This window comes from Ostrea edulis, chromosome 10 (assembly GCF_947568905.1).
Source record: "Ostrea edulis chromosome 10, xbOstEdul1.1, whole genome shotgun sequence".
NCBI lineage: Eukaryota > Metazoa > Mollusca > Bivalvia > Ostreida > Ostreidae > Ostrea > Ostrea edulis.
Window position 1 is genome coordinate 7,274,237 of NC_079173.1, and position 144,179 is coordinate 7,418,415.

Here is a 144,179-nt window from a genome sequence, read left to right on the forward strand (position 1 = left end):
ACACAGATAAACATTAACTGATATAATGTCTTTATAGAGTGAATATTTATTTATCAAAGTACAAGCAAATATAGTCTACTATCTTGTTACTGAGGTGGATGTGTTAGTTTAAAAATCACTTATCTGGAAATATCAAACATGACGGGAATTTGATTTTATAGTGTTGTGTTTTATCTGGATTGTGTTCAGCTGAGTTGTAAGACAAGGATAAATGTGAGGAAATTTATAAATGTCAAAAATTCATACATCTCTAAAATAATTCCTAGCTTCCATAATTACAACACTGTCCTGATATTGTATTTTCTTACTGACCGGAAATGTGACTATAAAAATGTTCCTGTCGTTGGTCATTTAATTGCCTTTAAAAATCTTGTATTAATGGAGTTGTGGATTTAACGCTTATAGGTATCGGGTGTTTTTGGAACTCAATGCTTATAAACATCCGCACAAATAATAGTATAATAAAGAAAAAATAGAACGCCGAAAATAACTCAACCGGTTTCATTTTAAATCTTTAAGAGTAATGTATATATAAACATGTACAGTATATTGTCATAAGTGAGTCATCATTTAATTTTTTTCACCATATATTTCATTGAAAAATGCCTTTTTATAAACACTAATTGTGAGGTCAATGTCAATCCGATTTGCATACTTTTTTCACTCAATTTTGCAAAATTGTTAATATATTTTCTTTTCTTAGTAAGTTGTGAGACATTGAAATCACCAGGGCAAAATTTTCAACCTCAAAATAATACTATTTCTTACCGTGTTGTAAAATTTCAATTTCGTCTTTTATGGGTGATGTTACCACAACACTGACAGATAAACTTATTTTGAAATTATGTTTAGAACCTACAAACAATTCTGCATTTGATGGTGTAATATTATAGAACCTACAAACAATTCTGCATTTGATGGTGTAATATTATAGAACCTACAAACAATTCTGCATTTGATGGTGTAATATTATAGAACCTACAAACAATTCTGCATTTGATGGTGTAATATTATAGAACCTACAAACAATTCTGCATTTGATGGTGTAATATTATAGAACCTACAAACAATTCTGCATTTGATGGTGTAATATTATATGCATGAAAATCAGCTACAAATAACGTTTCAATGAACATTTTCGAAAAAGGTATATTTCAATGAAATATATCGTGAAAAATTAAATGATGACTCTCTTATGTCCAGGTTCCGTATGTGTGTGTGTGTGTGTGTGTGTGTACATATATATATATGTGTGTGTGTACGTATGTGTGTGTGTGTGTACATATATGTGTGTATGTGTGTGTGTGTGTGTACATATATATATATATATGTGTGTGTGTGTGTACGTATGTGTGTGTGTGTGTGTACGTATGTGTGTGTGTGTGTGTACATATATATATATATATATATGTGTGTGTGTGTGTGTACGTATGTGTGTGTGTGTGTACGTATATATATGTGTGTGTGTGTACATATATATGTGTGTGTACGTATGTGTGTGTGTGTACGTATGTGTGTGTGTGTGTGTACATGTATGTGTGTGTGTGTGTGTACATATGTGTGTGTGTGTGTGTACGTGTGTGTGTGTGTACATATGTGTGTGTATGTATATATGTGTGTGTGTGTGTGTACGTATATGTGTGTGTGTGTGTGTGTACATATATATGTGTGTATGTACGTATGTGTGTGTGTGTACATATGTGTGTGTATGTATGTATGTGTGTATGTAAGTGTGTGTGTGTGTGTATGTGTGAGTGTGTATGTGTGTGTATGTAAGTGTGTGTGTGTGTGTATGTGTGAGTGTGTATGTGTGTTTACGTATGTGTGTGCATGTATGTGGGTATATGTGTGTATGTATATGTGTATGTATGTATGTGTGTGGGTGTATGTGTGTGTATGCAGATCTAAGGATAGGAAAGGATATCAGTAGCGAAGTGATTTCAGTATACACCTGTGTGTGATGATGATAAAACAAAGGGAGCCGAGTAAGCGATTGATAATTCTATTGACACGAAGAAATATCGCTAACTAACACGAAGGGGTCGCCATAGAGTAAACAAGTCTCGCCTTGGTACATGTAAGTACAAGTACTTATATCACTTATGTTTATGTCCAGCTTAATTCATGAATTAATCCTACTGTATAACATTGAACTTTTTAATTGTATATTATTGCAAGTATTTATCAACGTCACGCATACTGCGGCGTACGATATGAGATGGTCTGTTGTGAACTATAAGTGTGCATGATGGATCTACATGGGGTTAAATAAGAACAGGGAAACTGTAACTGAAGTGAAAGAAAACGTTCTTAAATAAAGTACGTATCTAGAAAAAAAATTCTTGAAAGCAAAATGACATTCCAGTCCCATTATTCGGTGTCGTTGGAGCCGCCATCAATAATTTTCACGATTTGAAGCACACGTACCCTGAAGATTATGAAGTTCAGTCATCCGGAAGCTGTCCCACTGTCTATAGTACAGTGTATGTATACACACGTAATATCCGGGGGCAGCATGGCTTCAATAAATGTTCATCTGGTTACAGATCGATGTCTGGTTAGAACGTTTAAATCTAATAAGTTATGTGACTTGTTCAATAATTTGTTGCTGTCTATGAGGTAGCATATTTGAAAGGCAATTCTTAAACTAACACTTCAATTATTTATCATTGACACGAATAATTGATTATCTAAAAGCACTCTAGTAAATATAATACTTAAGACGACTATCTTAACAGTTAAATATTTCCTCAATTCAAATACTACAGTCAGATAAGAGGGTTAGAGAGAGAGAGAGAGAGAGAGAGAGAGAGAGAGAGAGAGAGAGAGAGAGATCAGTGGCAGATTTAAGGGGGGCACAGCCGCTGCTCCCCCCCCCTAAAATTTTCAAATTTAAGGTAAATCGTGATCTCTTGTTTAGAAAAATGTAAACGATAAAAGAAGCAATAATTTCTTCCACTCTCAGAGCAATAAATGACAAAATCTTTTGATTTATTGAATTACTTTTATTGGGAGAACTTACATTCCCCCCCCCCCCCCCCAAAAAACCCCTTACAATTTGCGTCGTTTTATTGATTCCCTCTATAAAAAATTACAGATATAGTAATAATTACAACATAGGAGACATATTTGAAGCCCTATAAAATCTGTAAAATTCAGAAGCTTCCTGGGGGCTTCGCCCCACTGGGCCCCCCAGGTTATTGGGGGGGGGGGGGGGCTCAAGGCGGCCCCCAGACCCCTTGCCTCATAAAGTATTCCCCTTAACCACAATCCTGGATCCGCCCCTGGAGAGAGAGAGAGAGAGAGAGAGAGAGAGAGAGAGAGAGAGAGAGAGAGCGAGAGAAAGAGAGAGAGAGAGAGAGAGAGAGTGAGAGCGAGAGAGCGATAGACTGTATGCGTTATAGGAGTGTGCAGTTTTTTGTACCCCTACTCCATTTTATCAAAAATATATAAAAAAAAATATCCATTTTGTAATTTATGTTTGCAAACAGAATTTTAGAACTTTTTGTAAATTGATATCAATCGAATACCCGTGTTGCTAATATCATTCACACGAAAATACATGTAGAAAACAAAATATGCAAAAGGAAAGAAAAATCAAACTTTTTCTATCAATTCATGTCTACGAAATTGATACCAAAAATGTTTTAATTCAAATAATTCTTCGTTTTTAGTAACGTTGGGTTCTTGGTGAAGGAAATAATCTATTCGGAATGAAAAACAAAGCACGAAATAGGAAACCAACTCGACCGCGAGACGAGGTAAACAACAAGGAGGTTTTCAACCAAGAGGAAAGGAAGCCGCATGGCAGTCCCAGTCTAGAACTCATTATATTCCGCACAGTATTCGCAGCTTTTGTCGTTGGTTTTGCAGTGTATGGGTTGTATATGTTTAATATTGCAAAGACCAGCGACGGATCAAATACGGATGATGTGTTGAATAAACGCAGCGAAGAAGAAATTTTTGTCGAACTAGATTCCGATACCGAAGATTCTGAGGACAAGGCACCAATAAATGTGTCTCAGCACAAAGAGGAAACGACAGATACGAACAAAAATATAAAGGAAGATAAAAATAACTCCGAAACGAAGAAGATTGAAACAAAAATTCAGTCGTCTTTAAACACGGACCCAGAAACTCTGACGTCATCGGCAGAAAAGCAAAACACTCCGAAGTCTCGGACACCCAAGAGTAAACAACCGCAGAGTCTGCCAAAGGATGTCAAAAATTTTAAATCTGAGGCTGAAAAATTTAAACCCAAGTACTTAAAGAAAATGTCACCGAAGAAGATATTCGTGGACGGTCGTCGACTTCCGCCAGTGGAACTGTTAGCCCAAAAACCAAACAATAGCAGCGTACGGTAAGTCTAAAATGGGGCAGTATGTACTACCGGCCGTTGGTCTATAGTTTCCAAATACATATAGATTGAAAAGCCAGATTAAAAACAGATTGAAAACTCTCGTCCCAAGAGCATTTTCGATGGAAAACTGATAGAGGTAATTGACTGAAAGACTTTCTGAATATACATATTGCCTTAAAGGAAGTGAACAAAACAGTCTTTCTATTGATAATAATACTTCTCCTCGACAAAACCGTACACTGGGTTTACATGTATTCCTTAGACACGCGCGTATTCCTTACACACGCGCGTATTCCTTACACACGCGTGTATTCCCTAGACACGCTCGTATTCCTTACACACGCGTATATTCCCTAGACACGCGCGTATTACTCCGTCAGTGATATAAAAATGTTACTCTGCTGATAATTTCTTGGTTAAAAATTATGACTCCGCTGTCTTTGGAAATGAACAAATTCCTCATTGATAACTGAAAGCACATTTGTTTATATTATGCACCCTCTCCCTGCCCTCTATATCGGATCTTAGATGGAAGCAATCTAAATGTTAAATGAATGGTTATTTGGTGAGTTGAAGAATAAAAGGATTTTGTGGTTCTTAACTTTGTGATTTTCAGAACCAGTTACAATATGTAGAACAATCATTTTGCAAACTTGATCAGGTTTTCATGTTCACTTCCTAAGTGGTTGCACGCTGTATTTCTGTGTTGGTTTACGTCACATTCAAGAAGTTTTCATTCAAACCGAGACGACACCAGCTGTAGGTGAAGTACAACAAATTCTGGCCCATGCTTAGAGCTCAGGTTCGTAGCAGTGAGAGCTCTTTAACCTGCCAACGCCTTCGGTGACGCGTGACCTCCGTTTTTAAGGTCATACCCGAGATACTCCATCGTCGCAAGCCATGGCTGAAACGTACGCTCCTCTTCAACATAGGTCGTACGTTTCAGTCCAGGCGTGCGACGATGAATGCTGCATGCTTAGCGAAAGACAATTCCTTCTTGTCGTCAGACAATTCCCTCCTCTCGTCAGACAATCCCTTTCTCTCGTCAGACAATTCCCTTCTCTCGTCAAACAATTCCTTACTCTCGTCAGACAATTATTTACTCTCGTCAAACCATTACTTTCTCTCGTCAGACAATTCCTTACTCTCGTCAGACAATTCTTTACTCTCGTCAAACCATTACTTTCTCTCGTCAGACAATTCCCTTCTCTCGTCAAACAATTCCTTACTCTCGTCAGACAATTCTTTACTCTCGTCAAACCATTACTTTCTCTCGTCAGACAATTCTTTACTCTCGTCAAACCATTACTTTCTCTCGTCAGACAATTCCCTTCTCTCGTCAGACAATTCCTTTCTCTCGTCAGACAATTCCTTACTCTCGTCAGACAATTCCTTACTCTCGTCAGACAATTCTTTACTCTCGTCAAACCATTACTTTCTCTCGTCAGACAATTCCTTTCTCTCGTCAGACAATTCCTTACTCTCGTCAGACAATTCCTTCCTCTGGTAAGACAATTCCCTCCTCTCGTCAGACCATTCCTTTCTCTTGTCAGACAATTCCCTCCTCTCGTCAGACCTAAACGTATAGCCTTTCCACGTAATCAAATGCGGGATCTCTCGATTACGTAGTAAGGTAATATGAATAATAAAACTTAACCCATATTTTGTATTATCGAAGTTAGAAGAAAGTACATGTAAGTGGTTGAATTTTAAAAGGATGCTTGTAATCTTTATAGGTTTTCTAAATAGAATTTCCGCTTTGAGAGTATTGTAGTTAGATTTCAATTGCATAATATAAACAAGAGATGTTTGTAAAACACATATGCCCCCCATGGTGCAAAATTGAAAAGGGTTATACACACACATCATTTAATTGAGAGTGGTATCATCAATTCAAAATATTGAGCAGAAAATATCTTCCTATGTCAAGAGTGGATTGACTATGTGACCTAAAAATCAATAGGGGTAATCACCTCCTGAAGATGTACCAGTGTACCAAGTTTGATGTCTATCAAGCAAAGGGTTCTCAAGATATTGAACGGACAGTATATTACTATGCCCAGTTTAACACTTGACCTTTGACCATGTGATCTGAAAATCAATAAGGGTCGTCTTCTCCTGAAGATGTGCCAGTGTAACAAGTTTGATATCTGTCAAGCAAAGGGTTCTCAAGATATTGAGCGGACAGTATATTCCTATGTCCAGTTCGACCTTTGACCTTTGACTATGTGACCTCAAAATCAATAGATGTCATCTTCTCCTGATTATGTACCAGTGTACCAAATTTGATGTCTATCAAGCAAAGGGTTCTCAAGATATTGAACGGACAGTATATTACTATGCCCAGTTTAACCTTTGACCTTTGACTATGTGACCTCAAATTCAATAGGGGTCATCTTCTCCTGCAGATGTACCAGTGTACCAAGTTTGATGTCTGTCAAGCAAAGGGTTCTCAAGATATGGAGCGGACAGTATATTCCTATGTCCAGTTTGACCCTTGACCATGTGACCTCAAAATCAACAGGGGTCATCTTCTTCTAAAGATATACTAGTGTACCAAGTTTGATATCTGTCAAGCAAAGGATTCTCGAGACATTGAATGGTCAATATATTCCTATGTCCAGTTTGACCCTTGACCTTTGACCATGTTACCTCAAAATCAATAGGGGTCATTTACTCCTTATGAGGTACCAATGTACTAAGTCTGATGTCAGTCAAGCAAAGGGTTCTCAAGATATTGAGGGACAGTATATTCCTATGTCCAGAGTAGATTGACCCTTGACCTTTAACCTTTTGACCTGAAAAACAATAGGGGTCCTCTTCTTTTCATAACCAACACACATATGAAATATCATTACGATGAAGTTAATGGTTTTCAAGATATTGAGCGGACAACATGTGGTCTACCGACCGACCGACCGACAGGTGCAAACCAATATGCCCCTCTTCTTTGAAGGGGTGCATAAATATATCTTCAAATACGTAATTTGCATATACAGAGGGAGGAAATAGCCGTGTTCGACTGATCAATCATTTGAGTAATATGTTAATTTGAAACGCACAGTTTTTAATTTAATTAGGACATAATTTCTAATTGACGACAGGGTTTATCTATATGATGAGTTTCTCTCTGAACAAGAGTGTGATGGACTGATGAAGGCTCACGACAGTCACGTGAACGAATCCTCCAAAATCAGCCCTCTGGTATGCTTCGATACCATAGAAACACTCCGGAAACATCTCAAGGCTGCTCGGAAGAAGGTCAAGGTCACACCAGCTGATTTTGTACCGGGTAGGTGAACAAGCATGCGTTATACGTAAAACAAAGAAATTTAACAAAGAATTGTCTTATAGAATTACAATAGCTGACTCGCCACCTACTTACTGATATTACATGCCATGCATGATTGTATTTACACATACGCACGCACGCAAATCACAGTTTCTTCTCTTTCATTTTACTCATAAATATTATGCTATGTAAACATTGTTAAGCAAATGTTTTCTGGCACATACACATACTAAAATCTTGTGTCTTGATTTAACGTACAAGACTGAACATAACACATGCTCAATATAATTATGTTTTCCATGCAGGCACATTTTGTGTGAATGAAACATTTTCTCGACAACTTTCGTATTGGTTGAAAAGCAACTGGAGCTACAGTACGGCGTTTTATCCCGGGGAGAGTAGATTCTCCAAGATATTTGAATACAGGGTGAAAGAAGCCACGCAACTCTTACCAGAAAATGGCGGGAAATTCCAGATTACATCTTACCCGAAAGGAATTGGTAAATGTTTACTCTTATAGCCATATGCTCGTATTAACATGTATTTTCTTGGAATACTGTAGACCTGCTTAATTCGTGTCGGATTAAATTTCGTTATTTTCGTGTCTGAGAGAAAATAACGAAATTAAAACTAACTTTTAATTTCAGAAAATCTCTTATTTTAAAGTTAGAAATCTGGGTCTCTGTTATTCGCCACTTATAGATATTACTGTAAAAATAAAATCACAACGAAATAAGAGGTAAACACGCTGAATGCGAAATTGCATTAGAATGGTAATGTGTTCTCTGCGACCGTTAATGCTGACTGACGGTTGTACAGTGTAAACATCTGTTTTACAGGCTCCGCTAACACAACCGTTAAATCAGCATTAATGTAGCTCATTACATTAAATATTTATTTGATGGCTTGTTAAACTCTCAAGTATTTTATATGATTTTTTTTGTGATTTATCCCGGAATGATAAAAAGGATACTTTGTTTGCAAATAATATACTCTAGAGTCCAAATTTCGCTGTGATTTGATGCATAATATGAATATCTAAGAAAACATGCCTAAACGACTCAGATAGACATTCTATTCTTTTAAATAAAAAAATATTTATGAAAATTGAAAACGTTATTTGCTAGTATTTTTTAAACCTACGGATAAAATCTTCGAAAAACATGTCATTTAGAAAAAAGATATATCAGAAAAACATATTTTAAAAAGAAATTGAAATGAACTAGTCAAAATTCAGAAATATTAGGAATTTTCTACTTTGAAACAAGCCCGATCGGAATTATAAAAAAGTAGCCATAGAGAACATTGTAATCAGAATACTGCGTGTACATTCCCTTGATGTGAAATGCTTTACAAATTAAACGACTTTGTAATGGAAACTAATATCTTGATCAACAGTGCATACAATTGGCAACAATATCATTATTTTAGTAATTTCTATCAATTCTGATCGGTACTTTTTTCTCCAGTTTTAATATAGTGATTATATCTCAAATTTGGTCATTTCGTATCAATTTCTTTTTATAACATATTTCTCTTTTCTAACTGACTTGTGTTTTGAGGATTTTATCCGTAGATTTAAGAATATCAACAAATCACGTTTTAAATTATCATAAATTTCTTTTTATAATACATGTATATTTCTTCGATATATCTCTTTTCTAACTGATATGTTTTTAAAGATTTTATCCATCGATATAAAAAATATTGACAAATAACGTTTTCAGTTTTCATAAATATTTTTCTCTAACAAATTAGAACATTTACTAGTATATCTGAATCTTTTAAGGATGTTTTATTAGATATTCATTCCATGCACCAAATCACAGCGAAATTTGGACTCAGTAATATCTTATTTGCAAACAAAACATCTTGTTTATCATTCCGGAAAAAATCACAAACAATTCATATAAAATAATTGAAAGCTTCTATCACTCTTTTGATGGTGAAATCATACTTGATAAGAGGTGTTTAACGAGATCTTAAATAAACTTTTAATGTAATAAGCTACCTTAACAATCACAAATCACAAATGAGAAGATATTTATTCCCTAAATGTATGCCAAAACAGCCTTTTGCAAACTGCAGCGCGGTGGAAAAGTCGTCTGTAGCCATCTTTATACGCGGAGTGGAAAAGAGTAAGCTTGTAGTTCCTGTAACGAATCGGTGCATATCCCTTCACGAATCACATCCGAGGTTTGTGTGAAGGGTAGCGGAATCATCCGAGGATTGCCGATCGATGTGTATCACAGTCGCACTATACTGTGTTCGTTTGGTTGTAGGTTACAAAACCCACACGGACTGTGTAGAAGACAATGCTGACGAGAGAGACAGGATGGCTACTGTACTGGTGTACTTACAGAACGTGGAAGACGGAGGGGAAACAAAATTCCCAGGTAGGCGTGCCCAACATGTAAATTGCTCACTGAATATTCATGATCTTACATGTATAATAATGTTTGTGCGTTTACTTTGATGTGCAAAATTTGACAAGTGATTATTAAGACTAACTAATTAGATGTATCCGCGGGTGTATAACGAATGGAGGTTGTACCTTAAATGACGAGGTATTGTAGATTATTTAAGGTAATTCCTCATATCACATCTTAATATACTGATATTTTGTCCACAGAATTAGGCATTTGGGTGAAACCCCGAAAGGGACGGGCTTTGGTCTGGAACAACATGAACGAAGACGGGAAATGTGAGGCCATGTCTATTCATAACGCAGCCAAGGTCAACAAAGGTCACAAGTACATCCTTCAGAGATGGTAAATCATAAATAAGATATATAGTCACATGTTCTTCAAGTGTTATGGTATTATATGTATAATACATTTATCTGACATTGATAGAATAGCTATATCTAATTTGACTTTCCTTTATTTGTCATCAATTATCATACAGGTACTACTACAAGAATTTTTATTCCCTTGGTAAACGGCCACCGGAGCCGGATATTCCCGCGCGTGCGCCTGGGACACCTAGAGTAAATTGTGACGAGTACGAAAAGGGCAGTTGTCGATGGTATGACGAATGGAATTATGAGCATATTGTAGAATACAGGAATCAACGAATAAATCTAAAATAATTATTATTTCACTGTGTTATAGTAGAATACAGAAATCAACGAATAAATATAAAATAATTATTATTTCACTGTGTTATTGTAGAATATAGAAATCAACGAATAAATTTAGAATAATTATCATTTCACTGTGTTATTGAAGTCTTTAACCAAACAGATAATTTGCAGTGGGATAGTAACTAATTGCAGAATTGGTAAAATTATAGGCCCTACTCTCTCTCTCTCTCTCTCTCTCTCTCTCTCTCTCTCTCTCTCTCTCTGTGTGTGTGTGTGTGTGTGTGTGTGTGTCTGTCTGTCTTTGTCTCTCGGTAAAATATAAAAAAGACACACGAAGACATTTAGTAAAGCTTTAGCGCTTTCATTTCAAATCTTCAGAATCTTACTGATCATTGCAAAAAGTAATTCTCTCTCTCTCTCTATTTCTCTCTCTCTCCCGTAAGAATTTCAAATTGAAGGTAAATCGTGGTATCTTGTTTAGAAAAATGTACTAAACGATAAAAGAAGCAATAATTTCTACCACTCCCGGAGAAATCAATGACAAAATCTTTTGATCTCTTGAATTACTTTATTGGGAGAACGTAATTTTTTAAAAAAAACTTTAAAATTTGCGTCATTTTACAAATTTCACCTTATCAAAAATGATAGAAAATATTTCAAGCCCTATAAATCTGTAAAATCCAGGAGCTCCCGGAGGCTTCGCCCCCTGGGCCCCCTCTAGAGCTTTGCCCTGGACCCACTGGGGGCCTCAAGGCGGCCCCCAGATTCCCTGCCTTATAAAGTGGCGCCTCCGTAACAGCAATTCCTGGATCCGCCCGAGTATACATGCTTATCCAATTCATCTAAGCGCAAATTCTTCTCATTCATTTGGGATAGAAAGAAATATCTGGCATTGTGTGAACAGTCACGCCAGTTATTGTAGACATGCCAAGAGGGGTTTGCTAAAATGCAGAACGGAAAACCGAACGGAACGGAAATCTAAATAGTTATAAATCCTATATTTTCTTAGATGTAATACGATGTACATGTAGCATAGATAGTGTCTTTATTTATACATAGAATAACATCAATGCACATTATACATTTATTGCATGATAGTGAGGGTGATATAATAGGGTTATTGAGCTTATATTTTTGGTGAATATTGGCACGAGTTGGCTGTCAAAATGCACGAACTTGCGAGTGCATTTTGACATCCAACTCGTGCCAATATTCACCAATATAAGTTCAATAACCCTTTTATTATATAGCTAAAGTATTTAGTTGTTAAATTATATCCCTTTTCACTCAAACTAGACGAGAATTCATCAATATTGGCATCTAACAATCTAAGGTGAAAGTGTGCAATATCAGCATGCATTTCTTAACTTTTCAATATTAAACCCGTCATTGATGCATGAAGCAAACTGATGAATTCTCGTCTATTTTGGAGTATTTTGAGTTAAAAGGGATATTTAGCAACTAAATACTTTAGGTATATAATAAAAGGGTTATTGAACTTACATTGGTGAATATTGGCACTCGTTGGCTGTCAAAATGCACTCGCAAGTTCGTGCATTTTGACAGCCAACTCGTGCCAATATTCACCAATATAAGTTCAATAACCCTATTATATCACTCTCACTATCATGCAATAAATTGTTTATTATACCGAAAGAAAGCAAGACTACAAAGGTGCATTTGAAATTGGAGTTCGCTCATCTATAAATTGCATATAGCTGAGATCGCCCTAACGGTAACACCGCGTCGTTAACGTATTACGGTAGAAGGAACAAACAGCGAAATACAGTGGAATGATAACCAGTTTTTGTATTTCCATTCTCCTTGAATGCTGATTTACTTGCTTGTTTTTGTATCAACCAAAACCAGGCGATTTAACTGTGTATCAGAGACCCGCATTTTGTGCCTTTTGAACCATGAAAGTATAATGACTCGTACTTATTGTGACGTCAATACGTCTACCTTGCCGTAAAATATATGGAAAATGCACGAGGCTGCCCAAGAGGTAAATATGATGGGGAGATACGATGTTTGAGAGGGAGATATGAAGTTTTGTCATCCCTGGCACGTGACTCTCTAGACCAATCAGATTACGCGTTGCAGAGAATTCTCATAATGAGGTATAATATAAACTTATATTAATGGGGTATCATAAATACTTAAATATTCAAATTCAATTATTGAAATTTATTTTTGCAGTCAACAGTTGAATCGGTTATCTAATAAATTAATGCGGGCATTAACGTCAATAATTCAATTAAAGAGACAACAACTTACAATTATTAGTCTAAACTGTGTTAGAGGGATCTCTATCTTATGCATCTTCGCTAGCCAAGGATTTACGTTCCGCCCCGTTTCTCTTGTAGAAAAGCAATCCTTGGCTTGCAAAGATGAGATGATACATATGCAAAATGATTTTCGATACCGTAGTAGTAACTAGTACACTGAATTGACATATCTGCTAACCTAGTGATGATGCAATAATAATGATTTGAAAATATGTGCATTTTGTGTAAACAACGAACAGTGTGCTAGTATCACGATATTTCAGAAAATTCGTAATATATCAGAATATATTAAAATCTAAATGTAAAACATAAAAAGCAAATTAACGATTCAAATAATTAGATAAATTCAAATGATTCCGGCACCATTGTTTATGATGAAATGTATTGAGAAAAAACCTAACTTGGACATTATTCTTTTCCCTTTTCGAAAATCTTTTAAAAATATATTTACTTACACGATTCTCGGACGTAATGACACATGCATTATAATAATAGTAAAATGACCGTACAGTATGTTTAAAACAACAATGATTCATGACCTTCTAAAGTCGACGATTTGAACGTATTCTGTTTAGTTTCCAATTCGTTTAAACTAACAGAGACATAGTGACCGCTGACAGAGACATAGTGACCGCTGACAGAGACATAGTGACCGCTGCAACTCAAGTCTTAAATAAACTAACAGAGACATAGTGACCGCTGACAGAGACATAGTGACCGCTGACAGAGACATAGTGACCGCTAACAGAGACATAGTGACCGCTGACAGAGACATAGTGACCGCTGCAACTCCAGTCTTAAATAAACTAACAGAGACATAGTGACCGTTGCAACTCCAGTCTTAAATAAACTAGAGTTGTTGGCAGTTTATTTCTAATCTAATTAATCTAATTGATAATGAAACAACTTTAAGTTTTACTTCAATTCAAACATCAATTCTTCGTTACTTTTTTTTTTTAGCTACTTCATACACTATGAAAGAGATCTGTGAATTCCTTTTAAAGTATGAGAGTCATATACTTCACATTGGTTTACAAAGATTATGTTTCAATTTCTTTCTCGTTGTTTCTCTTTGGATTTATTACTAATTCACAGGATACCGGTACAAGTACGAACTTTCACTTTACGCAAATCGATCGCAAACGAGGCAGTCTATCTATCCACACCGTTTGCTCGTTTGCTTTGACTCGTTTGCTTTGAAATTTGATTTGATACAAATGTACATGTATGTATACCACAGCAGCGGACTTAGAGCCCCTCTTTTTTGCGCCACAAATTTATAAGGCATCAGAAACGATGTGAGTAAAACCTCAGATTTGTCATCCAAAATGGCTGAGTATTTTGACTAATACAACTGTACATGTCCCCTCCTTTTTTGGAAATCCTGAATCCGCCACTGTACCAGGTACATAACTCAACTACAATCAAATTCAAGTTCAATGATTTTGAGAATGTCTAGTTCAATTAAACGTAAGTTCAATTAAAAAGGGCTATTAATCTTTTTGAGCGTTATTTTAGGTGTGTGTGTGTGTGTGTGTGTGTGTGTGTGTGTGGTACATGTGTATGTGGTATGTGTGTGTGTCTGAAAACCTCATTTAAATTGATAGCCGCGTAAGATCGTTTGTTGACTGTCACATCCAGACAAATTTAATAGATTTGAAAAGTTAATTCATAATTCACGTCTTTTTTATTTAACCCCCCCCCCCCCCGTTTACATACTGTCACAAGCCGATGGGAGGGGGTGGGTGTGGCGGGTCAAAAATTGACAAAGGGAGTGGTATCTACATGAACAGGTGAGTGATTACTTCTCATAATGCATAAATTTTAGTGTACCGTTTTGAAAAATATATATGCAGTAGTATAACTTTTTGAAAAATACATTTGCATTAGTATAAGTTTTTGAAAAATAAATATGCATTAGTATAACTTTTTAAAGTATATGAAAAAGTGGAACCTCAAGGATGATATCACATTCTCTGTAATTCGCAAGAAATATAATTCCTGTTTTGTTCATAAGTAGTCTGTCGAGTTTACAATACGCCGTCCGTGTAATAAAATATGACCGTATTCATGCATATTTTTCGATTTTCGTTCCGTTTTTCGTTCCGCGTTTTAACAATATCCCCTAGAGCTGAGCGATGAGTCACGAACAGCATACGCTGTTCTAGTTTTTTAAACAGTATACGCATTGCAGAGGTTCACGTAAGTAGGACGCGATTTTGTTTTTCTCTGAAGGCCTTGAACATGAATTGAGAAATGATAATTGAAATGTCTTATTTTTCAAATTTCAAAAATGTTCTCGATATGTTTTAGCTCACCCGAACAGAAGGCTCAAGTGAGCTTTTCTGATCAAAAATTGTCCGTTGTCTCACTGTCATGATCGTGTGCAGGATTGGACAAAACAAGATGGCAGACGGCAGTTCCAAACAAAGGTAGGCTCCTAAAACTCTTCATTTTACCGACTTATTAGACGACGAATTTATGAATTTAAATAAGTTGATTGGTTGTTGGAATTCTTACTCATGTACACGTACAACTGTAAATTCATTGATCAAAGTTTACGATGTTGCCTCGATAGAACCCGAAGCGGGCGAAGATGTTTCTTTTCATGCATATTAAGAATGATAATTTCGGTAAAATAGACTCTGCTCATATCTTTTGATGAAAATTTGAACCAGTGTATGCGATTTGTTCCTTAAATCGCCTTGGTTAAATAAATATCTTGACTTGAACATTTGCTTATGTGCAGGATTGGACTATGGTCGTTTCTACGATAAACATGCCGGATTGGACCTCGATTTTGGTTCAGGATTGGACCCTTTCTTAAATACATGCATTTTTTTTCTTACAGATCCAGTCAGGAGCGGACTTCCTTAAGCTTAAAAGTTGCAAGAGAATGAAGTGTGTTCTATTTTAGAGGAGCTGACATTTACATGAAAGCTTTCTGATATAGTGCAGATTCAAATTTGTTTAAATCATGACCCTCAGAGGTAGGTTGGGGTCACAACAGGGGATCAAAGTTTTACATAGAATTATATAGGGAAAATCTTTAAAAATCTTCTTCTCAAGAACCAATGAGTCAGAAGAGCTTATATTTACCTGAAAGCTTCCTGACATAGCGAAGATTCAAATTTGTTAAAATCATGGCCCCCGGGGGTGGGTTGGGGCCACAATAGGGTATCAAAATTTTACATAGACATATATAGGGAAAATCTTTAAAAATCTTCTTCTTAAGAACCACTGAGCGAGAAGAGCTAAGATTTACCTGAAAGTTTTCTGACATAGTGCAAATTTAAGTTTTTTAAAATCACGCCCCCAGAGGCAGGTTGGGGCCACAATAGGGGATCGAAGTTTTACATAGAAATATATAGGGAAAATCTTTAAAAATCTTCTTCTCAAGAACCACTGAGCCAGAAGAGCTAAGATTTACCTGAAAGTTTTCTGACATAGTGCAAATTTAAGTTTTTTAAAATCATGGCCCCCAGAGGCAGGTTGGGGCCACAATAGGGGATCGAAGTTTTACATAGAAATATATAGGGACAATCTTTAAAAATCTTCTTCTCAAGAACCACTGAGCCAAAAAAGCTGAGATTTATATGAAAGCTTCCTGATATAGTGCAGATTCAAATTTGTTAAAATCATGGCCCCCGGGGGTGGATTGGGACCACAATAGGGTATCAAAATTTTACATAGAAATATATAGGGAAATTCTTTAAAAATCATCTTCTCAAGAACCACTGAGTTAGAAGAGCTTATATTTACCTGAAAGCTTCCTGACATAGCGAAGATTCAAATTTGTTAAAATCATGGCCCCCGGGGGTGGGTTGGGGCCACAATAGGGTATCAAAATTTTACATAGAAATATATAGGGAAATTCTTTAAAAATCATCTTCTCAAGAACCACTGAGTTAGAAGAGCTTATATTTACCTGAAAGCTTCCTGACATAGCGAAGATTCAAATTTGTTAAAATCATGGCCCCCGGGGGTGGGTTGGGGCCACAATAGGGTATCAAAATTTTACATAGAAATATATAGGGAAAATCTTTAAAAATCTTCTTCTCAAGAACCACTGAGCCAAAAAAGCTGAGATTTATATGAAAGCTTTCTGATATAGTGCAGATTCAAATTTGTTAAAATCATGGCCCCCGGGGGTGGATTGGGACCACAATAGGGGATCAAAATTTTACATAGAAATATATAGGGACAATCTTTAAAAATCTTCTTCTTAAGAACCACTGAGCCAGAAGAGCTAAGATTTACCTGAAAGTTTTCTGACATAGTGCAAATTTAAGTTTTTTAAAATCAAGGCCCCCAGAGGCAGGTTGGTGCCACAATAGGGGATCGAAGTTTTACATAGAAATATATAGGGAAAATCTTTAAAAATCTTCTTCTCAAGAACCACTGAGCCAAAAAAGCTGAGATTTATATGAAATCTTTCTGACATAGTGCAGATTTAAATTTGTTAAAATCATGGCCCCCGGAGGTGGGTTGGGGCCACAATAGGGTATCAAAATTTTACATAGAAATATATAGGGAAATTCTTTAAAAATCATCTTCTCAAGAACCACTGAGTTAGAAGAGCTTATATTTACCTGAAAGCTTCCTGACATAGCGAAGATTCAAATTTGTTAAAATCATGGCCCCCGGGGGTGGATTGGGACCACAATAGGGGATCAAAATTTTACATAGAAATATATAGGGACAATCTTTAAAAATCTTCTTCTTAAGAACCACTGAGCCAGAAGAGCTAAGATTTACCTGAAAGTTTTCTGACATAGTGCAAATTTAAGTTTTTTAAAATCAAGGCCCCCAGAGGCAGGTTGGGGTCACAATAGGGGATCGAAGTTTTACATAGAAATATATAGGGAAAATCTTTAAAAATCTTCTTCTCAAGAACCACTGAGCCAAAAAAGCTGAGATTTATATGAAATCTTTCTGACATAGTGCAGATTTAAATTTGTTAAAATCATGGCCCCCGGAGGTGGGTTGGGGCCACAATAGGGTATCAAAATTTTACATAGAAATATTTAGGGAAATTCTTTAAAAATCATCTTCTCAAGAACCACTGAGTTAGAAGAGCTTATATTTACCTGAAAGCTTCCTGACATAGCGAAGATTCAAATTTGTTAAAATCATGGCCCCCAGGGGTGGGTTGGGGCCACAATAGGGTATCAAAATTTTACATAGAAATATATAGGGAAATTCTTTAAAAATCATCTTCTCAAGAACCACTGAGTTAGAAGAGCTTATATTTACCTGAAAGCTTCCTGACATAGCGAAGATTCAAATTTGTTAAAATCATGGCCCCCGGGGGTGGGTTGGGGCCACAATAGGGTATCAAAATTTTACATAGAAATATATAGGGAAAATCTTTAAAAATCTTCTTCTCAAGAACCACTGAGCCAAAAAAGCTGAGATTTATATGAAAGCTTTCTGATATAGTGCAGATTCAAATTTGTTAAAATCATGGCCCCCGGGGGTGGATTGGGACCACAATAGGGTATCAAAATTTTACATAGAAATATATAGGGACAATCTTTAAAAATCTTCTTCTTAAGAACCACTGAGCCAGAAGAGCTAAAATTTACCTGAAAGTTTTCTGACATAGTGCAGATTTAAGTTTTTTAAAATCATGGCCCCCAGAGGCAGGTTGGTGCCACAATAGGGGATCGAAGTTTTACATAGAAATATATAGGGAAAATCTTTAAAAATCTTCTTCTCAAGAACCACTGAGCCAAAAAAGCTGAGATTTATATGAAAGCTTCCTGATATAGTGCAGATTCAAATTTGTTAAAATCATGGCCCCCGGGGGTGGATTGGGACCACAATAGGGTATCAAAATTTTACATAGAAATATATAGGGACAATCTTTAAAAATCTTCTTCTTAAGAACCACTGAGCCAGAAGAGCTAAAATTTACCTGAAAGTTTTCTGACATAGTGCAGATTTAAGTTTTTTAAAATCATGGCCCCCAGAGGCAGGTTGGGGCCACAATAGGGGATCGAAGTTTTACATAGAAATATATAGGGAACATCTTTAAAAATCTTCTTCTCAAGAACCACTGAGCCAAAAAAGCTGAGATTTATGTGAAAGCTCCCTGATATAGTGCAGATTCAAATTTGTTAAAATCATGGCCCCCGGGGGTGGGTTGGGGCCACAATAGGGTATCAAAATTTTACATAGAAATATATAGGGAAAATCTTTAAAAATCTTCTTCTTAAGAACCACTGAGCCAGAAGAGCTAAAATTTACCTGAAAGTTTTCTGACATAGTGCAGATTTAAGTTTTTTAAAATCATGGCCCCAGAGGCAGGTTGGTGCCACAATAGGGGATCGAAGTTTTACATAGAAATATATAGGGAAAATCTTTAAAAATCATCTTCTCAAGAACCACTGAGTTAGAAGAGCTAAGATTTACATGACAGCTTCCTGACATAGTGCAGATTCAAGTTTGTTAAAATTATGGCCCTCGGGGGTGGGTTGGGGCCACTATAGGGGATCAAAGTTTTACATAGAAATATATAGGGAAAATCTTTAAAAATCTTCTTCTCAAGAACTATGGGGCCAAAGAAGTTGACATTTACATGAAAGCTTTCTGACATAGTGCAGATTCAAGTTTGTAAAAATAATGGCCTCCAGTGGTAGGTTGGGGCCACAATAGGGACTAAGGTTTTACATGCAAATATATAATATGGAAAGTCTTCAGATATGGGCCAAGGTGACTCAGGTGAGCGATGTGGCCCATGGGCCTCTTGTTACCGTTACATTGTACGCTGAACTATTTTCTGGTTTTTGTTTTATTTTCCGTTAATATTTCCTCCGAAATGTAGCATGCTATTGATATCAAAGTGAAATTTCGTACTTTATTTTATGAAAAAGAATGTTTCAAATGCAGAAGTCATTTTCATTGTCATAATAAAACAATTGCTCTAATCCTAAGATGAAAGTAAATGACGATTTGATCGGTACATCTCTCGAGAATTTATGCAATCGGCAACGGCGTAATAATCGATCGTACAACCCACCATCAAGAAAGACATGCGATCGTACAACGATAAGAACAATTTATTGTCAAAACAACAGAATGCTTGTTAATGCATGTTGTTACACAATCGTCCACGTGAGAACTGGAGTTGTGGCTGGTGATTGTTATAATTTTGTTCAAGGTCGACATGCAGCTGTGACGTACAGCTATATATTAAACGAAATCCGCCTTAACAACAGGTATTTCTGTGTCAATATACTAATTTGATTGGCCATTTTGTCAGTTTTTCCCAATCTGCAATCCTCAGATTATTTCGCTACGAGCTACGCGATAATGTGCGAGTGTTTTAAGCATACAATCACGGCTATGACAGTGTGAACGGAGATAATACTTGCTATTCACGCCGCGGCCATTTTGAAACGAAATCGACGCTCTCAGCGCATACCGGTGTCTAGGGACGCTTAATCATCATGGAAGCCGATCGGATAATGAATGTGAAAGTAGATCTAAAAGAATGGAGTAAAAATCTTAGACTTTTGCCACCAATTTCACAAGACATGATCGATAGTTGGGCAGATAACATTGCTAGAATTCCTAGGGCAAAGCAGAGAAAGGGTTATTAAAATTTTATTGAGGGATACATACACGACGTAGAAGGTATGTGAAACATAGCAATTAGTATCTCTGTTAGCTAATTGAGAATACTGGTATGATTCATGTTAATATAACTGTTTGTTAGAAATCATTTTGAATTATAAACAAATGCATTTTTAATGATAAGTTCGCGTCATAAATACCAATAATCATGATTCATGACAATTGTATGCTTTTGATATGAACATTTGGGTCAAAAATATCGATAGTATGAATTCGCCATCTGATTTTTTCACCGCTTTCATGTTATGATGTTTGTGGGAATTATACCCCAAGTAAAAAATATCGAATTTGAAATATAGTCCAGAATGTTGGAAAGATGATGTTGATAAGATCCAAAGCATATCCTTCAATGAAGAAAAATGATGCACCCTATGCTCAAATGGTTTGATGATGATGAAGTTGTGTTTATGATTTTCAGTGTATGGTTTGTTTGAATTTACTTAGTATAGTAAAGTTTATATATATACATGAAGTTTATAAATGGATACAGAAAAATTAAACAATTAAATGGTATTAAAATCTGATAAAATTTTCAACTAATTCAAGTTGAATTAAGTTTCTTTTGTTTGATGAAATGAATTGTGTTAAACATTATTTTGTTATCAAAGATAAGTTTTGAAAGTTAAGTGCATGGTGGTTGTAAACATTGAAATATATTTCAGTAGACAACAATATATTGCTGAAAATGTAAATCAACAATTTTCAAACATGTAATTCACAACTGAATTTTCTTTTTGAATGTCACAAAGAGAATGCTGAATTATTTATTTGATTTTATCAAAACATTGAAAGGCAATATCCCTGTGACATACATGCATGTACATGTATATATTGATAGTGAATTTAATACTAATCTTCAATACCTTCAATTAAATCACTCATGTAATGTGTGATCAAAGATAGTGTTCAATAGTTAGAATACCATATTTTGACATATGATTACATCAAGATAAAGATATCAAGTGTCATGCAGTAGTGGCCGGCTACACGTTTACAAATATTTCAGGTGAAGATATCATTAGACACTTCCTCGTGCTCAATTGTTGGTTCAGAATGTGAAAGCAGGGAGTGGTCACTGCAGTCACTCAATAGGTCTCCTTTACCAAGTTTCTCACTAACAAAACATTGGTCTAACAGGTATATATAACTCTTCAATGTCAATGAAATGTATGTAGCAGTTTTTAAATAACTAAAATGTCAGTTATGCCAAGGTACTTGATATTTTGTATCATACTATCCATGGAACTTTTATGTACCGGTATAATGCTTTTACAGCTGTTCATCCTGTGCAGAGCAAACTTGACATATCCCAAGTAGGGTGGAAGGATTGGCACCTAAATGTGTAGACACTCTTAAAATCAGCAAAGTGAAGCCACAGCGAGGCCCATCCAAAAGGAAAAAGCGCATTACAGAAGGAATATTGCCTAATGTTTACTGCCCAGTTGAGAATTTTATCCCATCCCATAACTTGAATGCGATTAAAAGTGATGTTCAGGTAATTTGTTTTAAAAATAAAATCGAGTTCTAAATTTAAATTAGTGTTGAAGTAAAGTTTACACCTTCTCTATATCCCTTCTAAAATACCAGTTTTTACAAGTACAGGAAGTAATCTTAATAGTATAATTTGGAAATTATAAATTCTATTACATGTAAAATAATACCAACAGTAATTGATAATTTTACCCTCCTAGATCCTCAACATCCTGCTTTCAACGCCACCACCAAAGGTAGATTCATCATTTGGCCCTGTTCCTTTTGGGTGTCCCTTGTCGTACCAACAGAAATTGAATACAACCCTCACGGACATAGTAAATCATCCAGACGTAGTGTTTCCTAAATTTACGTTACCAATATTACAACCTTCATATCAAACAGTTTTACCAGAAAATCAATTCAACAAATTTATGGGTTTGCAAATTGATGAGTCCACCAGTTATGAAGTTGAGGAGCAAACACGACTTCAAAGTCACAAGAAAGTATGGCATGATGTTAGAACAAAACCGGCAGATTAACATCTTTTGTCTTCAAGGATGTATGTTCCCATAAGTCAGACTTTCATGCATTAGCCTTGAGACTTTTAAAGTCAAAGAACATAAAAACATAATGACTGCCCAAATGAAATTTGGGATTGTGAATGAGCCTGCAGCAACAAGGGCATACAGTGAAATAACTGGAAACAGTGTTTATCTCTGTGGCTTTGTGAAAAATCCGAGTGCTCCACAACTTGGTACTTCACTTGATAGGAAAGTGTTTAAGCCAAATGCAGTCCCTCCGTATGGACTTCTAGAAATAAAATGTCCAAGTAAGGATTCATTTACTGAATGCGTTCCTGGTACAGAACAAGACCAATCAGTCCTATAAATTGAAGAACAGTCATTGCTATTACTTTCAAATCATGGGCCAAAATGGCACCTACTGGATTAAAGTGGTGTGACTTTTTTGTCAAGTGCAGACAAGATTTCCACATGGAAAGAATTACATTTGGCCAGGAGCAATGGATTTCCATGCAGTCTACTCTGGGCAAATTTTACTTTGAAGAAGTACTCCCACAAATATGCAATAGAATGTAAACACTGTTACTAGTTTGCAATTAGGTTTATGTCATCTTCAATGTCAATACATGTGACAATTAAATGTAAACATTTATTCATGTACAATCATTGAAAAGCATATATACCTCTACAAGTTTACCAAGACAATTATATTGCTATTTCTGATAACACTGTACAAGTTTGGGGACATATTGTATAGTGCTTCATATTTTAAAATGCACATGTATGTTTATCGTAGTCGTACCTTGTGAAGCTATTCTTAAAAATCTGAGTAATGAACATTGAAAGCTGACCTGACAAAATTGGTATTAATATCCTTGCAAACAATTATGAATTATCATTCATTAATAATGTTTTGAAATTATTAAGAATGTTAATTGAAGAAGCCTGGACAAAATTAAAACAAAAAATGGTTTTAAAAAAAATATTCCATAGTTGTTTTCATTTTGAAGGTGAATAACAGATATTTACTCCAGAGTAACAATACATGCTGATGAAATTAACAATGATGATAGTCATATAATGCAGACGGTTTTGTAATGCACTGTCATTGCATTGGTAACTTCCAATTCATGTTATGTTCAAAACTGAAGCACAATTGGTGGATAACATTTTTTCTACATATACAACAAATTGGTGTTTGAATAGAAACTCTCAAAATAAAAAGTTGGTCATTATACAGTACAAGCTACTTGTAAATGCACTACACAGTGTGTATTAAAAGTCAATAGTATGAGTACATGAATTAAAAGTACCAAATAAAAATAACAACATGTATTAGGCTTAAGAAAAAAAGTGTTTGTTTACGATTACCCGACCGTCCCTACATGTTTTTCTGCCTACCCTGTTTATATTGGTAAAATTCATTGAGCAAACATAACATCTGTTTTTGCCAATTCATGGTCATACTTTTAAAAAGAATATTGTAAATTCGCCATAGGAGAAATTAAAAGAAACATGCGACATTCTTGAAGATCCCAGTGACAAAAACGCGTCCGAAATCCATCAAGGTAAACAGATCGAGGGCAATGGGAATCGTTTTTACATCGCATTCCACTAAGGTATCATCTGTAAAGCAGGTAAATCAAGCCCTTAGAGATATTTTCAGGATCCCCAAAGTATCCTGATTTAATTATTCACAAATTAGTGGTTAGACATAATGTGAATTTATTATTGAACAATAAGTATTACGTCGTTATATCTAAATTATTATTAGCTATTAATTATATCTGGCGATCTGGTTTACCAGATTTTTTTTGTAAGTACTATACAGATTATTATTATCATATCTGACGATCTGGTATCCCGGATCCTTTTTTTGCCAACTGGGTATGGTTTTAGCAATTTACACTGCGCCATCTATTTCCGGTTACTATCTAGCAGTTTACGGTATGAAAACAAAAATTGTTTCAATTTTAGCATTACAGTGCACTATTTATAGGATTAAATGATACCACGCTCGATGTGTCTAGAGTAGATGGCAGAGTTATGTGTTTTCTTGGATCCTGCTAATAAAGTTTTAAATCTATCTCGCAAACTACTTAACAAGATCATACAACATTTATTAGATTTAGACTATTACCATTTACGTTAAAAAAACATGTTCGTTTCTTTGAGCTTTGAAAACCCATGAAAATACACAGATCTGCTACTCTAAAGATAATTCTATGGTCATTATAACGATCTAGTTCGTCAATACAACCTCGCATTGGGTCAAATGCTGTCTGACGTGTTTCATACCGATTGTTAAGCCGTTCTTGGCACACTGATTTTGACTGCAGATAACTCCGTTTACCTGATCAGGATATAGGGCTCACGGCGGGTGTGACCGGTCAACAGGGGATGCTTACTCCTCCTAGGCACCTGATCCCACCTCTGGTGTGTTCAGGGGTCCCTGTTTTGTATTGCTTATAGGAGTTATGAGATTGATCACTGTTCTTTATCTTCACCTTGCATTAATACACAACCTTTTATTAGGAAAAGATGTTTATTATAAAAACTATGGAAACTTTTTTTTAAAAACCCAGTGCCATGTTCCTATGACTATTCACTGGCACTGAATCAGTTGTTCCTGTCAAAAGTATCTACATTATTTTCTCTCGCCTTTCTATTCTTCTTTCCCTCTTTTCGTTTCTTATGATGAATGTTGTAAATTTTTACATTACTGATTATGGATAAAACACTCAAAAATTATCATGAATATCTAGAACAAATTTAACTGTAAATTGTCAGGATCTAAGTGACTATAAGAAACGCAGAGATGTTCTGAATTATTTTCGCAAAATAAACTTTCAATATTTATTTCCTGCAAGACAGCCATTTTACAAAAGATGAAGAGAGAATTATACTTTCACAGTGGGGATATAAAGGAATATTCAATTCATACCAATCAAACTCCCGGGGTGTAGCAATCCTATTCAAAAATAATTTTGAATTTCAAATAAAAAACACAGTGATAAACAATGAAGGAAACTTCATAAATGCAGAAATCATAATTGATGAGAAACAATTAATTTACATTAATAAATGTCTATGGCCCAAATGCGGATCAACCCCAATTCTACTGTAACCTATTTAAAAAACTAGAACCATTATCGAATGATCAGAACATCATTATAGCAGTAGACTTCAACTTAGTGATGGATAAAAAAATTAGATACAATGAACTACAATTCTTAAACAACCCCAAAGTCCGTATGGAACTTATCCATCTTATGGAGAATCAAAATTTATGCGACATTTTTCGTGTCTTAAATCCTGACGAATTGAAATACACTTGGAGAAAAAGAAATCCCATTAAGCAAGCCAGACTTGACTTTTTCCTCATATCGGAATCTTTAACTCCTTTTATACATGCAGTTGACCATGGAAACAGTTACAGATCTGATCACACTCCAGTAGTCTTGACCTTAAAATTAACAGACTTTAAACACGGAAAGGGATTGTGGAAATTTGACAACTCCCCTTTAAAAGATATAGAATATGTAAATTCAGTAAAATCCAAAATTAAGGAAACAAAAATGCAATATGCGGCCCTTTTTTACCAATTGGAAAATGTAAATGAGGTGAATAATGCTGAAATAGAATTTCAGATCCCCGACCACTTATTTTTAAACACACTATTAATGAATATTAGAGGAAAAACAATCTCTTATAGTACATATAAGAAGAAAATAAAACCAAAAAGAAACACAAACTAATTTAGAAAATGAAATAAAACTTTTGGAAGAAAATTTTAATGAAGAATCCTTGAAAGTTTTAGAGGAAAACCAAAACATCTGGAAGAAATTGGAGCTCAAACACTAAAAGGTTGAGCTTTGAGACCCTAAAAAAGAACGTAATTAGTTGATTATATGTTGAAAAATTTAATTTACTGAAAAATTGTAAGTACAACGAATTTAACAAATGTTTGAAAATGCCTTACAAAAAATTGAACATTCATCATAAGCTATGAAAAGTCCTGTTTCTCTCTATGTGTTACATCTCTTTAAAATACTTTGAAACTTTTATCTCTAACCTGTCTTCTTTTCTTCTATAAAAAACCCACTCAAAACTTTGATATATATATGAATATAAATATATTTTAATATTATGAATCATTTATATAACTTAAAATAATCTATTATGGGTGTATATGTATACATGTATATGTATTTATATCTGCATGTACATGTGTGTGTATATGTATGTATATGTTATTGTTTGCTTTTATATAAATATTTTAAAGAAAATTTTAATAGTATGAGTACATGAATTAAAGGTACAAAAAAAAACACCCAACAACAACATGTATTAGGCTTAAGAAAAAAAAATGTTTGTTTACGATTACCCGACCGTCCATGCATGTTTTTCTGCCGACCCTGTTAATATTTGTAAAATTCATTGAACAAACATAACATCTGTTTTTGCCAATTTATGGTCATAATTTAAAAAAGAATATTGTAAATTCTTCATACAGAAATTAAAAGAAACATGTTACACCTTAATGAAACAGTCTTTAGTAGATTACATGATTTCTTGAAAATAACAATATATTCCAAAATTTAAGAAAAAGTCCGACTTTAGTGCCAACCCTATATTCAGCATGTAATAGTAAACAAACACATGTTTTTCCGTAGGCTAAAAAACAAAGCACCAGTACATGGCAACTTAAAATAAGGGTCCCCTGAAATTTGTGAGAATGACAAACAGTCCATATTTGGTTTATTGATGGTGCTAAGTTCAAAGGGATTACTCCATCAAAGATATGGCACTCCTTTACCCTACGGATAACTCTTTCTACATGAATCCTAAGGCGCGCAATTTGACGTGTTGTAGCGACTTCCTTCTTGAAAAACTTGCCTTTGGGTCCTAAACAGGGGGACTAACTAGGCTAGAATGTTTTACTTCAAGCAGGTCAGATATCAAGAAACTTAAATTCATCATTTGCTTCAAGTAGATCAACTATTCCAGATCTAGCTGCGGAAATCCCTCCAGTATATAAGGAACTAATAAACGATACAGCTCCATTGGGTGTAATACCAACAAGACCATTAAAAGTGGTATGGCTTTTGTAGTTTGAGTATGTATTAGAGTTGAGGACGTTTGATCTAGGAGTCTGAACTTTTATATCTATACAGTCTAATATCACTCTTGTGGAGGGATATGTTTTCTAAATCATTCTGGCATATTTTCATTGACAACACTTTTCGATGGCCATATTGGCAAACTTCCAAACATAGCATGGGCCATGTGATAAGAATTCTGCTTACTGATGTCTGTGACCTAACTGCCAGATCTTCTCTGGATTGCCTTGTCTTACACGACAAAGGAAGAGGAAGAATTCATCAATCAAAGAGATAAGATGGATTTCTGAACTAAAGACAGTCTTTGTTACTTTCTCTAAATCTGCTCCCTGTCTCTGAATTTGAGTTCATCTGATCATTGTTGAAGCTGTCGGCATAAGCGCATCGTAAACAGCTTTCCAAGTTTCATAATTCTTAAATCCTGTGTAGAAATTTATCATGTTAGCATCCTTACTAAACCTTTCTAAGCCAAACCGTGCTTCCTTCAAGGACACATATCGTGTTTTCAAAGTATACAAAATTATATGCATTTTGTCTTCCTTATGCTTATAGAAATTAATTGTAATAGTTCGTTCGCTGAAGTATTGCGATAATTAGCCACAATACGGACTTAAATCTAAGCCCCGATTTCAAAAAGCCTAGTTAATTAGATAGGTAGTCACGTGGTACAGTGACGTCATATGCGACCTTCGTCGATCAACTTGTTGTAAAAGTAGTGTTAGATATTTTGAAAAACTCGGGTTTTAGGGGCCTAATAAATTTACCATGGATAACATTTATTTCGATGTTAACAAATTTCCCGAGTCTTATATCTTTTAGCCACCAGTGCATACAAATAGCGGCCCAAATGTAGCGAGGAAAGCGAGTATGAAATCTGCGAGTAAATAATGTTTACATGGGATCACTGTCTAAACACAGGCACCTAAATGTATTTATATATAGAGGGGGTAGGATTTTTCGATCTTTGGCTTTATTTAGCGACTTATTGACAGAAATTCAGGTGCCTGTGGTCTAAACAGAATATGGTAATATGTCATTTCTGTAAACAACTGTAATTAGCGTTGTTGCTTTTTGAAAATAAACAGTGCAATTATTATTAAATTTATTTTGGAGAAGTTAGATAGATCTAAATTATGATACGATTATGTATCATTGACAACTAGGCCTACTGTCACGGGTGCATTTCGAAAAAAAAAAAAAATAATGAAAATTATCAAACTTATGGTGAAAATCCCAATACCTTTAAATTATTTTATTCAAGCAATTTTATTAATCATTTTTTTTTTTTTTGTTATCTACACGTTGTTACTTAGGAAGTGGGAGCGCGGCGTGCTAGTACGTTGTTGTAAACACGTACGTGTTCCTTTAAAAAAAATGAAAGCATTATAATTCAATTCAAAGTTGGAAAATATCATATTTTATTATTTATAATTGAAAGTTCAATTATCTTTCATCTTCAAATTTCTTTTTTAAAACTACCAGTTGGTAGACACTGCTAGCGAAGTTCTGCCTATATGGTGTTACAAGGTGAAGGTCAGTTGGTGCGAGTGTGTATTGAATTTGAGAGCAGAACGGAAAGCATAAGCCGTAGGCCTATATGTAACAGTGGGTAGCTTCGATAGAACCATTTTCTCGCAGTTTATCTACGTCTTTGTCCAAGTGCTTGTTTAAAAAAGTACAGGGACAAATTCTACTGGGTTTTTTATGGCAAAGTCGTTGTGCCGACAAAAAATATTCACGTCTTGTCCCTCATACCTTCCTTCGAAAATTGAAAAAAACAATCCAAAGCCTCTCTACTGACAGCAAGTACACCCTTAAACGGCACAAAACACCCTAATGCAGTGTTATTTACAAGCCGTTAATGTGATAATTGTTTGTTTGTCAATTAAATCTAATCTGTTTATGAAATGGCTAACAACTGTTTTGAAATCTTCTCGCTCGAGGTCGCATATGACGTCACAGATAATGGCGCGTAAAATATCGAAGAAAATATGCATATCGCAAGATTTGAATTTCATCGCTTTCAAACTCGAAAACTACGCAAACTGTTTCATTTAAAACACATGTAAAGTAGTTTTAGGCATGAAATGAATTAATTTTGCTGAAAAAATTAAAAAGTTTAAAAACATGCGATGTGTCCTTTCAGGGCAGCATTCTCTTCCTCAAGGCGTTTTACTTCTGCTTGAGCAGATTCAAGTTTTGAAGAGTCTGACTGTTGTGGCACAACATAGGGATGATCATATGTTGCTGTGGTTGGAACATGCACACATAAACTTTAAACAACTTCTGATGATGGTGACTGAAATTCATCAGTATTAGCTTTGTCTGATTTGGTTCTGAAATATCAAAGAAGGCATTGCAGTCAAAAAATCATGTATTATACATCAATACAGATAATGATATATAACAGAAATTCCAGATCATCTCTCTCTCTCTCTCTCTCTCTCTCTCTCTCTCTCTCTCTCTCTCTCTCTCTCTCATTGTTTTCATCTCTGATGTTAGAGAGTATAAAATAATTTCATTAAAATTTATGAATATAAGGCAGATGGGATAGAAACATAAGTTTTAACATACACTGTATTTAACTGCTATGTAATAAGTTATACAATTATAAGACTCTGGTCTACAAATAAAACAAGAGGCTCCTGGGCCACGTCATTCACCCGAGTCACCTTGGCCCATATTCAAAGACCATCTATATATTCCTATGTAAAACTATGATCCTTATTGTGGCTCCAACCCAGCATTGATTTTTAGAAACTTGAATCTGCACTATGCTAGGAAGCTTACATGTAAATGTAAACTTTTCTGGCCCAGTGGTTCTTGAGAATAAGATTTTCCCCTATATAATGTATGTAAAAGTTTGATCCCTTATTGTATAGGTAATGCTGACTGTTGAAACCCCTGTAACATCAACTTGTTTGTCAGTAGCCTGTCTCGATTTAAAAACTGATCATACGCAGAACAAGCTCTTGCTCTTGCGTATCGAATCAGTTGAGAAACATGAGAAACACGCATAGCTCTTATCCTGGACGAATTTGACTCCACTTTTTCGGCACACTGTTTTTCCTTATAATAGCGCTAAAACCTCATTGTTATTTCGGATTTCAAACATTTCGGTTGAGTATCACTGAAGAGACATTATTTGTCGAAATGCGCATCTGGTGCATCAAAATTGGTACCGTCTAAGTTTTGCATTATGACCCCTGGGTCGAGGCCTCTGCTGGTGGACTGTTAGTCCCCGAGGGTCTCTACAGCCCAGTAGCTAAATACTTCGTTACTAGTTTGAAAGTACATTTAATTGCTGTTTCAAAATTTAGATATGCATTTCAAAATTAAGGATTATCTCCCTCACGCATAGCTCTTATCCTGGACGAATTTGACTCAACTTTTTTGGCACACTGTTTTTCCCTATAATAGCTCTAAAACTCCATTGTTATTTCGGATTTCAAACATTTCGGTTGAGCATCACTGAAGAGACACTATTTGTCGAAATGCGCATCTGGTGTATCAAAATTGGTACCGTATAAGTTTTGCATGAACATCATATACAGGTGATCATGGAATATTTCTACCTAAATATGAGAAAGTTGACAATGGAGAAGCTGAAATTATGATATGGAGGACTGTATGGTGCCTATTTCGAGTTCACAGGGATATATCAAATCGACATATGAATGAAAAGGATCATTGTTAATAAAACGTCGGTGATATATCTATCGAGTTCTGTACAGTATGGTTAAGGCAATTTTGGATATGTTGAAATATGTAATTTCTCTAAAGGTATCTGTTTTTGGTGTCACATTGTTTTAATCTGTCACGTGAATCGTTAGTTTTGCATTTTGAAATTCTTGTAATCAATCGTCCCCGCAGATAACAAAATTAAAGAAAAAAAGAAGAAGAAAACCCCGTGTTTCTGGTAAATCTGGGTAATAAACAGGAACAGTTCTCCCATGCATTCGTTTTTATTATTTGTTGTGCAGTAGGAGCTAATTCTAATTAGACTGTTCCTCCACGAACATCAAGTGAACCAATCTTTCATTGTGACGTCATGTGATGTGCAGTTCAGATAGAGGTTTCTCTGTATAGCACATTTCGTGTATAACCCCCCCCCCCCGAGAAACGTTGATTACGTATGTCTTTTATTCGAACAGTTGATATTACATTTCTGTATTTTAACTGGAATTGGATCACACAAGTTAAATAGTAAAGCGAAAAGTTAGGGCATGAAGTAGGAGAATGAATGAATCATACGGAATCTATTTCATATAAATGTAGACAAACCGTGGAATTACGTTTTCTTAACCTTTAACACCTCTTACCTAAACTAAAGTACTGGGGGTAATATTACCATAGCTACATAAATTGACAAATATGAAAATCAAGTTTTCTTTTCAATTCTCTGCGCACAATGTGTTATGTATTCATGTTTTAAAGATATTATAACCATAGAATTCACATTTAAAAGGAAGGGCTATCATTTTCTCTTTTGTGTTATGTACAAAATGTTTCATATGACATTACCGTCTGTGAGATGATGCACTTAATTGGTCTCAAATTGCACCGGTTATAGAGGTAAAATAATGTGGTTCCCCTGGCTACTAGTATGCAAACAGAAAATCATGTTTGGAAATTATAATGCAAAGTTAACCCAATTTTTGATGCTCTATGAATTTGATACTTTTGTGTTGCATACAAACTATAACTGAATCGCTATTGATAATTTGCAAGTCATCTTTTTTTAGCTCACCTGAACCGAAGGTTCAAGTGAGCTTTTCTGATCACATTTTGTCCGTCGTCCGTCCGTCCGTCCGTCTGTCCGTCTGTAAACTTTTCACATTTTTGACTTCTTCTCCAGAACCACTGGGCCAATTTCAACCAAATTTGCACAAAGCATCCTTCGGTAAAGGGAATTCTAAATTGTTAAAATAAAGGGCCAGGCCACCTTCCAAGGGGAGATAATCAGGAAAAGGTAAAAATAGAGTATGGTCATTAAAAAATTTTCTTCTCAAGAACCACTGGGCTAGAAAAGCTGAGATTTATATGACAGCTTCCTGATATAGTGCAGATTCTAAAATGTTAAAATCTTGGCCCCGGGGGTTGTATGGGGCCACAATGGGGGATCAAAATTTTACATACAAATATATAGGGAACATCTTTAAAAATCTTCCTCTGAAGAACCACTGAGCCAGAAAAGCTGAGATTTATATAAAAACTGTCTGATATAATGCAGATTCAAGTTTGTTAAAATCATGGCCCCCGGGGGTAGGATGGGGCCACAAGGGGGATCAAAGTTTTACATACAAATATATAGGAAAAATCTTTAAAAATTTTCTTCTCAAGAACCATTGAACCAGAAAAGCTGAGATTTATATGAAAGCTTTCTGACATAATGCAGATTCAAGTTTGTTAAAACATGGCCCCCAGGGGTAGGATGGGGCCAAAATAGGGGTTCAAAGTTTTACATACAAATATATAGAGAAAATCTTTAAAAATCTTCTTCTCAAGAACCACTGAGCCAGAAAAGCTGATATTTACACGAAAGCCTCCTAACATAGTGCAGAGTTAAGTTTGTTCAAATCATGGCCCCCTGTGGTAGGATGGGGCCACAATAGGGGATCAAAAATTTAAATACAAATATATAGGGAAAATCGTTAAAAATCTTCTTCTCAAGAACCACTGAGGCAGAAAAGCTGAGATTTACATGAAAGTTTTCTGACATAGTGCAGATTCAAGTTTCTTCAAATCATGGCCCCGGGAGTCGGATGGGGCCACAAGGGGGAGGATGAAAGTTTTACATACAAATATATAGGGAACATCTCTAAAAAATCTTCCTCTCAAGAACCACTGAGTCAGAAAAGCTGAGATTTATTTAAAAGCTTTCTGATATAATGAAGATTCAAGTTTGTTAAAATCATAGCCCCCGGGGGTCGGATGGGGCCACAATAGGGGTTCAAAGTTTTACATACAAATATATAGAGAAAATCTTTAAAAATCTTCTTCTCAAGAACCACTGAGCCAGAAAAGCTGATATTTACATGAAAGTCTCCTAACATAGTGCAGAGTTCAGTTTGTTCAAATCATGGCCCCCTGTGGTAGGATGGGGCCACAATAGGGGATCAAAGTTTTAAATACAAATATATAGGGAACATCTTTAAAAATCTTCTCAAGAACCACTGAGCCAGAAAAGCTGAGATTTACATGAAAGCTTTCTGACATAGTGCAGATTCAAGTTTGTTCAAATCATGGCCCCTGGGGGTAGGATGGGGCCACAAGGGGAGATCAAAGTTTTACATACAAATATATAGGAAAAATCTTTAAAAATCTTCTCAAGAACCATTGGGCCAAAGAAGTTGACTTTTACATGAAAGCTTTATGACATAGTGTAGATTCAAGTTTGCAAAAACCATGACCTCCAGGGGTAGGTTGGGGTCATAATAGGGACTCCGTTTTTACATGCAAATATATATGGAAAGTCTTCTGATATGGACCAAGGTGACTCAAGGTGAGCGATGTGGCCCATGGGCCTCTTGTTCTGAATCTGACTCCACGAAGTTGAGCTGTCAGTAGGCCTATATGTTGTTTGTCTGCGTCTTGTTGAGTTGAAGATTACATCACGGTTCATTGTGTGATAAATATCCCTATACAATGCTGCAAGCCATCAGTTATAAATTGTGCCTAACTGGAAACTGCTTACGGGTGCCATAACAGGTAAGAACGCATGAGTTATACGTGTATATGGTAATACCTCATATATATACGGAAGCAGCCGATAGGTGCCAGGGTATAGAATTAATATTCATTTAAGGAAGTTAGCTCCTGAGCTTTTGAGTACAACTGCACAGGATGCTACAACTAAGCATTTACTGGTTCAATACTGACCCCATTGGTGCAAATATATTACACATCTATTTCTGAACCCTATCGAGTTGAATTTTTTTTGTGTCAATTCAAATTTTGAAAGGGTTTGACAGGGACTATATTTTGTGGCGGAAGGATTCATTAATCAAAAGTTCTAATTCTGCATGATATTACAGTTTCTGTTTCATCCAATGTATCGTCTATTTTTATACCCCTATACGTGTATTTCAGTTTTATAATTTATGATACAGGTAGTTGAGACTTGAAACTAGTTGAAATGTTGTAATTCAATAACTTGGTGGATATATTTTTCCAAACAGAACACCGATTCTTAAAAACGTTTTAATCAATTTATTCGAGATTTTGTATAAAAATTCAGTATTTTCGCCAATAATTAAAAAATTTGATCTGCAACCCCCACTTTTTAAAGCTGCATTTCAAATTGGAAGACCAGACCTTGAAAATTTTGTAATATTTTAGAAATTGACATTACTCCTAATATGTCCTTTTAAACTCTCAATTTTGATATCATGAAGTTTTTCGTATATCAAGTGCAAAAAGGTCATTATTTATTTCCTTTACTAGTATTGATTTCTTTTTTCATCTGTAGTGCTAGAGGACATGATTATGTATCTATTTTATGTAATGATTGATTTGTGTTGCTTATGTTGTGTTGACACTAACAGAAAAATCAAGTTTAATTGAATAAATTTTAAGTGCAAAAAGGTCATCTTTAGAACACTATAGCTCAATAACAAGCGTTGGGACCCCAGTTCTTCTTTTTAATTTCCTAATTCTCCTTCGGTGTAGAAATGAAAAATACACTTTCCAAAAAATTGACATTACTCCAAATATCAGGTGCGAACCTCTTTAAGCTTAGTTTCTCAAAGTGTAGGGACAGTCGGAGGAGAAATTGTTTTCTACAATTGTTGACAAGCAGAAAAGGATCCTGAAAATATCTCTTTTGCCCAAACTTCCTACTCCTAAATTGGAGGGAGGGGGCTCCGTTCATCCTTCATTTCACCAGATAATAAGTGGCGGCCGCCAGTTAAATTAAGTGGCGACCGGCACATAAATTAGGTGGCGTCCATCAGTTAATTAATTTATATGGCGGCCGCCAGATAAATTAACTGGCTGTCGCCACTTATTATATGGCGACCGCCAGATAATAAGTTGCGGCCGCCAGTTAAAATGAATATAAATTCTATACCCTGGTACCTATCGGCTTCCATATATATATATATATATATATATATATATATATATATATATATATATAGTATATATCCATTATTTGCAAAAACGTTAACGTGTTTAATACCGATTATTAGGCCCTTCTTTGCACACTGATTTAGACTACGCAATACTCCGTTTACCTGATCGAGATATAGGGCTCACGGCGGATGTGACCCGTCGACAGGGATGTTTACTCCTCCTAGTCACCTGATCCCACCTCTGGTATATCCAGGCGTCCGTGTTTGCCAAACTCCCTATTTTGTATTCTAAGGAGTTATGAGATTGATGATTATTCATTATCATCACCTTTCATTATGCAATATTTACATATTTCAAGATCTAAATAATCTGTTTTAAAAAACGTTTTTATTTCAAGATAGAATATTAAGTTTCTGTTGAAAAAGATGTCTATATGTGGTCCAGCATAGTACCTTGTTTGATCCTCTGCATGACTGCGCAGGTTTCAAATATTTTTCAGACTTTAAATTATTAAATACTGATATTCTAAAATGTTTACATATCTTAATTCACTTCCCCAACACCCCTAGAAAATAGCATGCGGTCGAATAAATCGTGTATGACTTGAACTAATATAGAAGCTTTTAAACCCAGAGGAATTTGATATGAAAAGCGTGGGATATGTGCAAACTTTCAAATTATTTGCTTGATGTAGTCAAAAAAGGAAGTTTTAGTAGAGAGGAATCTGCAACAAATTTAAAACCCTGCTGGACTCGAACTTGCGATCTACAGTTCAGCAGTCAACGTTCTAACCTACTGAGCTACTCAATATTTGAAATGAATGGACAAATATTGTTTATATTTATTTTTTCATCCATGTTTTAATAGGAAGTCAGTCATTATGTAGAAGTAGAGGACTTCCTTAATTTACAACCCCAACACCCCCTAGAAAATAGCATGCGGTCGAATAAATCAATGTACGACTTGAGCTAATTCATATAGAAGCTGACATCTTATCTACATGTAGGTTTGAAGTCCTGCATCAGTGGAATGATAAACTTATACGTAAGATAACCGGGGCTAGATTTATTGATTGGATACTCTTTAACATCCCGCTCGATAATTTTTCATTTACGTGGAGACATCACCATTGTCGGTGAAGGGCTGCAACATTTAGGCCTATGGTCGGCACTTACGGCCTTTAAACTGGGAGGGAGCATTATCGTACCACACCTGCTGTGACACGGGATCTCGGTTTTTGCGGTCTCATCTGAATTACCGCCCCATTTATTCGCCTCTCACGACAAGCAAGGGGGTACCGAGGAGGACCTATTCTAAATCTTAAGAATTAGCTTTTACATGATATATATTTTGAGAAAAAATTCAACTTAAATCATCCATTGAATTTTGTACATAGTTTTGGTGTCATTTTGTAAACAGGCGTCTTCATTGAGTTGCAACAGTGCTGATACATTTAATTATACAAACGGAATTCAGGGCGTCTAATATTAGTGTTTTTTTTATGGAGCTTGTCATTTCATTGTTTGTGAAATTTAGCATTCATTGAAATTTTACCCAAAACATTTAGCTAATACTCGTTGACCTTGCAATACACTACTTTGAAATACACGTTTTCACAGTCACTGAGTAAATCCGATTCGGTATTATATCTGGTCGACAGGGGATGCGCTTACTCCTCCAAGGCACCTGATCCCACCTCTCGTATATCCAGGGGTTCGTGTCTGCCAAATTCTCTATTTTGTATTCCTTGTAGGTGTTATGAGATTGATCACTGTTCGTTATCTTCACCTTTTCATGTAGATCAAACTATCATTAGCATCGACTTCAATGCAAGACTACTGCCATGGATATTAATTCAGGTGATGACAGAAAACAAAATCTAGAGAACAAAATGGACCACACCCAACATAGTGGACGTAAGTAAAGTATATGAAATATGTCATAAATGTTAATACGTTGTAACAGAAATTGCCTAGAGTATATTTTCGACCCCCAATTGCTTTAACTCTGAAGTCATTGGATACTAACATAATCCTTCATTGGTACCAGTGTAGGATAGGGAAATTCCACGGAGGGGACAATATTCTAAGTCTAGGACGAGGCTTTGCCGAGCCCTAGATAATGAATCTTGTTCCAGAGGTGGACTTTCCCTATCCAATACGAGTAAGTAGTGAAGGGTTATTTTTCTCACATTTTACCCACAGTTTAGTGCATAAATTCAAGAGCGTCGAGAAAATTCAAAATTATCAAAATCCTCAATCCTTGAACTTCAATGCAAAACTAAGTTGACAGCCGGAAAAAGGATACCAGAAAATGGTTTACACTTTAAGTGTAAACTAAAAAACCCAATGTTGTCCACCAAAAAATTACCGGTATATCAAATTGAAATTTAAAAAAAACAACAGTACAAAGTAGTTTTTACTTCACCGTGTAACGTAAATCATAGAAAATATATGACGTCACAATCAAATAACGTCACAGCAGTACGAGGCAAAAAAATCTCACATGGATGTTTCACATGGGTAAAATCGATCTCACACTGATGATAAAATGAGAATAATGAATATCTCACTGAATATGCTGAATAATTTTGAATTAGATGCAGGTAATATTAAAGAATGATCATAATAATGATAGTGACAATAGTAGTGGTGATAATAATAATGATAATATTTGTTTTTAAAGAACAAGGAACATCGGCTAAATACTACGATATTTGCGTTATGGGGTCATAGGTCAAATACATGTAATCTGTTCTGATGATAAACGACGAAAGCAGCTGTATACAATTAATGCTTCTGTTTAAAAAATGTCTCTGTGTTGATTTCTTAAATAAATGCATATCATATCTATGTCTGACATTTTTCATTCCAACCGTTCTGTACACACTGATTTTAGCAACGGATTACGCCGTTTACATGATCATGATATAAGACTCACGGTCGACAGTGAGTGATTACTCCTCCTAGGCAACTGATCCCACCGCTGGTCCGTGTTTGCTCTACTCGTAATTATTTATTCTTTATGGAAGTTATGAAATTGATCATTGTTCATTATCCTATACTTTTCACATACATCACGATACGTCTGGAATGTTTTAACTATAGGCGACTCTTAATGATTTGAAGTTCAAGGAACCTTGATAAAACTTCGAGTGATCGATTGTTCGAGAGATTGAAAATCGAGTAATATCCGGAAATTAAAGGTCCGACCATTATGGTTTAGTTTTCATAAAACGAGTTTTAAGGTTATGCATTTTTTAAAATTATTATTTTCTTATGTTAAGATAGACATACATGTACATATTTACAAGACAAACTATTATATAACAAAGTGGCACAGTCAATATCTACACAGAGCACAATATTAAGAATTTCCAGGCGCTTTACATGAAGCACACATTTTAATACACAAGGATGTTTAATTGGCATGCCTCTAAGTTATATTCTCAAAATTACTGTCTCATTGTCCATTTTATTCATGGTCAAATAATATAGAAATAAAAACAAAAACAAAACAGCTGACCCCCACCCCCCAAAAAACACCCCCTCCAAAAGAAAAAAAGAAAGAATCAAAGCGTAGATGAAGGGTTAGATTGACTATCGGCGATGTGTCCCCCTAAATAACCACCTAATTTACACGGACAAACTAGCCCCTGGCATTCATCGTAATCCAGGTAAGGTCCAAGCGGAAATAATTATGTGTATCACAGGTGCGTATATACGCAACCACCACTTCGAGAGATCAAGAACATAAAGAGATCGAAGTTCGGGCCATCGAGATTCACCTTTGCTTGTATTGCAACATCACAGTAATATCCTTGCAGTTGTCCATATACTCTCACTCTAAAGGCATATTAGATACAGTATATACATTCACAGGTATAGTACTCAATAACAAAACATATCTATTATAGATGGTGTTAGCCAGCATAATGATGCAGATTTCTTAACATCTACTATCAGCAAAGAAAGCCACGAAACTCAAGGTAAGAAAAGTTAAGCTAAAATGACGTGAATGGAAAAGTGGAGATAACGAACAGTGATCAATTCCAGAACTCCAAAAAGAATGAAAATTGAGAATGGGGCACTGGATCAACCATGGAGGCCTTGCAAATACAACATGTAGTGAGCTCTATTGCAGTCTCATGTGTTTCATACCAATTGTTAGACCTCATGGAGGATGTTACCGGTGGATGCTTACTCCCCCTAGAACCTGACCTCACGTCTGGTGTGTCCAGGTGTCGTATTTGCTCTTCTCGTAATTTTGTATTCCTTATGAAATTGTCCACGGTCCGTTGTGTTCAATATTCATTATCAGGTAGTGTTACAGGGGATTCAACAGTCTCGTTTTCTCGCAAAGTCTATGGTCGTTACAAGGATGAACTTTACAAATATAACCTGTCCCTAAATCGAATGCTGTTCCACATATTTCAAACCAAATGTTAGGTCGTTCCTTAGAATGTAAAATATTTTATATAAAGCGCAGACATATTAATGAACTCTCAATTAAAGATAACTGCCGTATATCTAATATAAAACACAGAAAATTTCACTATATTTTATTTGGACTAATACTTCCACCCATATTCGGGGTTGAACTCACGACCTTGTGGAGCGATTAAAACAAACCCTGATAAAAATGTTGGGAACTTTAGAAAATTACAAGGGGGAAACTGGGAATCATATGTACATGTACTTCCTTTAGTACATACATATTTTGCAACAAGACAAGGCAACACAGGATTTTCACCTCAATATTGAAAGTTTGGATGGCATTCTAGCATTGCAGTTGACGCATTTTTAAATTTAGATGACTCGAATACATCAAAACCAACAAATCGTGCAAATCATGCAGTAAAACTTAAGAAAAGACTAAAGTTTGCATGCAATGTTGCAAGAAAAATATTGAGAAGTAATTCCAGGCATGAACATTACTATGACAACAAAGTACATTATTCAAAATTAAAACGTCGTTTTAAACATTCCAATTGACGGTATTAAGAGATCATCTGGTGAAAGTCAACTTAGATTTTTACATAGAAATTTATCATTACCTTTTATGCATCTTTTAGATGGTGGTCACAATTCAGAAATCCCCCAAACTGTTTCAAAGCGAACTAAGTGCATTAGTAATACAACAAAGAAGAAACAATAAAGCTGAAGTATATATACCGATAGCGACTCCTTCTCTCAACAGAGGGCGCGTTGCGCAAGCTTCACTTACACCTCTGTCAACGCTTGAAATCACGTGACAATATAATCATATGATACAAACAATCATTCTCGTTCTCTTTCCCTTTAAAAGTTCTGGTAACAGGTGATACATCAGGCTCCTTTTATAGCTCACAGCACTTTGATAAGTACATATTTACCATTAGCTGTTTTCTCTTATTTTACAAGTTTTATCGTATTTTTTTTACAGCCTTTCTTATTTTTGATTCCGTGTTTACATTTAAATCCCCACCACGTGAATGTCCTACATTCATAAGCACATTACGAAGAAGTTCCAAATTCAGGATCAGAAAACAGCGAAACAATTTACAGTAAGCATCAATTTAATAGCATTTCATAATATGACCGTATATTTAGTCCAAAACATAAATGCTGGATATTATATACTTTTACAAAATTTCTGTAAAAAGCCGTTGATATAGTGCGAGTAGCGCACGGAACTCTGGGTAGAGAATTATAGCGAATCAGAATCAAGTAATTAAGAAACGGATCTGTTTCCAGATTCGCACCATCTACGAACAGAGAGGTTTTAAACACTTTAAGTGTTAATCACAATACTTGTCTCAATAGTTCAAGTGAACATATGATACCAGGTGGTTCAGGAACAAACCATAATTTCAGTGTTGATAATTGTAAACCCTGTATCATCCACCTCCAATAAATTCACCTGACTAGCGTAAAATTAAAGTCTGCATTCTCATCCACCTCCAATAAATTCACCTGACTAGCGTAAAATTAAAGTCTGTAGTCTCATCCACCTCCAATAAATTCACCTGACTAACTTAAAATTAAAATCTGTAGTCTCATCCATCTCCAATAAATTCACTTGACTAGCGTAAAAGTCTGCAGTCTCACCCATCTCCAATAAATTCACCTGACTAGCGTAAAATTAAAGTCTGTAGTCTCATCCACCTCCAATAAATTCACCTGACTAGCGTAAAATTAAAGTCTGCATGACAAAATGATGTGGTTTGATTTGCTCATGAAAAACTCAAGATAACAATAATCAATCTTATGATTCCTATGAAGATGACAAAATTAAAAGTAGGACAAACACCTGCACACATCAGAGGGACGATCAGGCCATGTATCTAGGATAATTAAGCATTCACTATTTACCGGTCACATACGCCATGATTCCAATCTCTTGATGAGGCAAACAGAGTAATGAGAGCTATTCTGAAGTTCGACATCAGAAAATGTTTCTTGCTGTAAACCCCTTACTACTACAAGCGTTCTGATTGGTCAGAGTAATATAATCACATTCTATAAATAGTTTGAATCTCCGGTTAAATCTTGCTCGGAAGCTCAGCATATTTATGAAAAACGAAGAAATTGTCAAACAGAGAGCCACGAGTGAAAGGGAAGAGGAGCGAACATTTCAGCCGTGGCTTGCGACGATGTAAAATGTACTGCTTTACATTTTTTTCTCTTAAAGGTGATGTAGCTGAAGATTCTAGAAGCAGCGTTGGCATCGTTTACATGAACGGTAAATCTGAAATTATAGAATACGCATGTAACCTCTACGTCATCTTGCACACTTTTCAATCCTTCCATCGCCGTAAAATGGTTAAAACATTACCAAAAATAGCGTTCAACCTCAATAAATAAATGAACCAATCCAACAAGTCGGTACCATATACTATGACGGATATGCTTGTGGATGCTTTATAAGTTGAAAGCAGCAATATATTTTATAATTACGTGATCTTGAGTACATTTATTCATATACTTGTATCTACATGTGCATTTTGTCATGTAGAAAAAAGTGCTGATGTGTAAAAATATTAGTGTTTAGAGACTTAATTTTAGAAAAAAGGTATTTGATTTGATCCTTGGACGAATTTGGCTCCAGTTTTTGGCACTCTAATTTTCCCTTTAGCTCTTACAAGTTTTTTGTTATTTCGAATTTCCAAACTTTCGGCTTGAGCATCACTGAAGAGACATTATTTGTCAAAATGCGCATCTGGTGCATCAAAATTGGTACCGTATAAGTTTTACATTTAGAACAACTTAACACTGGCATGGGACACTTTTATTCCATACTGTTTCAGAGTCGAGTCGGCTCAAATGATTTAGTTAATAAAACCTTATTGAAACCTTATTGTGTAAGTCTAAAGTGGATCGGTTATTCCTACGTTGGCTTGATCCGTTTTATAGATGTAATCGATATTTTCCTCACTGTTCTTATATCAATGTGTAATATTTCTTCGGGGATATCGTGAAATATCGAAAATTAACCTGCAGCGAAAATAAGTCTTTATACATGTATTTTCTGTTTTACAGTCCTAGTGTCGATCGCGGAGTCTCTATTGTTCGGAGGTATTCAATTTGGATGGAGCTCACTGGTTTTTGTTTACAAAGAAATTGGAGTGTATGGAAACCTGTGCCCTGGTAATCAAACGAGGGACCAATCAGAATCATGTCCACAACAGGAGGAATATCTCAATATGTTCTTTAGTATAGCCACAGCACTATTGTTTATTATATCCATTGTGGTTGGGTTTATTCATCATAGACTAGGAACAACCAAGTGCAGGCTCCTGTTCATGTAAGTGCAACATGAAGTTATATTTAAGCAAAGGGAAGTTTTCCCTTCATTAAACAAATCAGATAAACAATGCTTTTTGGAATCTGAAAAACGATGATAAAATTGTTATTTTCTGTTTGGAGTTAGAGTCTGCATATACCTTGAAACGTATTACTGCACCATTTGCACACTATGTTGCGATACGATTAATAATAATAATACAAATAATAGCCTTTAATTATCCAGGATAGCACAAATTAGCATATAGCTAGTGTCCATTGTGGTCCTGCATTAAAACATATATACAAACATAAAATTAACATCTAATATGAATACAATATAAAAGGGGAAAAAGCATAGCATAAGACACACCTAATTAGTAATACAATTATTATCTAAATATGAATACATTACATAGAAGGAAAGAAGAAAATGAAATAGCATAATACACACGCACACACAGTGTCATATCACAACTACATTAGTTGGCACACCTGACCAAAAATGGAAAGCACGATGTTTAAGTGCTACTTCTATTAAAATATTCCATCAGATACACAGGTTTAAAAATGCCAACCGGACCAGAGTTCCGAACATTTTGAGACAGTTTGTTCTAAAGGAATGCAAAAGGGTAGCTGTATGAACGTTAACAATTTTCAGTTTTAGCTCTTGGTAAATATAATAGATACAGTAAATTAGATATATAATCATTCGACGATTCTGCACGGAACGCTGGGCCGCTTGCATGGAACGGTAAACGGTTTGTGCAAAACGGTAAAACGGTTTGTGCGAAACGACAAACGGTTTGCATAGGACGGCGAATGGTTTGCACGGAACACTTTGCATGAAACGCAGCCAGCTTTGTCAATGCTCTGCGCGAAACGTTAGGCGTGGCTTTCACGCTTTATGAAAGTTAGGTGTGGCTTTCACGCTTTATGAACAGTCTGCGGGAAACGTTAGGCGTGGCTTTCACGCTTTATGAACGGTCTGCGCAAAACGTTAGGCGTGGCTTTCACGTTTTATGAACGGTATGTGTGAAACGTTAGGCGTAGCTTTCACGCTTTATGAACGGTCTTCAGTAAGCGGCAGGCGTGGCTTTTACGCTTTATGAAGGGTCTGCAGGAAACGGTAGACATTGTACACACTCTTTATTATTTTGGACATAATTTGGGTTTTCTTAAACACGAAATAATTTCAATATGTTGATGATACTTTTGATATTAAAAACGGCTAAACAAGATATGATAAGGATCCAATTCAAAGCGATTGTTAAAGTCAGACGAGGTAGATTGCTCATGTTTAAACATCAAAGAATATACAAAAACGAATCATTAAATAAATCAAAACTTTAGTTTTATAATAATTATTTTAATGACAAGTAGCAATACATTTTAAAATAAACGAATGCATATTTTTCAATCTACGGAAATAGAGAAAATGGAAAAATTGTATCGTCATAGAATAGACCCCTCTGTTGCATTATATTAATTTTACACATTCAATCTGATTGTCGTTATAAAGTATATAAAGAGTATTATAGGACACATTAAAGAAACAAAATAAGAATGGAACCCGAGACTCCTTGTTGAAAAATAGACTCTTACCACTAGAAAAAGCAAACGAAATAATAGGGTGATTTGGGATGTGTACAGAAATACTAGTACAACATTCTTTCTTTATTATTTCCTTGAACAGATTTGATTGACATTTTCTTTAGCGGCATTTTCTAGAGGTTATGAAAGATTAAATGACATTTTAAAAATTGATTTAAATCTAAACGTGCCAGAGGTAGATATATACATAATATTGTTAGACATTTGGTAGGAACAAATTTTTATAAAGTTTGTCATGGTATCCTATGACCTTAAAGAGGGCTATGGGTGAAAGGTCACGTGAATGCAATTTTTGTCAGTCTTTTTTCTCTGAAATACATATACCAGGTTATACACCCATATCAAAGTCATGCTATGAAAGGTGAAGATACAGTGATCAATCTCAAAACTCCTATAAAGGTGAAGGTAATGAACAGTGATCAATTTCATAACTCCTATAAAGGTGAAGATAACGAACAGTGATCAATCTCAAAACTCCTATAACGGGGAAGGTAATGAACAGTGATCAATCTCATAACTCCTTCAAAGGTGAAGGTAATGAACAGTGATCAATCTCATAACTCCTATAAAGGTGAAAATAACGAACAGTGATCAATCTCATAACTCCTACAAAGGTAAATCTAACGAACAGTGAACAATCGCATAACTCCTATCAAGGTGAAGATAACGAACAGTGATCAATCTCATAACTCCTGTAAAGTTGAAGATAACGAACAGAAATCAATCTCATAAATCATATAAACGTGTAGATAATGATCAGTGATCAATCTAATAACTCCTATAAAGGTGAAGATAACAAGCAGTGATCAATCTCACACCTCCTATAAAGATGAATATAACGAACAGTGATCAATCTCATAACTCCTGTAAAGTTGAAGATAACGAATAGTGATCAATCTCATAACTCCTATTCGACATAATTTAAAAATCAGTTACGTAGAATGATGATTTGTAAATGTCCCATTTTAAAAATGTAATATTTAGTCAGACTCTAATAACTTCTAACAAAAATTAAGATGAACATAATGAGGACAAATAAGGTTAAAGTTCATCAAGTGCAAAAATCGTATTTACATTTCCATCATTTTTAATAATCTGATGTTCCATTTAATAAAATGTATATGATAACATAAAAACAGATCTTATTTCGTTAATCTAAAATGATTCATTTTTTTGTACCAAATATATTTCGTTGTAATAACACTGTAGTAATTGTTATGAAAATCCACTACTCGTAGCCATCTTCGAGTACAATGTATATGAATGTTCAAAAACTTAATTTCAATAACTATGATTGATTGATTGCAGTTTTACGCCGTTTTGACTATCTTTCAGCCGACTTTCCATAACTAAATCCAAATGTACTTGCACTAAATAGTAAGAATCGAACGAAACTGGAACAGCGGTTTAATTTGGATGTAAACGTTATGAAACTAATGCCATTTATTTCAGAAGTCAGCATTTATTTCTAGACTTCTGATGTCGTTCATGAAAGGTGAATATAACGAACAGTGAGCAATCTCATAACTCCTATAAGCAATACAAAATAGATAGTTGGGAAAACACGGACCCCTGGACACCAGAGGTGGGATCAGGTGCCTAGGAGGAGTAAGCTTCCCCTGTCTACCGGCCACACCTGCCTTGAGCCATATATCCTGATCAGGTAAACAGAGTTATCCGTAGTCAAAATCAGTGTGCCAAGAACGGAATAACAATCGGTATGAAACACGTCAAGCAGCATTTGACACAATGATAGGTTGTATTGACTAAGTAGATCGTTATAAAGACCATAGAATTTGCGAAATGCTGACTTCAATCGAGACTGTTGAAGATAACGAGCAGTGATCAATCTCATAACTGCTATAAGGAATGCAAAATAGAGAGTTGGGCAAACAAGGAACCCTGGATATACCAGAGGTGGGATCAAGTGCTTAGGAGGAGTAAGCATCCTCTGTCACTGGTCGCCCTAGACCTTACTCAGGTAAACGGAGTAATCTATTTTCAAAATCAGTGTGCCCAGAACGGCCTAGTAATCGGTATGAAACACGGCAGACAGCGTATGACCCAATGTCTTTCATTCTTTTCTAGAGGTATTTATTCCTGCGGAATGCTTCTTTTGAGTTTCACTACCAGTGGTACGTCCTCTCTCTCTCTCTCTCTCTCTCTCTGTCTCTGTCTGTCTGTCTGTCTGTCTGTCTCTCTCTCTCTCTCTCTCTCTCTCTCTCTCTCTCTCTCTCTCTCTCTCTCTCTCTCTCATTTGTTACATCCTCACTTGATCACCATGTAACTGCCCGCGTTTTGATGTTATCGTCATTATTTAATCTTTTTTCACTAGATATCCCATGGCTGTTTCTACCCGGTCTTACACTGGTGGGTGTAAGTGGTCTAGCTTTACTCGTGACAGACCTGGAGGTAAATATTCTATCTTACACTGTTGGGTGTAAGTGGTCTAGCTTTACTCGTGACAGACCTGGAGGTAAATATTCTTTTTTCTCTGACTCCTACATGAATATGATGTGGGAATTGTGAACCCTTTCTTTCTCATAAAGATGCAACTATGAGTGAGAAAACGCTCACCAACAAGTTGTTCTTCTTTAATTCAAAATGACATATATGTAGATGACGGCCATTGACGTTATGATAAAAAAGTCTGAATCTCTTACTTCAAGTTTTGCAAGAAATGTGTGCAATAGTGTGTAATCATTGCTCAGTAAAATGCTATTGAAAAGTATATAGTTGAACTGGATATCATCATAATCAATTCATTACACTAAACTTTGTGTACATGTATGCAGTAGGATTATCTTAAATCCCCCCATCAGTCTTTAATTTCAAAATACATTAATATTTCGGGGTAAAGTATCCGCAGAGACCCCTTTATATTCCTCACCTGGGGTGCCAAAGGCCCCCTGGATTAGATATGAATAAGCATACACACACATATACATATAGATATATATAAAAGCACTAAGTTTCAACAACACCCGATACCTAAACGTGTCGGATCCACAACATGGATACAAGGTCAAATACAAAAAAATATACAAAGCAATAAAATGACCAATGACACGAACAACCAGATTGTCTTGAACTTGACAAGAACTTGACAATCTGGTTGTTCGTGTCGTTTGTCATTTTAGTGCTTTGTAAATATATATATATATATATATATATATATATATATATATATATATATATATATATATACATAAACATACATAACTACCCATACACACACATACACACAAATATATACATGTAAAACTTAAACGGTACCAATTTTGATGCACCAGATGCGCATTTCGACAAATAATGCCTCTTCAGTTATGCTCAAGCCGAAATTTTGAAAATTCGAAATAACAATAAACTTGTAAGAGTTATAAGGAAAACTAGGGTGCCAAAAACTGGAGGCAAATTCATTCAAGGATAAGAGCTATACATGGGGGAGATATTCCTTAATTTTGAAATGAATTTCTAAATCTTATCTTAGTAATTAAATATACATCCGTATTTTTAAGCTAGTAACGAAGTACTTAGCTACTGGGCTGTAGAGACCCTCGGGGACTAACAGTCCACCAGCAGAGGCATCGACCAAAAGGTCGTAATGTAAAACTTATACGGTAACAATTTTGATATACCAGATGCGCATTTCGACAAATAAAGTCTCTTCAATGATGCTCAAGCCGAAATTTTGGAAATTCGAAATAACAATAGACATGTAAGAGCTATAAGGAAAATTAAGGTGCCAAAAATTAGAGCCAAATTCGTCCAAGGATAAGAGCTATGCATGAGGGAGATAATCCTTAATTTTGAAATGAATATTAAAATTTTATCCCAGCAATTAAATATACATCTGCATTTTCAAGCTAGTAAGGATACATAGAATTATCTTAAGTTGAAAATAATGATTATTAATAGTTATGAGACATGATCAATCAGATGTAATTGTAAAATACAGAGTATTGAGCAATTCTAATGCGTCGTAGAATGTTCTGGAATACCCATGAATGTTTTAATACAAATGTAACATAAACGTATGGCCCCTCTTGTAAGGTCATTCGTGAATGATTAACAATGCCATTGCAGGTTGTATCTTACATTCGGAAAGGGAAGGCTTTTTTTGTCACGGTTCTGAACGGAGCATTTGACTCGTCTGCTGTTGTTATGGTGATAGTTAAGGTAAATATAGACTTCTTTATTGTCGGTGAGAGAGAGAGAGAGAGAGAGAGAGAGAGAGAGAGAGAGAGAGAGAGAGAACAAGTTTCATGTGAATATTAATCTGTATCTTAATGGATTGTGCGATTTAAACTTAACGCATTGTTCTATTTGTTTTTCTCAATTTGGACGGGTTGATGTCATGGTAAAGTACTTTTGCTGAAAAATGTAAGGATATCGAATAGAGATCGATCTACAACTTTTGAGAGTAATGTAACCACGGATGCCTGGAAGCACGGGTGGATTTACATCGTAATTCTATTGTATGTGTATTTGTCACTATCATTTTTAGTCCCATGGGGATCCAGGTTATAATAGATCATTAGTACCCCTTGCTTGTCGTAAGAGGTGACTAAATGGGACGGTCCTTTGGATGAGACCATAAAACCCGAGGTCCCATGTCACAGCAGCCGTGGCGCTATAAAGATCCCTCCCTGCTCAGAGGTCGTAAGCGCCGAGGATAGGCCTAAATTTTACAGCTCTCCACTAAAAATGGAGACGTCTTCATATGAGTGAAATATTTCCAATCTTATTCTTCATCAATTACATGTACCACGATCTGGTCAATGAAGACGAGAATATTAGAGAATGAAATTAATGATAGTTTGTTACAGAGCAAATAATTTCTTAACGTATTGCTATTTTATCGAAAATAGAAGAAAATAAACGGGGACAAACTGTTGAAAACGTTAAAGCTATACAGCAATATTTTGCCCATTAAACAAATCGGATTTTGTTTTGCTACAGATATTTTATGAAAGAGGAATAAAGATTCAACATACGTTTTGGGGTATATTAGCAGTTTACCTTCTTGTTACATTATCCAACACTTTTCTCCACTGGAAACAATCTCAACTCATTCCTGGAAGTACCTCCTCTGAGAAAACCGAAGATGAAGAAGGCAACGACGAATTTGAAGATGAGAAGCAAACAAACGGAAAAGGTCATTTAAACTTTCGATTTTGATTTCATTTCATTTGAAGGATAATAAACTAAAACCAGATTTATTTTCAAAATTTTCTTTTTAGGTCCCACGTTTTTGCGATCAGCTTGTTCGCTTCGATTCTCCCTTTATCTGATTTGGATATATGTGTTGACTTTACGATGGTCCACTTTCTTAGGTTTTGTGAACAGACAGCTTTCCATGGTACTAGAAAGTGATGAAATGGGTAAGGGTTGCTCTTCTTTTAACTCGGATAATTTCTGTGTGTTTTCTCGTCGACCATTACTCTCGATATGATCCCATGGCATATTTTGTCACTACATATGAAGTGGTATCAATCAAATGTGGATTTTAAACATTTCGAAGAATGTTTAATAAATTTGAAATCACACGTTCCCCCCAAACCAACAACATCAAAAGCATGAATTTTCAACACTTTATACGATTATTCGACTAGAAAAAGATTTGGATTTTTTTTTTTGCATCATAAACATGCTTCTTCAATAAAAATGGTTCATCATAAAGTTGAGTTGAGAAGCAGAAGTGGATGACTCTCTGGTGTCTTTTATTCCGAGTTCACAGGGATATATCAAATCGACATATAACTGAAAATTATTATTGTTAATAGTTAAATCATCATCGATATATCTTAATGTGGTATCATCTACGAAGTCTTTGGTGACCAAGTTTTCCAACAATCTCTTGGAATTTCCATGGGCTCAAATGTTTTCCGTTTTACCTGACTTGGTTTTCTTTTCGGATGAGGAAGAAAATTTTCACCATTGCTTTCACCTCGACATTTAATTACATCGACGAAATTCTATCTCATACCAATATTCATTTTGCTTCAAATGTCGATTCAGTATATCCTAGTAATCTTGAAAAAAAGACACCACAGAGCCTTCCAAATCTGTTTCGTATTTGGATATTCTATTGTATCAATTTAGGTATTTTAAAACGGCAAACTAACAACTCAACTTTATGACAAATGGGGTGAATTCAGCTTTGCCACCGTCAACTTTCGATGTGTGTGTAGCAATATTCCATTATCAACTGCATAGGTTTTTATATCTCTCAATTCCCGTGGCGATCCGGGTTAAAATAAATCCTCAGTACCCCTTGCTTCTCATAAAAGGCGACATAATGGAGCGGTCCTTCGGATGAAACCGTAAAACCGAGGTCCCGTGTCACAGCAGGTGTGGCACGATAAAGATCCATCCCTGTTCAAAGGGCATACGCGTCGAACATAGGTTTAAATTTTGCAGCCCCTCACCGGCAATGGTGACGTCTCCATATGTATGAAATATTTTCGAGAGGGACGCTAAACAATATATAATTAATCAATTAATCAATCAATCAATCATGTCGTTCAACTAATTCGATATTTCTGCAGATGATAAATCTTAAAATCTAGGCATGCTAAACACAAATGAGATCCGTTTACAGAGATATCAACAGTTTCTTCTAATGTAAGCATTTTTTCAATTCCTATGGTCGTTTTAATGATCTGATTTGTAAATATAAACCGTCAGTAGATCGAATGCTGTGTTTCGTGTCTTGTACCAATTGTCAAGCCGTTTTTTACATACTGAATTTTACTATGGGTTTCAGTAGTCACCATGAGATGCATACTATTCCGAGGCACCTGAACCCAACTCTGGTGTCTGTAGAGTTCCATGTTTGTGTAACACTTTATTTTCGTAATCTTTCCCGGATGTATGATCTTGTTCACTATTCGTTATCCTCACCTTTCATGAATATATGGATAAATGAAAGGCGAAGATAACGAACTGAAATATATGTAATTCATATACCAGGTAATAAACCCATATCAAAATCATGCGATGAGAAGTAAGGATAACGAAGTGATAAATCTCCTAACTCCTATAATGATAATAATAAGCAATACAAAATACGAAGTTGGGTAACACGGACCAGAGGTGAGATCAGGTGCCTAGGAGGAGTACACACCCCTGTCGTCGACCGGTCACACCCGCCGTGAGCCCTATATCTTGATCAGGTAATCGAAGTTATCCGTAGTCAAAATCAGTGTGCAGAGAACAGTCTAGCAATCGGTATGAAACACGTCAGACAGTATTTTACCCAATGATAGGTTGTATTTGCAAACTAGATTGTTATAACGACCATAACATTTGCGAAATGCTGACTTTAAACGAGACTGTTAGAACCCAAGGACCATAGAACAAGCTCTTGCATATCCAATCAGTTGAGATATATAAACACCATATGAAGGTGATAATGAAATATTGCTACATAAATATGAGAAATTGACGATGGAAAAGATGAAATCATCCCGTTTTTCATAACGTTGAGTTGTTCGTTTGCCGTTAATATCTACTTTCAATAAAATAGTTAAGTATGAGTAAGAAGCGGACGACTCAGTGGTGTCTTTTATGTTGCGTTCACTGGGATATATCGAATCGACATGTGGGTGAAAATTATTATTGTTTATAGATAATACGTTGTCGATCGATCTAAATGTCGAATTGAAGACCACAGCAAGAGATGTTTCTTCTCACGTAGAAGTTTTTGAATAAATTCTGCTTGATAGGAATATAAAAACAGGTCAGCTAACAAAGGAACACAATTCGTGCCCATGGAAATTCCAACAGACTGTTGGAAGACCTGATCACCAAAGACCACGAAGATATTATCAATGAGGAACTTTAGCATATTTTTTATTTCAACTTCAGAGTATTTGTGCGTTGATCAGAGTGGCGTTTAACAAAGTGATTGTTTGGATGACTGATCTCTAGATAGGAATATTTGCGTTTTCCATGTTCGCATGTTCAATTATGATGATCCAGGAAACGATGAAAGGAGTGATTTAGACCGGTGTTGTACTTCATATTAACCACACTGTGTTGAGATCGATTAACCGGTTAACTGGATAAAGATGAATATTTTTATCGGACATACACATTTCCTTTTTACAATTATAGCTTAAAATATTTACAAGCGTGCGACGTTAGACTAGGTGGCATATTCAATTACTTTGAATAAGATACACAAAATCACTGACACGACACAACAGGAACTGTTAGTCATGCACTATTGCACACACAGGTACCTGAAGTATGGATACTACCCCCCCCCCCTCTTTTATGATAATGATTTTTGGTGGAAATAATTTCTCTGAACTTTATGAATTCCATGTCTATCGCATCCCTCTTTCGATTTTTTGTAATTGTTTCACGCTTTTTGTAAGCTTTGGATATTGGCCTTCTACCGGTATAATAAAATACATAAGGTATGAAACAAAATTCCGTTTCGGGGACCCCCTGTTTGCTTACAATTTTTTTTCATACCTTGTGTATTTTATTATACTGGTAGAAGGCCACTCTCTAAAGCTTACAAAAAGCGTGAAACAAATCCATAAATCGAAAGAGGGAATTCAGACATTTCAGAAAAAAAATATTGCTACAAAAAATTACCATAAAAGGAGGGGGGGGGTTAGTAAAATCCATACTTCAGGTGCCTGTGTTTGCACACAGTACTGTGAAGGGGTGTTTGAACAATGATTTACCGATTCCCCACCCAATCTTCACATGTAGAACTTTCATTATCTTCAAATTCATCTAATTAGAGAACTGACAACGAAAATGTACATATGTACCTTAACCTAACAACAACCGGTGACTCGTAACCGAAAATAGATTGTCATCCTCAGCATAAATAAACTCCATACGATCGAATGGTGATTTCACAACAGTCATCCTACAAACCACGATCAAATTGACAATCCAAATGGCAACAATACTGTATATTGCCTTTTCATTGATAACTCCGTTTGTAGTGATTGATTGTTTGTTTACGTCCCTTCCAACATTATCTTTTTTTCAATTTAATTGTTAGACGTGATTCGATAAAATAGCCAATTAAGATTTCTTTTCCTTTCTAGTCAGTGATTATACAAACGTCCTGTCCTACTCATTGTTTGGCGGTGTGTTGGTATCCATTATTGTCGGGAGCCTTCTGGAATGCATAAAGAAACGATTTGAAGGTACAGTTATGATGTTAAACGTGGGGTTTCTATTGTATCAGCTCAGTCACAGCCACATAAAAAACACTAAAGAGACTCCTTTTCTGTTTCAATCTCTTTATGATTACATATACGTAAGGGATTCCGAAAAATAAAGTCATGTGAAGATACAGTTTTCTATCTAAAGTGCTTTATTGATATTAAATAATTGTCCTTTTCGCTGAATCCGTTGAGATATTCAAAGAATCCCACAGTATTGAAAGTTTTGTCATTGCGAGGTTTTAACGGACTTTCCTAGACAATTGCGATGTCTAGCCTTCAAACTAAGAGGTATCAAGGTGTCTATGGTGAAATCATCATAATCCATAGATATTTTCGCAAAATGAATGCCTTAACTAGAATGCAACGTTACATTCTAGTCACATGTAAGTTTACATTTTTCCTGAAATTGTCAACATTTACGTCACCCCCTTGAATAGGAATCATAGGCAACGTTTGTTATTAAAATTAGTTTCAAGTAATGAAAGTTGAAGATAACAGTGCTGAGTCCTATAACTCCTATCAGCAATTGAAAATAGAGAATTGGGCAAACACGAACCCCTGGACACACCAGAGGTGGGATCAGGTGTCTAGGAGGAGTAAGCATCCCCTGTCGACCGGTCACACCCGCCGTGAGCCCTATCAATTGATTAGGTAAACGGAGTTATCGGTAGACAAAATCAGTGTGCTATGAACAGCCTAACAATCGGTATGGAACACGTCTGATAGCATTGGACTCAATGGTAGGCTGTAATGACAAACTTGATCGTTATAACGATCATGGAATTTGCAAACAGTTAATGTTAAACAAAACTGCTGAAGCCCCTGCACCATCAACTTGTTTGTCAGTAGCCTGCTTCGATTTAAAAACTGACCATACGCAGAAAAAACTCTTGTGTATCGAATCAGCTGAGATATATATACACCATATACAGGTGATAATGGAATATTGCTATATAAATATGAAAATGTGACGATGGAGAAGCTGAAATGATCCCGCGTTTATTTAAAGTTGAGTTGTTACTTTGCCGTTAATATCTATTTTCTATGAAATATATAATTATGAAGCAGAAGTGGACGACTCTGTGGTGTCTTTTATTTCGCATGATCTCATATAATTATATTATCTCACATATATCTCATGTGACACTCTTCTTAAATATCCAAAGTGATCACACACATAGGCGTGCTTGTGACATCTCTATCCCTGAATATATGTGGGTCTTTTCAGATAAACCTATCGAAATAACTCGTACGACGATACTGATTATCACTGATGTAGGTACAGTGGTTATACGTAGTTCTTAACCTTTAATGTTTTATTCAGGAAGATCGGATGTCTACAAGAAAGACGTATATCCTGTTGTCATTGCTCTCTCTGCCTGCTGTACTATGTCTCTAATGATTTCAATACTTGAAATTTTCCAATCAGCAGACACGTTTTATGCGGAGTTTGTTGTCATTCCGTTTTACAGATCCCTGTTATTTTCTACCAACATGAATTATGTCGTTACTATGTAAGTATATGCGAGAAATTGTTCAGAGTGAATGAAAAATATGCAGATGAAGTAAACTTATTTTAATAAATTGTTTCATTTGATGTAGGTTTCACAATACATGGGTTAGTCATATAGTGGTCATTTCCTTTGCCTTGATGGGGGTAGCAACGATTTCGCAATATTTTCTCTTCAAATGGGTAGTGGAAAATAATGTATTTCAACAGGTGGGGAAATTGGTATGACTTTCTTAAATAATTCTCTAGAGACTCTGATCTAACAAATAAAAAACCTATAGTCGTTGATATCATCAAGTCTATACATACTATCCAGATCAAATCTTTATTTCGTTTATACAATTATGTACTCTGAAATACATGTAATTAATAATCAATCTGTTTTGCAGATGAACTACATGATGTTGGGTTTGACGATGGCGTCATTCGCTCTCCCCGTCATGTTGCTGTTGAATAGGAAAAGGGATGCTAGTAAAAACGCATCTAAAGTGTTGCTTTAAGTTGCTCAGAATGCAACTTACAAAGAAAAACTTTTAGAGTTGACCGGCTTATTTCAATTCTTTCTTGATACAAATTATTTAGCTCTATTACCCGGTTGCTTTTGTTTTGTATTGATTTCTTTTCGTAATATGCCCCATCTATAGCTTTCTTTGATTTTTAGAATTTCTACGAAGACTACATGAAATAAAATTTGGTGATGTATTTGATTTAAAAAAAAAAATAGGATCACGCTACTCGACTTACATGAAAAAGTGATGAAAATAGCTAATTGTGATCATCTCATAAATCCTATAAAGAATAGAAAATGTAAATTAGTGCAAACACGGTCCCCTGGGCATACCAAAGATGGGATCAAGTGCACAGGAGGAGTACGTATCTCCCATTAACCGGTCACTTCCGCCGTGAGTCCTATATCTTGGTCAGCAAAGTAGAGTAATATGTAGTCTAAATAGATATATATGGGATATATCAAATCGACATATGAAGGAAAATGATTATTGTTAATAGATAAAATGTATTCGGAAGAGGTTTGAGACGATAATACTGATTTATAATTCAAGCTGTTTTAATAGCATAAGTACTAATGCACTGAAAAAATTGTTATATAAGACAATCCGTCTTTATCAGAGTTTTCTAAAACATAAATATACAAGCTTATGCTAAAACATTGAATATTGCACGCAAGATTATTTTTAGCTAGTTTTTTCATTGTGACAGGGTCAAGTCGTGTGTAAAACTGATCACTTCCTACAAGTTTCATTCTCAATCCCATTGTCGTGATTTGGATTTAAAACTTTTGAAGATGTTTTTTACATTCTGTGCCGTATCAGTGCACTTTTATTGAAAAGAAAAACTTCATAAGACACAGCCTTTTCGCTCATGACGTTGCATGAAGTAACGTCAAAATGGCACAACGTTATCGTAAACTGTTCTGTATTTACGTTTGTATTATATATGAATAAAGGTTCCTACATACATATGATAATTATTTTATGAAACCATATACCTTATAAAAGAACTTTGAGGAATATCTTTCAATTTGAACACGGGACCGAATTTGACCCCAAAAGTCCTTTTCATACCAAAAAGTCTAGATTTTAATCTATCTGGAGAAATGGTCGTGTAAAGTGCTGAAAATTCACACGTTTTCATGTTGATTTGAGAAAAGTTTTGTGATTTCAAAATTCTCTAGATTTTTTTTAGAATACACATTTCAATTACATCACTTCTGGAAAAATCTAATTTTAATTGTAACACACAATTTGATTGGCTGAACACACTAAAATAGTTTACATGGTATAACGTAACTTGGTATGGGGACACACCCACTTGGAATCCCAGAACGACACTACATTTTGTAAATTTTACATCGCATTACCGTTACGTTCTAGGTCTTCGATGAAAATGAGAACCAAAGGAATAAAACGTGCACAATAAAATGTCTTTGACATTTTTCTCGATCTCAAACAAGACGTGTATGTTTTAGCTCACCTGAGCTGAAAGCTCAAGTGAGCTATTCTGATCAAATGTTGCCCGTCGTCTGTCTGTCCGTCTGGACTGGGTTGCTCAAAACCTTGGTTAAGCTTAAGCAGTGGTTAAATCGCTTGTCCACGGGTTAACTTTTAGCCAATGGTTAAATTATGTTGCTCAAAAGTTAACCAGTGGTTAAATTGCCTAACCAATGGTTAAATATTGACCAAAGTTAACCAATCTGCAGAGGTGGGTTAAGTCATTTAACCAGTGGTTAAACATGACTGCGTGCTTGCTTTTTAATGTAAACATGAGCAAATAACACAAGAAACGGGGAGTTTTGAGACATTTTAATCATGATTTCGCTGAAATAGAGTAAAAAGAAAGTTGAAAATTTTCTAAAGAATCAGTCAGGTACATCACAGATTTCGTAGAGCTCCAGCTGCGCCGTCTTACCTTGTTTTCATTGTAAGATATTGTTTGCTTTCCTACAACATTAAGAAAAGCTATGATTATCATGTAATTCAATGCATCTCTTTCTTTAACAAACATGAATGAAATTTAAAGATTTAACAAATTCATAAAAAGGATACATAGGTGAAGTCACCGGGGTAGGTGAGGGTGGGCACGGGGGAGAGGGGGAGTAAATTGAGCCCCTTTATCCCTAAGTTTACTACCACAGTGCACCAATTCCTAAACATGCCTTGTTTGTAACCCCCTCCCCCCATACGCTAAAGTTAGCTTTAAATTTAAATACCCATTTCATTAATCTTATCAAACTATTCAAATCATATTATTATTTGCTTATTTTCAAAAAACAAATACAACTTTAAAAACTACACAATCTTTGATAAATTGATAATTAAATTAATGCAAGGTGAAGATAACGAACAGTGATCAATCTCATAACTCATATAAGCAATACAAAATAGATAGTTGGGCAAACACGGAGCCCTGGACACACCAGAGGTGGGATCAGGTGCCTAGGAGGAGTAAGCATCCCCTGTTGACCGGTCACACCCGCCGTGAGCCCTATATCCTGATCAGGTAAACGGAGTTATCCGTAGTCAAAATCAGTGTGCCAAGAACGGCTTAACAATCCGTATGAAACACGTCAGACAGCATTTGACCCAATCATAAGTTGTATTGACGAACTAGATCGTTATAACGACCATAGAATTTGCGAAATGCTGACTTCAATCGAGACTGTTGAAACCCCTGTACCATCAACTTGTTTGTCAGTAGCTTACCTCGATTTAAAAACTGACTATACGCAGAACAAGGTCTTGCATATCGAATCAGTTGAGATATATAAACACCATATGCAGGTGATAATGGAATATTGCTACATAAATATGGGAAGTTGACAATGGAGAAGCTGAAATCATCCCGTTTGTCATACAGCTGAGTTGTCAGTTTGCCGTTAATGTCTACTTTCAATAAAATATCTAAGTATGAAGCAGAAATGGACGACTCTGTTGTGTCCTTTATTTCGAGCTCACAGGGATATATCAATTCAACATATGAATGAAAGTTATTATTGTTAATAGACAAAACGTCATCGATATATCGAAATGTCGAATTTAAGGCCACAGGGAGAGATTTTTTCTTCTCACGTAGAAGAGTTTGAATAAATTCTGCTTCATATGAATATAGAAACAGGTCAGCTAACAAAGGAGCACAGTTCGTGCCCATGGGAATTCCAACAGACTGTTGGAAGACCTGATCACCAAAGACCACGAAGATATTGTCAATGAGGAACTTTAGCATATTTTTTATTTCAACTTCAGAGTACTTGTGCGTACAATCAGAGTGGTGTTTAACAAAGTAAGTTTTTAGATTGACTGATCACTAGATATGAATATTTCTGTTTTCCATATTTGTTGAAGAAGCAACTGTCTATGATATCAAAAGGTCTAGTCTTTAATTTATCGTAAGGAATGGTCGTGTATAGTGTTGAAAAATCATAGGTTTTAATGTTATTGATTTGGGAACAATTCTGCGATTTCAAGTTTACTAAAAGTTGTTTAGAATTTTTTAGAATCCACATTTGATTAACACCACTTTTGGCATATGTAGTCGCACAGTAAGTTTGAAGTTTATACTTCACAGCTGTTAATATTTTCGTAAGGAGCAAAGATAGGGGGTTGGTAGAGCACTTACTGGATCCAGCAATGTATTTGTGTTTGTAAGGGGTTTTATGTAGTTTAGGAATCCAGTATAGGTAAGGTAACTCATATTCATTCGACCCATTGACTGGGATATTAAATGTGTCTAAAACTGAAGCATGGTTTTGAAGAATTTCATGTTTCGAAAAGGCAGTTGGAGTATAAGTACGATTACCAAAAGTGGAATTAATACCAAGTTCGCTGAAAATACAGTTGTAATAATGAGCCTTAGAAACAAAGACAATGTTGACACTAGCTTTGTCAGCTGGAACCAAAACATATTCCTCATGTAACCAATCTAATTTTTTTATCACTTCTGGTTTACTAAACACAGAAGGATAGATGGTACGTACTTTTGTTTTCATATGTCGAATGCAGGATTTTGATATTCCTCTTATGCTTTTAACCCATTCTGACAATGTATCAAGTTCTTCATTCTCATATTTAGCCCATCGTCTGGCATAATCTTCGACAGAATTCATAATAGAGATGAAGTTCTGTCGCCAATTAAAAGACCGAGGTTCTCTGTATTTAGGACCTTTTAGAATAAGTGATTTTAGGTCCTCATTTTTAACTACATCAACATCACCAGTAATGACATGTCCAGCTGGACTATAGTTGAAAGAAGATGAAGAACAAGAACACATTGGTGGATTACGTATAAGATGGTCTATATCTAGGCACTACAAAGTTTGTTTATAATTAATGCAATAGTGGAAGTATAGGTGTAGGAAATACAGGGTGTAGACTTGAACTTGAAATAAGTTGGAGTACACGACTGAACCCCTTTATGGCGAGGAATGTTGCTCATGTTGACGGCATCTATTCCTTTGTTTGTAAATTTGAGCTTAAGGAACTGACGGCATGCTTTGGATGGAATATCATCCATGGTCCGTGCTGGTTTATAGAGCCTGTGGTAGGCAACATCCATAATCATAGAGTTCAGTCTATATTCAGGTGTTGAAAGATCCAAGTATAGACTAGCCATAGCTTCTTCAAATAACGTATGTAAAACCCTCAATGGAATAGAGTAAAGTTTTGTACGAATATGATGTGGACCCAATTGTCTGTTGACGTGAGGCAAAAGTGAACTTGATACATTGTCAGAATGGGTTAAAAGCATAAGAGGAATATTAAAATCCCGCATTAGACATATTAAGATAAATCATGTACACACACATTTTGAATTGTACATATATATTTATTTATTTCATTTATTCCGTTTATTTATCTTTAATATTTAGAAAAATTGGAAATATTGACATTCGGATTTTATTTATGTGTTTAAATTAACCGAAAGCAAACAAGTAGTCTTAGTAGATTAAAAACAGGTTATACACTAGTCTTGTGATCACTTAATTCGGTGTAAAAAAACAACAACAACACAATGTTGACAGGTGGAGTTGAGAATTTGAAGTCGTTGTCGAAGTTAAAGTAAACCTTAAAGAAATAATACGAGAAAGAATGTAAAAAATGTAATAGTTATCAATCCTCTCACAATCCTCTTGGATATTTTTTACTTCTGTGAAATTAAAATGAATAAAAAAAAAAACCAACAAAAAAAATATAAAAAAAAAAAAATACACCAAACAACCCCCCCCCCCCCGAAAAAAACCCCAAACCAACTACTTGTTATAAAATAACACAGATATTAGATAAATACATGTACATGTAGTTATTTATTTAACTGATGATCAAACTGGTAGGGGTACAGTACAATAGTATTTTTAATTTATCATATTTATGTGGATAAATTATCTATGGGGTCAAAAGTGGTGGGGGCAATAGTTTCTCTGAAGAATATTTATTGCATCTATGTTATGTCAAGTTGAAATAAATATATGGGATTGAAGTTTAAAAACATCGAATTCAGTCTATTAACATTTATGCAAATTATTTTTCTACTGTTGAGATGGAATCACCGCCGCGGTGGTCTAGAGGTTAGAGCGTTCGCCCCGCATGCAGAAGGCCGGGGTTCGAATTCCAGCTGCGAGAGACCTAAGTCGTTCAAACAGGCAGTGACAGTTCCATCGCCAAACGCGTGAATGTCACGGGTCCTCGGAGATTACCATAAAAACGGATGTCCCTTGTCACAGTAGGTGTGGAACGCTAAAGAACCTGAAATGGTCAGAGGAGTTACCTCCCGTTACTTGTTTATGTATTAATACTTAATTATTGTAACTATTGTAATTAATTGCTCAACTGACAATAGAAATTAGCAAGTAACATTAATAAATGATATCAAGTTAGATGATAAGCATTTTCTTGTCTAAAGAGGGCCAGTTTGTCGTAATTTTATCATACAATAGTTGGAAACTTTACTATATTGAAGAAAGTGGAGTATATACGACGTTACATCCAAAGGGTTTAGAGATATGTTAAGTGCCATTGTCTATGACTGAAAATCCAGTGCACCCTGTTCTAGTTTACATAAGAATCGTCACTTTAGATTCTAGAAATAGACTGTTTAAGTATATCTAGGTAATATACATGTACTGTGGTAGTATAGCCATTTGGTAAGGGTACAGTTGCAAGGGATAGGCAACTGGTTGAAAGTAACTGGCTAACAGTAAGACACCAGGCAGGTGTCGCACTATCGTATATTTTGCTTAATAAAACCTTCAGTAAACTCAGTAATCTGAGCACGGACCTACTGACAGCTAAGATCCGACACGCTACAAACCCTCACTGCTTAAAGGCCGTAAGCGCCGAGTAAAGGTCTAAATTTGAAGCTCTTCACCGGTCTTGGTGACGTCTCCATATGAGTGAAAAATTCTCGAGAGAGAGACGTTAAACAAGATAAAATCAATCAATCAATCGAGATTGGATCAATTGTATGAGGACCCTACAGGAGCGAATTCATAGATTACAGTGACTTTCACATTGTGAGTAGGTCTAAGAATAGTTCGGCTTGTTTTTAGCTATATTCCAACATTATCATGTAGGTGTGCAGATTATTTTAATTATGCCTACTTTATGTAATGCCTTCACTGAAAAATTATATCGTTAGATTAAAAGTTACAACTTCGTGTTAGGTGTACCAGAGAGAAAAAAAAACTAGAAGCCAGTTTGCAGACGAACTACTGAACTTGTGAATTTCCTTTGATTAAAACGTATTTCAATTGTCAGTATTTGTATGAGAAAAAGTGCAGTTTTAGTTTACTTTAGTTTAAATAATACAATAAAGTAGGCCTACAGTGAATATCGAGGCCTCCATTCTCAACTCCTCCTGAAATCCCGATGAATTAGAGTCACTGATTCCCGGTGGATCTAAATAAATTTCTAGGAGACAAGGTCGAGTGACAAAGGAGATGGACCCCCTCCAGTCTATATTCGGTGAGTTTTCTGCATACAGTTTCTTCTCCTTTTGCTTTCGAACAAGTCTTCCTGTACATCTCTTTCACATTCTCAACTGTTTAACCCCCCTTTTTTTCCTTTTCGAGTTAACAGCCTCGGTTGACTTCAGAATATAAAAGTTCTCTGTCCGCTTCATTAACATTTACAGTAGCCATTATTGTTTACATGTCCAGACGACCATTGTTGAATTATGGGATAAGTTATCCACTGGTTAAATGTACTTAACTGTTGGTAAGTAAGCGCTAAGGCTAAACTCACTTTGAGCAACAGCATTTTGATCAGTGGATAGTAAATTTCATTAGTGGCTAGCTTATCCAGTGGTTAAATTTAACTAGTGGTTAGCTTATCCAGTGGTTAAATTTAACTAGTGGTTAGCTTATCCAGTGGTTAAATTTAACTAGTGGTTAGCTTATCCAGTGGTTAAATTTAACCAAGGTTTTAAGCAAACCAGTCCTGTCCGTCTGTCTGTAAACTTTTACATTTTTGACTTCTTCTCCAGAACCACTGGACCAATTTCAACCAAAAGTGGCCAAAAGCATCCTTGCGTGAAGGGTTTTCAAGTTTGTACAAACGAAGGGCCATGTCCTTTTCAAAGGGGAGATAATCACAAAAATGCAAAAATAGGGTGGGGTCATTTAAAAATCTTCTTCTCAAGAACTACTGGGCCAGAAAAGCTGATATTTACATGAAAGCTTTCTGACATAGTGCAGATTCAAATTTGTTAAAATCATGGCCCACGGGTGTAGGATGGGGCCACAATAGGGGATCAAAATTTTACATACAAATATATAGGAACGATCTTTAAAAATCTTCTTCTCAAGAACCACTGAGCCAGAAAAGCTGATATTTACATGAAAGCTTTCTAACATAGTGCAGATTTAAGTTTGTTCAAATAATGGTCCCCGGGGGTAGGATGGGGCCACAAAGAGGGATAAAAGTTTAACATACAAATATATAGGGAAAATCTTTAAAATTCTTTTTTTCAAGAACCATTGATCCAGAAACGCTTCTTTTTACATGAAAGCTTTCTGACATAGTGTAGATTCAAGTTTGTTCAAATCTTGGTCCCCGGGTGTAGGATGGGACCACAAGGGGGGGGGGGGGTCAAACGTTTACATACAAATATATAGGGAAAATCATGAAAAATCTTCTCAAGAACCACTGAGCCTGAAAAGCTGATATTTACATGAGAGCTTTCTGACATAGTGCAGATTCAAGTTTGTTCAAATCATGGCCCCGTGGGTAAGATGGGGCCATAAGGGGGATCAAAGTTTTGCATACAAATATATAGGGAATATCTTTAAAAATCTTCTTTTCAAGAACCACTGAGCCAGAAAAGCTGATTTTTACATGGAAGCTTTTTGACATAGTGCATATTCAAGTTTGTTCAAATCATGGCTACCGGGGTAGGATGGGGCCACAATAGAGGGTCAAAATTTTACATACAAATATAAGGAAAATCTTTAAAAATCTTCTTCTTAAGAGCCATAGGCCCAAAGAAGTTGACATTTACATGAAAGCTTTCTGACATAGTGTAGATGCAAGCTTACAAATATCATAGCCTCCAGGGGTAGGTTGGGGCCATAATAGGGACTAAGGTTTTATATGCAAATATATATGGAAAGTCTTCAGATATGGGCCAAGGTGACTCAGGTAAGCGATGTGGCCCATGGGCCTCTTGTTTCTTTACTTGTATGTACACAAAACATTAATGGTAAAACACGATACTAACTCTAATACAACGCTATCATATGCCAAATAATGGTATATCAAGCATTTGCAACATTTGCTGTTTCATGATAAAATACATTAATTTTTCATCCCCTAGGAGGTGGAAGTGAGCATAGGCACCTGAACGGTGGATATATATAGCGTGTTAGATCTTATGTACCCCCCCCCACCCCACCCATTCCAATGAAAGAAAAATATATACATATGTCACATATTAAATGAATTGAATGTCAAAATCTTGTTAGAGTATCAGTGACGTGTTGAACAACCTCACTGTTATATTCATGACCCAGGTGATCTCTGGCGGGTGTGAGCGATTGCCCCTGGAATATTTCGCCCACATGCGTTGGTACTCCAGAAGAGTAGAGGAAGCCTCTCTCTCTCTCTCTCTCTCTCTCTCTCTCTCTCTCTCTCGTAGAGTAAATTAAAATAATTCGCATATTCGCATATAAATCAAAATGTTCGCATATAGATATCAAGATTATCGAATACAAATCAAGATTTCCACACATGAATAACAAGAGCATTAAATCAAAAGTTCAACGTCTGACAAAAAAAATCTAAATTCACATAGTTTTCACGAGACCACACACACACACACACACACACACACACACACACACACACACACACACACATATATATATATATATATAACACTCTGTATACCTTTTCTACTGTTTATTCACAAATGAAAGTGAACATTAAAACGTTAAAATGTAATATTATTTGGAGGTTTTTAACTCTCACTTCAACTCTCCGTGGTTATTAATATTATTCATTTATAAAGCGCAAAACTACATATACTTTCTATACGCTGGTTGTTGTTGTTTTTCCACGAGAGCGTGATCGATGCCGGATGACAGAAACGTACGGGAGTTTTTAAACACCCCCCTTCCACATAATTATTTGAATTTAGATTTTTATCCCACATCGATCTTTTGATCCCGCCCCTAACCGACCGCCTCCAGGCTGGTAATAAGTTTCGATTTGGTAAATAAGCCATAAGTGCTCATATGTGTACACTGTACCAAATTAATCTCGTAGCCTTTTTTTCCAAAAATATGGAAAGGTTTGAATTTATGATTAAATAATTTTTCACTTCCATGACGACCTCCCCCCCATCCCCGACAAAAAATCGATTGTAAAAGCTTAAATTTTTGATAGTTTTAAAAAGATTTTTGTTATTTCATTATGGATTTCAGAAAGTGGATGAGAAAAAGAAAATATCACAAAGGGAAAGGCTTGAATTCTATAGATATATTAACTCCAGAAATGCCGAGAACTAAGGCTAGCATTGTAGAATGAAACCAAAACTATTAATCAGACTGAATATAAACAAACATCAGAAGTGGTGAGAAAGTACAGAGCAAAACGGGCTAAATGTGAGAGAAAGAAACACAGAGAAAATATAGAAATTCATTAAGACATACAACTAGCCATGCGGTATATATCCTAGAAAAAACCAAAACTGATTTTTTTTTTTACTGTGTTCAAATTTCTCAGAGGTCATTCATAAGAATTGCAAGCCTTATTTCATGGGATGGTTACCTGTAAAATGCGAAATGAAATCGAAATGAAACGAAACCTACCGAAAAGGTTACCCTTATTTCATACGACATGCCTGCTGTTGTAGGCACGGTAAAATAAATACAGTACGTATACTTTGGAGTATTTCTAAGAATTCATAATTTTTATGAATGTACACAATGCACGTACAAAGATTTATTTTGAATTTTTAAACATTGAATCATGTATGTGCTTTAGTTATGATATTATAGCTTGGAGATAATGAATTTGTTTAAAATGTGACGTTGCTTTCGATTCGTGATTATATTTTGCCACAATTTATGACGTTATAAGCGTAACGTAAAGTGACACCAGTACTGTGCGCTTAGTGTATATCTATCTATCTATCTATCTATCTATCTTACCTAGATGGTCGAGCGGTCGAGCGCGCTGGTTACATGCTGCTAGGAGATTTGGTTCCGCAGGTCATGAGTTCAACCCCGGGTAGGGGCGGAAGTGGGTATCCAAATAAAGGAAAATTGTCTGTGCTTTATATATATATATATATATATATATATATACTCGTACCCAGAGAGATTCTATTTTAACTATGCATTAAGAATAAAAAATTTATAAAAGATAATAATAAGAAAAAAATATCAACAACAACAAAAACTATGTAAATGAATGAACAATATAAGAATAAAATAAGAAATGAACAAAAATTTGAGAGAAAAATAATGTAAATAACAAGTTTGAATAAGTAGACAAAGTGGACCAACTCCAACCCCCCAACCCCCCAAAAAAACCCAAAAAACAAACACCCCCCCCCCCCCAAACAAAATTATTCTTAATGCATAGTTAAAATAGAATCTCTCTGGGTACGAGTTAGCTTTACTATTTGTCAACGTAATATGGTTAACTCGTTCCACTTGAGATTAATTAAGTATATTTTTATTACTTCGTACATTTTGGATCAGCTCTTTGGACAAATAAGGCATGTCCTAATACGCAAGTTCTGAGTTACACAAAAATTATTTCCCTTTGTCGAACTCTTTCGCATTTTATGACGTATGGTGGGTACACAATGTATACATTATATCGTAGACTGGCATTGTACATAACAATTACGTACGATTAATGTAATAAAAGCGTAACTTTTGTTTATATCAATCACTGGTATTTATATTCTGGCCATATCAAGCATAATCTGTTTGAATAAGATCATCAAATTGGCTATTAAATCATTATTCGTTTCCTCTTCTACATGAGTGACGCTTTTATCAAAGAAAGATGGCAATTAACAATATTTGTTTGAGCCATTTTGTTATCCAATACTCATAAACTCACTAAAGTTGCCTTTCACCTGAGATAGGATGGTCTCAGAAACTCTGGATATCATCTTTTAAGAAATAATACAACGATAGTAATTAGCAAATGTACCCACTGTCATCATATTTTACGTCATAATTTACGGAAGAGTTCGACAAAGGGAAATAACTCTTGCGGAATTCGGAACTTCCGTATTCGCTCCGCTTTTAACATTGATTGGCAAGCCTAAAAACCAAAAAACATGTAGTCTGTGTTGTAAATACGTTTGTAGATTAGTGGATGTATTTATATATAGTTTTTGTTATCATTCTCTGTTGATATTGGCCACATTATGTAATTCTTTTCGTTTGTTCTGAGGAAGGGACGGGTCGTCCCGAAAATTTGACAATTTGGTTGTTCATGTCGTTGGTCATTTTAGTGCTTTGTATATTTTTTTGTATTTGACCTTGTATCCATGTTGTATCCGACACTTTTAGGTATCGGATGTTGTTGGAACTTAGTGCTTTTATATATATATATATATATATATATATATATATATATATATATTATGGCAATCATTATTTTTCGCTGTTCACCATATCCGAATCATCAATGGTACGGCCTACCTAATATTGTTTTGAACTTAATCAGTCCATATCATTATCTTCCCACCATTTTACTCCATAATCACATTGTTTTGTAAGTTTTCCCTCTAAATTTATCTGATTTCTGTAATTTTCAAGAATAATTCTATTTTCATCCCGACCCGACCATGGTACAAACTCTCTAAACCATAGTCAGTAAACACGCTTTACAACGAAACCACCACCATTTTTGTCACTCAGTACAACAGTGTATCACTCTTGTCATCAATGTAGTTTATCGATACTTGTCGTTTTTGCGTGTTATTTGTTTATGTAATATATGTCTCTTGATAAAGACGCGAGTTGCGTCGAAAATTCGAGTTTCAAATAACCAACAGTGTCGTGGCCTTTTCAGTGCTTTTATATATATATATATATATATATATATATATATATATATATATATAGTGCTTATCCAATTCATCTAATCGGGAATTCTTTTCATTCATTTGGGATAGAAAGAGATATTTGGCATTGTGTGCAGAGCCACGTCAGTTATTGTAGACATGCCAAGAGGGGTTTGCTAAAATGCAGAACGGAAAACCGAACGGAACGGAAATCTAAATAGTTATAAATCCTATATTTTCTTAGATGTAATACGATGTACATGTAGCCTAGATAGTGTCTTTATTTATACATAGAATAACATCAATGCACATGAACTCATATTAATGGGGATATCATAAATACTGAAATATTCAAATTCAATTATTAAAATTTATTTTTGAGGTCAACAGTTGAATTGGTTATCAAATAAATTAATGCTGGCATTAACGCCAATAATTCAACTGAAGCGATGCCTACTTACAATTATTAGTCTTAATCGTATTAAAGGGATATCTATTTCATGCATCTTCGTAAGCCAAGGATTTACCATCCGCTCCGCTTCTCTTGTGGAGAAGCGGTCCTTGGCTCGCGAAGATGAGATGATACATATGCAATATGATTTTCTATACCGCAGTAGTCACTAGAAAGTACATCTAATAATCATAAGAATACCTATACATTCAGTAATTAGTGCGTGCTATATAATTCAAAACGTTTTGATATTTCCATGTACATTGAATTGATATATTTGCTAACCTAGCGACGATGCAATGATAAGAAAATAGGTGCATTTTGTGTAAACAACGAACAGTGTGCTAGTATCGGGTACCTGCAAAGTGCGAAACGAAATCAAAACGAAACGAAATCTAACGAAACGAAACGAAATCTACCGAAACGAAACGAAACCCACCGAAACGAAACGAAACAGATTGTATAAACGAACTCTTTCAAATATAATAATTAAAATTGGTATCTTAGGCCCCTGTGAAAGTTACCACATATAAATAAAAGTCGCCTCCCCTTTGATGTAGGCTTTTGGCTTGACTGATACAAAGTTTTAAAAGTTGGAAGGGGGCGAGTAAGCACAAAGTACATATCCGAAGTTGATTAAATATCATGTGCAATTAGTTTCGGATCCATACATTTCAGAACGGAGGGTTACAGTCTCACAGGTCAGAGGTCTGGGGAAGCACACTAAACGAGGGATGGGTCGCCGGCGTTGGATCCGCCTTTGGGCATAAATACATGTTTCAGTATTTTTTTTTTTTGCTCTAAAGACAAATATATATATGTATACGTGTGGATATTGTGTATTTGTATGTAGTATATCAAACGGTGGATTCTGAGTATATCCTCCCGTTTTCTTTGTAATTTCTGCTTCCCTTGTTCATAAATAAATAAATATTTATTCGACATATATACATACATACAAACATACATAAATACCAAGGATACCTCATGAAAGCTCGAGAGCTTATTTCCAATGGGGTCCTTTTTGATGCACGGATGTTTGCGCTAGGGGGTCATTTATGTGGGAGGAAACCGGAGTACCCGGAGAAAACCCACGTGTCCGAGCGGGCGACCGCCATACCCTCTCACATAAAACCACTGCCGATCACGGGGATCGAACTCGGGTTGCACCGGTGAGAAAAGAGAGCGCTACCTCTGCGCTACCGGAGGTAGTGCTACCCGGGCACTCATAAGCCTTTTGATTTTACAAAATGCTGACCTTCTGATATTATTGCATTTAAAAAATCCGTTTTCCGTCCCGTTTTCAATTCCCCGTCTTAGCAACACCCCAAATGTATAGCGTTATCTTTAGACTCACTACATATCAATATTATTTTAAAAAATCAATATATGCACCCATGGGTGCATAAGCCGAGTTGCATGGGATATATTGTAAAGTCAGGAATGATGTGGCATATTCATAATTGTGAAGAACTAATTTCAGTTTTAAACTTTTCGAGTTACTGTCCAGAAACCATATTTGTCTGAAGTTTTCAATCTATTTTTAGTCACTGTGGCCTTGACCTTTGACCTTTTTTCTCCAAAATCAATAGGGGCCTTGCTTTGCGGGTATCCAACGATATATCCAAGTTTCATTTGATTCAAATTAAAACTTTTCAAGTTATCCTCCGGAAACCAAATTTTTTTAAAATTCTAAATCTATTTTCGGTCACTGTGACCTTGACTTTTGACCAATTTTCTCCAAAACCAATAAGGGTCTTCCTTATCTGGTACATAACAACATATTTAAGTATCATTTGATTCGGATTTAAACTAGTTTAAAGTTATCATCCGGAAACCAAATATTTCTGAAATTTTCATCCTATATTCGGTCACTGTGACCTTGACCTTTGACCTTTTTTTCCAATATCAATAGGGCTTTTCCTTACCTGGTACCCAACAATATATCAAAATTTCATTTGATTCGGATTTAAGCTTTTTGAGTTATCCGGAAACCAAATTTTTCTGAAATTTTCATCCTATATTCGGTCACTGTGACCCTGACCTTTGTTCACCAAAATCAATAAGGGCCTTCCTTACCTAGTATCCAACAATATATCAAAGTTTCATTTGATTCGGATTTAAATTTTCTGAGTTATCATCCGAAACCAAATTTTTCTGAAATTTTCATTCTATTTTCGGTCACTCTGACCTTAACCTTTGACCATTTTTCTCCAAAATCAAGAGGGGTCTTCCTTACCTGGTACCCAACAATATATCAAAGTTTCATTTGAATAAATGGTAAGCTTTTTGAGTTATCATCCGGAAACCAATTGTTGACGCCCAACCGCCCGCCCGCCCGCATCACCAAACCAATAGCCGAGTTCAATTTCGTTGCAACTCGGTTAATAATACATGTACATATATATATCTTACCGAATTGCATTCATATACTATTTAATTTTTTCCATAATTGAAAGCACTCGCACTTCAGCAGTTAGAGATGGAATAAGAGGTTAAGAACTCTTCCTGCTTTCAACTTTCTCAGGCACCAGCTTTTTCAAACAATGTATTCATGCCCAAAGGCGGATCCAACGCTGGAGACCTCACCCCTCGTTTAGAGTGTTTCCCCAGACCTCTGAGACTGTAATCCTTCCGTTCTGAAATTTATGGATCCGAAACTTATTGCACATGGTATTTAATCAACTTCGGATATGTACTTTTTGCTTACTCACCCCCTCCCCTTTTCCAACTTTTAAAACTTTGTATCAGTCAAGCCGAAAGCCTACATCAAAGGGGAGGCGACTTTTATTTATATGTGGTAATTTCACGGGGACCTAAGATACCAATTTTAACTAGTGGGTATTGTTTTTTTTTACAAAAACAACAAAACAACAACAAACCAACAGATGTCTCCCCTTCAAAGTTTAATTGTCTAATAACCGGGGCAACAATAATGAGTGCAAGCGTAAGAGGCAATAACAACGGCTTGCATCAAAATCAATGGGTCAAGGTAAACAATTTTGGTACAGTACATCTTGTCTTAAATTTGCCTTCCATGTTGTAAGTTTGAAAACCTAATGTCAAAGGGTTCTTAGGTTATGGTCTGGACTATACTTTGACATAAAAGAGTGACCTTGACAATGTAAGTAGGTCAAGGTCAAAAATGTTGGTGATGTGCAACCCCTCCTCAATATTGCCTTTCCATATTACAAGTTTGCAGGCTTGATGTCAAACAAAAATCTTAGTTATAAAATCATCTTTTTTAAACATGACATTGAATGAAGAAGTGGGTCAAGGTCAAACATTTTGGTACAGTACATATTGTCTTAATGCCTGCTTTCCATGTTGTAAGTTTGAAATCCTAATGTCATAGGGTTCTCAGGTTATAGTCTTGACTATACTTTAATGTAAAAGAGTGACCTTGAATGAAGAAATGGGCCAAGGTCAAAAATTTTGGTACAGTACATCTTGTCTTAATATCTGCTTTCTAAGTTGTAAGTTTGAAATTCTAATGTCAAATAGTTCTCAGGTTATAGTCTTGATGTAAAAGAGTGACCTTGACACTGTAAGTGGATGAAGGTAAAAAATGTTTGTGGTGTGCACCCCTCTTCCATATAACCTCTCCATATTCCAAGTTTAAAGTTTTAATGTCAAACGGTTGTCAAGTCAGCTTTTGGCCTGGACTATATTTTGACATAAAAAATGACCTTGACTTTATAAATGGGTGGAATTCCCCCTTTCCCTTCTCATATTCTAAGTTTGAAGTCTTAATGTCAAAGGGTTCTAAAGTTATGGTCTATTCATGTTTTTCTTAATTTGACCTTGAATGAAGAAAGGGGTCAAGGTAAAAAATTTTGATGCATTGCACCTTGTATCTATGTTCTCTTGCCACGTTCCAAGTTTGAAATCGTAATGTCAAAGGGTTCTCAGCTATTGGTCTGGACTATATGTGGACGTAAAAGATTGACCTTGACTTTATAAGTGGGTCAAGGTCAAAAGTTTTGGGGGCGCCCCCCCCCCCCCCCCTCCTCTCTGTACCATCTCCTTATGTTCCAAGTTTGAAGTCTTAAAGTTAAAGGGTTCTCTAGTTAGGGCCTGGGCAAAATTTGGTTGAAGAAGAAGAAAAATGACAAAAACAATATGTCTCCCCTTTGAAGGGGAGAGATAATTCTGATGATTAAAAGAGTTTGTTGATACAATCTGTTTCGTTTCGTTTCATTATCCTTCCCCCATAATTCAGAATTCTATAATCTGTTTTATATATTGTAATTTTCGTTATGATAAAACAGTGGTACCTTAAAGATGATATCACATTCTCTGTAATTCGCAAGAAATATATATAATTTCTGCTTTCCTTGTTTATAAGTAGTCTTTCGATTTTACAATGTAATAAAATATGACTGTTTTCATGCATATTTTTTTTATTTTCGTTCCGTTTCGTTTTTCGTTCCACGTTTTAGCAACATCCCCTAGAGTTGAGCGATATGTCACGAACAGCGTGTAGATTTAACAGTATACGCATTACAGAGGGTCACGTAAGTAGGAGTGTGTTTTGCTTGCCATCAATGTGCACCGAATGTGGGTTGCTCGCCATCAATTTAATGAAATATTGGACTGCAAGCAGTGTCATATATATATATATATATATATATATATATATATATATGCGAAAGATGCGATCTGCAACGCGATTTTGTTTTTCTTTGTAAGCCTTGAAAATGAATTGAGAAATGAGAATTGAAATGTCTTATTTTTCAAACTTTGGAACAACTCATAAATGTTCGAGATATGTTTTTACCTATACATTTTACGCAGAACTGATTACATTCTGTTTTATTTAAATTGTCCGTTGATATTTCCTCCGAAACGTAGCATGCTACATGTACTAATTTTAAAAAGTAAAATTTCGTACTTTACTTTATGAAAAAGAATATTTTAAATGCATAAGTCATTTTTCATTGTCATAATAAAGCAATTGCTCTAATCCTAAGATGAATGCAAATGACGATTTGATTGGTACATCTCTCGAGAATTTATGCGATCGGCAAACGGCGTAATAAGCGAACGTAGAACCCACCAGAATGAAAGGCACGCGATTGTACAACGATAAGAACAATTTATTGTCAAAACAACAGAATGCTTGTTAATGAATGTTGTTACACAATCGTCGGTAAACACGTGGTTTCCACGTGCGAACTGGAGTTGTGGCTGGTAATTGTTATAATTTTGTTCAGGGTCGACATGCGGCTGTGACGTACACTACATGTATTGTCTTGAGCCTTTTTCACTCACTATCGTATCACCTTTAGTTCACTATAAACCCCCTCCCCCTTGCATTTGTCTTTAATCGGGCTTTGGGGGAATATAGATCAGGCACGTAGAGTCAGGGAAAGGCGTGTCACTTTTGAAAGTGATCAATATTTGTTATTTTCATATGGAAATAAGATATATTAGGAGACGGACACCCCGGATATTTTTATAGTAATAGTATATCAGAAGACGGAACCTTGGGGATAATTTTAAAGCGGATTTAGGTTACGAAGTCTTCAAATTTCTTCTCCCCCCTTTTCCTTAGAGTTGAGGATTTAAAATTTTGGACAATGTAGCTATTATTTGTCAGAAATCATTGTGCATCGGAGCATGTATTAGAAGACCCAAATACAATGATGATGATAGTACACAAAGGAAGGGATATATTGGTTTCATGCCAAGTATAAATGTTAATTTGCCATGATTAGTCACGGTACATCTACATGCAGTTAGGACAGGTTCAAATTTTATTTCAAATCATGGACCCGGAGTGTACGAGGGAGGGGGGGGGGGGCTTTGCTAGGGGATCAAAGTTTTACATGGTGATTTATGGAGAAAATTGTCTTCTCAAGGCCAACAGGGCCATGGCTAGTCATATCATTATTGAAATCTTGGTTTTAGGGGGATGCGATGAGGTCACACTAGGGAATAAAGATTTTACATGGCGATGTATTAGGAAAGTAATCTGTGTTATTGATACTTGCATTGTACTCATGCAAAATTAAATTTCATACGGTAAGTGAAATGAAATGCATCATTTGTGTCCGTTCCTGGACGTTTCTTGTTATTACATACTTTATTACGTATTTTAGTGTTATTTTCAATTAACATTGGTAGAGTTAGAACTCGCAGCCGAGTTAACGATCACGCCTATACAGACTGTCGTTAAGATATTATATTCCAATATGACAACTAAATGACAACTAAATGAGATAACAACTAAATGAGATGACAACTAAATGAGATGAAAACTGAATGAGATGACAACTAAATGAGATGACAACTAAATGAAATAAGAACTAAATGAGATAACAACTAAATGAGATGACAAGTAAATGAGATAACAACTAAATGAGCTGGCAACTAAATGAGATAACAACTAAATGAGACGACAACTAAATGAGATAACAACTAAATGAGATGACAACTAAATGAGATGACAACTAAATGAGATGACAAGTAAATGAGCTGGCATCTAAATGAGCTGACAATTAAATGAGCTGGCAATTAAATGAGATAACAATTAAATGAGATAACAACTAAATGAGATGACAACTAAATGAGATGACAACTAAATGAGATGACAACTAAATGAGATAAGAACTAAATGAGATAAGAACTAAATGAGATGACAACTAAATGAGCTGGCAACTAAATGAGATGACAACTAAATCAGATAACAACTAAATGAGATGACAACTGAATGAGATGACAACTAAATGAGATGACAACTGAATGAGATAACAACTAAATGAGATGACAACTAAATGAGATGACAACTAAATGAGATGACAGCTAAATGAGATGACAATTAAATGAGATCACAACTAAATGAGATCACAACTAAATGAAATTACAACTAAATGAGATGACAACTAAATGAAATGACAATTAAATGAGATGACAACTAAATGAGATGACAACTAAATGATATAACATCTGAATGAGATGACAACTAAATGAGATGACAACTAAATGAGATAACATCTGAATGAGATGACAACTAAATGAGATGACAACTAAAGGAGATAACAACTAAATGAGATGACAAGTAAATGAGCTGGCAAGTAAATGATATAACAATTAAATGAGATGACAAATGAGATGACAACTAAATGAGATAACAACTAAATGAGTTGACAACTAAATGAGATAACAAGTAAATTAGATGACAACTAAATGAGCTGACAACTGAATGAGATGACAACTAAATGAGATGACAACTAAATGAGATAACAACTAAATGAGATAACAACTAAATGAGATTACAACTAAATGAGATGACAGCTAAATGAGATGACAATTAAATGAGATGACAACTAAATGAAATGACAACTAAATGAGATGACAACTAAATGAGATGACAAGTAAATGAGATGACAACTAAATGAGATGACAACTAAAGGAGATAACAACTAAATGAGATGACAAGTAAATGAGCTGGCAAGTAAATGATATAACAATTAAATGAGATGACAAATGAGATGACAACTAAATGAGATAACAACTAAATGAGTTGACAACTAAATGAGATAACAAGTAAATTAGATGACAACTAAATGAGCTGACAACTGAATGAGATGACAACTAAATGAGATGACAACTAAATGAGATAACAACTAAATGAGATAACAACTAAATGAGATTACAACTAAATGAGATGACAGCTAAATGAGATGACAATTAAATGAGATGACAACTAAATGAAATGACAACTAAATGAGATGACAACTAAATGAGATGACAAGTAAATGAGATGACAAATAAATGAGATGACAACTAAATGAGATGACAGCTAAATGAGATGACAACTGAATGAGATGACAACTAAATGAGATAACAACTAAATGAACTGGCAACTAATTGAGATGACATCTAAATGAGCTGACAACTAAATGAGATGACAACTAAATGAGATGACAAGTAAATGAGATGACAAATAAATGAGATAACAACTAAATGAGATGACAGTTAAATGAGATGACAACTGAATGAGATGACAACTAAATGAGATAACAACTAAATGAGCTGGCAACTAATTGAGATGACAGCTAAATGAGATGACAATTAAATGAGATGACAACTAAATGAAATGACAACTAAATGAAATGACAACTAAATGAGATGACAAGTAAATGAGATGACAAATAAATGAGATAACAACTAAATGAGATGACAGCTAAATGAGATGACAACTGAATGAGATGACAACTAAATGAGATAACAACTAAATGAGCTGGCAACTAATTGAGATGACAACTAAATGAGATGACAACTAACTGGCGATCGGTAATCATGATGTTTTTCATTACAAATGTGCACAAAAAGGTCTTTTTTTGCCAAAGACGACTCATCTCCTCCTCCCTCCCTGTGTTACGACAATATCGAATTTCAAGTAGTAACGGATAACGTGCAGGGGCCAAACGCTCTTTAGGTAGCTCTCCCCTCATGTGACTTATCAATATTAATGGGTTGAAAGTTGTGAAACTGTATTAAATTCAACTCTATATAATTTGATTTAATTGATAACCAAAGAAAATGTGTATGTTGCCACCTTTGTGAAGATGTCCGACATACAAAAACAGAAGTATAGGTCAACATCAGAAAATCACATTTTTTTCGTGAATCAGAATGACAGAAATAAAACAGAACTTAATAAAGTGACAAATGTTTAATGTCAATAGTTTAGAAAAACGGCTAATTTATAATTATATACGAATTAATTGTAGATATTAAAGAAATCATTGTATAATAGACATATAGTAGAGGAAATACCAGTATAGGAGTTATTGCCCTTGACAGAATTTTTTTGCATTATAAATAATTGATTACCTATGGAAATATAAGCTTTTTCACCATCCATAAGTTAGCAGATTTTTTATTTGATTCAAGGAATAAAATTCCTCTGAAAGATATATTTTTACCATGCACAAAATTTGTATTGTAGAGAAATATATACAGGCTTATTCACAAGTTTTAAAATAGCAAATGATTCATTGACAAAGAAACCAGTTTTATTACGGCAGGTAACTCCGTCAGTATGAGAGTGATTTTAATTTTGTATTCCTTATAGGAGTTATGAGATTGGTCAATGTTCTTTATCTTCACCTTTACATTATCATTTGATACATGTGTAAGTGGTGGTTTTCTTATTTAAAATTATATACTTGTATAATTATGTATTATATAAACATAGAATGTTACTGAATAAGAGTTTTAGTATTAGCATATACATGTATACTTGATTTTTCAGATTATATACATTGTACACAATTATGTTTTTATCTACAATTATGATATTTCAATTCAGTATATTTTTTCTTTAATTTATGCAACCTTTATATTTTCCCTTTCAGTTATACCTATATAAAATACCGGTAGACCTCCTTGCCAATTATTTTTAACCCTTTTTATCTCACACGTGCTGAAAGCGCAAGTGAGCTTTTCGGATCACTTTTTGTCCGGCGTCCGCCTGTACTATTACGGCCTAGATAAGCTTCAGTACTCATTTGAAAACGTTAGAAATTGAAAACCCCGCCATATATAGAGGCTGCCATGATGTGGAACTCTTTTGTATTCAAGACCACAAAAATCAATAATTTTGACGTCATACCGTCTGTTCCGGTTTTGATGAGATAAGGTCATCACAATGCATGTGGTAGATTATACGAATAAAAAGGTGGATGCCTTCCTGTTAAGCTGTTAAATGCACTAATGCGTAGGAGAGATGTGAAAAGTTTTTTTCTCTCGAAATTTCTGACCCAAGTCGTCTGAAAAGAAAAGACTATGTAGACTGTGGATCCGTCATTTGCGTAATGACAAGTTGAGGTTCGAGATATTTATATGAAGAAACGTGTATCGTCTGACTGGTCTGCGACTCGACTGAACGTCTTCTTTTCTCGATTTCTTATTGCGAAAGAACGGGCTCAAATCTATACAATTTCAAACTTAACTGTTCGCGACTTGTCATGTTTACAGTTTTACTGATGAAATAAACCGGAACCGACGGTTTGACGTCATAAATTAAACTTTAATGGCCGCTCTCTTAGTGGCGGGTAATTTAAAATAAATGCTAGATTGATATTGTCAAAATATCAAAATAGTATGACAAATGTTTATCATATTATTAATCCTAGTATAATTTATTATGTATTGGGAGGTGGGGGTTGCCTTCCCCTTTAATGGTTGTATCCACAGGTAAAAAGTGTTTGTTTTCAAATAAACGTACAGATCACTCTTTTAGAAGAAGAAAATTAAGCATATAGCTATATATTAAAAGAAATCCGCCTTAACAACAGGTATCTCTGTGTTAATATACTAATTTGATTGGCTATTTTGTCAGTTTTTCCAAATCTGCAATCCTCAGATTATTTCGCTACGAGCTACGCGATAATGTGCGAGTGTTTTAATCATATAATCACGGCCATGGCAATGTGAACGGAGATAATAGCGTAGTTTGCGACGACGGACTTTTAACTTCAATTGAAATTTAAACTTGACAGCCAGTGGGTATATTTTAGTTTGTTATTGTTTACACCGGATGTTCCATGTGTAACTCAGTGTTAGAGGAACACACTGGTTTTGACTACGGATAACTCCGTTCACCTGATCAAGATATACATCGTAGAGCTCACGGCGTGTGTGACCGGTCGAAAGGGGATGCTTACTCCTCCTAGGCACCTGATCCCACCTCTAGTATATCCAGGAGGTCTGTGTTTGCCCAACTTATTATTTTGTATTCCTTATAGGAGATATAAGATTGATCACTGTTCGTTATTTTCATCTTACCCATACACGCAGAAGATAGTACTATGTTTAGGTTAACTCGGCCTCCAAAAGACAAATCCAAACTAAGATTTAGTTTTACTCTGCATTGACTATGAAATCATCTCACTGTTTGCAATTATATTATGAAATGTGACAATAACGAACAGTGATCAAAGTCCTATAAGGAATACAGAATTGAGCAAACACGGATCCCTCAGGCCTGGACACACCAGAGGTGGAGTTAGGTGCTTAGGAGGAGTAAACATCCCCTGTAACATCCGCCATTGCCTCCAATGTCTTGACCAGGTAAACGGAATACTCCATAGTCAAAATCAGTGTGTCAAGAACGGCCTAACAATCGGCAGGAAACACGTCAGAGGGTACTTGACTCAAGGATAGGTTGTATTGGTTAAATAAAGCATTACTATGACCATAGAATTTTCGAAATGCTGACTTTAAACGAGACAGTTGAAACCCATGTAACATCAAATTGTTTGTCAGTAGCCTGCCTCGATCTTAAAAACTGATCATACGCAGAACAAGCTCTTGCGTATCGAATCAGTTGAGAAATATAACATTATATAAAGGTGATCATGGAATATTGCTACATAAATATAAGAAAGTTGACAATGGAGAAGCTGAAATTATCCCGTTTGTCATAAAGTTGAGTTGTTAATTTGCCGTTAATATTTATTTTCAGTAAAATATTGAAGTACAAAGCAGATGTGGAGGACTGTGTGGTGCCTTTTATCTCGAGTTCACAGGGATATATCGAATCGACATAGGAATAAAAAGGATCATTGTTAATAGATAAAACGTCAGTGATATATCTAAATGTCGAGTTCTCACACAGGTAAACGCGTTATGGGCTATTCGGTTGTTATCGGAAATTCGGTTGAAAGTGGTTTTTGACTGGTAAATTATTTGTTCAAAATCATTGTGATTGACGTTTTTTAGGACTTGACAACCGGTTTGCGTTGTACCGTAAATATTAAAAGTCAAGAAAAATGCGCTGATGTATTCTATAATGGTGATGTAGAAGAATATGAAATTTACAAGTGTAGACTTTACCAATTTTGTTAGGCATTTTGGTCACAATTTTTATTGTAAGTAAATGCAGTCCGACATTTTCTGCAATTTATCAACCATTACTTACGGTCAACAATATAACATATGGTCAGTGTCCGTTGAAACAAATTTTGTCAATCTACAAGCAATAGTTGTGATTTTAATTCGTTATCGGAAATCCGGTTGATTGTTTTGAATGTTATTGGAAACTCCGGTTTTGGTTATCGGTAATTAGGTTGATGTTAATGTAGAGGATAGTAAGAATCACACGAATCACTCAGCATCGACCATTTAATGAGTTGTTTATGAAATAAAATTAGGTGGAAAAGACTTCTCTTCTAATAAAAAGTGCAATTTATTTGCCTTTTATGCTTTTATAAACAAGTTGTATGATGTCTTCATTGGGATTTGCTTCTTTTCTATGTATATTGATTAAAAATGACTACCGTAAATCTGGATATTTTTGCTGTCGATCAATTTTTAGCGTTTTCGCAAAAATATTTTTCTCAAAAATAATGTTTCACACGTTTTTTTAAAAATGTTTTTACATAAATTCGCAAAAATAAGAAACACAAAAATCAATACAGAGGATTTTTACTCAAATTCGAAAAAATAAATCGACGCAAAAAATATCCAGATTTACGGTATCAGATACATAAATACGTTGAGATCTGCATCTTTTATCTTATAACAGAGACAAACATATATAATACTCTGCTTGTGGTGACAAACATAATCAGGCTTCAATTGCAGTGTTATTCAAATAAGTGTGATTATTTGAATTAATGTACGTACAAGTATATCTAGTGTGAAATTCAAAGAATGCAATGAAAATGAGAAATGTGTCGAACGAGACAAATATCAAACAATCGGACAAAAACCAGCCTCATAGCATAATAACAAATGACCAGTGAATAAATGTCCCAAGTGCATAATAAAAAGCTTTCTTTGCATAACTATGGGACTAAATTGTATTGGCACCAAATTGCTTGTTACGCATGGTCGGAAAACATGTCCTCATCCGATAGAGAATGACTGTACCATCAAGTTAGGTTTTAATCACGACGGGGAAAGGGGCGTATATTCATCCCTGTCCACACATCTCAATTGAGTTTAATGTTAGTGCGTTTTAGTGCATGTGTCAGCCACTTTATTGTCTATGTAGAAATTCATATTGTTACATTTGATTTACATATGGATTTGTCTTTGGTAGGTAGTACATCAATGTTTAGTTCTTAGTAGGTTACTGTAACATATACATGCAAGGGCGGATCCAGAGGAGAGGAGCAGGGGGTCCGGACCGCCCCCCTCCCTTTTGCCCACCAAACAAATTTAGTTATCAATTTTAACGAGACTTTGAGTCAAACTGATATGAAAGGTGAACACTTACATGTAATTACATCATTCAAATTTATTAATACCAGTATAGCATTTAATTCTAGGATAAATAAGACGAAATACTGATATATATATATATATATATATATATATATATATATATATATATATAAAAGCACTGAAAAGGCCACGACACTGTTGGTTATTTAAAACTCAAATTTTCGACGCAACCCGCGTCTTTATCAAGAGACATAAATTACATAAACAAATAACACACAAAAACGACAAGTATCGATAAACTACATTGGTGAGAAGAGTGATACACTATTGTACTGAGTGATAAAAATGGTGGTGGTTACGTTGTAAAGCGTGTTTACTGACTATGGTTTAGAGAGTTTGTACCATGGTCGGGTCGGGATGAAAATAAAATTATTCTTGAAAAATTACAGAAATCAGAAAAATTTAGAGGGAAATCTTACAAAACAATGTGATTATGGAATAAAATGGTGGGAAGATAATGATATGGAGTGATTAAGTTCAAAACAATATTAGGTAGTCCATACCATTGATGATTCGGATATGGTGAACAGCGAAAAATAATGATTGCCAGAAGAACACGATTAAACAACAAACAAAGTCAATCAAAGGACACTGATCTAGCATTAAAATCAACAATCGAATAGGTGAATGGGAGAGAAGTCTAAGGAAAAAGATTCAATAATATTTTTATTTTTCAAGGTAATATATTTTTCAAGGTCAGACAAATTGAAGCCGCATTCTAGAAATTCTGATATCCCAACATAAAGAGCTATGCGAATCCGAATTTATGTTGATTTAGAATAATGTTTTACCATAGTTTAGAGGTCTTAAGATGATATATTAATATTTTATTAATAAATCATCTTAAGACCTCTAAACTATGGTAAAACATTATTCTAAATCAACATAAATTCGGATTCGCATAGCTCTTTATGTTGGGATATCAGAATTTCTAGAATGCGGCTTCAATTTGTCTGACCTTGAAAAATATATTACCTTGAAAAATAAAAATATTATTGAATCTTTTTCCTTAGACTTCTCTCCCATTCACCTATTCGATTGTTGATTTTAATGCTAGATCAGTGTCCTTTGATTGACTTTGTTTGTTGTTTAATCGTGTTCTTCTGGCAATCATTATTTTTCGCTGTTCACCATATCCGAATCATCAATGGTACGGACTACCTAATATTGTTTTGAACTTAATCACTCCATATCATTATCTTCCCACCATTTTATTCCATAATCACATTGTTTTGTAAGATTTCCCTCTAAATTTTTCTGATTTCTGTAATTTTTCAAGAATAATTTTATTTTCATCCCGACCCGACCATGGTACAAACTCTCTAAACCATAGTCAGTAAACACGCTTTACAACGTAACCACCACCATTTTTATCACTCAGTACAATAGTGTATCACTCTTCTCACCAATGTAGTTTATCGATACTTGTCGTTTTTGTGTGTTATTTGTTTATGTAATTTATGTCTCTTGATAAAGACGCGGGTTGCGTCGAAAATTTGAGTTTTAAATAACCAACAGTGTCGTGGCCTTTTCAGTGCTTTTATAAATTTCTTTACTGGCCTTGTATCTTCTCAGATCCGACACTTTAAGAAAGTAGGGTGTTGTTGGGTTTTTGTGCTTATATATATATATATATATATATATATATATATATATATATATATATCTACGATATTTTTATCAGATACTAGTATCAGTTAAGAATTGTTAACATAAAAGTTTTGTTTTTAAAATAAGAAGACAATTTAAAAGTGAAAAAGAAGAGCCAGGAAATGCTAAGAATGCAGGATTTTGCAGCGTTTACCGCAGAGCTTCTGGGGTCATAAGCTGCCCCAGACCCCACCCCCCAGCCTATTGGGATTAACTTTTAAATCAGTTTTTTTTATTAATTGATATCAGATCTGAGTATGTGATAACAATGACTAGGATCTGGGGGAACAAGTAGTGAATAAACAAAAGCATTTTCTTGTATAAAACTGTTTTAAATCTCCCTAAGATGTTATGAACACAAAGGGTGTAAAATGGGGTGGGGTGGAAATTATGAAAAGTACCTAAAAGATCAAGTGCTAGACACCCCCCCCCTCTCTCTCTCTCAAATTCCTGGGTCTGCCTATGCACATGTACTTTCGCTTGAGTGTCTTTGGTAAGTTTACAAATTTATTCCATTTTCTCATTGTATAGTATTGATATTTCACGACTTCACGTGTTAAGGTAACTCCATACTTGCATTTTTATCTGATACACGTTTCGAAAGTGTATTTAATTTCATTTATTAGAATTAAAACTAATAGATTATCAAATAAAATATATAGGTCACCACCCTTTTAAAACTGCAAGACACCCATAAACAGAACCATATACATGTATCACAATCAGAAAATTGCAATTTTCCTTAAACAGCGTTATCAAAATTTCATCAAAACTGATTATGACGATATAATAAAATTCATAAACATTTCATGAAACGGTTTCTTCACAAAAATATACAAAATGTCTAAAAAATAAAGTAAGCCTATCGCATAATAGACTTGATAAGAAATCAACAAAGACAAAGTTATTGCCCTTGGATTCAATATTGTGAAACACATCATTCATTATTCATCTACAACTTAGACCTTTGAAATAGTTTATTTATAAGAAGATATTTTACAATACCTATCAGAAAAGACTCCAACAAAATGTATGTTCCTATCATGCATGATTCTAAATAAATTATTGATTTTGCAAAATCCGATGACATCACAGGAGGGTGGAATTACTTTAAATCATTAATGACTTATTGTCTGTATTTAATAACAGTATTTGGATGGCTATCGGTACAATGTTCTACTATTATTCGAAATGTCATGTCGAGAAGCTACAGTAGTAGCACGTGATATCATCCATGGTATCTGAAACAAAAATATAAAATTCGGATTCAATGAGGGCTTAGATTTTTTAAAGGTTTTCAAAAATTCACATTTTTAGAAAAAAAAGGTTTTTTTAACTCGATCATCTTATAACTTGACATCAGTCCAAACTCCATCTTCCTAGTGTAAAATGCCCCATACTTTAATGTACTACATGTACCTTACTATTTTGTCTGACAGCTAATCACACATATATACAAATTGCCCGTGGGGATCCGGGTTCGAATAGGTCCCCAGTTACCCTGCTTATCGTAAGAGGCGACTTAATGGGGAGCGGTCCTTTGAACAAAACGGCTTAAACCGAGGTCCCGTGTCACAAAGTGTGGCACGATAAAGATCCCTCCCTGCTGAAAGGTCATAAGCGCCGAGCATAGGTCTAAATTTTGCAGCACTGGTGACGTCTCCACATAAGTGAAATACTCTCGAGAGGGACGTTAAACATTATACAATCAATCAAATTGTTACCAGAAAAACTCTTTAATTTTCATTAGATCCATCAACCCAGTACCCAGCCGATTAGGATGACACAACGCAAATACATGTACTATGGCAATCGAAACTACTCGGCTATTTCCGTAACCGCAAATGAACCTCGTATGTGGATCGACGCCATCAGTCTGTTGCCATGTGTACACAAATGCAACTATGACGTCACAGTCGTACGTTACAATATGAAACGCAAGCTTTCAAATGCATCAAAGATATCATACATATCTAAGGTATTCTACCACTTTCATTTTCCACTTACATGTTTATGTGTTAGAGTGAATAAAACGTTAATGATACCAAAACTAATCTGTGGCGAAAATATGTGGCGTTTACCCCTAGGATCTAAACTATGCATGTGAAAATCAATTAATTAATATATAAAGCACTAAATAATCACAACTAGGTACTGAAAATTGTAAACGTAAGGTTGGGTGTTATAATTGTTTGTTTGTGCTTTATATTAAATATTCTATACAATTGCATCGAGAGATCCACTCTCCTTATAAAATATCTTAAACACTGAATGACACAGCGACTGTGTGGGATTGCATCAGTGTGTATAAGTAGCGCTTTAGGAGCATAACAAAGCTTCCTTTTTAGGGAAGTCGTTGTGGCCGAGTGGACTTACGCACTGGTTTGTTAATCTTGCTAGGTGGTGGGTGCCGTACGTCGCTGGTTCGACCCCGGGCTGGGGCGACAATTTTCAGTACCTAGTTGTGATTATTTTGTTTTATATATATATATATATATATATAATATGATATATATATATATATATATATGAGGTATTACCATATACACGTATAATTCATGTGCACTCACCTGTTATGGCGCCCGTAAGTAATTTCCATTTAGGTAAAATTTATGCAATAAATGATGGCATTGTATAGGGATATTTATCGCTTGAACCTCTACAATGCACCGTGATGTAATCTTCAACTCAATAAGACGCAGACAAACTACACATAATGACAGCTCAAATTCGTGCTATCAGATTCAGAAAAAAATATGACTTGCAAATTATCAATAGGGATTTAGTGATAGTTTGTATGCAACACAGAAGTATCAAATTTATAGAGCATAAAATTGGGTTAACTTTGCATTATAATTTTCAGACATGATTTTCTGTTTGTGTACTAGTAGTCAGCGGAACCACAATATTTACCTCTATAACCGGTGCAGCGTGAGACCAAGTGAAGGCAGTGAAATAGGATTATTGATTTATCCAAGTACTCTTCTTTAAGATTCAGGAAGAAATTGTTAATGATGTATGACCACGCACCCCACTCATTCTCAAGCAAGTTACTCCACTTAACTTACCGGTAGGTAAAATGTTGAATTCGAGATCTATCTTCATTCGCTTATTTTAAACAAAAAACCTCAAAACTTGACATGAAAGGTAATGATATACGAAACATTTTGTACATAACACAAAAGAAAAATTACACCCCTTCCTTTTAAATGTGAATTGTATGGTAATAATTTGTTTAAAACATTTCGAAATGAATACATAACACATTGTGGGTAGAGAATTGAAAACAAAACTTGATTTTCATATTTGTCAATTCTTTTGGTAAATATAAACACAGCTGATACAGACATGTAAAGTGAAGAAGATATACTACAAATGCTAACTCTAGTTATCCTTTAAGATTTATGTCAGTTTTTCCTTCAACAGCTATAAATATTGATTAGATAACTGCTTTATAATATTCTATGGTTAATCTGATTATATTTGAATTTAATGTTATTTTACACTTCTGCGGGGACGATTTATTACAAGAATTACAAGGATTTCAAAAATGCAAAACTAACGCGCCACGCGACAGAATAAAACCATGTGACACCAAAAAGAGATACCTTTAGAGAAACTGCGAATTTCAACATATCCAAAATTGGCTTAACCATACTTTACAGAACCACACGGGTAAACGCGTTATCGGTTATTCGGTTGTTATCGGACATTCGGTTCAATGATGTTGTATGTTGGGAAACATTGGGTAAGTTCATATGTTGTTTTTATCGATAAAGACACGTTATCTGCAGCGGTAATTGTAATACTAAATAGATATATGATCATCCTATCGACAGCTAAAAGCGCACTTCAAGCAAATCCCGTTTAAGAGTTATAACAGCACCGAAAATAGAAATTTCGTTATGTATTTTGTAAAAATCTACCAAAAATGTGATACAAGAGCAGTAAAGAGTTGTATTTGTTCAAGAGGGGATATTCATTTGCATTTTTGGACTTAGAAAATGTTTTAAGAAATGATAGATCGAAATAAACTTTCGGTAAGAGAACAGTAGTTTATTAAAAACATCGGGTGTGATAAAAACGTTATTGGCAATAAGGTAATAAGGTAAATGTTATCGGAAACTTCATTTTTTAAAAAAAGAATTTATGTTGTTGGAAATAAAGTTTCAACCGTGTTTCAAAATACCGAACACAGCATTAACTAGACATTAAATTGGTGTTGTAGTGATAGAAAATCCATGGATTATATATATATCTATCTATCTATCTATCTATCTATCTATATATATGCACATGCACATTGATTTAGACTACGCATTATTCCGTTTACCTGTTCGAGATATAGGGCTCGCGGCGGGTGTTACCGGTCGACTGGGGATGTTTACTCCTCCTAGTCACCTGATACCACCTCTAGTATATCCAGGCGTCCGTGTTTGCCCAACTCTATATTCTGTATTCTTTAAGGAGTTATGAGATTGATGACTATGCATTGTCATCACCTTTCACTATGAAATATTTACATAATTCAAGATCTAGATAATCTGTTTTAAAGAACGTTTGTATTTTAAGGTAGAATATTAAGTTTTTGTTGAAAACAGTTGTGTGTACATGGTCCAGCATAGTACCTTGTTTAATCCTCTGCATATAAATGCACAGGTTTCAAATATTTTTCAGATGTTGAATAATTAAATACTGATATTCTAAAATATTTACACATCTTAAATCACAACCCCAACATCCCTAGAAAATAACATGCGGTCGAATAAATCGTGTATGACTTGAGCTAATATAGAAGCTTAAAGGAGGAAAGCTACACCAGAAGAGTTTGATATGGATGAAAAACAGTATTTACAAGCTTTCAAATTTGCTTGATGTACTCAAGAAATGCAGTTTTAGTAGAAAGCAATCTGTAACAAATTTGAAACCCTGCTGGATTTGAACCTGCGATCTACGGTTCAGCAGTCAACGTTCTAACCTACTGAGCTGCTCAATAGTTGAAATGAATGGGCAGATATTTATTTTTTCATCCATGTTTTAAAAGGAAGTCAACCATTATGTAGAAGTAGAGTACTTCCTTAATTTACAATCCCAACACCCCCCTAGAAAATAGCATGCGGTCGAATAAATCAATGTACGACTTGAGTTAATTCTATAACCTGATATGTTATCTACGACATGTAGGTTCGAAGTCCTCGTGGAATGATATACTTATACATAAGATAACTGGAGTTAGATTTATTGATTAGATATTGTTTAACGTCCCACTCGAGAATTTTTCATTTACGTGGAGACGTCACCATTGCTGGTGAAGGGCTGCAAAATTTAGGTTCATGCTCGGCGCTTACGGCCTTTGAACAGGAATGGATCATTATTGTGCCACGGGATCTCGGTTTTTGCGGTTTCAACGGTCCGACCCATTTAGTCGCCTCTTACGACAAGCAAGGGATAATGAGGACCTATTCTAAATCTTAAGAATTAGCTATTGCATGATATATATTTTGAAAGAATTTCAACTTAAATTATCCATTGAATTTTGTACATAGTTTTGGTGTCATTTTGTAAACAGGCGTCCTCATTGAATTACAATGGTGCTGATACATTTAATGATACAAACATAATTCAGGACGTCTAATATAAGTTTTATTGTAAAGAGCTTGTCATTTCATTTTTTGTGAAATTTAACATTCATTGAAAGTTTACCCAAAACATTTAGCTATTTTTCGTTGACCTTGCAGTACACTACCTTGAAATACACGTTTTCACGATCACTGAGTAAATCCGATTCGCTATGATATCCGGTCGACAGGGGATGCTTACTCCTCCTAGGTACCTGATCAAATTCTTTATTTTGTATTCCTTATAAGTGTTATGAGATTGATCACTGTTCGTTATCTTCATCTTTTCATGTAGATCAAACATATAGTTCAATTCAAGACTACTGCCATGGATATTAATTCAGGTGATGACAGAAAACAAAATCTAGAGAACAAAATGGACCACACCCAACATAGTGGACGTAAGTAAAGTATATGAAATATGTCATCAATGTTGATACGTTATAACAGAAATTGTCTAGAGTATATTTTCGACCCCCCCTCTCTCTCTCTAGGGATTGCTGTAACTCTGAAGTAATCGGATACTAACAGAATCCCTCATTAGTACCAGTGTGGGATAGGGAAATTCCACCAAGAGGACAAGATTCTAAGTATAGGACGAGGCTTTGCGGAGCCCTAGATAACGAATCTGGTTCCAGAGGTGGAATTTCACTGTCCCATACGGTAAATAATGAAGGTTTTTTCTCTATCACATTTTATCCACAGTTTAGTGCATAAATTCAAGAGGTTCGAGAATATTCAATATTTTTAAAGAACATTTTGAATTGTTTTTTTTTTTTTTTGACTCTCACATATATACATACATGTAATTTAACTACACAATAAAATCATGAATATTCATATACAAAAGACATTTTCATAAATATAAAGAGAGAAAAAGAAAGAAAGAAAGAACACATGAAACAAAGCAGGACATAGAACACAATTTTAGGTTAAAAAAACAACTTTTTAATACACTAAAACAATCATAATTCATCATAATAATTTGCCAGTATCTCTCAAACTCCCTATACCTGCAGTTTCTCAACAACAAAAGTTTTTCAATTGTAATTCTATCAATGATAGTTTTTATGGATGCATCTATACTTAATTTACTTATAACTAAGAATTTACTAATGTAAATATATTGCTTTATCATCATTCCAAATTATCAAAATCCTTAATCCTTGAATTTCAATGCAAAACTTTGTTGACAGCCACAAAGATCATACCGGGTACCCGAAAATGGTTTACACTTTAAGTGTAAACTAAAAAAACCTAACGTTGTCCACCAGAAAGCTATATCAAATTGAAATTTAAAGAAAACAATACAAAATATTTTTTACTTCGCCGTGTAACGTAAATTATAGAAAATATATGACGTCACTATCAAATAACGTCGAAGCAGTATGAGACAGAAAAATCTCATATGGCTGTCTCGCATGGGTAAAGTCGATTGATTGATTGATTGATTGTATATTGATTAACGTCCCTCTCGAGAATATTTCACTCATATAGAGACGTCACCATGCCCGGAGAAGGGCTGTAACATTTAGGTCTATGTTCGACACTTACGGCATTTGAACAGGGAGGGATCTTTATCGTGCCACACCTGCTATGACACGGGACCTGAGTTTTACAGTCTCATCCGAAGGACCACCCCATTTAGTCGCCTCTTAAGACAAGCAAGATGTACTGAAGACCTATTCTAACCCGTATCCGCACGGGACAGTAAAGCCAATCTTACATTGGTGATAAAATGAGAGTAATGAATATCGCACTGAATTTGCTGAATAATTTTGAATTAGAAACAGGTAATAAGAATGATCATGATGGTAATAATAGTAGGGAAGATAATAATAATGATGATAATATTTGTTTTTATAGAACAAGAAACATCAGCTAAATACTTCGATATTACTATCATAGATGGTGTATGCCAGTAGGTACAGTATACAATAACAAAACATATCTATTATAGATGGTGTTAGCCAGCATAATGATACAGATTTCTCAGCATTTACTATCAACAAAGAAAGCCATGAAACTCAAGGTAAGAAAAGTTAAGCTAAAATGACGTGAATGGACAAGTGGAGATAACGAACAGTGATCAATCCCAGAACTAAAAAAAATGAAAATTGAGAATGGAGCACGGGAGCAACCACTGAGGTTGAACTTACGACCTAGTGGACGATTAAAACAAACCTTGATGAAAATGTTGGGAACTTTAGAAAATTACAAGAGAGGAGATTGGAAATCATAATATACAGTGTACATGTACTTCCTTAAGTACATGCATATATTGCAACAAGACAAGGCAACACAGGATTTTCACATCAATATATAAAGTTTGGATGACATTCTAGAATTGCAGTTGAGGGATTTTTAAATATAGATGACTCGAATACATTAATCGTGCAAACCATGCAGTAAAATGTAAGAAAAGACAAAAGTTTGCATGCAATGTTGCCGAGAAAAATATTGAGAAGTAATTCCGGGCATGACCATTACTATGACAACAAAGTACATTATTCAAAATTAAAAGATCTTTACGTCGTTTTAGACATTCCAAGTGACGATATCGTGTACACAATTCAAAGATCATCTGGTGACTGTCAACTTAGATTTTTACATAGAAATTTGTTATTACCTTTTATGCATCTTTCAGATGGTGGTCACAATTCAGAAATCCCTCAAACTGTTTCCAAGCAAAGTAAGTTCATTAGGAATACAACAAAGAAGAAACAAGAAAGCGGACGTATAAATACCGATAGCGACTCATTATCTCTACAGAGGGCGCGTGGCACAAGCTTCACTTACACCTCTGTCAACGCTTGGAATCACATGACAATATTATCACATGGTCTAAACAATCACTCTCGTTTCCTTTCCCTTTAAAAGTTCTGGTAACAGGTGATACATCAGGCTCTTTTCATAGACCACTGGCACTTTGATAAGAAAATATTTACCATTTAGCTGTTTTTTCTTATTTTACAAGTTTTATCGTATTTTTACAGCCTTTTTTTACTTTTGATTCCGTGTTTACCTGTAAATCTCCACCACGTGAATGTCCTACATTCATACGCATATTACGAAGTAGTTCCAAATTCAGGATCAGAAAACGACGAAACCATTTACAGTAAGCATATATTTAATAGCACCAAAAGCATTTCATAATACAGTCTACTCTGGATATAATGAAATTCAGGGGACCGATCCAAATTGTTCATTATATCCAAAGTTCAATCTAACCAATGCTGAACTACACAAATATTGCTATTGGGGAATTTATTTTATCTTCAATATAACAGATAGTTCAATATAACTGACTTCAATATAAGTGGAGTGGACTGTATTACTCTATATTGAGTCCAAAACATAAATAGAGGATATCTATATTGCGTGTTTTGATATTTGGTTTATCCAACTCGTTGATATGGTGTATTTATTCGCGAGGGTTGCCGATAAATACACCATATCAACGAGTTGGATAAACCAAATATCAAAATACGCAATTATAGATGTTCTATTTATTTGATGCGTCTTCTTTTCACTTAATTTTGAGATGATCCCCAGTATGGTAGAAACACCTGATTGTATAAATTTGTTTTGAATCCGTGGCTCAGACGTCAGATCTGTCTTCCTTACGCGAGAAAAAACAATGCGCTTATATAATCTTTTGATGTACAGTACAAAAGGGCATTTTCATAAAAGAAACCATGGATGAAAATTGTTTTAGAAAGGATTATAGTTTATAACTAATAATGATTTTGCCATTCCAACAAAGTAACAACTACTGGCCGATTACTCATTTTTTGACGTAGGCCTGACCTTTTGATAAAAGTTTGGTGTCGCCGTCGTTTCAAAATAAACTTAGGTAACAGCGATCAATGTAAGTAATATTTTAATGCAGCGTTATTAGAATGTTCAACAGTTTACAATAAAAAGTAGAAGTGTTTGTGCATTTGGATTTTATTTACGTGGTTTCTTTGGATCTGAGGGCGAGAAGAAATCCCGAGGCACTTTAAATAGGCCTAGCCTAGTGAGTAAAGCTATTGAGATTTGTTACATTCAATATGCTCCAGAAAAAAGAGATTGTGCTTGTGAATACTTGGTACCGCAGCATGTCGAGGTACTTTCGATTAGGCTCGTCCAGTAGGCGATCCATTCCCTGTCGATGATAATAGTGTGCACATATTTTTGTTTTCTGAGCGTAATTTTGAGTAGTTACAGGCCGGGTTGGCATTTTGTGGCCGGTAACTTGCATTTTATGTCAGTTGGGGGCAACATCATTTTATAAATACAGAATAACAAATTTTACGCTTTATTTCATGCATGGATATACATAAACACAGAAAATATGTCATCCAATAGGGTACAGTGTCAAAAGTAGTTCGGACCGGAAGTTCTTTATCAAATGGGCGTGTGATGAAGCTAATGCTTCATCTCATTTTCAATATCCACCACACGTATGAGATAAATGTTGGATATTAAATACTTTTACAAGATATATGTAAAAAGCTGTTGACAGAGGTATAGTGCGAGTAGCGCACGGAACTCTGGGTAGAGAGAGATAGCGACTCAGAATCAAGTAATTAAGAAAGGGATCAAATTGTATTTGTTTCCAGATTCGCACCATCAACGAATAGAGATGTTTTAAACACTTTAAGTGTTAATCACAATACTTGTCTCAATAGTTCAAGTGAATATATGATGCCAGGTGATTCAGGAACAAACCATAATTTCAGTGTTGATAATTGTAAACTCTTACTACATTAAGAAACAGAACTTCAGAATAACTCTAACTACTCTGTTTGCCTCATCAAGAGATTGGACACCGGTAAATAGTGAATGCTTAATTCTCCTAGATACATGGCCTGATCGTTCATCTGATTTGTGCACGTGTTTGCCCTACTTTTAATTTTGTTATCTTTATAGGAATCATAAGATTGATTATTGTTATCTCGTGTATTTCATGAGCAAATCAAACCACATCATTTTGTCATGCAGACTTTAATTATACGGTGAATTTAATGGAGGTGGATGAGACAACGTCGTCACAAATTTAAACTGGAGATGAGAAACTTGTTAAAATGTAAATGTACATACGCTTTCCTTTCACCCGTATCGCTCTGCGTGACAATTTCTTCGTTTCTCATAAATATACATGAGGAGAATGACGTAATCCTTTATCAATAGACGTAAAACAGCTATAAAGGATATGGCAATGAAAACATGTTCTTTTTGTACCAAAATTATAGTAAAAAATGTCCTACAGATCGATGACACCTGAACAGTTTCGCGGTTTATTTCTCATATATGTCCACTTGTTCCAAAAAGAGGGTGGGGGTAATTACCAATACACAACACTCGTCGTCATTATTCTCCGACTTCTTACCGCATGTTCTTAGTGACAGCACCACATCATTAAGATCCCCATCAATGCACCTTCATAACTGCCAATGTTAAACACACGTGTACACAATGATTTTGCGTTTGTTAATGGAAGAACACGCGTTTTGATTAGTCAGAGTGATATAACCGCATTCTATAAACAGTTTGAATCTCCGATTAAGACTTGCTCGGAAGCTCAGCGATTGGCCAAATCACGTCATGCATATTTATGAGAAACGAAGAAATTGTCACGCAGAGAGCCACGGGTGAAAGGGAAGAGGAGCGAACGTTTCAGCCGTGGCTTGCGGCGATATAAAATGTACTGCTTTACATTTTTTTTCTTAAAGGTGATGTAGTTGAAGATTCTAGAAGCAACGTTGTCATCGTTTACATGAACGGTAAATCTGAAATTATAGAATACGCATGTAACCTCTACGCCATCTTGCACACTTTTCAATCCTTCCATCGCCGTAAAATGGTTGAAACATTACCAAAGATGGCGTTCAACCTCAATAAATAAATGAACCAATCCAGCAAGTCGGTACCATATGACGGATATACATGTGGATGCTATATAAATTGAAAGCAGCAATATATTTTATAATTACATGTGATCTTGAGTACATTTATTCATATACTTGTATATACATGTGCATTCTGACATGTGGAAAAAAAGTGTAGAATTTTCGCTGCTGATGTGTAAAAATATTAGTGTTTAGAGCCTTAATTTTAGAAAAATGTATTTGATTTAGAACAACTGAACACTGTCATGTAACACTTGTGGAACCCTATTGTGTCAGAGTCGAGTCGGCTCAAAGGATTTAGTTAAACCTTATTGAAACCTTATTGTGTAAGTCTAAAGTGGATCGGTTATTTCTACGTTACCTCGATCCGTTTTATAGATGTAATCCCTAGTTTCCTCGTTGTTTTTATATCAATGTGTAATATTTCTTCTGGGATATCGTGAAATATTGAAAATTAGCCTGCAGGGAAAATAAGTCTGTATACATGTATTTTCTGTTTTACAGTCCTACTGTCGATCGCGGAGTCTCTATTGTTCGGTGGTATTCAATTTGGATGGAGCTCACTGGTTTTTGTTTACAAAGAAATTGGACTATATGGAAACCTGTGCCCTGGTAATCAAACCAGGTACCAATCAGAATCATGTCCAAAACAGGAGGAATATCTCAATATGTTCTTTAGTATAGCCACAGCCCTATTATTTATTACGTCCATTGTGGTTGGGTTTATTCATCATAGACTAGGAACAACCAAGTGCAGGCTTCTGTTCATGTAAGTGCAACATGAAGTTATATTCAAGCATAAGGAAGGTTCTCCTGCATTAAACAAATCAGATAAACAATGCTTTTTGGAATATGAAAGGTGAAGGCAACGAAAAATGATCAATCTCATAACTCTTATAAGCAATACAAAACAAATAGTTGGGCAAACACGGACCCCTGGATACACCAGGGGTGGGATCAGGCGCCTAGGAGGGGTAAGCATCCCCTGTCGACCAGTCACACCCGCCGTAAGCCCTATATCCTGATCAGATCTCTATTCCCCTATAAGGAATACAAAATAGAGAGTTGGGCAAACACGGAACCTTGTATATTCCAGAGGTGGGATCAGGTGCTTAAGAGGAGTAAGCATCCTCTGTCACCGATCGCCCTAGACCTTACTCAGGTAAACGGAGTAATCCGTAGTTAAAATCAGTGTGCCAAGAACGGCCTAGTAATCGGTATGAAACACGGCAGACAGCATATGACCCAATGTCTTTCGTTCTTTTCTAGAGTTATTTGTTCCTGTGGAATGCTTCTTTTGAGTTTCACTACCAGTGGTACGTCCTCTCTCTCTCTCTCTCTCTCTCTCTCTCTCTCTCTCTCTCTCTCATTTGTTACATCCTCACTTGATCACCATGTAACTGCCCGCGTTTTGATGTTAACGTCATTATTTCATCTGTTTTATCTAGATATCCCCTGGTTGTTTCTACCCGGTCTTACACTGGTGGGTGTAAGTGGTCTAGCTTTACTCGTGACAGACATGCACGTAAATATTCTTTTTTCTCTGACTCCTTCATGAATATGATATGGGAATTGTGGACCCTTTCTTTCTCAGAAAGATGCTACTATGAGTGATAAAACTCAAAAGTGTATATTTGAACTGGATATAATCATAATCAATTTATTACACATAACTTGGTGTATGCAGTAGGATTATATTTACCCCCCCCCCCCCCGGCTAAAAAAATCAGTCTGTGTGTGTATGCCTATTCACATCTAATCCAGGGGGCCTCTGGCACTCCAGGTGAGGATTATAAGGGTGTCTCTGCGGATACTTTACCCCCAAAATATTAATGTATTTTGAAAATGAAGACATATGTCAGACAGCATTTGACCCTATGATGGGTTGTATTGACGAACTAGATCATCATAACGATCATAGAATTTGCGAAATGCTGACTTCAATCGAGACTGTTGAAACCCCTGTACCATCAACTTGTTTGTCAGTAGCTTGCCTCGATTTAAAAGCTGACTATACACAGAACAAGCTCTTACGTATATAACTATATATATAAACAAATACATAAATACCCATACACAGAAATATATACAATCTCATACATAGGATTATCTCAAGTTGAAAATAATTGTTATGAAACATGATCAATCAGATGTAATTAGTAGAATACAAAGTATTGAGCAATTCTAATGCGTCATATAATGTTCTGGAATACCCATGAATGTTTTAATACAAATGTAACATAAACGTATGGACCCTCTTGTAAGGTCATTCGTGAATGATTAACAATGCCATTGCAGGTTGTATCTTACATTCGGAAAGGGAAGGCTTTTTTTGTCACGGTTCTGAACGGAGCATTTGACTCGTCTGCTGTTGTTATGGTGATAGTTAAGGTAAATATAGACATCTTTATTTGCAAAGAACAATTTTCATGTTAATATTTACTCTGTATCTTCATGGATTATGCGATTTAAACTTAACGCATTGTTCTATTTGTCTTTCTCATTTTGGACGGGTTGATGTCATGCTAAATTACTTTTGCTTGAAAAATGTGAAGATATCAAATAGGGATCAATCTACAAATTTTGAGAGTAATGCAACCACAGATGCCCGGAAACACGGATGGATTTACATCGTAATTCTATTGCATGTGTATTTATCACTATCATTTTTAGTCCCATGGGGATCCAGGTTATAATAGATCATTAGTACCCCTTGCTTGTCGTAAGAGGTGACTAAATGGGACGGTCCTTTGGATGAGACCGTAAAACCCGAGGCCCCGTGTCACAGCAGGTGTGGCGCGATAAAGATACCTCCCCGCTCAGAGGTCGTAAGCGCCGAGCATAGGCCAAAACAACCCTCCGTTGCAAATGGAGACGTCTTCAAATAAGTGAAATATTCTCGAGAGGGACGTTAAAGAACATACACTCAATCAATCAATCTTAGGTGTACCACGATCTGATGAATGAAGACGAGAATATTAGAGAATAAAATTAATGAAAGTTTTGTTACATAGCAAATAATTTCTTAACGTATTGCTATTATATCGAAATTAGAAGAAAATAAACGGGGCAAACTGTTGAAAACTTTAAAGCCTTACAACAATATTTTGTCCATTAAACAAATTGGATCTTTGTTTTGCTACAGATATTTTATGAAAGAGGAATAAAGATTCAACACACGTTTTGGGGTATATTAGTAGTTCACCTTCTTGTTACATTATCCAACACTTTTCTTCACTGGAAGCAATCTCAAATGATTCCTGGAAAAACCTCCTCTGAGAAGACGGAATATGAAAAAGGCAACGACGAATTTGAAAATGAAACACAAACAAACGGAAAAGGTGATTTAAACTTTCGATTTTGATTTCATTTCATTTGAAGGATAATAAACTAAAACCAGATTTATTTTCAAAATTTTCTTTTGATGTACTTTTTAGATCCCACGTTTTGGCGATCAGCTTGTTCGCTTCGATTCTCCCTTTATCTGATTTGGATATTTGTGTTGACTTTGCGATGGTCCACGTACTTAGGTTCTGTGAACAGACAGTTTTCCATGGTACTAGAAAGTGATGAAATGGGTAAGAGTTGATCTTATAACGCATTAGTGTGTTCTCTTTCGTCGACCATTACTCAGGATATGATCCCATGCATGGCATATTTTGTCACTACATATGAAGTGGTATCAATCAAATGCGGATTTTAAACATTTCGAAGACTGTTTAATAAATTTGAAATCACAATATCCCCCCCCCCCATAAACCAACATCAAAAGTATGAATTTTCAACACTTTATACGATTATTCAACTAGAAAAAGATGTTGTTTTTTAAATGATATACATAAAAAGGGTGTATCATAAAGTTGAGTTGAGAAGCAGAATTGGATGACTCTGTGGTGTCTTTTATTTCGAGTTCACAGGGATATATCAAATCGACATATCAATGAAAATTGTTGATAGCTAAAACGTCATCGATACATGTATATCTGAATGTGATATCATCTACGTAGTCTTTGGTGACCAAGTTTTCCAACAATCTTTTGGATATCCCATGGGCTCAAATGTTTTCAGTTTTACCTGACTTGTTTTTGTATTCGGATGAGGAAGACATTTCTCACCATGGCTTTCACCTTGACATTTAATTACATCGACGAAATTCTATCTCATACCAATATTTATTTTGATTCATATTTCGATTCGATATATCCCAGTAATCTTGAAAAAAAGACACCATATAGCCTTCCAAATTTGTTTCATATTTGGATATGTTGTTGTATGAACCATAGGTATTTTAAAACGGCAAACCAACAACTCAACTTTATGACAAATGGGATGAATTCAGCTTTGCCACCGTCAACTATCGATATATGTGTAACAATATTCCATTATCAACTGCATATCTTTCATATCTCTCCATCTCCGTGGCGATCCGTGTTAAAATAAGTCCTCAGTACCCCTTGCTTGTTGTAAGAGGCGACTAAATGAGGCGGTACATCGGATGAAACCGTAAAAACCGAGGTCCCGTGTCACAGTAGGTGTGGTACGATAAAGATCCCTCCCTGCTCAAAGGCCATAAGCGACGAACATAGACTTAAATTTAGCAGCCTTTTACCGGCAATGGTGACGTCTCCGTATGAGTGGAATATTCTCAAGAATATACAATAATATACAACAATATACAATTAACCAATCAATCAATCATGTCGTTCAACTAATTCGATATTTTCTGCAGATGATAAATCTTAAAATCTAGGCATGCTAAACACAAATGAGATCCATTTACAGAGATATCAACAGTCCTTTAATGTCAGCATTTTTTAATTCGTATGGCCGTTATAATGATGTAAAACTTATACGGTACCAATTTTGATGCACCAGATGCGCATTTCGACAAATAATGTCTCTTCAGTGATGCTCAACCGAAATGTTTGAAATCCGAAATAACTATGAAGTTTTAGAGCTAAATATAATATAATATAAATATAATTTGTAAATATAAACCGTCAGTAGATCGAATGCTGTGTGATGTGTACTGTACCAATTGTCAAGCCGTTCATTACATACCGATTATTACTATGAGTTTCAGTGCTCACCATGAGATGCATATTTTTCCGAGGCACCTGAACCCAACTCTGGTGTCTGTAGAGTTCCATGTTTATGTAACTCTTTACTTTCGTAACCTTTCTCGGATTTATAATATTGTTCACTTTCATGAATATATGGATAAATGAAAGGCGAAGATAACGAACTGAAATATATGTATTTCATATACCAGGTAATAAACCCATATCAAAGTCATGCAATGAAAGGTGACGATAAGGAACAGTGATCAATATCATAACTCCTATAAAGGTGAAGATAATGAACAGTGATCAATCTCATAACTCCTACATGTATAAGCAATACAAAATACAGAGTTTGGTAAACACGGACCCCCTGGATATACTAGAGGTGGGATCAGGTGCTAAGGAGTAAGAATCCCCTGTCGACCGGTCACACCCGCCGTGAGCCCTATAATTTAATCAGGTTAACGGAGTAATCCGTAGTCAAAATCAGTGTGCATAGAACGACCTAACAATCGGTATGAAACACGTTAGACAGCGATTGACCCAATGATAGGTTGTATTTGCAAACTAGATCGTTATAACGACCATATAATTTGCGAAATGCTGACTTTAAACGAGACTGTTGGAACTCCTGCACCATCAAATTGTTTGTCAGTAGCCTACTTCGATTTAAAAACTGACCATCAGCAGAACAAGCTCTTGCATTTTGAATCAGTTGAGAAATATTTACACCATATGAAGGTGATAATGAAATATTACTACATAAATATGAAAAGTTGACGATGGAAAAGCTGAAATCATCCCGTTTGTCATAAAGTTGAGTTGTTAGTTTGCCGTTAATATCTACTTTCAATAAACGAGGCAAGTATGAAGAAGAGGTGGACGACTCTGTGGTGTGTTTTTGTCGAGTTCACTGGGATATATTGAATCGACATATGAAAGACAATCATTATTGTTAATAGATAATATGTCGTCGATTGATCTAAATGTCGAATTGAAGGCCACAGGAAGATACTTTTTCTTATCATGTAGATTTTTTTTAATGAATTCTGTTTGATAGGAATACAGAAACAGGTCAGCTAACAAAGGAGCACAATTCGTGCCCATGGGAATTCCAATAGACTGTTGGAAGATCTGATCACCAAAGGCCACGAAGATATTGTCAATGAGGAACTCCAGCATATTTTTTTCATTTCAACAGCAGAGTACTTGTGCGTGGAATCAGAGTGGCGTTTAACAAAGTAATTGTTTGGATGACTGATCATTAGATAGGAATATCTGCGTTTTCCATTTTCGCTGAAGAAGCAGCTGTAATGTAATACTATTAAATATAATAATTTCTTACTATCAACGGATCACCTCTACGTAACAATTTTCGAATATCATGATCCAGGAAATGATGAAACGAGTGATTTAGACTGGTGTTGTACATCATATTAACCACACTGTGTTGAGATCGATTAACCGGTTAACTGGATAAAGATGAATATTTTGTCGGATATACACACTTTCTTTTTACAATTATAGCTTAAAATATTTACAAGCGTGCGACGGTAGACTTTGTGGCATATTCCATTACTTTAAATTAGATGCAGAAGATCACTGACACGACACAACAGGAACTATTATTCATAGACTATCTGCACACAGTGCTGTGAAGGGGTGTTTGAACAATGATTGACCGATTGCCCTCCCAAGCTTCACCTGTAGAAATTTCATTATCTTCAAATTCATCTAATTAGAGAACTGGCAACGAAAATGTACCTATGTACCTTAACCTAACAACAATCGGCGACTCGTAACCGAAGAAAGGTTGCCATCCTCAGCATAAATAGACTCCATACGATCAAATTGACAATCCAAATGGCAACAATACTGTATATAGCCTTTTCATTGATAACTCCGTTTGTAGTGATTGATTGTTTGTTTACGTCCCTTCCAACATTATCTTTTTTTCAATTTAATTGTTAGACGTGATATGATAAAACACCCAATTAAAATTTCTTTTCTTTTCTAGTCAGTGAATATACAAACGTCCTGTCCTACTCATTGTTTGGCGGTGTGTTGGTATCCATTATTGTCGGGAGCCTTCTGGAATGCATAAAGAAACGATTTGAAGGTACAGTTATAATGTTAAACGAGAGGTTTCTATTGGATCAGCTCAGTCACAGCCACGAAAAAACCCACTAAAGAGACTCCTTTTCTGTTCCAACCTCTTTATGATTACATATACGTAAGGGATTCCGAAAAATAAAGTCATGTGAAGATACAGTTTTCTATCTAAAGTGCTTTATTGATATAAAATAATTTTCCTTTTCGTTGATTCTGTTGAGATATTCAGAGAATCCCACAGTATTGGACATTTTGTCGATGCGAGGGTTTAACGGACTTTGCTAGACAATTGCGATGTCTGGTCTTTTAACGAAGAGGAATCAAGGTGTCATATGGTTGGATATGTCCATGGTGAAATCATCATAAACCATAGATATATTACATTTTCGCAAGATGAATGCCTTAACTAGAATGCAACGTTACATTCTAGTCACATGTAAGTTCACATTTTTCCCGAAATTGTCAACATTCACGTCACCTCCTTTGAATAGGAACCATAGGCAACGTTTGTTATCAAAATTAGTTTTAGGTAATGAAAGTTGAAGATAACAGTGATGAATCCTATAACTTCTATCAGCAATACAAAATAGAGAATTGGGCAAACACGGACCCCTGGACACACCAGAGGTGGCATCAGGTGTCTAGGAGGAGTAAGCATCCCCTGTCGACCGGTCATACCCGTCGTGAGCCCTTTATCTTGTTTAGGCAAACGGAGTTATCGGTAGATAAAATCAGTGTGCTAAGAACAGCCTAACAATCGGTATAGAACACGTTTGAGACAATTGAACTCAATGATAGGCTGTAATGACAAACTTGATCGTTATAACTGATAAACAAAACTGTTGAAACCATTAACTTGTTTGTCAGTAGCCTGTTAAGATTTAAAAACTGATCATACGCAGAACAAGCCCTTGTGTATCGAATCAGTTGAGATATATACACACCATAGGCAGGTGATAATGGAATATTGCTATACAAATATGAAAAGTTGACGATAGAGAAGCTGAAATCATCCCGTTTATTTAAAGTTGAGGTGTTAGTTTGTCGTTAATATATATTTTCAATGAAATATATAATTAGGAAGCAGAAGTGGACGACTCTGTGGTGTCTTTCATTTCGAGTTATCTCATATAATTATATTATCTCACATATATCTCATGTGACACTCTTCTTAAATATCCAAAGTGATCAGACACAAAAGCTTGCCTGTGACATCTATATCCCAGAGTATATGTGGGTCTTTTCAGATAAACCTATCGAAATAACTTCTACCATAAATCATGATATTTTTGCGAATTTGAGTAAAAAGCCTATATATTTATTTTTGTGTTTCTTATTTTTGCGGATTGATGTAAAACATTAAAAACGTGTGAAACATTATTTTTGAGAAAAATATTTTTGCGAATCCAACTAACTGGCAAAATCGCTAAATATCAATCGACAGCAAAAATAACCAGATTTACGGTATGACGTTCCTGTTATCACTAGTGGCGGTACAGCGGTTATACGTAATTCTTAACCTTTACTTTTTTATTCAGGAAGATCGGATGTCTACAAGAAAGATGTGTATCCTCTCGTCATTGCTCTCTCTACTGGCTGTACTTTGTCTCTAATCATTTCAATACTTGGAATCTTCCAATCAGCAGACACGTTTTATGCGGAGTTTGTTGTCATTCCGTTCTACAGATCTCTGTTATTTTCTACCAACATGAATTATATTGTCGCTATGTAAGTATATGCAATAAATTAATAATAGAGTGTAAAGTATGTAAATGAAGTACACACATTTTAATAAATTGCTTCATTTGATGTAGGTTTCACAACACATGGATTAGTCATATATTGGTCATTTCCTTTGCCTTGATGGGACTAGCAGTGCTTTCACAATATTTTGTCTTCAAATGGGTAGTGGAAAATAATGCATTTCAACAGGTGGGGAAATTTGTATGACTTTCTTAAATAATCCGCAGGAACGCTGATTTAACAAATAAAAACTGTAACCGTTCATACCATCATGTCTATATATACTATCCAGATCAAATCTCTGTTTCGTTTATGTGTACTCTGCAATCGATAATCAATCTGTTTTGCAGATGAACTACATGATGTTGGGTTTGACGATGGCGTCATTCGCTCTTCCTGTTATGTTGCTGTTGACTAGGAGAAGGGATGGTAGTAAAAACGCACCTACAGTGTTGCCTTAAGTTGCGCAGAATGCAACTTAAAAAGCAAACCTTTTAGAGTTGACCGGCTTATTTCAATTTTTCCTTGATACAAATTATAATTATTTAACTCTATTTATATGAAGACTACATGAAATAAAATTGCGTGATGTATCTGATTTCCAAACAATAGGATCACTTGTGAATCACGCTGCTCGACTTGCATGAAAAGTGAAAATGTCTAATTGTGATCAATCTCATCAATCCTCTAAAGTATAGAAAATAAAAAATAGAGCAAACACGATCACCTGGTCATACCAAAATATGGGATCAGGTACCTAGGAGGAGTATCCCCCATTAATCGTTCACTTCCGCCGTGAGTCCTATAACTTGATCAGCAAAGCAGAGTAATCTGTAGTCTAAATAGATATACATGTATACATCAAGTCTGATCCCACCTCTGATGTGTCAAGGGGTCCGTGTTTGCCCAACAATCTATTTTGTATTGCTTATATGAGTTTTGAGATTGATCACTGTTCGCTATCTTCACCTTACATGAAGGAAAATTATTATTGTTAATAGATACAATGTCTCTGGAAGAGGTTTGAGACGATAATACTGATTTATAATTCAAGCTTTTTCAATAGCATAAATACCAATGCACTGAAAAATGTGTTATATAAGACGGATTCATAAGATTTTTCTAAAAAATAAATACAGATGTTTATGCTAAAACATTGAATATTGCACGCAAGATTATCTTTAACTAGTTTTTTCATTGTGACAGGGTCAAGTCGTGCGTAAAACCGATCACTTCCTACAAGTGTTATTCTCAATCCCATTGTCATGATTTGGATTTAAAACTTTTGAAGATGTTTTAACAATATTTCTTTTCACATAACTTCCGAAGGAATTCCATGTTCTTTTCAATGTGACATTGATGAGTGTGCATACCTTCGCTGAACACACCTTTTGTGATTGGGAAGAAATGAACATGGTGTATATATACATATAAGTAGAGGTTCGTGTACCCATGCACCATGTACATAATCAATATTCATCTAATTCATATCAAAGCAATTCAATTCAATCCAAATGTAAAGACACAAACCAAATGCTGAATGGTACAATTATATGAATATGGGTTGCTCTACAATCGCTAAGTATAAATCCACAAATCCTCATTCAAATCGTAGCATTCGCCACATTGAATCATTTACAATTCATGAGAACTTTCAGAGAGAGCCAATTAATTTCTTCAATTAAAAATCACAGTGCACTGATACGGCATGGTATGTAACAACGGTCCGATCCCGGAATAACTTCAAAAAGGTGCAGTCTCCTCACGGTATGTAACAATTTTTATATACCGTTGTCATCCGCAGCACGGTATATAACAATTTGTTGCAAAGCGTGGCACAAATGGCTACGCTATGTATCAAAAATATGTTGTTACACTGTACATAGCATCGTCATTTTTGCCACTGTATGTAACAAATTGTTACCGTCTCGTTGTTACATGCTGTGCCGTATCAATGCTGTATCAGTGCACTTTTATTAAAAAAAACACCCAACAACCCACAAGACACAACCTTCTTGCTCATGACGTTGCATGAAGTAACGTCAAAATGGCACAACGTTATCGTAAACTATACTGTATTTACGTTTGTATTATATATGAATAAAGGTTGCTACATACATATGATAATCATTTTATGAAAACAAAACAAAACCTTAGAAAAGAACATCTTTCAATTTGAAGACGGGACCGATTTTGGCCCCTAAAGCACAGACTGAGTCCTTTTCATGATATCAAAACGTCTAGATTTTAATCTGTCTGGTGAAATGGTCATGTAAAGTGCTGAAAATCCATACGTTTTGGTGTTGATTTAAGAAAAGTTTTGTCATTTCAAATTCTCTAGATTTTTTAGAATACACATTTGATATACATCACTTCTGGAAAAATTTAATTTTATTTGTAACACAATTTGATTGGCTGAACACACTAAAAATAGTTTACATTGTACAACGTAACTTGGTATGGGGACACACCCACTTGGTATCCCCAAAACGACACTACATTTTACATCGCATTACCGCTACGTTCTAGGCCTTCTATGAAAATAAAAATCAACGGAATAAAACGTGCACAATAAAATATCTTTGACTTTTTTCTCGATGTCAAACAAGGCGTACATGTTTTTTCTTTACTTGTAAGTACAATGTACACAAAACATCAAGGGTAAAACACGATACTAACTCTAATACAATGCTATCATGTGCCAAATAATGGTATATCAAGCACTTGCAACATTTGCTATTTCATAGTAAAATACATTAATTTTTCACTTGAGGATTTCTTGATCCGCCTAACAAAGCATAAAATGTATCATCTTTCACAAAATGTACCAGATGACGTCACACCACATCGATTGACGCGAGGTGGAACACTTACATAAAGTATTTGTATTCCGATAGCACTGTCCCTTGGTGTCCTTTGTCTTATAATAAGACTTGAAATATGCATTAATTCAGTGTAGATTTTACTTACATAATTATTATTAGTTTGTTTTTTCCCTTATAATTTTGATTTGAAAGTACAGACTAGTATAGCAGTATATGTATTCTATTTGCATATTTGTATCATGGGTCAATACTTGTTGATTATTTGCACTTGTCACGAGTAGGGACAGTTACATAAGTTATCTGGATTCCATGAATACAGTCCCTTGGTGACACTTGTCAATAATCTCTTAGATGTGCATGGTATTAAGATATCATTTAATAGGTAAAACACTACAGTACTGTCACAATATTTTTGAATATGTTTTCCTCTTTCTCAAGGCTGTAATCTTTTAGATATGCATGGTATAACTGTATTTAGATGTAGTTTAGGTGAAATAATTTAGTACTGTCACGTTATTTTTTACATATTTTTTCCCTTTTTTCTCAAAGTTATATCATTACATAATACACATATACATTATTATAGTATATGAATACACTCTGGCCTGGTTACAATATAACGACAAACTACTGAAGTATCAAATCACATTTTTCTGTTTTCTACATCTGTTAACAGGTTTTTTTTTTATTATTTCAATACAGTACAATACAATACAATTTCAATAATAGTTTAGAAAAGAATTTTAAACCTTGACACAAGAAAATGGTGCATGTGAGTCAATCTTTACAGATGTGTTTCTGGAATATAGGAGGGTTAATATCAAAACATTGTAACAAAACAAATGACCCAAACTTTACTAAACATATATCCATGTATGATTTTGTATTCCTGGCTTAATCCATATGACAGTTTTACCAATATAGGCTCCTTTTATTGTCATTTTACTCATAGGAAAGTTACAAAGAAAAATAACAGGTACTTTGGAGGATTGCGAATCCTCGTCAAACAACATCTTAGACCCCATGTCAAGTTCTTAAATAATACCAGTTCTGACTTTCAGTGGCTAAAACTTAAGAAAACCTATTTTGGCTTTGATCAAGATCTATTCAAAGACTAGAAATTTACATTTTGAACAACATTAGCACAGACATTGAAAATCTCAAAAGTAAAGGAGATATCTTATTCTGTGGGGTCTTCAGTGCTAGAACTGCTGTAGATTCTGATTTTATTTGTGATGATCATCATCAATTTATTCCAGTATATAATAACTATAATACCGATAAAAAAAACATGATACGAACAAAGAGTAAGGATCAAACAACTGATGGTCGAGGACGAAATCTGTTACATTTTTGCATTGGGAATCAGCTTTGTATCTTGAATGGTAGAGTTTTAGGGGACATGTTAGGTCAATTCACATGACATACACCCACTGTTGATTATGTAATTGTGTCAGAAAACTTTTTTGACAACATTTTATATTTCAAAATAGTGGACTTTATTCCAACATTGTCTGACACACACTGTAGACGCGAATGGTCCCTGTCTGCTAAATATAGATTAGTACCCAAAGAAACAGTAATTCCATTTCTACCAGTTAAGTATAGTATGATGACTCAGAGCACAACTTCCTAACTGCTCTGACATCTACAGATATTCAAAATAGGTTGGCAGACTTCCATAAAAAAATATGTAAATGTAGGCATTGTACAGCAAACTGTTGATGAAGCATCAGAAGATTTTAACAGTATTGTAATTCAGGCGGCTCACAATTCTTTGAAGAAAAAATAAACTACCCAAATCAAAGAAAATGAAATCTAAAAAAATGGTTATCTAGCAATTTACATAGACAACATATGGATTTGATTAGTTATGGTAAAATACTGTCAAAGTATCCCCCACACACAAAGTATCAGTCACTACTATAAATTATATAGAGAGTACACAAAAGCAAGAAAAAAGCACAACAAGAGTATCAGAGATCAATTCTAGATCAATTAGAAAACTTGCATGAAGAAAATCCAAAAATGCACCGGAAACTTATCAATGACCTAAAAGAAGGAGACTCCTCTGGGGAAGATAGATTAGAAAATTGTACTGGTTCAAATACCTGGCTAAACCACTTTCAAAATTTAAGTAAAACAGGGGAAATTTATTTAGAAAGATTAAATATTCTCCAGAAAAATCTTGAGGAGTTGGAATCTTGTTAAACATGAAATATTTCAAAGTCTAAGTTATATATAGATAATCAATAACATGTTTCAAAATATTTAATCTAAGGACAATAACTCTATTTTCATTGAATCGTTTATAAAGTTCTTTATGCAATATTTTTTCTTTAGTTTTTCAAAAAATTGAAATAGTTTTGTAAAGAAACAGTTTCATAAAATATTGTGAATACTATCATATCATTTTAACCCGTTTTTGTGAAATTTTGATCATGTTGTTGAAGGAAATTTGCGATTTTTTGACGTTCATATAAGGTTTTTGTATATGTATGTCTCGCATCTTAAAAATTGTGATGACCTATATATCTTATTGGATAACTTATTATTTCAACTCTAGAAAATTGAAATAAATACATATTTTAAACTTTTATCAGATAGTAAAGCGAGTATGGAGTTACTTTAAGTTGCCCAGAATGCAGCATACAAAGGCAAACTTTTAGAGTTGACCTGCTTGTTTCACCTATTTCTAGATACAGATTATTAACTGGCTACTTATGTTTGAATTGTGTTTTTTTCTCTCTCACGTAGTGTGCTTCACATGCACATGTTGGTTGATTTCATTTCTAATGAATTTGTATAATCGATCACTACATAAAATGAAATTCGATCGAATTCAATGGTGTATTTTGATTTCAAAGAATTGGGGGTTACTGATAAGTCCCGCTGTATGTTACTCTATCTACATTTATAGTCTAATATCAACGAGAATATTGTCAACTCTGGGACTACATTGAGAAATATTTACAAGGTACACATGTATATATAATACTGTCAACTCTGGGACTACATTGAGAAATATTATAAGGTACACATGTACATGTATATATAATACTGTCAACTCTGGGACTACATTGAGAAATATTATAAAGTATACATATGTACATGTATATATAATACTGTCAACTTTGGGACTACATTGAGAAATATTATAAGGTATACACATGTACATGCATATATAATACTGTCAACTCTGGGACTACATTGAGAAATATTATAAAGTATACATATGTACATGTATATATAATACTGTCAACTCTGGGACTACATTGAGAAATATTATAAAGTATACATATGTACATGTATATATAATACTGTCAACTCTGGGACTACATTGAGAAATATTATAAAATATACATATGTACATGTATATATAATACTGTCAACTCTGGGACTACATTGAGAAATATTATAAAGTATACATATGTACATGTATATATAATACTGTCAACTCTGAGACTACATTGAGAAATATTATAAAGTGCACATGTATCATTGTTTTGTAATACATGTAGGCTTGTGCTATAAATAAATGCAGTAAAACTGTCCGCTTTGTTGCCATTGATATTCATTCTTTACAAACTGTTGAATATTATTCCATTATAGTCATCGAACAGTTGCCTCATGTTTGTCGTAAGGAAAAGGAAAAAGAAACAACACTAATTAACGCTTTGGTTTCAAGGAAAAGGAGAGTTAAAGTCTTAAAACTTGTTTGTGAATATACCTTTACCTGTAAATCATGAATATACCTTTACCTGTAAATCATGAATATACCTTTACCTGTAAATCATGAATATACCTTTATCTGTAAATCAATGTATCACTAAAATCATACGCGATACAATAAGCGATTTAAAGATTCATTCAATAACCTATCTATTTAAAGACTATGATAGCTCCGATACATAACTCTTAATTATATGCAAATTCCATTTACGAATCACATTCATTGTTGCACGTAGCAACATTTCCCTAACCTATTATTAGAAAGTACATGTACAGGTCAATCCGAGTGGGTTTTTTTTATGTTTGTAATAAGAAAGACCCAGTCAATCCGCATTTCTATACTTTGACACGTGGTATCAAACGAACCAATGGTGAAGTGCATTACAATACATAAAAATAAAATTACAAAATAGATATATGCTGACGTGTTTCATACCAGTTCTTTACACACTGCTCATGACTACGAATTGCTCAGTTTACCTGATCAAGATATTGCCTCTTTACGTAATGTTTGCATGTAGGAGTTATCGTTCATGTGGGACGGTATATATGAACTTCCGGTAAAGCACCCAAATACAAACATTTACATTTTATGGTATGGATTCGCTTATTAATGTATTACAGGCTATCCATTAACTCCTAACACTGCCGTTGAATACATCACAGATTTCCAAAAAAATTGCAAATGCAAATATTTCCTCGAGTACATGTAAGTTATTAAAAAGTAGCAACAAACTCAAAGTTGCTCAACATGTGGCTCCGTTCTAACAGATAAACACTTCAGCCATTATAGATATAAAGAATTTGTATTCAGGTTGGGCCAGGAAATGGAATGCATATCCTAAATAAGATCCACCCCTTATGATAACTTTCGATTTATGGCGCAGAATTATTTTGCATACAGTTGATGTCTTAGCCTAAATTAGATATCGCTGAAGATTGCATCGGAGGTAAAACTTCTACAATGATGTAATATATAACAGAAATGAAATAAAATAAACTGCAAAAATATAATAAAAATGATAACATATTCTCTCACTAGTAATCTTATTAAGGCAGACTTCTCTAGCCCCCCCCCCCCCCCCCCCCAGTAATATTTAATTAGTAGGGATGACAATGTGTGAAAAGTTGGTAACCGATTAGTCGTAAATTCTTTTAATGATTACCTGTAATTAACTAGTTAATCGTGAAAACTTATAATTCTCTATTACTGTATTATTTTATTTTATTTTAAATTCAGTTTTTTTAATTAACTAAAAAAAAAACAGTATGACGAGTGCTTCGATAGGTAAAGAGGTGAACAAAAACCGCATGAAAGCAAGACTATTTGTAGAAATTCAAAATGTTGACTTTTTGTAACGCCACACCAGAACGGTGCATCATATAATTATTTTTATTACAATATTTGGCTTCAATTTTATTTTAAAGAAATAGTTCTATTGTCTTCGAAGTTTGTTTACAAGAAATTGCTAAGGTGGCAAAAATCCGTACGGACGGCACACGGCACTAAAGTTACTCAGGATGTGCGAGTCCGTTCCACATAACACAGCTGACATTTCATCGCTTTCTCGTTTAAGTATTACTATGCATGAAACATTGGGAAGTAACTTAGAAATATGATTTAGTCTGACCTCCATGATTTTTAGGCGTACCCCCCCCCCCCTCCATTTTTATTTTCATCCTCTAACTTTGTATAATAATATATCTTTCTCTGACCAGTTCTAAATGTACATGCATGTTACTTGCCCTCATTACCATGCATAATAATGGTACAAATCATTGAACTTATTATAAAATCCATGTGGAAATTATGCTGGCAGCGTCGAATTCATCAGTGTGGTATTAGTACTGCTTCCAAGGTTGTTTATTTTACGCAAGCATTATAGAGCCTGACAGGGAACGTTCAAAAACCTTTTACCTACAAATAAACTATAAATATCGGTATTGCATGAAATTTTACTTTGAAAATTATTAAGTCTGATCAGTCATTTAAAAGGTTAATATTTAAACATCACCTAGACTTTTGAATATTACGACCCCCCCCCCTTTTTTAAACACATGTAATACAAGTACGACAGTATTTCTTTACTACAAATAACCCGGCCAATCGGTTCCAAATTTTCTAATCGGTTAGCATCTTTTTGACCGAGTAATCGGTTAACTGGCGAATCGTTGTTATCCGTAGTATTTAAGACATACATATATATAAACCAACCGAACTTTGGATACATACCGTCCCACACGAACAACTCGTACAAGCAAGAATTACGAAAATTCGGCTCACGGCGGATCATTCTCTCACCAGAGGGCGCGCTACGCAAGCTTCACTTTGTGCTATGTGCCTCCGGGTGCAACAAAAACTAAGCTATGTTCCCCCGGGTGCAACAAAAACTAGGCTATGTGTCTCCGGGTGCAACAAAAACTAGGTTATGTGCCTCCGTTTGCAACAAAAACTAGGCTATGTGTCTCCGGGTGCAACAAAAACTAAGTTATGTGCCTCCGGGTGCAACAAAACCTAGGCTATGTGCCTCCGGGTGCAACAAAAACTAAGTTATGTGCCTCCGGGTGCAACAAAATCTAGGTTATGTGCCTCCGGGTGCAACAAAAACTAGGCTATGTGCCTCCGGGTGCAACAAAACTAGGTTATGTGCCCCCGGGTGCAACAAAAACTACGCTATGTGCCTCCGGGTGCAACAAAAACTAGGTAAAGTATGTATGTTGACTTGTCACAGCCACTGTGAGCCCTCTGTCTTGACACTATTAATACATTAGTAAATAGATATTGATTCCAAAGCTCCTTCAAACCTGTACCAGGAGCATCCTGGTCGAGTGGTTAAAGCATCGCGCTCAATATCACACGGCCTCTCATCTCTGGTCGGCGCGGGTTTGAATCCCGCTCGCGCCTGTAAGTGAGAAAGTTTCCCAGTTTACTTGCGGAAGGTCGGTGGTCTCTTCCCAGGTACATTGTATCTGGGTTCTCTCTTCCACCGATAAAAACTTGGCGCAACCAGATAACTGAAAAACTGTTGCGGAAAACATCAATCAATCAATGAAACGTGTGCCACGGGTCGTGATAACCCAGTGGTAGAGCGTTCGCTTCGAAACCGGGGGGTCGTACCTGTAAGTTCTAGCCCCGTCAAACCTAAAACGTTGAAATGGGTAGTGGTTGCTCCTTGACCTGACGCTCGTCATAGAAGTGAAAATCACAAGTCTTTCGGGCATGACCTTCTAAAACCGAAGTCACGTATCGCAACAGGCGTTGACCTGTTAAAGAACCCTCACTGCTACGACCCTGAGCGTCAAGCGTAGGTCTAACATCTGTGGTAGTTCACTTACGACTGGTGACGTCTCAATGCGAGTGAAAAAAATCTCGACAGGAAGTAAATAAACATACAGACAAATACCTGTGATTGATTTAGAGGTTTTGTAAGTGCACATGTATAGCAAAGGCAATTGCGCAGTACAGATATATATATATATATATATCTATATATATATATATATATGTACAATTAGATGAACACTTAACAAACAATAACCATTCCTATAAATCCTACAAAAGATGAAAACAAAAAGTATATATATAATATATATATATATATATATATATATTGTAAATTAAGGTTACAGAAAAGCTACTTATTATGAATCACCGGTTATAACGTAAACTCCCCACATAAATACAAATCACCGGTTATAACGTAAACTCCCCACATAAATACAAATCACCGGTTATAACGTAAACTCCCCACATAAATACAAATCACCGGTTATAACGTCGATTCTCTACATAAATACAAATCACCGGTTATAACGTAAACTCCCCACATAAATACAAATCACCGGTTATAACGTAAACTCCCCACATAAATACAAATCACCGGTTATAACGTCGATTCTCTACATGAATACAAATCATCGGTTATAACGTTAATTCCCCACATAAATACAAATCACCGGTTATAACGTTAATTCCCCACATATATACAAATCATCGGTTATAACGTTAATTCCCCCACATAAATACAAATAACCGGTTATAGCGTCAATTCCCCACAACTAGTCGGTTATAAAGTCAATTCCCCACATAAATACAAATCATCGGTTATAACATCAATTTCCCACATAAATACAAATTAACGGTTATAACGTTGATTCCTGGCACAATTAGCCGGTTATACCGTTAATTCCCCACAACTAATCGGTTATAACGTCAATTCTCCATATAAATACAAATCACCGGTTATAAAGTTAATTCCCCACATAAATACAAATCAACGGTTATAAAGTTGATTCCACACAACTAGCCGATTATAACGTTAATTCCCCACAACTAATCGCTTATAACGTCAATTCCCCACATAAATACAAATCACCGGTTTTAACGTCAATTCCCTGCATAAATACAAATCACTGAATATAATGAATATATTGGCACGTGGAATATTACTACCCCCCCCCCCCCCCCCTTTTGGATAAAAATTTTTGGTGGCAATAATTTTTCTGAAATTCCCGATATATGTTATCCCTCTTTTGATTCATGTGATCGTTTCACGATTTTTGTAAGCTTTAGAGATTGTCCTTCTACCGGTATAATATTTTGAAGGTAGTGTGGTTGAAAACCAAGAAGACATTCATGCGTATATGTCCTAGTCATTCGCGAATCTTAGAACGGAGCACGAGAATAACGGGAACCGCGGTCTCGAACACACTCACGGTCACTCGGTGATCACGTGGTTTCGGAATGTGACAATCATTCACTTTTTCAACAGAGCAATAGGCCAGGCCTACGAGATGATACTGCAGCATTTGGTGTTTTGGCATTAACCTGTTATTAGCACCGCGGTGCTAATAATATTTGACGTTGTTGACGTTATTGACGTAAATATAAATAAACTTTATGAACTTTATTTATTGTGTTTCAATGAAAATTAAGCATTTTTTTTTTTTTTTTTTTGCATTTGTTCCGATGCACTCTCTAGTTATATTTTTTAGAAATTACCTTATTCTCAATGAAACTTATAACGGAATAATTGTATCCTTAGAAATTAAAATTTGGCTTGCAGGAAAGTACCATTTATTCCGTTATAGACAAGAAGAAAAGTATCTTTAGACTCAATTTCATAACGGAATAAATGCCATGTATTTAGATGAACAGTAATGAGTATTTGCATCTTAGTCCGTTATAGACCATGCAAAGTAATGTTTCTGTAGAGTAGATTTGATAATGGAATAAATGCCATATATTAAAATGAATACTAATGCATATTTCGACTTTATTCTGTTAAAGACAAGAGGAAATGAGCCATTCTTCAATTCCATACCAGATAGACTTTTTCACACATGGACATTCTACAAATATGTGATCAATAGTTTCAAAATCCCTCTTGCAAAATGTGCAAATTGGGGAATCAACAATTCTAAGTTTATGTAAATAATAGTTACATGGAAATATTCTGTGGGCTATTCCAGCACAAAAAAAAAATATGGGGGGAGGGAAGGCGCTTTATTTTTGAGACAGTCACCCATACAATTAGATTCTCCCCTTCCATCACCACCCATACATGTAGAGTTAAGACTCAAATTTGAGATCCATTCTCTACCCAAATTCAAGTTGTAATGTCATCTTAAGCATGTTGATTTTAATAGTTAACAGAGATAAGGTTTGCTCATATCAAAATTATTACACTACCGTAGTGGCCTAATGTTTAGCATTTGGTCTTCTAGCAGTGTTGTAGGTTCAAACCTTGCCCTTGACATAGGCCTAAGTGTTAAAACAGGTTCTACATGTTGGTGTTTCAGACACATGTGGCACATCACAATGTTCTGAGGAAATTCGGGCAATTTTAATAATTTTGTTTTTGCATGAATACGGATATTATTATTACCTTGAAAGACCTGACAATAATTGCCTAAGCCATTGGCTGATAAAAATGTGGAAACATGTTTCGGTGGGCGTATGGCTACAACTTCTTTGTTAACTCATACATAATTTTCTTCTCGTTCCCTTCCGAGTTCGCTAAAAATATTCCTTAATAGATCATATCTGGAGATGGTGTTACATCTAATCATGTCACTCCAACAGAAAACATTTTGTTTTCATTTATTCATTTATTATATTGTTGTCATTTCTACACAAACTGAAACATTTACTTTGAATAGAGTTATCTGCCCAGTTATCAATCTTTTTCTGTACACAATGTAGGATGGCGCCATTTTTCTTCTTCCTCTTCTTTAATTCATAATAAAAGAAATCTCGCAACATGATACAGATTCTGTAATGTCTTCATTTTTAATCATAATTCACTAGCACCCATATCTTTTTTAACCTTGAAGACAACCACCCATACAAATGCATGTTCCCAATTCACCACAACCCATACAAATACATTTTCCCAAATTACCCCCACCCATCCAAAAAAATATCAACTGCCCCCCCCCCCCCTCCTACTTTTTTTTCTGGAATAGCCCTGGGCAAGATTTGAAACTGTATTCATTGCAATTTAGATTCTTGAGTTGTTTTAAAAGGAAGTTCAAATATATTTTTCCATTCTAGCTCTGAAAAACCTTCTGTTTCTTCCCATTTTGATATATATTTAATTTTGGTTGCTCTATGGCTTATTAATTGCTCATACATATCTTTACAATCTTTTTTATCTTTAAAATATATTGAAATAGTAGAGGGAATAATAGGCAAAAGTGGTTTTGTAGTCCTTGTATTGTCTTGTATAAGAACTTGTCTTTGTTGGATTGCTTTCTTTAGTCCTGCATATTCTACAAAATTCATTTTAACTTTCAAAACATTTTGTACACAAGTTACTGTTTCATGAAGTAGATCATCAATGAATATAATCCCTAAATCATGCAGACTTTTAAACAATACTGATCTTCCACCAATAGTAATATTTGGATTATAACAAATATGTTCACAATAGAAATCTGGGTTGATTTTATTTTTTGCAGAATTTATATTTGACCAGCTCTGAAACACATCTATCCAAAAACTGTTGGTTATTTTTACTCTTATTTTATTGATATAATCTATTCCAAATACCTATACAAGTCATTAGTTCTGTCCCAGTAGTTTGGTCCATTTTGCATTTGAATGTAGAATACATGTACGTCAAATCCATGTAGCTTTAAGAGCAGTGATAAATTCTTTATAGTCAACCATTTTAATACCCCCATTAGCATATTCTTGAATTATGACATTTTTCTTTACTTTAAAAGTTTTGTTATTCCAAAGAAAGTTATATAAATCACTTTCAAAACCACAACTGGTTTCTTCTTTAGGATTTGGAATTGTAAGTATCAAATGATTTAATTTTGGTATCAGTAATATCTTTATTACTGTTAACCTTCCTAAAGGAGTAAGACTTCTATTATTCTAATATGTCATGCCTTTTTTACTTCCTTCAATTTAGACTTATAATTCAGTTCTACCATTTCCTGTAAATTAATACAAAATTTTATTCCTAATAAATCAAATGTTTTATTGTTCCAATCAAATTTCCACCTTGTATGATGAAAAACGTCCTTTGAAATTTTTTTGCTACCTGTCCAAATAATTTTTGTCTTTGAAAAAATTTATCTTTAGACCTGAAATTATTGCAAAGTAATCTAGGGCTCTAATAATGCCATCCATGGAAGTGGGAGACCCATCTAAAATAACTGAGGTGCCATCTGCATATTGAGATATCTGATATTCTTCCCCATCAATAGTAATGCCTTTAATATCTTTGTTTATGCATATTAGAATGCCAAGTATTTTAGCACATGAATGAAATAAGTAAGGAAATATAGGATCGCCCTGCCTACAGCCCCGTTCTGGACTGGAGTATTGTGACACAATTCCATTTTGAATGACACATGACTTTATTTGATTGTAAAATAATTTTATCCAGTTTTGAATTGAAATACGAAAATTAAAAAATAAAAACATGTTTCTTGAATAAATTTCCAGGGGACGGTATCGAAAGCCTTCTCAAAATCAATAAGCATCGGAAGCCCTGGTATTTGTTTGGATTCTGTATAATGCATGATATCATAAATTAATCTTATATTCTCACCAATATATCTACCTTTAATAAATCCAGTTTGATATCTATGTATTAATTATTTAGATTTTTAATCCAGCCATTATTATCGAAAATTCATTACGTTATACTGCTTTCTGTACAACCTATCTTTGTATTTTCTAGTTACGTTTTACGGGCTGTCAGCAAAATGTATTTGCTGTTTTTGATTTTATTTGAGAAATGATTTCACTGAGGTGCAGTGAATGCTTATTTTTTTCCTGTGGTTTGATAGAAGAGCAGAAAAATATTGTATTATCGGATCCGTGTCAATATTTTCTATATATGTTTGTCAAGCTTGAATGAACGAGCCATTCGGTTCATTATGCATAAATGGTTCGATGTGTAGTATCCAACGTGGTCATTCTCTAGCCGTCAACCAAGACGAACCAATGTTGAAACTTCAGAATATAGTTGATATTTTGCCTATATAAATTATCTCGCCCAGTTTCAGATATTTTTCCCATGAGGTTTTGACTCTGTTTTCCCCTGGGTTTGATAATTTATAAGGGCTATGTTCATTAAATATAAAATCGTTGATTGTTCATTTTCCTCTTGTTTGAAGGGATGTAATTCTTGAGATGTGATATGGGTGAACAAGAATGTTACATAAGTATTCATATACTCTGGTATTATGTGTTTTATACATGTACTTTTTGTTGGTGTGAATGTGTTGTGGCTAATGTCGTGTTTTTTATGCAGTATAAGCATTTTCGGGTTTATTAAGTATTTATCGGACAGGGAAAAGTCCTTTGCTTTGCAATTTGTGTACCCTTTTCAGCCATTCAACTGTTAAAAATATTGAAAATGTTAATTTCTCCATTTACATTATGTAACCTTAAGATTTGGTGAAATACTTCAGTACCGTTTTTAAAGATATGCGGATCTAATTGTTTTTTACAGGAGGACTATTCAATTAAATGACTTGTGAACACATCTACATGGTTGAATAGTCTTTTTAACTTGTACAGATCTACCTTACTTTTTATACGCCCATCTTTAGACAGGACTTATTATGATACAGCGATGTATGTAATTGTAATTAAAAGATTTATATAGTTATAGGTCCGTCCGTTCGTGGTTTATTGCTTCTAATTTCATTTCCCGTTCACATATCAAACTGAAACTTGCTATGTAGCTTTTTTGTGGTTCCCTCTAGAGTGTGGTACAATTTCGACCCATTTGGATTTCTCTTGCTAAAGTTTTGTCCCTTTATTTGAACATCAATGTTACACATGGGGTACATCATTTGTCAGGCGAACTATCTTCTTTATAACGGTGTTCCTGTTAATAATGTCCCATATTACATGATATGAAATATTAGAGGGGAGGATAGATTTATACACTTTAATACATGTATAGTTTCAGTTTCACTTTTAAGCACCAGTAGTAATAAATGAAATTACCTTTGTACGATTTAGGAAGCCGTTTGTACGATCTAAAAAAAAAAAAAAACTCGTTTGTACGATTTAGAAAATCGTTTGTACGATTTAAAAAGTCGTTTGTACATGTACCATTTCAAAAATCGGTTGTACAATTTGGTAAATCGTACAAACGATTTTCAAAATCGTACATGTAAACGACTTTTTAAATCTAACAAACGATTTTTTAAAGCATACAGACGACTTTTTAAATCATACAATCGATTCAGTAAATCGTACAATGTACAAACCACAATGTATTTTAGGGCATTGATCGCTTTCATAGGATCTGACCTAGCACCTAGCACCTAACTAGGACCTGTGTCACTCAAGTGACCACAAGGCATGTAAAAGCATTGACCCCCCTAATAGGACCTGACCTTAAAAAGGTATGTATGTATAGGTACCGTTTTGGGGTATGGAGGCAACAAATACACCATATTTTCACTATTAGACTATATGCGATAGGGGTCAAGGCACGGCTCCTAGTGCCTACACTAGGATTTTTGTTACTCAGGTGACCACAGGACATTTTAAGGCAGGGCCGTAAATTAACCTTCAATTTGGAGGAGGCAGGAAATTAGGCGAGGGTCTGGGGGCCGCCCAGGCCGCCAGACGCTGAGCACATTTTGTGCACACTGAACACGTTTCGTGCAAAATCCTTTATTCTAGGGCCTTCTAAGATGTTACTTGACTAACTCATTCTAAAAGAAAGATTTGGAATGCTTTTTAAGGGAGGTATCATGTTCTTAGTTATTGGAAACAACATAAATTCTAATGAACTTTAAATTTTAATTTTTTTTGGCTCAAAAGTTGGAGGAGGCAGCTGACTCCTCTGCCTCCATGTAATTTCCGGCCCTGTTTTAAGGAATTGACCCCCCTTATAAGGTCTCATCTCAAAAGGGTGAGTTAAGACACCATTTTAGTGCACGTAGGCGCCAAATATACCATTTTTCAGTATTTGACTATATTTGATAGGGGTCTAGATAAGGCGCTAAGCGCCTAAGCCAGGAATTGTACCACTCAGTTAACCACAAAGCATTTTAGGGCATTGACCTACGAAATAGGATCTGACCTCAAAAGGGTAAGTATAGACACCTGTTTTGGGCATGGAGGCGCAAATATACTCAGTACCTTATATTCACTATTTAACTATTTGGGATAGGGGTCTAGGTACGTCGCCTATGGTCTAAACTAGGACTTGTGCCACTCAGGTGACCACAGGGCATTTTAGGGAAATGACACCCTAATAAGATCTGAACTCAAACGGGTAAATATAGACACTGTTTTGGGACATGGAGGCGCCAAATATATCCTATTTTCACTATTTGACTATATGCGAAATGGGTCTAGGTACGGCGCCTGTTGCCTAAACTAGGACTTGTGCCATTCAAGTGACCACAAGTACTTTTAAGGCATTGACCCCCTAATATAATCTTAGATCAAAAGGTTAAGCATAGGCACCGTTTTGATGCACGAAGGTGCCAAATATACCCAACTTTCACTATTTGACTATATGCATTGCGTGTCTAGGTACGGCACCTAGTGCCTCAACTAGGACTTGTGCTACTCAGGTGACCACAGGACATTTTAGGGCATTGACCCCCCTAATAGAGTCTGACCTGAAATGGACAAGTATATCCACCGTTTTAGGGCACGAAGGCTCCAAATATACCCAACTTTCACTATGTGACTAATAGCGATATGGGTCTAGGTACGACCCCGAGCGCCAAAACTAGGACTCCAGGTGACAACAGGCCATATAACGGCATTGACCTTTTAATAGGATCTGACCTCAAAAGGGTAAATATAGGCACCATTTTGGGCCAAATATATCCTTTTTTCACTATTTGACTATATGGAATATGTGATTGGGGTCTATGTACGGCGTTGAACGCTTAAACTAGGATGTGTGCCACTCAGATTACCACAGGGCATTTTAGGGTATTGACCCCCTAATAGGATCTGACCCCAAGAGGGTAAGTATAGGCACCATTTCGGTGCACGGAGGCGCCAAATATACCCTATTTTCACTATTTAATTATATGCTATAGGGGTCTAGGTACGGCGCCTAGCGCCTAAACTAGGACTTGTGCCACTCAGGTGACAACAGGGCATTTTAGGGAATTGACCCCCCCCCCCCCCCCCTTATAAGGTATGACCTCAAAAGGGTAAGTATAGACACCATTTTGGGGTACGTTTGGCGTCATAAACACATGAAAACATTTAATTCATAAACACAAGAAAACATTTAGTTCATATACACATGAAAACATTTTTAGTTCAGAGACACCTGAGTACATATTTAGTTCGTTACACCCATGAAGAGAAGCTCAGTTGATAAACACATGAAGGCATATTCAGATCATAGACATATGGAGACATACTCAATTCATGCATCTACATAATTTCATTTGTTCGTCAATTAATATTCTCTGGGTTTTACCAATAGTAATCCAAGGTTTCCGCTATTACAACAAATCAAATCTTCAAAGGCGACCGCAGAAAAATGTTTTAGCGATTGCAAAATTTCAAAGTTGCATATTACATGTACTATCAGGGCCGTAAGTAGGGTTCTAAATCAGGGGAGGCAGGGGATTGGGGGCCGCCGATTGACTTTACGACTGAAAATGACACTTTTTAAATCCCAATTTATCATGTTTGTGTTTCATTTGTACTATGTAAAGAATCGTAATATGGTGTCAAAGACAAAGGTGCTTGTCTTCATTTTAAACATATATCCTATAATATAACATTTATATAATTTTATTTTCTTTTTTGCCAAAAAATCAGACGAGGCAGTTGCCTCGTCTGCCTCATCGGCAGTTACGGCCCTGACTATGTATTATATGTATAATGTTAATGCACCCCTCCCCCCCCCCACCCCCCGGAACTTCACCGGATGTAAAAGAAAATACGACATAAGAATATTTTGCCATACATTCAGAGACACGTGCACACTTGATATTTATGATTTCGTTCGTTGTAAAGAAATTCTAAAGGAGATTGTGTAATTCTATCTTCCTTTTACAATTTTTTTTTCAGTGGCTCAACAGTGACACCTAGTGCCTAAACTAGTTTAAGCGCTAAATGCCGTATGTATACCCCTATCGCATATTGTCAAATAGTGAGAATAGGGTATATTTGGCGCCTCCGTGCCACAAAACGGTGCCTATACTTACCCTTTTGAGGTCAGATCCTATTAGAGGTGAATGCCCGAAAATGTCCTGTGGTCACCTAAGTGGCACACATCCTAGCTTAGGCGCTAAGCGCCGTGCCTAGACCCCCAGTACTTAAAAGTTCTTACAAAAGGACAAAGCAAACAGCACTGAAGTACACATGCACGTTATACAGATTTATTCACGTATTTATCTAAAGACTTATATACGTGTATATCATACAGACTTACACACTTGTATATCATACAGACTTACACACATCTACTCATACAGACTTACACACATCTACTCATGCAGACTTACACACATCTACTCATACAGACTTAAACACGTGTACTCATCCAGACATATACACGTGTAAATCATAAAGACTTACACAAATATACTCATACAGACTTACACACATATTCAAACAGACTTACAGACGTGTACTCATTCAAACATATACACGTGTACTCATACAGACTTACACACGTGTACTCATACAGACTTATACATGTGTATTCATACAGATTTACACACGAGTATTCATACAGACTTACGCACGTGTACGCATACATACTTACACACCTGTACTCTTACAAACTTACACACATGTAAATCATACAGACTTAAACACGTGTACTCATACATATTTACATACATGTACTCATACAGACTTACATACGTATTCTTATACAGACTTACACACGTGTACTCATACAGATTTACAGACGTGTACACTTACAGACTTACACACGTGTACTCATACAGACTTTCACACACATGTATTCATAGAGACTTACATACGTGTACTCATGCAAACTTATACACGTGTACTCTTACAAACTTACACACATGTAAATCATACAGACTTAAACACGTGATTCATACAGGCTTACACACGTGTACTCTTACAGACTTACACACGTGTACTCGTACAGACTTAAACACTTGTACTCATACAGACTTAAACACGTGTACTCATACAGACTTACACACGTGTACTCATACAGGCGTACAAACATCTACTCATACAGACTTACACACGTGTACTCATACAGACTTACACACGTGTACTCATACAGACTTACACACGTGTACTCGTACAAACATAAACACGTGTACTCGTACAGACTTAAACACGTGTACTCATACAGACTTACACACGTGTACTCATACAGACTTACACACGTGTACTCATACAGACTTAAACACGTGTACTCTTACAGAGTTACACACGTGCACTCATACAGGCGTACAAACATCTACTCATACAGACTTACACACGTGTACTCATACAGACTTAAACACGTGTACTTATACAAACTTAAACACGTGTACTCCTACAGACTTAAACACGTGTATTCATACAGACTTACACACGTGTATTCATACAGACTTACACACGTGTACTCATACAGGCGTACAAACATCTACTCATACAGACTTAAATACGTGTACTCATACAGACTTACACACGTGTATTCATACAGACTTACACACGTGTACTCATACAGGCGTACAAACATCTACTCATACAGACTTAAACACGTGTACTCATACAAACTTAAACACGTGTACTCATACAAACTTAAACACGTGTACTCATACAGACTTAAACACGTGTACTCATACAGACTTACACACATGTACCCATACAGACTTACACACGTGTACCCATACAGACCTAAACACTTGTTCTCATACAAACTTACACACGTGTACTCATATAGACTTACACACGTGTACTCATATAGACTTACACACGTGTATTCATACAGACTTACACATGTGTACTCATACAGACTTACACACATCTACTCATACAGACTTACACACGTGTACTCATACAGACTTAAACACGTGTACTCATACAGACTTACACACGTGTACGCACACAGACTTACACACGTGTACTCATACAGACTTACACACATGTAAATCATACAGACTTAAACACGTGATTCATACAGGCTTACACACGTGTACTCTTACAGACTTACACACGTGTACTCATAGAGACTTAAAAACTTGTACTCATACAGACTTAAACACGTGTACTCATACAGACTTACACACGTGTACTCATACAGGCGTACAAACATCTACTCATACAGACTTACACACGTGTACTCATACAGACTTAAACACGTGTACTTATACAAACTTAAACACGTGTACTCGTACAGACTTAAACACGTGTACTCATACAGACTTAAACACGTGTACTCCTACAGACTTAAACACGTGTACTCTTACAGAGTTACACACGTGTACTCATACAGGCGTACAAACATCTACTCATACAGACTTACACACGTGTACTCATACAGACTTAAACACGTGTACTCATACAAACTTAAACACGTGTACTCATACAGACTTAAACACGTGTACTCATACAGACTTAAACACGTGTACTCATACAGACTTGCACACGTGTATTCATACAAACTTAAACACGTGTACTAATACAGACTTGCACACGTGTAAATCATACAGACTTACACACGTGTAAATCATACAGACTTACACACGTGTACTCATACAGACTTACAGACGTGTAATCATACAGTCTTACACACGTGTAAATCATACAGACTTACACACATCTACTCATACAGACTTACACACGTGTATTCATACAGACTTACACACGTGTATTCATACAGACTTACACACGTGTACTCATACAGACTTGCATACATGTACTCATACAGACTTACACACGTGTACCCATACAGACTTACACACGTGTACTCATACAGACTTACACACGTGTATTCATACAGACTTACACACGTGTATTCATACAGACTTACACACGTGTACTCATACAGACTTGCATAGATGTACTCATACAGACTTACACACGTGTACCCATACAGACTTACACACGTGTACTCATACAGACTTACACACGTGTACTCGTACAGACTTAAACACGTGTACCCATACAGACTTACCCTTACGTAATTGCAGCATACCTGAAGTACATATGCAGCACAGAAGCAGTACAAAATCCCAGCACACTTTCAGTACAACTCCAGTATTACTGCAAGTGTGCTGTATAACTTTTAAATGGAAGAATACATGGAAGCAGCGCAATTGCAGCGTGTTTCAAATATGTAAATTAGGACTGCATTTGTACTGCAAAAAAAGACTGTTATGCAGTATATCTGTCTTGCAGCATATGTGCTGACTTGCAGTACAGTTGACCTATGTACTACTCTGCAGTATATGCTGATTTGCAGTACAGATGCCATATGTACTGCTCTGCAGTACAGATACCATATGTACTGCTCTGCAGTACATGCTGGCCTGCAGTACTACTTTAGTACTGCAAAGCAGTACGCCATACCAAATATGGACATTTGGTTTGCAGCGCAGTTGCAGCCCGTTTCAAATATTTAAATTAGGACTGCATTTGTACTGCAAAAAAAGACTGCAAAGCAGTACGCCATACCAAATATGGACATTTGGTTTGCAGCGCAGTTGCAGCCCGTTTCAAATATTTAAATTAGGACTGCAGTTAGGCTGCAAAACTTCGATGCTTTAAAGCACAAATGTGTTCTATATAGTGCCTTAATTACTTTGCGGGATATTTCAAAATGTAAAACAACAAATGTTCTGTATCTATTAATGCATATATATTCAGGATTAAATTCATTAAACATACATTCATAAATGAATACAAAAACCCTGGTTCAGATAGAAACATGATTATTAAGATGTAGATCTAAATATACTAAAAAATAATAATAATAGAAATAACTATATCTATAGTATGAATGTATTCAACTAGGCTCAATTCAATTCTGTTCAAAATTAAGGTAAACTGTCATCAAGCAAAAATTTAGTGCAATAAATTCTTGTACAAACATAATCGTAATCCATATTCCGTATGTGTCCTATTTCGACAATTTACCACCGATTTACCAGCCTTCATGCCCATGGTCTCCACTCTCCTTGACTTTAGGCCTACTGATTTTCTGTAATCAAATGGCCAATAGTACCTGATAATTAAATGTAAACATGTTTTGAGAAAAACCTTAATAAAATTAAAAACAATGATATTAAAAGATATATTTGTAAGTTACAGATATCAGCTCATAAAATATAAAATTAATGATTGAAGTTGGTAGATAATATTCTGGTATTACTATAGGAATTAACAAATATGTAACAAATGCAACTCCAATTCATTAGCCTGATAGGTGATAAGATTCATTTTTTGATTAAATGTGGAAAAGTTTGTTGATGAAAGAAAATCTTTTTGTGGTGCTATAGATAAAAGTTAATTTTTTTTTTACTAAACTTAATGATGAACAAAAATTCATTAACATATTCTGTTCTGAGGAGCCATCTATTTAAATAGAACTGGAAAATTTATTTTGAACAATATATGACACTGTATTTGCATGTAGATCTAACTATGTGTTATGTAATCACTTCATTCTTTACTGGTATTATGTACAGTATTTGTATATATTTCCGTGCTGCCCCTTGAGGGCCCTAAAATTGGAAAATAAAATATGCTATCTGTTCTATGTAATACATATTATCACAGCAATCAATGTTTGGCTATGTCCTGACCAATGGCAATGGAATGCATGTTTACGATAGCCTAGGCCTATCTGTTTCCATAAACACTTACCTAATAATGTCGGTGAACGTTGAAATGCACTTTTCATTACTTCGAAGTTGAATTAAATGTGCTTTGTATGACTGCTCTGTTACACATTTCATCTTGTACAGAAAGGTCACAAATCGGTTAGCCATTCTAACATCGATACTCCAGGTATCTCACCGGTAATTATCCGATCAAAATGAACTTAGTCAATTGTAGTTCCATATATTTAAAGAAATAGTTTTTTCCTTGCGCGATTTTTCTCATTTCCTCTTCTTCTTTTCTCTTAATTTTTGCACCCCTGATTAGGAAATTTTGTGTAATTTGTAGAAATAACCAAGTGTATACAAAGGAACTATTTGCTGTTGGTAGCTGAGGCTACTTCCTGAGGTGTACTCCGGCTGTTTACACACGTGAAAAACACGTAGATTTGAGGGTAGTCTTGTTTGCGGGTAATTTATTTTCCAAAAAGAAGCGTAGGGTGGTGTTTTTCTGGTGTCGGCAGACGAGATAGGTAACATAGAACGTTTCTGACTGCGTTATTCGGCATCAATTTTGTAAACTGATTTTTAATGATTTTTCCCTCTGTAGTAATATATAGTGAAAATAATTACCGGTGTGATACCTTGAAGGAAGTCGTGAATTTCACAATTTCCCATTTTTCTCAGTCCTTTCCCTTTTCATCGGCTCAAAATCAGCACAGGATATCAAAACAAGAGGTTTTAAAAACAAAACGGTGTTTTGATAGGTCATTCAAGAAACATGATCCAATACACAATGCGAAATATCAAGTACATCTAAATACGTATCAACAACGTATTTTTTGCTTTATACAGCTAGAAAATCGTAAATATTTGTATAAACACCCATCTACATAGCATACCCCGGCGGGTTTAACACTTAACACATCCAAACGATGTATCAAAATTTCACATCGATTTTACAATACGCATATTGCACAATAACCCCTCCCCTCCTCCTGCCTTGCGCAACTGTTAGATGGACTTTCCTTGACATTCATAAGCATCACACATAACTCTATGACTTCTTGATTCAATGTCTTTATTGTAAATTAACCCAATTAAGAGGTTTCGTATTTCTGCGTAGAGTTTAGAAATTTTATTTTATTTCAAATTTTATATCCTAAAGAGAAATTCAGATAATTCATGGTAAATGCCCATCAAGGTCACTCATATGAACATCAAAATGTCTCCTTCACACAGAAGATTTCAAATTATTCGTTTTAAGGGCCAAACACGCGAAGCAATATTTCTAGCACGATTTACGACAGTCCCCTCCGTAGCAGGATACCAAGGCTCTGACGGCCTAGGCCATAATTCTATTGCCGTCTTCTAAAGCGTTGACCAAAAATGTGTGTTCTGTCCTGCATATTAAGTTTGTCACTAGATATTCTTATCGCTCGTAGCTTATGACGTCATCTGAGACAACTTTCGATTGCATTGATAGGTTTTATAGTGTTTACATAGAAAAGTCCTATATTATGGTACAATGCGCTGCTTTGAACTGCAATGTGAAATCGGGACAGGGATTAAGTATGTTTCTTTTCCCAAAAGACCCTAAATTTCGAAGAATTTGGACACTGAAACTGAAAATAGACACTGAGATTTGTGACAAGCCACGAGGATCAGTGAGTGACACCTTAATATTCACGAGGATCAGGTTTCCATCAACCCTGACGCATCATCCTGTTTGACTCCAAACAAAGTGCAAAGTGATAATTAACTGGGCATCCTACAAAACAAGTTGAGGGATGTATTTTAATTATAAAAAGTTCAACCCAAAAAGGGGGGATGCAATCCACCCCTCTCTACATCCACCACTGAATGCTTTAATGCGACATTGTATTCAATGGGTTTGCGATTGCACATAAGAATTAATGTCACCCATTACCTAGTTCGAATTGATTTTATTTCTTTTATTAAATGAAATATCTTTCGAATATTGTCGTACTCATACTATATTTATAAGGGACTCACCATTTCATTTCTTCACTATATATATTTTAAAATATAGTAAAAATGGAAATGAATTCAATTTAAAAAAGCTATTTTGATAAAACCTTATTTATTGCGAGTTCAGTCCAATTTCCAAAGCTTTTTTTTCAAGTTCATTATGAAAACAAGTACAAGGTTTTCCTTTTCCTAATATGCTTTTAAGTGCTACATTAATTAATATATCATGAATCAGTAAGACAAAATTTCACACTTCAAAAGGCTACAATTCGTTAACTTTGTGCGGTAATATTTCAATTTCGCATTTGACGTGTGTTGTGAAGAAATTACATTTACTAATAGGCCTAATTTACATTTTATGATATTGTATCTACATGTAGATGTTTTTCTAAAAAAAAAAAAAGGGGGGGGGGGTTACAAATAACGTTGTGCACAATAAGTTTTTTCTTTTGTCTTTTGTTGTTCTTTTTTCAAAAAGGCATTTTTCAATTAAATATATATCTAGCTAAACACATTATAATCTGAATCTGATCAATCTCATACTAGTAAATTCCATTAAAAAAAAATACAAACGTAAGAGTCAATCTATTTAAATACGCTCACAATCGCTGCAATAGAGTAAACGGCGAGTATCTATGAAATCTGATTTTGATTAGCCTAGATTGTGTAAAATACAAAGGTTATCTTTTGATAGAACATTTTTTCCAATATCATTCCCAATTTTCTATGGACTGGCCCGGTAAATAATTTCTAACTGAGATTCCTATGAGATATTTGTCGAACATAGACATATTACTATCGGATGATTTCGAAACGGGTGCAGGTACAAACATAAAAGGCTGAATCCCTAAACTCAAGTGTATCTACGGTATTTCACCGTCACTTTTATCATCCGTTTCTTCACAAATGCTCAAACGTAGTTTACGTTCTTATATGCGACATTATGAAAATCTTTGTGGAATAATGAAAATGTTATCATGGTATGCTTAAATTTTTTCCCTTTGTATGAGTGTGAATACATATTCTGAATAAAAATACTAATCTTAATATCATAGGGAGTTTTAAACAAAAGTTACGGCAGGTTAGGTGAATTTTGGTGGCATCCACAAATACAAAGAAAAGGCAGGTCATTGATCACCAATGGGTTTATTTATTATGGTTATTTTCAGTAATTTCAACTAATTTCGTATCACACAAGACAAACAGTTGAAAATATGTAAGCCTTCACTTTCTGACTTGTGAATGGCGACATCCGAGTTTTCATATTTTTGAGGTCCAATTTGGTCAGTAATCGAAACATCTGTTAAAAGATTTACTCAAAACAAGAGGGACTTTTACATATATTTGAATATTCTACTGATTATTTTAGGGATGATTTTTGCAGTAGCTATCGTAAGATACTTGCAAACTCTTTGGTAACACCCGAGATTAGATTATGGAAATGGCCCATTGTATGGAGTGAACAAGCAGTACACGAACAAACTTCAGCGTGTACAGAACACTACTGCCAGAGTGATAATGTGGACATGAAAATACCAACACATTACGTCTGTTCTGATCCAATTGCATTGGCTTCCAGTCGAGTACCGTATTCAATACAAAATTTTGTTGTATGTTGACAAGTGTCTTCACAACCTGGCTCCTAGATATTTGTCAGAACTGATAACACCATACACACCGGCGAGATCGCTAAGATCGGAATAAGCCTGTCTAGTTATATTCCTGTAACCAAGACAAAGACTTATGGTGAGATGAGGTTTGACATGGCGGCAGCGAAACTCTGGAACGGTCTGCCATGTGGACTTTAGAGATTAAAATTATGTATTTCAAACCGCGGAGAATACTTTGAAAGGGTGTAATGTTCATTTCACTATTTCAGTCTAATGCTTTTGAGATGTCGTACAATACACATTACATATCAAACAACCCTCGTACATCAGAGGCATTATTTTTCAATGGTTTACTATTTATCTTTCTTGTCGGGCCCAAAGAGTTATGTACAAAGACCAATTGTCTTCAAGCGCAAGTTTAAATGCAGGAGTACCCCAAGGCTCTGTTCTTGAACCTCTATTCTTTCTAATCTATGTTGACGATGTTGCTGAAAATTTGTCTTTCTGTAGATTATTTGCTGATAATAACTCAAATCATCATGCATCTAAGAATTTCAATGAAATTGAATTTACTTTGAATCATGACCCTAGCGTCCTTGACCAATGGTCAAAAAATGGTTGTTTAAGTTTAATCCCGCTAAAACTAAAGCTGTAGATTTTTTCATCAAGAACATTGATCCTCCTAAATTATTTTTTCAAGATTGCCAGTTGGAGTACCTGTCAGTGCTCAGACATTTAGGATTGTTTGTTTCATGCGATTTGGGCTGGTCCCAGTTTATGAATGAAATAGCAAGTACGGCTTACAAAAAAAACTAGGACTTCTGAATGAAAACTAAAACTTACTTTAGGAAAAAACACTCTTAAAAATGTACACTATTTTCATAAGACCAGATTTAGAATATGCTTCTATTGTTTGGAATAGATGTAGCTCATCTGACAGTGATCTGTTAGAAAAAGTCCAATTATGTGCAGCACTAATTATTACTGGCCTTCCTATACAGTACTAGCCTCGAGAGATTCCCTGTTACTAGAAACTGATTTAGAACCGACAAGCAAATGCTAAATTAGTTACCATGTACAAGATTCATAATAACGAGTTTCCACATATATCTGAAAGAAACAATACCTAGTAAAATAAACAATGTGTCTACATATAATCTACGTTATCGTGAGAAGTATTTAATACCAAAATGCAGACTTGAAGTTTACAAAAAAAGCATTTGTACCAGACGCTGTTTCTAAGTGGAATTCTCTTAGTATCGAATGAAGACAGGCTTCTTCAATTAAACAATTTCGCAAAAGCATTAGCTCTAACAATATCAACAATCCCAAACCAGAGGCGGATCCAGGAAACCCCTGTATGTTTTTCATTTGGTTCTCGTCTGTTGAATATAATTCATACCAAACTAGGACACACCCGTGTTTTGAATTATGATCTTTATAGACACAATATTGTTGATTCTCCATTATGTTCCTGTGGCAAGCGTGAAGACGCATATCCCCTTTTCTTTATTTGTAAGAAATATTTAATTCCTAGACACAAATTAATGAATAGATTGCTTAGGTTAAACGATTTGGTTATTAATGATAAACATCTTCTACCTTGGGTTGATAGTATCTTACCAAATTAAATACTTGTATTTTCTCTTATGTTAAGACGTATATTTATGAAACTAAAACATTTATCTGATAATCGTATCATATTGTATTGTTTATTTATAGAACACTTGTCATTATTGTATTCTTTACATCAGTATATAACTTAATTCTAGGAGAAATAAGACGAAACACCGATATATATTGGCAATATTTTCTTTAGATACAAAAATCACTGTCAGAATTCTAAAAATGTATATGTAACATAAACGTTTTGTTTAAGAAGCAGACAATTTATAAGTGAGAAAAAAGTGTCAGGATTTTACTGCTCAGAATGCAGGATTTTGCACCATTTACCGCAGAGCTGGGGGGAGGGGGGGGGGGGGTAGGCGACACCCGGCCTATTAGGAGTAACCTCTACATCAGCTCTTTCTTTCTTTTTTTCCATTACAATATCAGATCTGATATCTATATGCCTGTTGTCAGTTCTGTGATAAATAATTGCCTTCTGAAAATAGCAAAACTGCTCACAAACAGCCTTGCTTCTACTTCATATGAAAGTAAAAGGACATCTTAATGCAAATTATATATTCAATTTCATATAAATTTTTTATCACTTATGACCTACTTTTTGGGTATATATTCTAAACACCATCTGAAACAACTGTACCATTTATTACGGAAAGTTGAGAAGAGGGGTTACTATGACAACCGTAGTGTGTCACAATTCACGTGAAAACCGTATAATTATGACACTTTCATAATGTGTTACAGACACTGTCAGCTTCAAAATATGTAAAACTCAGAAAAAAATATATAGACCCATCCAATCACTACCTTAAATGAAGTAAAATTCAATTACAGCTTATATACGGACTTCATCTTATATATGAAACAATATAAGAGGCGCAAAAGTTTTGCAATTTATTGGCAAAATTTATTCCGTATAAATTATAAAAGAATTATACCGAGAGTTCGGATCCGCGACGTTTCGGGTAACATAATTCAAAACATCAAAAATAAGTATGTACATGCATGTCAATTTTAACACAGAGAAATAACACTAAATATCAGATTTATTTGCCACCTCCCGAACTATTGTGCCCGAAACGTTGCGCACCCAAACTATCGCCACTAAACTCCCGAAGCGCGTCGTCAATTTTGGTCGGGATCGTTGTGTCGGGTATAAATGCGATCACTCGGGAAATTCCATTAGCCTGAATAGACACGCCCCACACACACATTGACACAACTACACAAGGTCCAGGCCAAATTAAAACCACTCAAAAAGTTGGACATCTAGTTGGATAAAGGGTAATAGAGGTATCTAACGGCAGGAATTCCGAATGATCGGGTGATCAGTAATGAAATTAACCAATAGGTCAACTTCACGAGACAATTTACGCACACGGATTAAAATATGAAACAAGGAAGTGAAATCACATTATTTTGCAAATTTAGTCTTTATTATTTTACACCTGAAAAGCTCTCATGCTGGAAATCTAAAAAATGTTGAATATCGTGACTTAGTGTTCTTAAACAATACAGTGATGTTAAATTGTAACTATAATATTTCTCGACTTTCGTTTTAAACAAGTTCTTCCCAGACTGGGGTCATTGGAGGTCAATCTTGCTGTAGTTACCACATACTTGAGCTAATATTGCTGTAAGGGTTTGTGTAAGATTGATAACATTGAATTATACATTGTATATTACATATGTTTGGATATTTCTATATCTGATCAATGTTATGATAACGTGATAGATTGTGATGACATGGCAGCGATTGTGAAGTGGACGGTTGCAGGACTACTTCCCCGTCGAGGCCTCATCTAGACAGAGTTGGTTTGTGAACAAAAGTTTGGGTTGTACAGGATTGTCGGATGGAATTCACTCTGCTGATACAGTAAGTCTGAAGGGGCTACACCTTAGTACAACACTTCAATTAATATTACAGGGTGTCAAATATTTCAGACTTATTCAGGTTGGGAACACTTCCCCTATAGCGAGAACATGATTATCCCTCTTTAGAAAGATAGTAAACATGACCATAAACAGGTGTTTTGGTGTCTTTACAGTGATTTTTATTTTGGACAAAAATGCCACCGATATTCGGCAGTTCCCCTCACAAAAATTGACTATATTTTTTCCCAATTATATATATATATATATATATATATATATGTGTAACAGGAAGGGAGAAAATGCAACGGAACAGACCAGGATTTGAGCCCGGGCCCCCTGAATTTCTAGTCAGGTGCTCTACCAACTGGGCTATCTGGACACCGGCGATCGAATCCGGCTGACCGCTACATTCCTCCCTCCTTAAATGTCTTCATATCTCATCTGAAGACATCAACCCAGGATCTTTATCCCCTGGCAGGCATTTTCACCTGTCAGTTCCAGGGGCTGGTCTATGGCACCAAATGTAACAGGAAGGGAGAAAATGCAAAGGGCCAGACCGGGATTCGAAACCGGGTCCCCTGAATCTCTAGTCAGGTGCTCTACCAACTGAGCTATCTGGCCACCAGCGATCGAACCCGACTGACCGCTACATTTATATATATATATATATATATATATATAATCCAAATAGAAAGAGTTGATATCACAGTCAAAATAATTAAATAAAAAAGCAGGGAAATGTGCAGTTCCAAAATATATTAATATAACTTTTGAATATATTTTGGAAGTGCATATTTTCCTGCTTTCTTATTTAATTATTAACTCAGCTGAGCTGAACGCTCAAGTGAGCTTTTCTGATCAAAATTTGTCCGTTAGCTGTCGTGATGGCAACGTCGTAAACTTTTCACATTTTAAAAATCTTCTTCTCAAGAACCACTGAGCCAGAAAAGCTGATATTTACATGAAAGCTTCCTGACATAGTGCAGAGTCAAGTCTAGAAATCACGGCCTCCCCGGGGATGGATGGGGTCACAATAGGGGATCAAAGTTTACATAGAAATATATAGGATAAATCTTTTAAAATCTTCCTTCTCAAGAACCACTGAGCCAGAAAAGCTGATATTTACATGAATTCATGAAAGCTTTCTGACAGTGCAGATTCAAGTTTGTGCAAATCATGGGCCTCGGGTGTAGGATGGGGCCACAAGGGGGATCAAAGTTTTACATACAAATATAGGGAAAATCTTCTCGAGAACCATTAACATGAAAGCTTTCTTTTCTGAATTAGTGTAGATTCAAGTTTGCAAAAAGCATGGCCGCCAGGGGTATGTTGGGGCCATAATAAGGACTAAGACATCGGATGTAAAACCTAGTAAGGTTTTACATGCAAATATATATGGAGTCTTCAGATAATTTAGGGCCAAAGTAATTCAGGTGAGCGATCTGGCCCAAGGACCTCTTGTTTCTTTTAAGTAATTAATAATTTATTATATCTTTAATAAAAAAAGATTGGAAGGGTCGGATCGACCAAGGGACGGACCGACCGTGGGGCGGATCGACCTGACACCTTACATGTAGGGTCAGGCTAATAACAGGAAGTGGCCAAGAGTATAGGGTTTTATTAAAATCCGAAAAATACAAACAGGAGAGACATTCTGGAAACTTGATTGTTAATATAATATTTAGAAGATTATGGGTACAAATGCTTTTTCTTTATGAAATTAGACCATACTACTTTTTCTAAGAAATACTTTAAGTATTTCTTAGAAAAAGTAAATAATATTTATACAAGGTTTAAATTGAATTCCAAGACATTTAATGTTGAATAATTATTTATTTTATGATTTTAAATCAGATCTGAAATAAACCTCAAACAAACAAATTGATATTTGATTATTTTATGCATCTTTACCATTTGTATGCCCCCCGAGATCGAAGATCAGGGGGCATATTCTTTTTGTCCTGTCTGTCATTCTGTAATTCTGTCTGAAACTTTAACCTTGCTAATAACTTTTGAACAGTAAGTGATAAAGCTTTGATATTTCACATGCGTATTCCTTGTGACAAACCTTTCCATTTGTACTCACTCAACCTTTTGACCTTGACATTTGACCTATTTTAAAAAAAAATTGACATGGTAATAACTTCTAACTGGTAAATATTAGAGCTTTCATATTTTACATGAGCATTTCTTGTGACAAGAGCTTTCTACTGGTACCAAGGTATTTGTCCTTGTGACCTTGACAATCTTTGGAATTGACCATTATCGGGGGCATTTGTGTTTCACAAACACATCTTGTTATTTACTATGAATGATTTTTCCCAATTTGAGGAAAATGTCACTATTTTTTCCCAATTCAAAAGGAGGGGTGGTAGTTTGAAAAAAAAAAATCACTGCTTTATTGAAAATAATGTCCAGTTAAATGTTTGAACAATAGACATTTTTAACTTCTTGATAACTATCATTCCAATTCTTTTCAAACTTGGTGTGAAGTATTTTTTGGACAAGGGGGACATAAATTGTAAATTTCAGGATTCTTTCACCCTTGGGGACTTAGGCCGGGGGAGGGGGGGGGGGGGGGGGGGGGGCAAAATTGACCAATTTTCAAAAATCTTTTTCTCAACTAAGAACCACACATTTAAGAAAAACTAAATGCATAGTGATGTACAGCAGGAAAGCCACTACTTAAATTGTAAATTTCATGATCACCAGGCTAAGGGTTCTGACTCCAGGGTGGGACCAAACTTGGTATATAGTGTTAATGTGTAAAACACTTAAATAACATCTTCTTTAGTGACATTGATACTAAATTAAAACTAAATAGATATTTAGAAAGAACAGGTAGTCCTTTACTAAAATTTTTAAATTTGATGTTCCCAGGGGTAGGGGTTTTGGTATCTGGGTGGGACCAAAATGGTCAGTTATTAAATTTGTGAACAATAGACATTTTTAACTTGTTCTTGATAACTATGATTCCAATTCTTTTCAAATTTAGTATAAAGCATCTTTGGAAAGAGGGGGACATCATTTGTAAATTTCAGGATTCCTGCACCCCTGGGGATTTAGGGGCGGGGCAAAAACTGCCCAAAATTGACCAATTTTCAAAGTCTTCTGTTCTACAACCGCATATGTTTAAGAAAAACTAAATGCATGGTGTTGTATAGAGCAGGAAAATTGCTATGGTGAATTTCATAACCCATGGTTTTCACTCTAGGATAGGTCCAAATTAGCCATATCGTTTAATGTTTAAATATTAATACACCTATTATATTATGTGTATGCACTTTTTAGGGCATTAAAGTTGTAAGAACATATCTTGTTTTATACTTTTGATGAATGTTAACATTTAGCTTAGATATTCAGATTTTATAACCTTTGGGAGTAGTGATAATTTTTTACTAGTACTCAGGTGAAATATAAGGCCTGTGGGCCTCTTGTTTTTCAATTGTAAAGGTCGAGGTCCACAGGTTTAAAAACTCCCTGAACTTTAAAATCACTGATCAGAATGTGATGTATTATAAGATACTGACACCTGATTTTGTGATATTTTATTAACTTACAGACTGCAGAGTATTTCATGATATTGTTGGAGTGTTACAATGGTGTTGATGTTCTGTTTAACTTTATATTCATTTTATTTTCAACAGATTGTATTCCTAAAGACCCACACCCTCCACATCATGGACCCAGTATTACTCGGCACTCGGCTAAATGTACGACATTGTTCTCAATGTCAGGGGGACACCGAGTTCTACTGTAACACATGTAAACGTGATCTGTGTTTACAGTGTAAAGAGAAACATGTCATTGATCTACATACCAAACACCATGGTGTTGTGATTTACCGTGAGAAGTTTGAATATTTACCAAAACAGGAGCCTGCCTTGCTTTATGATGCAAGAAAACAACAAGTAGGAAATGAACAACTGAAACTGATGTCCACACCTGTATTACACACGTCTGTCTGTGTGACAGGTGTTAGTAGTGTGAGACACATATCTCGTGTGATGTCAGACCTTGTCTGGGTCTCTGATGATAACAATCTCATCTTGATAGACACAACAAGAGACACTATACACCGTGTGGCAAATATAATAACATCATTGTTTACAGGAGGACTACACACAGTGAACAGTTCTGGTGAACTGATTTATATAGACAGTAAACATAACATCAACAAACTGTCTACAGACAATAAAACAGTCACCATACTGATACAGAGTACATCACCATGGTATCCGCAGTGTGTGTACTGCTCCCCGTCCACTGGAGATCTGATGGTCGGGATGTTTAACTATAGAACAGGCAAGTTAACCCGGTACAACAGTAGTGGTCAACACATCCTGACCATAGAACACGACAACACAGGTCACACGCTGTATAGTGAGCCTCTCTATATCACAGAGAACAATAACGGTGATATCATTGTGTCTGACTGGGGCCGTGGTGTAGTGGTGACAGAGCGCGGGGGGAGACATCGATTCTCCTACACAGGACCTCCATCAGGATCATCACTATATCCACGTGGAATCTGTACAGACGCGCTGTCACACATCCTGGTGTGTGATGTTAACACCGACACAGTACAGATGATTGACAAGGACGGTCACTTCCTGTCTCTGTTACTGACACGACAACATGGGATAAACGAACCATACAGCCTGAACTATGATGAAAAAACTCACCTTCTCTGGGTCGGATCAGGCAACACCAACACAGTGTCTGTATATAGATATCTACAGAGGAGGTACTCTCCGACTGGTAAGTGCTAGTGGTACTGTAGTTTATTGTATTATATCAGATATATACAAAGGAGGTACTCTCTGACTGGTAAGTACTAGTAGTACTGTAGTTTATTGTACTATATCAGATCTATACAGAGGAGGTACTCTCTGACTGGTAAGTACTAGTAGTACTGTAGTTTGTTGTACTATATCAGATACATACAGAGGAGGTACTCTCGGACTGGTAAGTACTAGTAGTACTGTAGTTTATTGTACTATATCAGATATATACAAAGGAGGTACTCTCTGACTGGTAAGTACTAGTAGTACTGTAGTTTATTGTACTATATCAGATATATACAGAGGAGGTCCTCTCTGACTGGTAAGTACTAGTAGTACTGTGGTTTATTTTAAATACTATATCAGATATATACAGAGGAGGTACTCTCTGACTGGTAAGTACTAGTAGTACTGTAGTTTATTGTACTATATCAGATCTATACAGAGGAGGTACTCTCTGACTGGTAAGTACTAGTAGTACTGTAGTTTATTGTACTATATCAGATATATACAGAGGAGGTAATATTCTCTGACAGATATATACAGAGGAGGTACTCTGACTGGTAAGTACTAGTAGTACTGTAGTTTATTGTACTATATCAGATATATACAGAGGAGGTAATATTCTCTGACAGATATATACAGAGGAGGTACTCTCTGACTGGTAATTACTAATAGTACTGTAGTTTATTGTACTATATCAGTCAGTGCTTATGTAGTACACACACTTTTTTGACAGGAATCCAATATATATATATATATATATATATATATATATATATATATATATATATATATATAATGTATAATATATACCTATTAATGAATTTCGTGTGCAATGTAGATTTTGTTCACATCTGCTACAGAAATACACAACATTTCACTGTCACAGAAACACAAAACATTTCACTGTCACAGAAATACACAACATTTCACTGTCACAGAAACACAAAACATTTCACTGTTACAGAAATACACAACATTTCACTGTCACAGAAAGTTTTTAAACATTTTTAATACATGTACTACACTGTCATATATCATATAGTTATCACGATTTAGATGTGAACTTCTCTGATTACAATATTATAGTCAACACAGTGCTCCCTGTAGAAAAATGTTGATGTATCATTTCTGTGACAGTGAAATGTTGTGTATTTCTGTAACAGTAAAATGTTTTGTGTTTCTGTAACAGTGAAATGTTGTGTATTTCTGTAACAGTGAAATGTTTTGTGTTTCTGTGACAGTGAAATGTTGTGTATTTCTGTAACAGTGAAATGTTTTGTGTTTCTGTGACAGTGAAATGTTGTGTATTTCTGTAGCAGTGAAATGTTTTGTGTTTCTGTGACAGTGAAATGTTGTGTATTTCTGTAACAGTGAAATGTTTTGTGTTTCTGTAACAGTGAAATGTTGTGTATTTCTGTAGCAGATGTGAACAAAATCTGCATTGTGTACTGGTTTGATGTAAATACCAGTGATATTGACAAAGTTCTGTTAATGTTGTATGTTTCAGCAGCAGAGAAAATCTACATGATGTGTACTGAAATATAGCTCATTCAGGACTTGTCTTTTATACATGTAGTAGTATTTAATGCTAATTTATGTTTGGTTAATTGTGAACTTCTTAATATAATCAAACAAAATTATTGAAACAAATTCAAAGTATGATGGATACTAGTACTATTAGAGTATATAGGTTACCCCCCCCCCCTTTTTTTTTCATCATGCTAGTCCACAATTTGAAATTATCATATTATATGGTTAACTTCTTGGTTGACTTAAGTAAATCATTGGAATTGACAAATTGACCACCAGGCAGTGAATTGAATTAACATCAGTCTTATCAACAAAAATGACTGGCCAACCATACTTTGAATGAATTTCATTTTGTTGAAATGTTTTCTTGAGATCAAATACATTTCTTTAGTGGCCATCATTTGTTTGAGAATTGTTGTAAAGACATTTTGGATTTGAGTATAAGGGTTATATTGTATGATATCATATGTTTCAGGTGATCCCAAGTTTTATATGACTAGTTAAATTTAACTTACAAAATAGAATGATTTAAACAGATAATGATGAATGGCTGCATTAATTATTAGTGCGTGGTTTAATTGTCTGTAAGGCTAGGGATTGGTGTTGTTTGTTTTACATGTCTGCTTCGTTATTTTACATGATTCAGTCGATGATGAGATCTCATCATTTAAATCACTGATGGCAAGGAAATTGAGGAAGATACCGGCAAAAAGGCTTTACAAGAAAAAAATAGATAACATCCCCGATTTCTGTGATGATGAGAATATACTCGGATCCACCGATGACACGAAAATGTGGGAAGACACCTTACTTTGGTCTTTCAAGGAAAATAGAGATAAGATTCCCGTTTCAGCAGGACCTATACTTAGTTCAGCTAGGTCTTAATGTTGTCGTAGTTGTATAGCTGCCATATTATAGTAGTAACATTTTAGATTAGGACAAGAAACCATTTTATTATATGAATATTTTTTCTATAGTTTTAGCTCACCAGAGCTCCTTCTTTACATTCTGCTGTCTGTCTGTAAAAATGTCACATTTTCCAGAAACAATTGACCAATTTCAGTCAAACTTTTACAAATCATCTTTGAGTGTAGCTGCAGATCTGTTAAAATCATGGCCCCGGGAGTAGGTTGTGACCACAATAGGGATCAAAGTTTTACATGCGAATATATAGGAAAAATCCATAAATATGAGCCAAGGTGACTCAGGTGAACGATGTGGCCCATGGGCCTCTTGTTTCATCATGCTAGTCTATGATTTGAAAATATCATATTGTGGTTGAGTTCTTGGTTGACTTATAAGTAAATCATTGGAATTGACAAATTGACCAGCAGACAGTGAGATGAATTAACATTAATCTTATCATCAAACTAAGATGGATTTTAAATTTGAGTATGAAGATACGTATGATATCATATTATGTTTCAGGTGATCCCAAATTGTGTATGACTAGTTACTTACCTTGAGACAAAATAGAATTATTTAGACAATGCTGAATTGTGAGGCTGGGATTAATTAATATTTTATGATTTACTTGTCTGTGTCGTTATTTCAGATGATTCAGTTGATGATGAGAAGAGGATCTTCAAATCCACTGATGACACAAACATCTTGGAAGACACCAGCAAAAAAACCGAGTTAAAGTTGATGTTATCTCCAACTGGCAAGGAAAAGAAAGACAAGACCCCCATTTCAGCAAAAATTATTCCAGGTTAGCCTTAATGTTGTTACAGTTTTAGAGATCATGTTATTTTAGTGAAGTTTAAGATAAGGAAAGGGAACCATTTTATTATTTATATGAATGTTTTTCGATAGTTTTAGCTCAGGTGATCACCTTCTGTCTGTCATTTGTACGTCCGTTCGTTTTGTCGTCTGTCAGCAATTAAGTTCTTCACATTTTCCAGAACCACTGTTAAACTTGTATAAACATCTTTGGGTGTAGCTGCAGATATGTTGCTCTCTGGGAAATTTTGGGATACACCAGAAAGCTACAGGGCCATCCCTTATAAAAACATTCGATTTACGGTGCAGAAAAAATGTCCACGGTTGAGGCCTTGTATATTTGTGCCCCTGCATCGCCGTCTCAAAAATTTGATATAAAAAATTTCTAACATATTTTCCCACTATACTTGATTAAAACATACCTCCAAACATTCATTAAA

The 144,179-nt window shown here is 35.3% G+C and overlaps 4 protein-coding genes across 35 annotated transcripts in view; all 4 read left to right on the forward strand.

Annotated features, from left to right (window-relative positions):
- The first annotated feature begins 88 nt into the window (after positions 1–88).
- LOC125666677 (uncharacterized) lies at positions 89–10,863 on the forward strand. Of its 3 annotated transcripts, none has more exons than XM_056151784.1 (7): positions 89–213; positions 3,675–4,360; positions 7,465–7,652; positions 7,958–8,152; positions 9,935–10,048; positions 10,285–10,423; positions 10,560–10,863. In XM_056151784.1, the coding sequence occupies exons 2-7, from the start codon at positions 3,714–3,716 to the stop codon at positions 10,741–10,743; spliced, it is 1,467 nt and encodes a 488-aa protein (XP_056007759.1). In that variant the 5' UTR covers positions 89–213; positions 3,675–3,713; the 3' UTR covers positions 10,744–10,863. The 3 variants fall into 3 exon arrangements, with proteins under 3 accessions (XP_056007759.1, XP_048755846.2, XP_048755847.2); XM_048899889.2 differs by lacking the exon at positions 89–213 and adding an exon at positions 1,843–2,077; XM_048899890.2 differs by lacking the exon at positions 89–213 and adding an exon at positions 2,102–2,557.
- Positions 10,864–15,164: 4,301 nt separating this feature from the next.
- On the forward strand, positions 15,165–57,427 carry LOC125666672 (equilibrative nucleobase transporter 1-like). 9 transcript variants are annotated; one of them, XM_056151789.1, is made up of 15 exons: positions 15,165–15,227; positions 15,339–15,457; positions 37,660–37,775; positions 39,776–39,847; positions 42,532–42,582; positions 43,380–43,644; positions 47,325–47,371; positions 47,572–47,648; positions 49,323–49,415; positions 50,199–50,394; positions 50,573–50,620; positions 54,317–54,418; positions 55,764–55,953; positions 56,042–56,159; positions 56,339–57,427. In XM_056151789.1, the coding sequence occupies exons 3-15, from the start codon at positions 37,703–37,705 to the stop codon at positions 56,447–56,449; spliced, it is 1,443 nt and encodes a 480-aa protein (XP_056007764.1). In that variant the 5' UTR covers positions 15,165–15,227; positions 15,339–15,457; positions 37,660–37,702; the 3' UTR covers positions 56,450–57,427. The 9 variants fall into 9 exon arrangements, with proteins under 9 accessions (XP_056007764.1, XP_048755824.2, XP_056007760.1 ...); XM_048899867.2 differs by having other exon boundaries at positions 15,168–15,227; positions 50,480–50,620; XM_048899865.2 differs by lacking the exon at positions 15,165–15,227 and adding an exon at positions 15,877–16,015 and having other exon boundaries at positions 15,234–15,457; positions 50,480–50,620.
- Positions 57,428–73,892: 16,465 nt separating this feature from the next.
- Positions 73,893–105,362, forward strand: LOC125666674 (equilibrative nucleobase transporter 1-like). Of its 17 annotated transcripts, none has more exons than XM_056151793.1 (16): positions 77,612–81,073; positions 90,075–90,165; positions 90,250–90,355; positions 91,915–91,986; positions 92,602–92,646; positions 95,675–95,725; positions 96,356–96,620; positions 97,121–97,167; positions 97,300–97,376; positions 98,150–98,242; positions 98,997–99,192; positions 99,289–99,429; positions 102,932–103,033; positions 104,565–104,754; positions 104,841–104,958; positions 105,120–105,362. In XM_056151793.1, the coding sequence occupies exons 3-16, from the start codon at positions 90,283–90,285 to the stop codon at positions 105,228–105,230; spliced, it is 1,581 nt and encodes a 526-aa protein (XP_056007768.1). In that variant the 5' UTR covers positions 77,612–81,073; positions 90,075–90,165; positions 90,250–90,282; the 3' UTR covers positions 105,231–105,362. The 17 variants fall into 17 exon arrangements, 16 of the variants coding, with proteins under 16 accessions (XP_056007765.1, XP_056007776.1, XP_056007766.1 ...); XM_056151794.1 differs by having other exon boundaries at positions 77,612–81,037; XM_056151799.1 differs by having other exon boundaries at positions 77,613–81,073; positions 90,299–90,355.
- A 29,623-nt stretch (positions 105,363–134,985) lies between these two features.
- The window catches only part of LOC125666670 (uncharacterized), a 36,291-nt gene continuing 27,097 nt past the window's right edge, over positions 134,986–144,179 (forward strand). For 3 of the 6 annotated variants that reach the window (XM_056151811.1, XM_056151810.1, XM_056151812.1), the window contains exons 1-4: positions 135,005–135,458; positions 135,558–135,698; positions 139,345–140,458; positions 143,573–143,728. In XM_056151811.1, the coding sequence (XP_056007786.1) occupies positions 139,378–140,458; positions 143,573–143,728 (1,237 nt within the window). In that variant the 5' untranslated portion in view covers positions 135,005–135,458; positions 135,558–135,698; positions 139,345–139,377. Of the gene's footprint in view, positions 135,459–135,557; positions 135,699–139,344; positions 140,459–143,572; positions 143,729–144,179 lie in introns of all 6 variants that reach the window. The other 3 variants (XM_056151807.1, XM_056151809.1, XM_056151808.1) reach the window with 3 other exon arrangements.

What these genes read in the sequence shown, in the direction of transcription:
- LOC125666672 (XM_048899867.2), top strand. Translation starts at nt 37,703, where the DNA reads ATGGATATTAATTCAGGTGATGACAGAAAACAAAATCTAGAGAACAAA. An exon ending in TTGTTATGGTGATAGTTAAG is followed by an intron (nt 49,416 to 50,198) that starts GTAAATATAGAC and finishes GTTTTGCTACAG; the next exon opens with ATATTTTATGAAAGAGGAAT. An exon ending in ACTAGAAAGTGATGAAATGG is followed by an intron (nt 50,621 to 54,316) that starts GTAAGGGTTGCT and finishes TTTCCTTTCTAG; the next exon opens with TCAGTGATTATACAAACGTC.
- LOC125666677 (XM_056151784.1), top strand. Translation starts at nt 3,714, where the DNA reads ATGAAAAACAAAGCACGAAATAGGAAACCAACTCGACCGCGAGACGAG. An exon ending in CCAAACAATAGCAGCGTACG is followed by an intron (nt 4,361 to 7,464) that starts GTAAGTCTAAAA and finishes AATTGACGACAG; the next exon opens with GGTTTATCTATATGATGAGT. An exon ending in AGGGGAAACAAAATTCCCAG is followed by an intron (nt 10,049 to 10,284) that starts GTAGGCGTGCCC and finishes TTTTGTCCACAG; the next exon opens with AATTAGGCATTTGGGTGAAA.
- LOC125666674 (XM_056151790.1), top strand. Translation starts at nt 73,908, where the DNA reads ATGTCACGAACAGCGTGTAGATTTAACAGTATACGCATTACAGAGGGT. An exon ending in TACGCATTACAGAGGGTCAC is followed by an intron (nt 73,959 to 90,249) that starts GTAAGTAGGAGT and finishes CTTTTCATGTAG; the next exon opens with ATCAAACATATAGTTCAATT. An exon ending in ATGAATTATATTGTCGCTAT is followed by an intron (nt 104,755 to 104,840) that starts GTAAGTATATGC and finishes CATTTGATGTAG; the next exon opens with GTTTCACAACACATGGATTA.